The following is a 144,179-nucleotide window of genomic DNA, read 5'->3' on the forward strand; positions in this document are numbered from 1 at the left end:
TTGTCTCCTAGTTAATGGAAGGGTGGTTTACAGAAAGGGGTTTTGAAATGTGGTTTGGTTTATAGGTTTTAAGGGGACTACAGGGGAAGGGTTAGGACCGACAAGGGACTCCCGCTCCCTTCCCACTGCCCTTCCGAACTCCCTTGCAAAACTCCCTGTTCGCAAAGCTTCCTGTTCGTTTGAGCGCGGCTTTATAAAGCCCTGGCCTGAGTGAATGCCCTGCTAACAGATTAAGGCTCAGCCAATTACCAGAGGCTTCGAGCTTTCAAACCTTCCTTTGAAGCTCACGGCCTCCAACTGCCAGCCACAGCACACGGTCCTTCAAACAACCAAACAAACAGACAGACAGACTGACAAACACAAGCTCAGCACACAGCAAGTAACCCCCAAACACACTACAGACAGTCACTTACCCCACAGATGCTGTATTTGCTCCTCCTTCACCTGGAGAATTCCCTTGTGAAACTCCCTGTTAGCAAAAACCTAAAGGTCATGGAGTGCAGCCCCCTGCCTTCACTAGCAGGACCAGGTACTGATTTTTGCCCCAGATCCCTAAGTGGCACCTTCAAGGATTGAACTCACAACCCTAGGTTTAGCAGGCCAATACTCAAACCACTGAGCTATCCCTCCTCCTAAGAGCTATTTACACAGTGCAGCCAAGAGGATCTGAGCACCATCATTGTCAGGAGGCACTGGAGATGGATTTGCCATGTGCTTCAGATGGAAACTGATTCAACTACCAGAGTAACAATAAGATGGACACCAGAAGGCAAGCAAAAACGAGGCCGCCTGAACACAACATAGAAAAGAGCTGTGGAAGCCAAGCTGAAAAACCTGGGGCACAGCTGGGGAACCATTGAAAGACTTGCCAGAAACAGACAGGAATGGAGGAGCTTCATCGCTGCCCTAAATGCCAGCGGCGTACTGGGAACATGATGATGGCAATGAATATACATGCAACAGAAAAGGAACAGTTGAAAGCTGATAGAAAATGGCTGATGATCTTTGGCCCACCTCTGGTGGATAGGATAGATATCAACTCTGAACTTTTCTGTGCATTGAGCAGTCTATGAAGTTTCAAAATTATTGCTGAATGGGAAGGTGGGAATCAGTTTTCTCATTAAGTAACCTCATCACAAGCATTAGATAAAAAGAGTCACATTAAAAGAACGTCAAGATTGCAAACTCAGGCACTCAAAAATTTGAAAGTGTCAGAATTAAGACCGCCTATGCACCTTTACTTCTCACCCTTTTGAATGTGTGCATAACCACACACGTTTTTACAGTTTTGACAATCTCAAGAGATCAAAAATCATGAGTCAGAACCCCCAAAATCATAAGATTGACCAAAACGTTTTTTAAAAAATATATGGTGTGGTTTTTTGGTCTATTTTTTGAATTTCCCCTGCCCATCCCCAATGTGGGTTTGTCAGGAAGTGTTGCCCACTCTTCCAAATTTGTTAGGAAAGATGATTTTGGCCTCCATTGCAGGAGTTTCACCCCCACATCTGCCCAATGCTGATGCAGCAATTAATTCTGCCCCCAACTTCCAAATCATTCCTGTCCCCCCAGTCAGTTCAGCCTCCCAACCTCACTTCTGTTCCTCCTAAGTTCTTCACACTCACCCAGGCCTGGGGGGCTGCAGTGGGGGCCCCTACCAGGTATGGGACAAGGAGCAGCTCTGGGGTTCTTCACCTTCTCCCTTCTTGGATTGCCACCTCTCAGGTACAAAAACACAGGGCATCTGGAATGATCCTGAGCCCATAAAACTTGACAGCTGGCAGATGTGCACTGAGCCCCTGTACAGGTTTCATGGAACAGCTACTTCAAAAAGAGGAGGGGGGAGAAGCACTTCCCACAGGAGCTCTGATTAGTTGATCAGGCCCAGGAGGTGGGCAAGTGGGATAGGCAGACTTTTCCCCCCACAGTCAGGGCTTGAATTCTCTTGAGGGCTGGAGCTTCTCACATCATCATGAGACTGGCTCCAGCCACAGCTGAAAATCATGTCACTCACAAAAAGAGCACAAGAGCGTCAATACTGTGATTACATTTTGTTCAGCAGGCCCTCTGTCTCATTTAGTGCACTGGATGGATGTGCTCTGGGAATCACTGAAGGCTGGGTAGCGAAGGAGGCTGTTGTGTGTCTGACAGTGACCCCGGCCGCCTTTACTGAAGGAGTTGAAACCTGTATTGTGATTGAGGCTGCAGACTGGTCTGGAGGAAGAGAAAAGACAATCTGGTGGTTGTGGTTAATGCAGCTGAATCCCTCTACTGGCCTCCCCTTGCCCCCTCTGTATCCCCTTGCCCTCTGTTCATGCTCCTTGTCTTCCCCTTCAAGGTCCAACACAATTCCATCCCCACCTGTATCTCATTTTGATTTTTCATTTCTAAATCCACCAGTGAGTTCTACCTCATCTTTCCTTTCACTTTCCCATGCTGCCCCCCACACTGGAAATCTTACCCTATCTCAGGGCTCTAGTCTGAAAGGTGCTAACCACTCTGGCCTTGATCCAGCAAAGCACTTAAGCACATGTTTAAATTTATACTTGTTAGTAATCCTATTGAAGTCAATGGCACTATTTGCATATTTAAAATCAAGCACATGCTTAAGTGCTTTGCTGGATGAGGGCCAGAGACCTGAGCATGCCTTAGGACCAGGATCCAGATCTTTCAAAGGTATTTAGGTGCCTACAGATTCAAATCAGTGCTTAATGGGACATTCAAAAGGTTTAGGCTGAGCAAAACAGAAAACAGAAAACAAAAATAAAGAAACCCAAGACCCCCAAAAGTCCCATCCCCCACCCACCAGCTAATCAGCAGAGAGAGAAAAAAGCTGGCTAATCAGCGTGAGACAAATACCACCCAAGTGGCACAGCACCTCCTGGAAAAAGGTTCCTAGGAGACTTCTCTCCTCACCCGTCCCTAAAGCCGGCCCTAGCTGTAGGCACCTACCATATTTTATTTCAAATGTCTCCACAAAACTTGTTTCACAAAGCCCACAAACATCTAATCCACATCAGTTAACATGTCATCATCTACCCATTGTGAAGCAAATTATACAAACACACAAAGATCCAATCTTCTAAATTTCCAAATGGGTTCTATATCTGCTTCATGTTGCCTGTCTACATGGATCCAGATTACGAATGCTTTTAGCTGTATGGGTGAACCAAGTGGAACCAAATCTCAGACACTTCCTGGCCCTGCAGACAGTCTGAACAAATAGCCCCAGGAGGCGTGACATACCCCATGCATCTCTGTGAGATGTTCACTCCAAAACCCATTGGTTCTAGAGCAGTGTTTCTCAACCTGCGGTCCAATCAGCACACAGCTGCAGCCCATGTGACATTCTCAGGGCCATACAGGTAGTATATGTATATATATTGTGTGGCTCATACTGGCAAATAGGTTGAGAACCACTGCTCTAGAGACTCCTACCAACCCCACCATTGCAAAGGACTCTGTGCGTGGCAGGAGGTGATGAGTGCAGTAAGATGAGCCCAACCAACTAGCTAGCACAGCATCTGAAGGGTGAGCAGTAGGATTCCCTCTTAGTCGAGGAGTCCTTTACCACCACCCCTGCCTCTCTGGCATAGGAGAGCCGCTGCTGCTGGAGGGTGCAGGACCAGGGTGGCTTTGGGTTGTGATCTGCTGAGGGCCTCAAACTGGCCCTGGCAGGCACAGGAATAGCAGTGAGATGACAAGTATCAATATGACCTTAATAACTTATTTGTCTTCTCAGCAGGGATGACTCAGTGCATATTTTCCACGTAACTCTTGGTTTGTACACAGACACACACAGTACAGAGAAACATGTAATTTCTAAAAGCCAGTGTCCTAAACAAATATCATCAGGCTATTTTATTTTTCCCAGACTTGCAGTATTTAATATGCAATAGCCACAGAATAATATATATGTGTCTCAGGTGGTTTTATTTATACCGACTAAAAGTTTAAGCTTTAAGATCTTTTGTGACATTATGTTTAAAAGAAAAGATGAGACAATAATGGCTATACTAGTTCCCTCCAATGGTTTGATATCATGCAGCTTCCCTGATGCACAATGAAGTAACTCCATCACCAACTGTTGTTACAATTGTCTAACCATCAACCCTCAGAACAGAAAGCTGCCTGGAGATTTGTTTCCCCTATTAGCTTTCTGACCTGCTAAATTCATAGTTTAATGGGGTTTTCCCTCTTTCCCCTTTATACACACACAGTAGAAAACAGCAGCTGTTTCTAAGGGCGAGAGAAGGTTAAACTCTATATGCAACGAAGAAAACACACAGAAGCTGTTTACAAGAGGTGGGGGGAGGGGAATGCCTTTCTGCAACATAGAAGACACTCGCTGTGCCATCTGTTCTTGTGCCCGGCTACACACCATACTGCTGTGCAGTTTTACAGGCAGCTGCTGTTTCCAAGTGTCAATGTGCGATGTTAACAAGTAGGGCACCCACATTTGTCTCGGACTGAAAATATCTGGGAAGGGTCATATGGCTTCAGATTAGGCCACACCCTGTATTTGCTATATGACCTCTTGCACATTTCCCACTGCCTTCAACTCTGTTGTGCTTCACAGCTGCTGCTTGCAAGTTATATTTTTGCTCCATTCATAAAAACAAATGGACTAGTGACATCATTGCCTTCAACAGCATCCTCCACATACATGTATTTTGGCTTCCCTTATACTCACTGAATATTGTGTCAGAAGTGATTCAGCACTTGTTCCCAATTTCTTGGATGAACAAAGTTGCTGTTGGAAGGAAAGTAATTAACTAAAAAAATTTCTTCATTGGGAAAATAAATAACCAGCTCTCGGGTTGTCAGAAAAGAAACAAGTGCTAAGATTGCTACGAACATCAGGATACCAGCTGGTAATGTATGAACTGGAACTAAGGATTACCACTGCCTGCAGAAGGAACCTCATTCCATCTGCACAATGTGCTTCCTTGGTCAATAAAGCTGATCTTTGTCTTGCCATCTGCAGTACATCAAAGCGTGAGCAGAGATTTTTTACAGTCTAGGAATCTCGTCTCTGCAACATCACTTAAACACTATTTGTCTAACCAAGAGACATGTCTGAAACTACTAGTACCAGCTAGTACTAGTACCAGCTGCCCAGTTGCATCCCCAACTCTTTGTTTCCTTCACCTCAGCCTAATAACTGTGCCTGCAACTGACAGCTCCCGTAAGAGCTTTCAAAGGGTTTGCCACAGATGCCTAACTGTAAGCAATTAACACTTAAACAAATTGAAAGAAAAAAATCCATCAGAGCTACTGCTGTCAACTCAAAAAATAAACTGATATGCTAGCCACACACATAGACTTTGTGACAGTTTGATTGGTGAGGAAAACTGGTTTCCAGGCACTTCTTCCACATGCAGAGCTGTGGTACATCCCTCCTTTGAAGCACCATTTTTCCTCTGTTGAAATTCTCCAACCACACAGGGCTTTAGGGAGTCTCTCATTCAGACACCAAGCAAAGCTGAAGAGAGAGTTGGTTTTTTTGTCACTGAGGTGTGACTAGTGATAATATGGCTGACGGTTAGTCTCGCACTGCTGTAATCACTGTCAAGGCCCCAGTTCAACTGGCACTGCTCTGTCTGAGGGCTCAGACATCTAAGAATCTGTAACAATAGCTTCAGCAAGACATAAAAAGTAGCCCTTGATCAGCAAAGCATTTTATCATGAGCTTAACTTTAAGCGCATACCTACATGCAGTGCTGAATCGGGGTCTTTTCTCCACTGGGTTTAAATATAGGATTCAGTGATGACATTGATTTCAGTAGAATTACTCCAGTTGTACACTTGTGCAAATGAAATCATTATCTGACACATGGAGTCTCCTTACCTTTCCAGCATGGTTGTTGTGAGGCTTAATTAGAATGGCCCCCAATTCAGGAAAGCAATAATATCTATGTTCAACATTAAGATGTCCTTAAGTGCCCTTTCTGTATAGGGATGTTTTTTTCTGAATCAAGACCCATGTTTGGAAAAAAGGTCAGAGATTCCTGACGTGCTACAGAAATGCAAAATATTCATTATTTTTACCAGTCCAGATCTAAGATAAGCAATGAAAAATATTTTGGCCCATTTTCAGCATATAGGCCCATATAGGATTTTTCATGGATTCAAAAGTGCTTACACTTTGTTCACATACCACCAGACTTGCATATACACATAGCTAGAGTGTCAACAAACTGGATTTGCCCACAAACAACCAAAAGGAGGTGATATGTTTTAAAGATTAATTTGTTTTGCTTCCATGTTATTTCAAGAAAGTATTTTATTGTGCAATGCCATGTAAATTCAAAACAATATTTAACTTTTACTATGCAAGACAGATACATATTTGGCAAGCTAAAGTGATATCTTAATATATTATGCCTTTCTCAAAATATGTTACATTTTCTCTGCAGTTTTCCTAATAGTGCTGCAGCATCCAGTAAACAGTCTACTGTGACATCTATTGGCAGCAGTGAAATTAGAACTGACATGAGAATGCTTGCTTCAGCAAGAGGCATTAACTTGCATCTATAAACAATGTTTCCTTTTTGAAGGGTTTCCTTTTTAAAATCAGGCTTATTTCACAGCCACTTTCCTTTCAAAGCAAAAGGTGTAAAACATCAGGCACTTCTGGATAGAACCACCACTAGCCTGAAATGCACAGATATATTTTTCAAGAAATAAACTGATGCAAAAAAATGTACAATAGAGGCTTAACTGGGGAGTTACCAACATTCCAGGGGGTAAAAGAAAACATGATGCTTTGTCTATATGCGTGTCACACAGGGTTGTAAATATTTCAGATGCTCATTTCATGCCTCAGTGTGGAGTTGTTTGGGGTGTTTCCAACTTCTCTTATTAAAATATTATTTCACCTCCTCTCTACCCATCTAAGCTTTCATCAGTTCTCATTTACATAGGCAGTCTGCCACTCGATAAAGTGCACTGTAACTGCTTTTACTTGCTGCCAAAGCTTGCTGAACATCATAACCTAAAACACCAAAAGAGGCCAAACTGGCCTGTGCGAACACAGATTTCATTCCAGGTGGGCTTAGAAAGGGGGTTCTCAAACTTTCTCACAGGATGCAATACATTAATAGGGACATCTTACAGGCCACATCCCCTCCCAGTTCCATTGGAGATCTGAGGCAGCTACAACTGTTTACATGGAAAAGAAAAAGTATTTATGTATTTTAACTGTCCTTAATGTGGTCAGGACTTTATCACTTTTTCTCCTTTGCTCTTCATTTTACCTTCTGTTACATTCTTGTTTCCCCTGCACATGCTCTCTTTCCACTTCATCCTCCTCTCTCACTGCACATGCTGTAGAATTCTCTAGTTTCCTTCTCTCTAACTCACTTGAATGCTTCACATTCTGTGGTTCTTATCTCCCCCACACATGCTGCCTGAGCACCTGGTTCCCCAGATCTCCTGGCTACCTGATCCCTGCCTCCCCTGGCCAGCTACTGGTTCTCTTGTCCCATGGACATGCCTTTCCTGCTGGCACCTCTGAGCCCCGAGAGTGGCTCCTGTTTCCTTTGCTAATTCCTTTTGTTCCTTAATGGAGGTAAGTTCTTTCTTGTTTCCAGCTTCTTGTACAGGTATCCAGGCTCTTCCAAAAAAGCTTACAGAAGCAGCTAGAAATGAGGGATCAAATTCGGCTCCAGGGTAGCTATTCCTCTCTATGGAGCTACAATGAAAGAATTTGACCCCAAAACACATATAAGAAGAACTAGAAGCCAACAGAAGGCAGCAGCACTGAGTGAGTGATTTTGCAGCTCTCCATGGATCTCCACTGACTCAAGGAACAGGTTTGAAAAATTAGCCCTATAACTTGAAGAGTGTAACATGAGTTAAAGGTCAATGATAATGTCACTTTAAAGGATGATATTAGTCTTATTGTTTAAGGCAATATATGAGACAGTTTAACACTGGATTTAAGAATATTACCAAGCACATTCCATTCCCAGATCCCTGCAGGTGCTGAAGACTCAATATGTAGTGGAACTGCTGTAGTTTTGTTGCTCAGTGAGCAAACAGCGAACACAGGGAATTCATATGCCCTGGCATTATGGAGCTGTGCTCTCTGGGTGTTCCTTCCACTTCAGAACCTTTTGGAGCTATTTGGAGTCATTGGCTGTATATCTCCCCTCTTCATGAGGAGGTGGTGGTGGTTGCCATGGATATTCTGGGGTACAATCCAGACCAGTAAGGGGATCTGTCACTGCCTGCTCTGTAACCCTGGGCGCCTCACAGTGATTTGTTGTTATAGCTCCCAGCCTAGGAAGTTCACAACCAGCCTACTGTAGCAGTCTGCATCCCTATGTTCACCATTTTTACAAAACTATAATGGATTTGTAGGAAATATTCCTTGTGAGGTATCATTTGAATTGTCCTGGTAAAATATATGTGGCATTGTATGTAAAGTTAAGATTCTGCTGTATAACATTACTGAGACATGTTCCAAGTTTAGAAGAGTAGGAACAAACCAGTTTGTCAAAGACAGACTGATGCCTCAGTTTTTTTGATTTTGTTGATACCTGGCTATCACATGGTTAAGTGGCCATTCTTCAGCAGGAAAAAGGGTGTGAGTGAGAAATCTACATTTTGGCAAAGAAACAGCTGGAGGTTCCCATCCCCACAGACCTTCTGTCTCCTGACCCGCAGCTGGAGATGATTTCCAAAAAACAGAATTATAACAAAGGGGAAAAAGATGCCTGAGAATACTCCTCCCTTTCTCTCTGCTCATGGTATCAACACCAACTGAAGGACAAGGAAAGTAACACTGAACTGGGGAAGAGGTACTGGCTGAAAGGATTCCAGCCTGAAGCATGTGGTGAAAGAAACCTTTATTTTGAATTCATTTAGCTTGTTAAGTTAGACATTGTATTTTATTTTCTTATAATCAATTCTTTTATACCTCATTACTTATAATCATTTAAAAATCTCTCTTTCTGCAGTTAATAAACTTGTTTCATCTAAACCAGTGTGCTTGGTTTGAAGTGTTTGGGAAAATTCATTTGGGATAATAGGATTTGGGCATATCATTTTCTATTAATTAAATGACGGGATTTATATGAGCTTATATTGTCCAGGAGAGTGCTGGACAGTACAAGATGCACATTTCTGGGGGAAAGTCTGGGATTGGGAGTTTGCTGGTGTTGTGCTGCAGTGTAATCCATGGGTGGCTGGTTATAGCACGCGTACAATATAGCTGGGGGTGATTTACATGTTGGAGGCTGAGTGGGGGCAAACCGGGAGTGGTCGCTCCCCCACTAAAGCAGTGTAAAAGGCACCCCAGGTTGGAGCATTGAGGGGACACAGCTGTCCATCAGTCCAGATTTTACCGTAGGTAATATCACACCTACCAGCATTCAGGTCATACACTGAAGCATCTGTGTGCTTAGACAGCCCTGGATCAGCAGCTCTGATCCTACCAGCCTGTATATAGCCCCACTATGGCTTCCACCAGTCTTCGTTACAAGCAGCAAGGTGACCCCAACAAACTCCCGGTCCCGAATTTTCCCAAAAATGTGTTTTCTATAACTTCTAGCTCTCTACTGGACAGTTCAGAGAAATAACAAGGGCCATCTGTTCCTCTAAAGACACAAAACCCATCAGCTTATTAATGTAACTGTGGTAAATACACCTTTCCCTTTAAACACTGCACTGAGTTAGTTTTAGTAAACATAAAACAAATGTTATTAACCACAGGAGATAGGTTAAGTGATGCCAAGTAAAAGGAATAAAATTAGAAAGAGTTACATGCAAATAAAAATGAAACATGCATCTAAAAGTCTAAAACTTAATATAGCAAGATACAGGCAGTTTTGTTCAAGATGGTTTCTCTCACCATTCACTCTTCTTCCCAGCAGTGGCTGTCTTAGAAAGGACCTTCCACAGGAGCACAAGGGGCTGATTTCCCTTTTCTACCTAGGTGAAAGTTCTTTGCCTAAGCAGGTTTCTCCCCTATACAGTATTCAGTTCCTGAAATTTCAACCCACCCCATCTTTCTCAGCTTGCAAGAGCTCTGTTCTCTTGTATCTGTCTAGCGATGGATGCCAAAGATGGCTTATGTCCTTGCTTATATTTTCCAAAGTTCAATTACTTTGTTTCAGGTAAGGATGACCACCTGCTTTTCTTCCCTTCCTGAAGGCTTCTCTTCCTGAAGGCTTCCCCCTGCTGATTTCTGTTTAAATGTGGCTTTTATTGTTTCTGATTCCACCATGCTTAATTTACATGGGAGACAGGCAGATAGCTGTGACATTCCCTCCTACCTGGGCAGACTGTACAGCATAATATCAATGAGTATGTGTAATTCCTCATAGTGTTAATACATATATTTCAAATGATATTAATCACCAGTGTGTCATTAAGCTTTCAAAAAAAGACTTCACTCCATACACTTTTATAATACAGTAATATGTGTATACAATCAGCTGATCCAGTTGCTTATCACTTCCAGTTCAGCCCCCCAGTCTTTATAGAGCTGTGTATTATGTATTATTTGAAAAGAAAAACCCAGACCAAGCTTCTCTCCCCTTGTGGGTATAGATACCATGCTTTAATAGTGTGAGGTTTGTCTCCACCCATTGTTAGCGTGACAGGTTTGTTTCTGTGATATGTAAATACATTCTCCTGGTCTTTGAAAATACTTTGGAAGTAACTCCCAGGTAGGGAAATCACATTCCTTTGTCTAGTACAGAACTGTTTACCAACTGTAGTCTTAATTCTAGCATACTTCCACAACTTTTAATATCCACCATGTACATACATCCCATAAGAATATTATGATCAGTGATTTATTCGTTTTCAATTGATATCTCAGGCATATCTGTACAAAAATTACTACAATAGTATAGATAGTGTGAATACAGGGGTGCTTAATGTCATGGTGGTGCAGATGTTACTAAGGCTGTAGAAACAGCTAGATCATCTCTAGTGCCACTTCAGGATCTGAGAGGACCAAGGACTCCCTCCTCCCATCAAATTAATAACGATTTGTATTCCAGTAGTCCCTAGGATCCCCAGTCAGGGATCAGAGCCCCATTGTGACAGTTGACATAAAAGCACATGCAAAGATTGTATGTTGCTAAGGCAGCAACCACATTCTGTTTACTTGGGCTAGTTGCAGTGAGTAGGATCCAGCTGTACAATTGAAGGATGTGAAAGCAAGGCTTTCTGCCATAAATATACCTATTAGAGCTCTTCTTGACAATAATAGCTGTGTTTTCCTAAGCTAAATGCACTACAATACATGTCTCTAGTACTGGGTTTCCATTAAGAGAACATGAAGTGCCTCATAAAAGTGGAGGAAAAATAAAGTTAAACTAGAGATGGGCCTGAACCAGTTCTTCAGATCCAATCACCCCAAAATTCAGGAGGAGAAAAGGGTATCAAAATCTGGGAAGTTTGCAGCTCAAGCCCCTCTAGTTTAAACCACAATTTATGACCCTATGAATGGTTACATAATCTGAACTTTAACAAAGATCTTAGACAATTTATAAAAACATGAAAAAAGGAAAAAGTCAAGCTGTGAGACATTCAATTATGTCATACATTCATTGAGACTTTTATGAAGCTATTTCTCCATAACCACATTAAATACAAGCCAGGATAACGCACTAGAGCAGGGGTCCCCAACCTTTTTAGGACCAGGGACCGGTTTCGTCCTGACCCTCCGCAGTCATGCCTGCGGGCGGTCCAGCTGAGCCGCGCGACCAGCGAACCGCCCGCAGTCATGCGTGCGGGAGGTCCACCGGAGCCCCGGGAGCAGCGGACCTCCCGCAGGCACGACTGCGGAGGAAGCGCTCGTCCCGCGGCTCGGGTAGACCTCCCGCAGGCATGCCTGCGGAAGCTCCACTGGGTCGGTTCGCGGCCCACTTTCTAAGAGGCCGCGGACCGGTACCGGGCCGTGGACCGGGGGTTGGGGACCCCTGCACTAGAGCATAGGTCTGTATTCTAAACTATTTTAAATTGTGTAACTGCCTTGTATTCTAAAAAAATTAAATAGAGAGAATGTCTAAGTGTTGAGTCAATCTGTTAGTGACACATTTACAGCAAATTTGAAAATATATTGAAGTTTATTTCTCCACCTAGAGAGAGACAAAATGGGACAGAACCTGAAGGCCTAAATTAAATAAAACTGCAGGTTAAAATGGTATGTTTTACCTAAGTGCCAATCTGGGCCCTAAAATATTACTTGTAACATTTAGAACATTTATAATGTAATTATTTATTCATTACATGGAAGACAGATATTTCTTCATAGCGGTTCTGATCCAAAGCCTACGGAAATTCATTGGAAAACTCCCATTGACCTCAGTTGGCTATGGATCAGGCCCATAGGGAGGGGAAAAAACATACATTTTGGGTGGAATATATATGAATCCCCCTACCTTGACCCTTTACTTATCACATGATATAAAGTAATTGCTAAATTGGTTTTTCCATGAACTATGAGCAGATTTATAGAAGATTGATAAAGATACATAAAAAGCAATTGCATAATATAACCAAACAACAACTACCATTACATACACTAAAATGGGGTGCTCTAATATAATTTTTCATTGCCTCAGTTGATCACCATAAAGATGAAGAAGCAATTTTTCTTCCCATACCTAGTAAAGTGTTCAGAGACTTCTTGATCCAAGAAAGTAAAATAAGGCAGTGTGGAGCATAGGTGCTGAGTAATGCAAGAATTGCTATTCTCTTTTCACAGGTGTTTATCTGAATATTTTCTATGGTTTCTATCCACAAACCAGGGATTGCCTTTGAATTTCATGTTTAGAGTAATGCAGAATCATAAAAGGATACTCCATCAAATCATCAAGTTTGAACTGCTTCCACTTTAAAACCACCTAGAACCACCAATTTTACATGATTTTCATTCACACCCCAAAGCAGGCTGCATGTGACAGGGTTCTGAATATTTAAAAATGCAATTACTTTGGAGTATAATTAGTTGTATTCATTTAGATTTATACAAAGAATTAAAAGGCAAACCAATCCAAGACTCTTAGCTTCCCTGCCATACAAAACCAAAATTAAACTGCCAGCAAAACAAACACTCAAAATCACCAACCTTCCTCCCCTACCAAATTTGATCCCCTCAAAAGCCCACCTCCGTCACAGCTTACATAAATAGATGCATCTTGCAGCACACTCTCAAGGTCAATACATGGGCTATGTATGACCAATGGGGAAGTATGTTCCAGAGCTGAGGACCACCAGTAGAGAATACTGCTGCCAGCCCTCTCTCAAAATGAGGGGAATCCGGCTCAAGTGCCTCTGCTGGTCTTACCTTGGCAGCACAGCATGGGGAAAGAAACAGTCCCTCAAATAGTTCCCAACCCAATTAAAGCTCTTTAGATCAAAATCAATGCCTTAAATTCAGTCTAGAAACCAGCAGATCGTCTGGGCAGGTCAGAGGATTGTTGACAGGTGTTGACATCGAGACACATGAATTCATAGTGTTTAATATTAAACTGCAGGTCAGAATCTAAGTGATCTGGAGTAACTACTTAATAAGGTCAATTATATCTGTTAGTGAACTGCACACACACAGCATGACAACAACCCTATACCTATCTTATCTTGGCTTAATTACTGTTTTATATTAGAACAAAAGGGGAGAGCTGCCAACAGACCCTTTCCATTTAGTAAAAGAAAGAAATTGTCTGATACAAATTTCTTTGTCTGCTATAGTCTGTTGATCTATTGCTTCAAGGACTGTGCGAGAGGCAATGGTTGCCTCCTCGTGGAGGTCCTGCGGCCGTGGCACACTCTACCCGAAGAAGATCTCCTTTTGGGGAAGAAAATCACTGAATTCAGCCCCCTCCCCTACCCAGAACTGCCCAGAGAGGCCAAAGATTAGCTGGCAAACAGAAGCAGAGGGTTGGTCTTCTGGAGTCTGGATGGGCTGAGAATAGGCAAAAGCCGATCAGGTACATGCACACATGGGCAGGGAGATTCAACACTAAACCTGGCTCAATATAAAAAGTTATTTGTCAACATTTCCAAGACAAAAAGTGACAAGTGCCATTTGGGAGGCTATTATTTATGAATATATAGGTGACTGCTAGTTGATTCCTGAGAAGGCTGGGCTAAAATTCTTGAAGCTTTCTGTATTTGCAAATCTTTTCAGGAGTCAGGAATGATTATTCATCTTATGATTAGTCCCAGAAGGCAAGTTACTCATTGTTCAGGTAGTTGTTCAAACAGAATCTTATTCAAACAAAGAACAAACCAACTGCAAGTGACTAAGGGGAGCAAACATATGCCATAAATACCAAACTGAAGGTAGTTAAAGTAATTAACAGTTTGCAAACAATCCATAGGTTGAAATCTATGTAAACAGCTATTAGAAATGTGATGAATTGCTATAAATAGCAAATTCAGTCACCAAAATCAAGATCAGTTTACAGACTGGCTTCAAACAGAAAAGGGTTAAATTTGAAGTGAATATTATTGGCAAGGAATTTTATCAGGCTCTACTCAGCATATAGAATAGCAATTATTTTTAAAATAACCAACAGAAAATAGAACAGTAGGTCAGATTTTCAGTGTGGCCTCAATTTGACTGCTGTTTCTACCCATTTACTTGCACATGCAAATTGGCATGAGCATAAAAACCTGCATTTGTAGGTAATTACATCTTTACTCAGTTTGTATGGTCAAATTCAATTTGCACAGATATGAGATACAGATTTAGAGGCCGTTTTTAAAAATAAATGGTCCAGTGTTTCTAACCTCCTGAAAACCATGAGGTAGATTCACAGAGGAACATAGGCATGATATGCTGAGCATCAAAACATCTAACTTTTATACCCGTAGAAAATCATTGGAGTTCACAAAGCCTGTGTTTGGTGACTAGCCTCCCTATACCCTGAATGGAGAGAGATAAGCACCTCAGTAGGGGATTCACAAAATACAGCACCTTCCCCAAGCTAGCCAATGGGAGACACCAAGATGAAGGGGTTTTTTTTAAGCCTTGCCCCTCTCTCAGAGATAGGTCACTAAATCCACACTGCAGAGAGCTGCCTCCCTCTGCTTAGGTTTTTCAGCTGCAAACAAACTGTTGAGATTAGGCATTTACGTTGTTTCAGCAAGAAGATGTAGGAGCTCCCTCATAACCTTTAGCCCAGTGGTTAGGGCAGGGGTGGGCAAACTACATCCCGTGAGCCAGATCCAACCCCTCAGGGCTTTGGATCTGGCCCACGGGATTGCCCCCCATGGTGCCGCAGTCCCTGTGCTGCTCCCAAAAGCAGCCAGCTCCACTTCCCTGCGGCCCCAAGATGAGGAGGCAGAGGGATCCATGTGTTGCCCTTGCCTCCAGGTACCTCCCCCTGCAGCTCCCATTGGCCAGGAATGGGGAACCACGGCCAATGGGATCTTCGGGGGAGGTACCTGGAGGTGCGGCAAGGGCAGTGCACGCGGAACCCGTCGCCCCCCCTCCCCCAGGGGCCACAGCACTTCCTGGAGCAGCAGGGTGTAGGGCCAGGGCAGGCATGCAGGGAGCCTGCCCTGGTCCTGGTGCGCGCTGCTGCCACCCCAGAGCCGCTTTAGGTAAGTGGCACCGGGCCAGAGCCCAAACCCCACCTGCACCCTGCCCCTCAACTCCCTGACCTAAGCCACCTGCCTGCACCCTGCACCCCTCCTGCACCCCAACTCCCTGTCCTGAGCCCCCTCGTACACCCCACACACCTCCTGCACCCCAACCCCCTACCCTGAACCCTCTGCTGCACCCCACACCACACCCCTCCTGTACCCCAACCCCTTGCCCTGAGCCCCCTCCTGCACTCCCCATTCCTCCTGCACCCCAACCCCCTTCACTGAGCCCCCTCATAAACCCCATACCCCTCTTCTGCCCCAATCCCTTGCCCTGAGCCCTTTCCTGCACACCCTCCCACACCCTGCACTCCCTCCCGCACCCCAACCCCCTGCCCCATCCCTGCATAACCTGGTGGGGGGGAAGTGATTTGAACTGGGATCTGCCACCTCTCAGGTGAATGTACCATGGGCGGCTCTAGGATTTCCGCTGCCCCAAGCACGGTGGCACATCGCGGGGGGCGCTCTGGTGGTCGCTGGTCCTGCGGCTGCGGTGAACCTCCCGGAGACGTGCCTGCGGAGCATCCGCTGGTCCCGCAGCTCCGGTGGACCTCCCGCAGGCATGCCTGCGGATGCTCCACTGGCACCGCGGGACCAGCGGACCCTCCACAGGCACGCCTGCGGGAGGTCCACCAGAGCCGCCTGCCACCCTCCCGCGGAACGCGACCCCAAGCGCGCGCTTGGCGCGCTGGGGTCTGGAGCCAGCCCTGGAATGTACTAACTACTAGGCAATGGGATATTTTGATCTGGGATGCTCTCATTCTCTCCCATTCAAGTTGTTCCACTGTGAATAAATAGTAAAAGGATCATTGGGCCAGAGAGAGAGAGCCAGCATGAGAATGACTCTGTAGCCTGGAGTTTAGAGCCCTCACTAGGGAGGTGGAGACTCTAGTCCCCCTGATCCCATGACTTTTTGAATTATGTATCTGCAGTAGAACATCTTCAAGAGGAGAGACTGAGGAAATCCCACATGAGAATATCTCATGGCCTAATGGTTAAGGCACTCGTGAGGTAGCAGATTCCTGTTCAAATCCCTCCCCCCCTCAGGTGAAAGGGGGACTTAAGCAGGGGTCTCCCACATCCCAGGTAAGCACCCTAACCACTGGGCTAAAACTTATGAGGGAGTTCCTCCTCCTGGCCTTTTCAGGTAAGCTTTCCTCCTGGGACCTGATCTGGTAGGTGAGCTCTGAACATGCTTGTTGGATCAGGTCCTGCAGCTGAGTAAGGTGGAAGAATGGCTATCTTCCCGCGCTTTGCACATCGCTCTGGGGCTTAGGTGTCTGCATGCCTAGCATGGGCTGCCCTGTGCAAGCTCAGAGGCAGAAACATAGGTCCCTAGGGAATTTGACTGCAAAAATTTAGGCACCAAGTGAGTTTACACACCTATAAGAGTTGGAGGCAGCTGACCACAGGCTTTGCGAATCTCTGTGGGGCCTGAGTCTGGGATTTAGGCACCTAACTGCCACTTTAGGCATCTAAGTCCTTTTGTGAATAGTGTAATACATATGAAGTTTTACATATACTATTCATAATGGTCCCAGTTCTGCAGCCTTACATATTAGCACTTACTCAGGTGGTCCCATTGAACTCAATGGGACTTATCAAGTACTACTCAAGGGGCATTTGCTACTTGAGCCTAGTGACATTGTTCTTGTGTCTATAATTACTTAAGTCAGTTGTGGTTACAGAACTTCATATTTGTATTATCTCAGATAATTACTTAAAGACTAAACCTTATTCTCCTTATACATGATGTATGCCAAGTTCAATGGCAAATGTGACAACAGTAAGTAAGATTTTGCCCTCAGTTTGATTTATAAGTTCAATAGTAGGATGCCCATTTCAGTGACAGGAGGACTAGACCGCTAGTCTAGTAGACTTGTTTGGTTGTTTTAGACATTTCCCCATAGAGCTTTTAAAACCCAACCTGGTAAAGCACTTAATCATATACATAGCTAACCACATGAGTAGTTCAATAAGACTCATGTGCTTAAAGTTAAGTATATACTTAACTGCTTTGCTGGATCAGAGCCATAGTTCAGATACATTTCCATTTAAGATTTTTAAAGAAGAGAAAAACTCTTGCAACATTAGTGTATGTCACTCAGGATGAGCAAATATCTGAGCTAACTATCTAGGTAAGTATATTGTCACTATCACCTATTTATGAATATAGCCTCACACCACATTATAAGACCCAGTTTACAGATGGACAAATGAGAAAAAGTAATGAAGTGACTTGCACTAGATCACACAGGAACAGAGCATGACATGTTCGGTCACAGAGACTCCCCTTGAGACTGTCACTCGATGAGCTGGGATACCAGTGAGAACAACCCTCCTGCCAGAACAGGTGCCCTTCCACTCCTGTCTTGCTGAATTAGACACTTCAGCCAGCTCCAGCACAGACCCAGAGTTCACTGAAACTGAGATTCACTCAGCCCAAGGGCTTCTCAGTTAACAGGGACTTTCCCAGCACCCAGTCTTCAGCCTTTCTGGGAGCCTGAATCCCAAATAAATCCACTGTACTCTGTATAAAGGTTATACAGGGTAAAGTCTTACATTGTTTGCCCTCTATATCACTGATAGAGAGATATGCACAGCTGTTTGCTCCCCCAGGTATTAATCACTTACTCTGGGTTTATTAATAAACTAATGTGATTATATTAAGTATAAAAAGTAGGATTTAAGTGGTTTAAAGTAACAACAGACAGAACAAAGTAAGTCACCAACAAAGTAAAGCAAAAACATGCAAGTCTAAGCCTAATACATTAAGAAACTGATTACAGGTAATATCTCACCCTCAGAGATGTTCCAATAAGCTTCTTTCACAGACTAGACTCCTTCCTAGTCTGGGCCCAATCCTTTCCCCTGGTACAGTCCTTGTTAGTTCCAGCAGACATCTCAGGTAGTAAGCAGGGGTCTTCTCAGGACTGGGAGCCTCTTTTGTCCTGCTCCAGCCTGTTTTATAGCTTTGGAACAAGGCGGGAATCTTTTGTCTCTCTGGGTCCCCAGCCCTTCTTCTAAAAGGAAAAGTACCAGATTTAAGATGGATTTCATTATCAGGTGACATAGTCACATGTCACTGTAAGACCCCTAGTCTCCATTCTCCATGGGCTGGCCCCCACATACACAGGAAGGCTTTGAAGTAACTAAGGCCATTTACAACTGATTGTTTCTGGAGCACCCTTAATGGCCTCCACTCAATATGTTTACATCAGTGATACAAGTTTATATCTTATTCTCCTAACTCCAGATATAGAAATAATACATGCAAACAAATAGGATGAACACACTTAGGAGATCACAAGTTTTCTAATGACACCATACAAAGGGTATTTAGCGTAAAGCATATTCCAGTTATGTCATATTCATAAGCATATTGCCATAAAGCATATGGAGTGCAACATCTTACAGAGCTGGCTGAAAAGTTTGAGATAACACTGTCGAATAATGTAGTTTCATCAATATCAAAACATTTTATGAGAGTGTCAATTTTAATCGAGTTTTCAGTGAGAGTCAAAATAAAATGTTTAATTTTAATAAGGTAAAAATGTTTTATTTGGACTTTGCTTCAATTAATTTAATTATGACAGAAGACATTTTACATTACAAAATGATGCAAAGTCCCAACTTGGAAGTTTTTGGAATTTTCAATCTGAGAGAAATTTTGAAGTGTCAGTTTTCATTCTGATATAGAAGTAAAGCACATTTTGAAATGCTGAAATTTCCATTTTTCAACTCTCTCTCTGGAGGAAGTTTCTGGAAAGGCAGGAACTGAACTCAGATCCTCAATGTCATGCTTCAACCAGCACACCATCCATCCTCCCCTTTTTAATATGTCAAGACATCATGCTTCTGTATACTCGGTGATTTGACTATCACTGAGACTCCCTGCCCCCCCCCCCACCACACACACACACACACAAAAACCCAAATATATTTCCAAATCTCCAGAACACTACAACTTGCAAGGATTTTGGTCTTCATATCTCTGAAAATGTATGGGAAAGTAACCCAGATCCATGCTTTGCTCGCAGTATTAAAATGGCTTAGTGATTAACCGAAACAGTTAAATCGTATTTGTACAAAATAAATGCAGCATGAATGCTGTATACATGATTATATACTTTATATGCATAGGAAGTCTTCAGTACTTTATGTTTATCTTTATCAGGATGGCTCCACTGAGAGGAAGAACATAATCCAGTAATTTATGTTGGCTCTGGCTATACGTACCCTCAATTTGCATTCCATTGGGAAGAACGTTAATAAGAGCTATACAATATGAAATCAGTCAACATTGTATGGTTCCCCTAATACTTGCTAATTTTATCTTAAAATATTTGGGTTAGTTTAAAAGGTTATTTGTTCTCATTTACATCACTCATTGTGGCTTGGCTGAGGTATGGGAATTGCTCACGTGTTGCCATTTGTGTTGGGGAAATTTGCATCTTCAACTATCCGTGAAAAGCAGACCTCTCCCCAGAATCCAGCATGCTCTCTCTTTTTAAAGGAGAAAGAGTAGAAAATATTGAAATCAGGTTTTAAAGAAACTACATGTTTGTTTAAGTGTTATAATTCCCTCAGCCTCTTGTAAAAATGTGTTATTTAAAAAAAAATGTTAATTTTAACAAAATAAGTTACTAGGATAAGGAAGTCACCAGGTCCCTCAACTTGCCTCTTTACTGACTAAAGATCCAATCCTTTGAAGATTAATGCAGGTATTTAACTTTATGAACTGAGTAGACCCAGGGACTTTTCTCAATGCATAGGTTCCACTCCTGCTAATATCCTCATACTGCAAAATTATATACAGGCAGACCTTTACACCGACAAGAAGTCCTGCTAAAATCAATGCCTCTTTTCAAGTGTAAGAATCAATCCATTCAGATTACTTTGCAGGAAAACGGTCCTAGTTAGTAACAAAGTAATGTCAGAAATGTAAGAGGCTGGAGAATGGCTGGTTAAAGGAATGGTCTATTTTTTTATTGAAATATTTGTGTTAATTAAGATGTTTAGTAGGAATATTTTCCACACCAATTTTTTCTAGCAAGTGACAACACTCACCTTAAGCCCGCCTAGCTCTCCAGAGTTTGATGAATTCGTCCACAAATTAACACATCTTTTGTCACCAATTATGGCAGCAATCTGGATCTCCTGCTGGGATATACCAGCACTCTCCAGCACTTGAGCAACAGTCTCAAATGTCACCTGTAATAAAAACTTTAGATAGATAGATAGATAGATAGATAGATAGATAGATAGATAGATAGATCCCCATTCAACCCCCTATTCCCCCCCAACTGCCCCGACCCCATCCACACCCCCGCCATCTGACTACCACCCTGAACTCCCCTGCCCTCTATCCAACCCCCCCGATCCGTGCCCCCTTACTGTGCTGCCTGGAGCACCAGTGGCTGGCAGCGCTACAGCCACACTGCCCAGCTGGAGCCAGACCGCGCCGCCGCCACCACACAGTTGAAAGCACCGAGTCAGGCTGGGCTCTGCAGCTGCACTGCCCCAGGAGCTCACAGCCCCGCTGCCCAGAGCATTGCACTGGCAGCGGAGCGCGTGAGCTGAAGCTGGGGGGGACGGGGGACAGCAAGGGAGGGGCTGGGGGCGAGCCTCCCAGGCCAGGAGCTAAGGGGCCGGGCACGACAGTCCCACGGGCTGGATGTGGCCTGCGGGCCATAGTTTGCCCACCCCTGGGCTAGGCTGTCCCCATTATGGGGTGCTCTCTCTGCACTGGATGCTTCCCTGACCCTCTGATCACTACATACAGTTCAAAGCAAATACAATTTATTAAACAGCAACCAATTTAAAAAATAAGGAAAAATGGGAAAGGTTAAAGGACAACACATAACTCTGCTCTCTGGCACAGGGACATCACAACCAGCATCTCTGGAAAATAAGGGCAGTTCACAGTCTGTTCCTCACAAGTCCAGGCCTCCTTCTCAGGCCCTGGCTGTGCTGCAGGGACGCTGCGGGACAGACACTTGCCCTCAGGCTTTAGGTGGCGGGACCCTTCTTCCCAGCGTCGCCCCTGCCCCGTTAGGGTTACGATTCCCCTCCAAGTCTGGCCTGCAAGGCCTCTGGATGCTAGGCAAATGTCCAGCCCAATAACTCTGAAATGGATTGACTCATCTCACGAAGTCCTGACACTGGAATAAGAGCTGACTTCAGTATTTCACAACTGCTAGTGTTGTCATTATAAACTGGAAGATAATAGATTCTGAAAGCCAACATGAACTGCAGTTGAGTAAGCAGTGCTTAATAGCAAGGATGTACAAGTGTGTTTCAAAGTATCGAGGGTTAGACTGAGCACACCATTTAAAGACTTTTAAAAAATAAAACGACGGATGTTCATAGAATTTAAGATACAAAACGTGGCTTGTCTCTGATCTTCAAATAGAAAAAAGGGATAGTTACAGGAGATGGTAACAGCCTGAAACGTGGTGGTGGAAAAAATTCCAAACAACTTCTATACCTATTTAAAATATAAGTTGATATCAATTGGATATTTATGCAATGAGTTATATAAAAAATATGGCCTTGGAATTAGAAAATGTAATAGTAGCTGCTTATTTATTATTTTTCTCAGCACTCTTCAGAACATAGAAAAATGACAATCTTTGGCCCTAAATAAGCCTGACAATACAGTTCAGAAACAAACCCTGGATGAACAAATGGGGGTTCAATCTCACAAAAGAAAACAATTAAAAACAAAAGAAATACCCAGTTACTTCTTCAGTGAATTTCAAAGAGTGGATTTCAAACCACACCTTAAAAAAAACAACAACAAAAAACCTATCTTGGCCTAATTGAAGGCCCATTGAAGTCAATGAAAAGTTTCCCATCGAATTCAATGGACTGAGATCAAGCTTTAATTTTCTACTTTTTTCCCCTTCATCCATGTTTTGCTTATTAGCTGAACATGAACTTCAATATCTAGCTCCATTTAATAATACCTGTTTAACCTGACTCAGAGGGGGATTTTCTTTCAAAGTAAAGAAAATGTATGCTGAGCAGAAAGGTTTTTTTTTCTTTTTTTGCTTTTAAGATGGGTAATGTTAAATTATTTGCCACTGTTGATTCGGATTAATAATGTGAGGTAATTACCCTCCTTATGAAAAGGAAGCCTCTAGCATGTGGATTTATATTATTAAAGAAATAGATGAAGTCTTCATTCATGTTCTGAACTTTCCCATACCATAAAGACTTTGGGTCAATTTCTCCACTGAGGAAGTACAAAATGATGGAATTTTTCAGTTGATTGCGGTGCTGGGAATTTTTTTTTTAATGGAAAATTGCAAAAAAAAGTGTCCTCAATTGAATAATTTTATTGTTTCAGAATTTACTATATTAATAATCCTTTATGAGTGAGCTGAGTGGCACAGTTACCTTACTATTTACAGAGGAAGGATCTTTTCATTAGGTGTTAGATTGTACATAGAGCTGATTTAAAAATTTCTGAATAAATTTTTCCACAGCATTTTGTTAATAATATGTTAAGAATATTTGTTAAGAATATGACATTTTGGTGAAAAGTTCCCCTTTTTGACCAGCTCTTATTTTAAACTAACCCCCAAAAAGTTGAGCAAGGAAATAAAGGGGAGAAGACAACATTACTTTTCACAGCCACATTATTATGTCTTCTATTACCCAGGGAAGCAAAGAGCAGTAGGGAGCCGGCAAATCCAGGGTTCCATCCCTTCCATCCCCAGCCTTCCATGAGCCAGCCCACAGAGCTAGCAAACACATGTAAAGCAGAGGCTGTGGGGGGGATATGCAGTATGCAAATGGTGTATTGCAAATTACATAAGAGGAGAACACAGAGGAATAGTGCCTTTAAAGATCCAGTTGCAGGATCAAGGCCTATGTAAACACTGATTGTATATGAAAAGAGCATTTTAAAAACACTGCACACAGATATGTATGCAAGTACACACACATCTGTTTCAGTGATGAGGTCTTAGCTGTGCCCAGCTGTGACAAGACTTTTAGTGTTCTAGTCTGGTTGGGGACACTGTCTAAACCAAAGTCTGATATATTTAAAAAAAAAAAAAAAGCTGTAAAAAGGTTTTAAGCTGCTTCTTGTGGAAATTCCATTACTCATGGTTGGAGTAGGCCAAATTTTGGTTGCCTCACCTCCAACCAATTCCACCTTGTACAAACCCAGGTTTTTGTTTTGTAGGTCAGCTTTACAGGAGAAGTGAGACTAAAGGAGCAGTGGAAAGATGTGTGTGGTAAGAGCAGTGGATGGCTACATTAAGGGTTGGGGGCAGCACAAAGAGAAACTGGATAAGCTTTTCTGAGGTATGAGACTTTGTTTTCTGTTTAATCCTTTTCATTTCCTGCCGCTCTGCTGCCTTTTTTCTTGCTGTTTTTATTGGATATTTTTCCCTTGTGTCACCTGACTTCAGGGTCGCACGGGTCTCCAAAACCTGTCCTTATGTTCTTACAGTAAAAAGAGAAGACAGCTTTGATTAAAGTGACTCCAAAAGTAGAAATATAAACTTGAAAATATGGGATTTGCCAGTTCTTTGCACATTTTGATACCCCCCCTCCCATCACTGCTGTGACCTCCCTCCCTACTCCACTGTAGCAGAAGCACATACTTAGGCCTTGGCTACACTGGCGCTTTAGAGCGCTGCAACTTTCTCACTCAGGGGGGTGAAAAAACATCCCCCTGAGCGCAGCAAGTTACAGCGCTGTAAAGCGTCAGTGTAAACAGTGCCCCAGCACTGGGAGCGCAGCTCCCAGCACTGTAAGGTAATCCCCATGGAGAGGTGGAGTACCTGCAGCGCTGGGAGAGCTCTCTCCCAGCACTGGCGCCGCGACCACACTCGCACTTCAAAGCGCTGCTGTGGGAGCGCTCCCACGGCAGTGCTGTACAGCTGCAAGTGTAGCCATACTCTCAGACAGGGTAGCAGGGAGGACAGAATTTGAACTAATCCTAAATTTGGAGTTGACGTCAAAACCTCCTTTTTTCCTAATACTGTAAAAATGTGGATATTGAATAGTAATTGGGGGAATAGTCTTGCAGAAAAGCATTGAACAGAAACATCCATAAGCAAAAATGTTCATACAGTTCTAATAAACTAATTACTTTCTAAAATTAAGCTATCCAGTGTAGGCATCCTTCTCTGCATCTGAATTGCAGTAACCGCAGTAGAATGAAGTACTTTGCATAATACCTCTTAAATGTCTCATTTTTATGGACATTACTCATTTTAGTCCCAAAGTTCCCATGTTCCACACATACATCTGCTGTCTTCATTTTTATTGTTGAAAACTGTTTTAATGAGCAATACAGAAACATAAACCTGAAGACTTCTTTTCATTAAAGGAAAGGATCCAGCAGCATTTTAAGTTCCCTGCAAGAATAATGTGACTCTCATTCTGGGTATTGTCTATGCTCAGCTTCCTTGCCTGTATAACTCTCCTCTTTAAATCCCTCTCTTGGCCTCCCATCTGATACTGTATCAAATTTAAGTTTTTTGTCACCACTGTCAAAGCTCCATATAATTCTACCCTTCCCTATTTATCCTCCCTTGTTAAGTTTCATGTTGCCTTCCACACCCTCTGTTTACTCTGCCACTGCACCAACCATTATCAGGCCATTAGTCACATTTTCACACAATCACCTTTGTGCTTTCTGCCATGCAACACACTATACATAGTCTGACTTTCCCTGGCTCATTGCAAGGCCGCTACCTTGTCTGCATTTAAGTCCTTCTTAAAGGTTGGTTTTTGCCATGCTATCTGTAGTGAAATAAGTTGACTTGATAAATGAAAAGGAAAAAAGTGTACAAGTTGCCTAATGTTATTTCCCGACCTCTGTCGACTTATTTGCCTATAGATCATGAGCTTGTCAGAACAGGGACCATCCTCCTTAAGGGTTTGGATAGCCCCAAACACATTGTGGGTGCTGTAAAAAAAAAAAAAAGTAAACAATACTAAATATTATGTGTCCCACATTTGGAAACTGGGAGGTTGACAAGCATGCTTTGCACTTCTATAGTACTTTTCCTCAATCACTCTCAATACACTTTACAAAAGTTTGATGGAAATGGAGTTAATGGGGCTTATATTGGTCTAATAACATCAAGATCACACAGCTACTGTCAATCAGAGATATAGGCCAATGGCCTGATTCTGATCTCATTTACTAGTTTTACATTGGTATATAAACTACATTACTTCAAAGGAGCTACTCTTTATTTACATCAGTAAAACAGCAGAATCAGGCCCCATATCACCTGTTTTCCAGCTCTAGGTTCATATGTTAGCTCCACCCAGTACAGTGCGTGGATATTACAAATTATGCACTTGAACAGATCATTGTCTGAGTGCAGATAGCTGGCTGAAGCTTCATTTTTGTTGTTAATTGAAATACAGGTAACTCCCCCTCCTGCAACAGAAAGACCAAATTTTAGATCTCCGTTGAGATCACTTGACTTACTACAATTGGGAAGCCCCTGCTATGCACTAGGGGAGAGTGGCTGAAGTGAAACAGAGTCCAGTACTCCAGAAGATGCTGACCTACTTGAAAGTCGATATGAAGACAAGTTTTCTACTGCCTACTTTGATATAGTATTTAGCTATAAGATATTGGTTCTACAGAGATTTCATCAGAGCACTGTAAGTGCTGTGCTTGCAATTTCACAAACATTCTCTCTCTGAGTCACATTCAGCAATTTCTAATCATTACATATTAGTTAGCACTGCACACTGTATTTATGTCACTTCACTGTAAATAAGCAATCTCCAAAATGTATATGTTGGTATATTCAGCCATAGTAACACTAGTAGCCCCAAGTTAGTTAAGAAAATACTCTTAGCTAGAGGTGACTTTTTAAAATAGGAAGGTAGGTAACTCAATACACTATTACTGTGTTTTGAAAGTTGGATTCTGATTTCGTTTTCTTCTGTTGGTTTTCTTTTTGTCTCATTCAGAGCTTTTACAATGTATTGAAAAACAGGGCAAACACTGTCCCATTGTCTTTGCTCTGTACCAGATACCTCTGCTATTAATATTCACTTTATTTATCTTTAGAATACCTTTCACATGGTTTAGCTATTCTATGTCAATTAAAACATTCAGCACAAGAAATAAAATTCACAATAAAATATACACCTCTACTCCGATATAACATGACCCGATATAACACGAATTCGGATATAACACAGTAAAGCAGCGCTCCAGGGGGGCTGAGCTGCGTGCTCTGGTGGGTCAAAGCAAGTTCATATAATGCAGTTTCACCTATAACGCGGTAAGATTTTTTAGCTCCCGAGAACAGCATTATATCGGAGTAGAGGTGTACCAAAGATCTGCCCCCTACCAAGCCACAATAGTTAAGTCATCCAGCTTCCATTCAGCCAGCCTTCCTCAACCCACCTCCTCCTCAGAAGCCCAACAGGAGAGATCAGCATTGCAGGGTGCCAAATCCAGGCCCTGTCAGAGGGGACAGTAAATTCTAGAGACGCACAGAAAATCATTCTGTCACAAATCCCATCCCTTTTTCAATCAAAAAGCTCTTCACTCTAGGGTCTTTGCTGATCACAACTACCCCAGTATCACAGTCAAATAAATGGTTTTTTCAGTTGTGAGAGCCCAAATCACATAGGGCTTTATAGTTCAAAACCTGTACCTTAAACTCCACCTAGAGTTGGAGCTGTCATGATGTACTAACAGCATCTTAAATAGGAGGTGTTTAAGAAACAAGACTACCAACTACAGACACACATCAGGCTTCCACATAGCTTAAATTCTACCTTATCACCCTTGTTCACGAAGGAACCCACCCTCTGCATCTCAGTACAGCACAGAATTATTTAGTACTAAATAGTGTATTACAAGCATAACCCTTCTGTCAGGTGTCAATGGCCGCATCAAGGGCTGAGTTCAAAGCATCTGAAGTTCTTCTAGAAAAATATCACATTTCACGCCCCACCCAGCATCTTGTATTTCAGCTCTGAGAAAAATAAAACAAACACTCCCTGTGCAGTTCTTCCCCACTCACAAGCAAACATAAAAAGCCTTTATTTGCCGGGGGTGAGGGGAGGGAGGAAAGGAGAATACAAAACCAAGTTAACAGACCAAACTTTTGGTAAATCACCACCAGCAACAACAACCTCTCTCAAATCAATATCCAGTAGTTCAAAGTCCAACACCCTGATCACCACAACTCAACTTATCTGAAATCCCACTCTCAAATTGGAATCTCTTAAAAGCAGTAGCTCAAGGCATCCAGGCGTGAAGTACTCCTCTGCCAGTCTGGCTCCAGTCCTATCGAAGCTTCATAGCCTGGTGCCACCCTGAGGTGTGGTTGTGACACTGCACCCCATATTCATTATAATGATATGATTATGGCATAATTATGATGCATTTTATACAAGATGGGTTATGTGAGGTGTCATTGGAAAAGTTCTGATTTGCTGAATATGATTATCCTATTTGTATAAATGTATCATTTTTGTATCTGTATTTCAATGTGCTTACTCTGGGCAACACCCACTACTAGTCTTTCAGGTACAACAATGAAGAAGCTAGACAGTGCTAATGGCTCATCAGTAAAGACAATGGACCATGGAAGAGTTTAGCCTTCTGGTGAACATTTCAGCCAGCTTATGAGTAATGGCTGCTATGACTCAGCAAGGCATGCAAGGGACTCTGCAAGGCAAGACCACATGACACTAAACTCCACTTTGGTACCTGTATTTTTCCACAACCTGGACTGGGAACTTAGCTTGGAACAAAGGGTCCCTGCCATATGCAAAAGCTATATAAGGTGGGGAGTGACATCATCTCTGGGCCTCACTCCCCACACAAGAGAATTCCTGGAAACATCTGAGGAAAAAAGATTGAACTGGGGGAAGTGCTGGTCCCAGGCTAAAGGGATTTCTAGCCTGTGTATGGAAATTTGGTGTACTGCTTGCATTATCAGTCAGGGTGAGAAATTGGTAATTCATATTCTCCATTGCCATGGGACCTGGCAGGTCTTCTCATGGAGTAAACTTTATTCCCTAGTCCACTCATAATCTAGTCAAGCCTAGTCCCACAGGCTCCTTTCCACAGGGTACTAGATCTTCGGATAGGAGAAACCCAGGACAAGAACAAGACCTTTGGATAGACTCTTCTGCTCTCTACACCAGAGCACTTCCTCTTCTTTGCTGGGCCCAAGCTTCATTACCCAACCTTAGTTCACATCTTGCTACCGCATGGCCACCCTTAACCCAGGCCATTAGTACAATACCCATGCCCTTTTGTTAGACAGTAAGTTTATCATGCACACACCTAAAAACTTAAACAAATTTGAACCAAAACCAACAAAACTTATATAGTGGACTTACTGGTAATATGCAAATGACCTGTCTTTTCCCCTAATCACCAGAAGGAGCAAAGTTCCATCTTTCTGTCTCCTAAATCCTCTGGCCAGGAGGGCTACATATGTAATGGTATCACTACAGAAGCTAACAGGCAGCTGGTACAGACTTCCAATCATTAGAGTCACATACTTGGGAAAGCAACTGGAAGAGTTAAAAGGTCATCAAACAATGATACCAGCTCAATTTTCTAGGCCTGAACCCTGACTGATTGAGGAGGAGAAGGTCAAGAAAAATGGAGCTGCCCTTTTATAAACTCCCCAATAACCTTCCACTTTTTCCTCAACCCCTTCAAAATAATGGAAGCTTGATTATAAACTAGTAGTTAGCAAGACGGTCAGTACTGATGGTTCTTGAGCAGAAACCTCACATTAGCTTCCTTACGCATTGCAAGTACTAACTCCCATGCCTCAATAGCTGGTTTGACTTTTACCAAACAGTGGACCCAGTAATCTGGAGCTAAATCTAGCCCATGGGCTATAATCTGGATTGCACCCTTTACTTCCAGAATCTCAGTCACAGCATAAAAGCCTTGAGAAAAGACTTAATTTGTCCCAATGATCACTGTTCCTCCACAGAGCACCATGAAAAATCCTCAGAAAGATAACTCAAGTCAGTTAAAGCAACCTAGATTAACCAGGCTGTACAAGTTCACAGCCCAGGGTGTTGATCAGTCAGCTATATGCGTATACCTGCAAATTCAAAGGAGGATCTTCTTCTTATGGAATTGTTACAAGGAGTTCAAACCCCTGCAGCCAACGTACTTCCTGTCCTCCAGAGCTAAGCAAAATCGGGGAGCAGAGGTCCACTTTAAAGAGATAGAAGGATGGAAATATGGGCCAGGATCCTGTAAACACTTAAACCCATACATAACTTTAATTATGTGATTAGAGATCAACGGGGCTAATCACATAAGTTAAGTTAAACACGTTTCAGTTTTTTCAGTATCAGAGGCACAGATTTCTTTTTAGAATTTACCCAGATGTGTAGAAGAAACATTTAAGACAACATTTACACCAAAAGTCTATTACAGAGTACATCCCTATTTTGGAATATGACAGATGCTATGGCAGACAAGAAGAAATGTTTGCTTCCTTCACAGTTGCACACAAGACTAAGTGCCTAGTGGGATTTTCAGAAGTACCTAGGAGCCTAACACCCATTGACTTCAATGGGACTTAGGTGCCTAGGTGTGTTTGAAAATGCCACCAGGTGCCTATTCGCACTTTTAGACCCCTAAATACCTTTGTAAATCTGGGCTGAAGTGTCTGGGATGTCTACACTGGAGCTTGAGGCGGAGGTATAACTGTGGAGGCTAGCAATCCAGAGTATGATCCTGCCTGAAACGAGGCAGCTAGGTACCTACTCAGACAGCTAGACTATCCTGCCATAGCAACACTGCTATTTTTAGTGCACTAGCTCAGAGTTAGTGTGGATATGTTTACCTGAGCTGCAAATTATACCTTCAGCTCCAGTGTAGACACCCTCTGTTGCAAATGCTGTATTCATGGAATAAAAAAAGACATACGTAATCATTTGGATGGTTTTTCTTCCTTTTGCAGTCAAAGCAGAGATAATTATCACTTAGTCAGCAGTACTTTTCATCTTCAAAAATACCTTATCAATATTCACCACAACACACTTGTGCAATAAGCATTATTTTCCCCATTTAACAAGACTATAAACCACACATGCACAATGGAAGGCAATTTTCCTATATTCCAAATTTAACTAAATCAGATTGTTGGTAATTCTTCCTACTCTTATTATAAGCTTTGGTGAAAAAGTAGAAATCTGGGAAGGAAGCACTTTGAAGTAATTTAACATCTCACATAATTTTGCTTAAGTCCCTAGTACCATCAGGGAAACACACAAATATAACCCTACACTACTTTTCTATTCAACTGATGAAAAGCAAAGTTACTTAAATTTGTCTCTGGCAGCTGTATAACATCTAGAGAAAACAAGGAGTCAAATGAAAAAGAAAATATTTAAAGAAGTCAAGAGGAAGTTGAGCTAAATGCTGCATTTTGTTAGGAAAAGGACGTAGCAACATTTTATGCTAGTAAAGGTGAACGTTAGCCAACTTTTTCTTAGTACCCAGTAGGGTGTCTTTAGAAGTGTGTTGTTCAGATGTTCAATATTGCAGAGTGAAGTAATCAGCCACCCACAACTGAATCTGGGAACACATTATTATGTGAATGAAGACTAGAGAATGAAGTGCTACTCAGTTATAGTTCATCCCCTACGTCCTTCTTGCACTGTACAGGGAATAAATTACTTCATCCATTTCAAGTCAGCTTACTTCTGACTATGCTCTGAACAAGCTATTGTGACTAATATGTAGGGGGGGGGCAGAGCAAGGGCTCATCCCACTAGCCACTTCCTTCCACCCTTTTCCCACCCACTTGCCCAGACTTTGCTCCCCCACCCCCATGGCCAGAAGCACAACTGAACATGACACTGCTCTTCCTTTTTCTTCTGTACACTTGAGGAATCTAGCACAGAGTGATCATCACACAAGTGAACTATCATCCTCAACAGGTCATTCACCTATTTTATGTCTTGGCAAAGTAAAATCAAGCAACGTGCACACTTTTCTGATGTAACTAGACAAGAGAGGTATAGTAAAATACCACAGATGAGGATGCCCTTAATGAGCATGCTCAAAATAATATTTCTATAGCACAAACATTTTGATTCCCACCCCCCACTCACATTTTCAAAGAGCACTTCTGGGCTGAGACCTTGGATAGCAAGAAGAAATACTCAGAAAGTAATAAGTAAGTGGAAAACTAGGGTCTGAAAAGGAAATCCCCACATCGTTTGTACTACTGCTTTCACACTGGCTGGGGCTAAGAAGTCTCTTACAATGTAAATGAAATATAAACTGAGTTTAAATGACTAATACCCTTTCATGACCTATGTGGACTTTGGGTCTGGATGTACTGATTTACTCCCTCCCTAGAACAGATGGACAGAGTGGATGGGGAAGAGCAGGGAGATGGGCAGGGCCTATGTTTTACCCCATTACTCCCTGACTAGGGTGGTTGAGGCTGCACAAGTAGTGCTGCAAATTGCTGCTGGTAGTGGCCAGCAAAAAAATCACTATCCAAATCACTAGAACAAAGCAGCAGCAAAAGAGGAATTGAAACTGAAGGGCATCTATGTTACAGTGGCTCCTGAAGCTACTGTGGGGTGATGCAGCTTACTGAGGGCTGCATCTAACACTACGTTCTATACCCAAAAAATTGTTCCAGAACTTTGTGACTGAGAGAATCTTGTCAGATATCTGACTACATTTCAGAATATAAGATTTGGATATTTCCCCAGGAATGATATAGCAGCAGTATCTTGTAGCTCTGAAACTAGATAAGGAGCAAACAGCTACCAACACATCTCCATATTAAGTGAAAAGTTATTTTCGATGGTGATAGCATGCTTCAGTTTCCAGAGCTCATTTATTTCTGACTAAAAGCACCAAGTGTTTTGTAGGAATACTTTAGTCACCTTTGGCATCATGTACGTCCAGTCCTTGGAGCTTTGATTTGTTTTTCCCACATTGTTTTCTTTGTAGAAAGTGCAGTGCCCTCTCATATGCGCCAGGCCCTTAAGTTTAGGAAGTATCAGTGTGGGGGGAGGGGGTTTGAGAGATTGCTTTCAAATATGAGCTATGTGGCAATATTTTATTGCAGTGATCTGATCAGTGTGCTAATGATCTGAACCGTAGGATGAAGCAGAGCAGGCTAAAGATTTGTCTTTTATTCCTTTCCCTTGCACCATCTCTTCCCCCCCCCCCCGCCCCCCCCCGCAACATACACACACTTTTTAGCTTGTGTTAAGTGAAAAGGGAGATAGAAAATTAGGAAGTGTAAACACAGGAAATGAGAGGAATGGGTAAGTTAATTGTAACACTTCACAAGAGTGACAAATGACAAAACAATTTTTCCTGAAGAGTTTTGTGGTACTAACTTTTTGTCTTTAAAGCACAACAGTAAACAACAATAATTTTTATTTTGAGGGCTTATGTAGACTTTGGGCTAGTTCTCTGCATAGGGATAAATTTCACCCTAATGCAAAAAACATTGAATCTAGTATAGTGCTACAGAATTTTTTAATTACATAAGCTAAACTACATGTGTCCACAGAAATTAGAGTCATGTGATATATTCAGTGCAAAGTTTAAGACTATTTACCTACTTTGAAATGTTCTAAATGAAACATTCCACATAACCATCATTTTCTTTGAAGTTCACAGAAAGTGTATTGCACTATCTAAATGGCTATTTAGTTCACAGTGCATTTTGCATTTCATGTCTCAAGATGAGGCTGAATACCAATGGTTAAAGTCACATTTTATTTAATGTAGTTCTAGAGTAGATCATGCTTGGTGACAAGGATGAAAGGTCTAGGTCTGCAGCTAATGCTTCTTCTGCCTGCATTTGTTGTACTTTATATGGATCATCATCCCTTTATGACTGTGTTCAATGTAAAAGTCATGAAATTGTGCCTTCATGAGTAATCAAGAATAATTGCTTTGGGTCCGCAGCAGGATCATGGCAGAGAACAGGCCAGCTTTGCTATTGTCGCTGCTGCTTATCTAAACTGCCTGTTTTGACCTTCTATGGTGATGTTTGCTGCTGAGTAAATACTGGTGTAAGCCAATTCATCTTTGCTCTGCATCTTGTATAGTCATTATACCAGTGCATAATGGATGTAAAATGGGTATAAAATGCTACAACATCAGAAAGCCAAAATTGCTCTAAATTTTTATATATAAATATAAGTATATTTACAAACATAATATTAATGTAATAAATTGCAGAACCATGTGCTAAATTAATTTATCAAAGATACCTTTTACTGCCTCATTTCCACTCTGCTCATTAATCCATCTCCCCCCCCCCCCAGGATTTATTCAAATTTTCAACCTTCTTAGCAGCTTCAAAGACTCACAACTCTATCTAATCAACCTGCCAAACAACTGTGTTCTCCTCCTCTGTCAAACACACCCTCTCTCCTCAAAATTATTCTGGCAAGAGACAAACCAGGAGAGAGTAAGGAGGAGTGATTTTACCTCTGTATGTTGCATTAGTGACACCAATACTGGAATTTTGCCTACAGTTCTAGTGTTAGTACCTGTTAGTAGATATTAACCCTTTTAATCCTCTTTTTTGTAAATTCTTTGCAAAAAAATTGCATATTAAATATGCTCCCAGAATCTTTATTATATTAGCAATGCATGTGTTTGAATTCTAATGTCCAAAGTGTTGGTTCTTAACCTGTGAGTGACCTGTACTCAGGATGTTTTATATAATTGAGTGTTGGGCTGTATCTAATTATCTTCAGTATCTACAAATTTATGGGAATATAGATCTCCAGGGAAAAGACTCCTCAAACTACTAAAAATGTCCACAGAAGTAAGGTATGAACAAAACTGGATGATTGATATTTGTTATTGCAGATAGGTTCTGTAATGGAAGAAATAATGACCCATTGAAAGATGATGTTTTTAACTCATTAAGACATTTTTTTGCCACAGCTGTTAGTAATAATGACCTGGTTAGAAATTCCTTTTTACTCACTAACCAGGTAAACTGAGGACCATGAATTCCATCAGTAATTAGGAAAACAGAATTGTGATTAAATTAATCATGGAAAAGAATTTCTCTCTCTAAAAAGGAGTTTTTGTCTCACACCCTATAAAAGAAAAGAGGGCTGGAAAATTAGATGAGAATGAACACTGTCAGCATTCCACCAGGTACAAAGGAAGGGAACACACCACACTACCTTCTCTTCACTATCTACAGAGAGTAAAGTAGGTTTTCTTTCTGAGGGCTTGTCTACACTACAAAATTAGGTCAAATTTATTAAAGTCAACCTGTAGCCTCCGATTTTACAAAACCAATGGTGTATGCCCCCATTATGTACATTCCACTGGCAGAGCGCATCCCCACTACCGTGGGTAGCATCAAAGCATGGAGCGATGCACTGTGGGCAGCTATTCCACAGTTCCTGATGCCGATTGGAATTCTAGGTTAAGCTCCCAATGCCTGATGGGACTAGGGTGACCAGATGTCCCGATTTTATAGGGACAGTCCAGATTTTTGGGTCTTTTTCTTATATAGGCTCCTATTACCCCCCACCCCCTGTCCTGATTTTTCACATTTGCTATCTGGTTGCCCTAGATGGGACAAAAACATTTTCGTGAGGTGTTTTGGGTTCATATCATCAACCTCCCATGATGCACTTGGCTCTTCCCTCCCTCCCTCCTACCCTCCCTGGAAGCAACGGCAAACAATAATTTTTGCACCTAAACCTGGGTTACTCGTACAGATGCCATAGCACAGGAAGCATGGACCCCGCTGTGCTGGAAGTCATGGAACAGAGCAATTCGCACATACAGGCAGCGGCAGCCGGGTTTGTTCAAAGTGGAACGCCGCTTCTGGGCCAGAGAAACAAGTACAGACTGGTGGGACGGGATCATGATGCAGGTATGGGTTGAGGAGCAGTGGCTGCATAACTTTTGCATGCATAAGGTCACTTTCATGGAACTTTGCGAATTGCTTTCCCTAGCCCTGAAGCACAGAAATACCCTGTTCTGACAACTGAGAGGCAATAGCCCTATGGAAGCTTACAATGCCAGATTGCCACTGGTCAGTCGGGAATCAGTTTGAAGTAGGTAAATCTACTGTGGGGGCTGCTGTGATCCAAGTAGCCAGGGCACTCAATTCACTTCTGCTAAGAAGGGTAGTGACTCTGCAAAATGTGCAGGACATAGTATATGTCTTTGCTGTGATGGGGTTCCCTAACTGTGGTGGGGCACCAGACCACCTTGCCAAAGAGTACATAAACCGGAAGGGCTACTTCTCAATGGTGTTGCAAGCATTTAGTGGATCACAGGGGCTGTTTCATCAACGTCAACATGGGATGGTCGGGAAAGGTATATGATGCTCACTTCTTTAGGAAGTCCGGTCTCTTCAGAAAGCTGCAAGAAGGAAATTTCTTCACAGACCGGAAAATTACCATTTGTGATGTTGAAATGCCAAAAGTTATCCTTGGAGATCCAGCCTACCCCTTGTTCCCAGGGCTCATGAAGCCATACACAGGCAGCCTGGACAGCAGTAAGGAGCAGTTCAACCATAGGCTGAGCAAGTGCAGACTGGTGGTAAAATGTGCCTTTGGATGTCTAAAGGGGTGCAGGCGCAGTTTACTCACTAGGTTAGACCTCAGGGAGGGAGGGGCAAGGACACATAGCTTATTACAATTGCACTGTCTAGCAATCAAAGCTGTGGGAATGAGCGTTTTCTGCTCCATGAACCATCCCCAGGAGTTGAGTTCAAGGGATACTGGAGCTTCTCTCCAGCCCTCCACCCCCCGCCCCACTCCCCGCATTTTAGGACATCTTGGAGAGGAGGATATGGAACTCGGTGAGGAGGACAGCTAGCTCATCACTGGGTGCAGCGGGACTCTAAGGTCTAGCTGCCTTTCCTGCACCTCAGCCAGACGCCTCAACATGTCTGTTTGCTCACCCATAAGCCACAACATCTCCTCTTGTGTGTTACGCTCTTGTTCCCTGCTTGCTTTCCTGCCCTATTGGTCAGTGCTCATGCTTTCTGAGAGTGTGAGCCTGCATTCAGCTGGGCCCTGTCAGCCTCAGAGGAATGCATCAAATCACAGAACATGTCTTCCCTTGTCCGCTTTTTTCTCCTTCTCATCTGAGACAGCCTTTGTGCTGGAGTGGAGGAAGCACCCAGAGAAAATGTTGCAGCTGCAAGGAAACACATACATTGTTGAAAACAAATGGTTAACTGTTGTAATGAATGAAACAATTCACAGCAGTAAATACATTCCCTAAGGTACTTTGCCAAATTCTGTGTTTTAAAAGAAGAGCCTGCCAATAAGGTACAACACATGGCAGAGCGCTGGGCAGCAGATTTCGGTTTGCAGGCAGGCATGCTAAGCACACATGAAAGGATAGTAGGCAGTATGAGGGCACACTCGCAGACATTTTTTAGTGTGGAAACTCTTGGCCCATAAACAGGCTTTTCCGGGGAGCACCCTTTGCTTGGCTGCACTGGCTGCCACTGTATCCCAATTGTTTACCTCAAATTAAACATTAACCACAATTACATTTAACCCCTGTAGTGTTATTACAAGTGTGCACTCACCAGAGGTGCCTTCCCCGCCATCACAGTCCCGCACCAGTGGGTCCTGGGAGGGGATTGGCTCCAGAGTTAGAAAAAGGTCCTGGCTGTCGGGGAGAATGGATCCTCCGCTTTCCTGCTGTGCATTCTCCTCCTCCTCTTCCTCATCAACAATGTCCTCTTCATTGTTGCCCATGGCCACCTGGGTCCCCTGGGTGGTATCCACGGAGAGTGTTGGGCTACTGGTGGGGACCCTGCCTAGAATCTCATGCAGCTTCTCATAGTAGCAGCATGTCTGTGGTTCAGCACCAGAGTGACTATTCACCCCCCATTTGACTTCTGGTACACTTGCCTGAGCTCCTTTATTTTCACACAGCACCACCATGTGTCCCTGGTGTAGCCTATTTTCCCCATGCACTCTGTGATTTTGGCATAGATGTCAGCATTTCTTCTGCTGGTTCAGAGCTTTGCCTGCATAGACTCTTCTCCCAACACAACAATCAGATCCAGCGTCTCCTGTATGCTCCACACTAGAGCACGTTTGCGTACCTGGCCAGCCATGGTCAGCTGTGGTGATGAGCTCTCCACGCTGATCAAACAGGAAATGAAATTCAGAAGTTCCCAGGGCTTTTCCTGTTTACCTGGCTGAAGTGCAGTGGAACTGAAAGAGCTGTCCAGAGCGGGCACATTGGAGCACTCTGGGACACCTTCCAGAGGCCAAACAAGTTGAAATACACTGTGCTGTGTCTACACAACCCCTAATTCAACCCAGGAAGGTTGAATCTAGCACAACTAGGTCGAATATCCACCTCGTTGAGGTGGAGTACAGGCATCGATTTTAAAAGCCCTTTAGGTCAGCTGGAAGGGCTCTGTAGTGTAGACACGCACATTATAAATTCGACCTAAAGCGGGGAATGTTGATCTAATGACGTAGTGTAGACCAGCCCTGAATTCTGTATCATGCTGTACTAATATTGATTAGGCAATATTCGATTGACTATTCCATTTCAGCCTCTTTTTGATAGTCTCCAACTGTTACTAACTTCAAGCACGGAACAACATTTTAAAAAGGATGCTGGGGGGTGGGGAGGAACAGCCACAAAACCAATCTAAGGGCTGGAGAAAATGCCTTACTGTGAGACTTTCAGCTAAATCTGCTTAGTTTATCCAAAAGAAGATTGAGAGGCGACTTGATTGCAGTGCCTAAGTACCTCCACAAAGAGAGAAAGCTGGGTACTAAAGGGCACTTGAATCTAGTGGAGTAAGGCATAACAAGAACAAAGGGCCAGAAGCTGAAGCCAGACAAATTCAAATTAGGTACAGCTGTTTAACAGAGAGGATAATTAAACATTGGAACAAACTCCTCAGGGAAGTGGTGGATTCTCTCTCTGGATGCCTTCAAAGCAGGGCCGGCTTTAGGCCAATTCAACCAATTCCCCTGAATCGGGCCCTGCCCCTAAGAGGGCCCCGCACCCAAGCCCCGGTACGGTGTATGGGCAAGAGCTGGTGCGCTGTACCGGGGCGGCCCGGCTTCCCTGGGGGGCAATTTAAAGGGCCTGGGGCTGGAGCCCCAGGCCCTTTAAATTGCCACCAGAGCCCCATTGCTGGAGCCCTGGGGTAGGGCTGCGGGACTCTGGGGGCTATTTTAAAAGTCTGGGGCTCCCATTGCTTCTACCGCCTCAGCCCTTTAAATACCCGCTGGAGCCCCGCGCTTCCCCAGGGCTGCCTCGGCTATTTAAAGGGCTAAGGCATAGAAGCAGGGGAGCACCGAGCCCTTTAAATAGCCCCCAGAGCCCTGTGGTAGCGGGGGGATCTAGGGGCTATTTAAAGGGCCGGGGCTGCAGCTGCCTCTGCCGCCCCAGTCCTTTAAATAACCCCCGGAACCTCGCCACTTCCCCAGGGCTCCCGCAGCTATTTAAAGGGCCGGGGTGCTGGAGCAGGGGAGCCCTGGGCTCTTTAAATAGCCTCCGAGCACCAGGCTGCTGCTGCTGCTACCCCAGTGGGGGGGGGGAGGTAAGAGGAGGGGGCACTCACCATACAGGGTGGGCTATACCCCCTGTACCTGCACCTCCTGCCCGCAGCCAGCCCTGCTGCACCTCCTGCCCTGCCCGCAGCCAGCCCCACACCCCCTGCCCGCAGCCAGCCCCTGCTGCACCCCTTGCCTTGTCTCCAGCCCACCCCAGCCGCACCCCCCTGTAGCCCTGCCTGAAGCCAGCCAGCCCCACACACACCTCTGCCCTGCCTGCAGACAGCCCCGCAGCCCCTGCCCTGCCTGCAGACAGCCCCTGCTGCACCCCCCTGCCTGAAGCTAGCCAGTCCTGCATTCCTGTCTCCAGCCCTGCCAACTCCTGCCGCACCCCCCTGCGGCCCTGCCTGAAGCCAGCCAGCCCACCCCACGCCCCCCTGCCTGCAGCCAGCCCCACACCCCTTGCCCTGCCTGCAGCCAGCCCCATGTCCACTGGTGCCCTGCAGTTCCCAGGGCAGTAACCCTGCACACCTGCTTCAATGAGGGGGGCAGGGAGCAGCTGGGACCCACACATGTGCACACCCTAGGGTGACCAGACAGCAAGTGTGAAAAATTGGGACAGGGGGTGGGGGGTAACAGGATCTTATGTAAGAAAAAGACTCAAAAATCGGGACTGTCCCTATAAAATCAGGACATCTGGTCACCCTAGCAGAACCCCAGGGAGTGGCGGGGACCCACACATGTGAAATGAAGCTCATTTCTAGTTCAGGCCCATCTTTTTAAAAAAAAACTTTAGGTAGGATTAACATACATCCCTATTTTCCCAGACATGTCAGCTTTTTGGTTCTTAAATCACCATCCGGGAGAAATTTTTTAAATTTAAAAATTCCTCCTGGGAAAATACGGACATATGGTAACCCTATTGGTACAAAAAATACATACTGTGGCACATCCTTTAAATCAGAACTCTTTATAGGGAACCGGTTGCTAAGAAATGAAAGACTTTTTTTTTTAGGTCATCCCTGCTGGGACCCCGCCAAAAATGTTAGAATTGGGCCCCGCACTTCCTAAAGCCGGCCCTGCTTCAAAGCATGACTGGATATCTTTCTGAAAGATACACTCTAATTGAACCTAACACAAGTTATTGAACTTAACTGGCCTATGATATACAGAGGTCAGTCTAGCTCAGGGGTTGCCAAGCTGTGGCTCTGGAGCCACTTGCAGCTCTTCAGAAGTTAATATGCGACTCCTTGTATAGGCACTGACTTCAGGGCTGGAGCTACAGGCACCAGCTTTCCAATGTCCTGGGTGCTGCTCACTGCTCAATCCCTGGCTCTGCCACAGGCCCTGCCCCCACTCCACCCCTTCCCTCCTTCTCCCCTGAGACTGCCATGCCCTCGCTCCTTTCCCTCCCCCTCTGCCCCCCCCACCCCCGAACACCATGAAACAGCTGATCAGGAGGTGCGGGGAGGGAGGGGGAGGCGCTGATCTGGTGGCCGGGAGGTGCTGGGAGCAGTGGGGAGCAGTTACTGCTGAGGCTCTTTGACAATGTACATTGGTAAATTCTGGCTCCTTCTAGGCTTAAGTTGGCCACCCCGGTCTAGCTGATTTACTGGTCCCTTCTGGCTTTAAACTATGACTCTAAAATGACCCAGGACAGACAATATTTATCTCTACACCAGTGATGCATTTTCAATACATATTTGTCTCCGTGTTTAAAAAAAAAATTCTAGCATCTCATGACTCTGTAGGGGTAGAAACTCGAGCTTTATATGACTGAAATGGAAGCAATCCGCAGTTTTCTAAAGCAGCGCACAGTGCTAGCTTACTGCCCTTGAAGATCCCAAGATTGTTTTTATTAAAAAAGAATTAGTCTGCTAAGTGTTGAAAAGGTATTTTAGGTTAGAGTGAGACACAATGATCTAAAAAGAGCACCGTAGGAGTTGGAATCATCCTAAGGCACCTGGCTTTACAAGTCTGTCAAATTTGTAAGATGCTTTCTAAACAATTTATCAAATACTGTAGTTTTTCTGTGATGTATGTGTGAGATCCAGGAACCTCCTAATGCCAGCTGGCAAGGTGTAGAGGGGATGCAGTAATCTCAATGAGTCTAGTGTAAACATTCTAGATAAAAAAGGATATAATGGGAGGATCTCAAATGAAAGTTAGTTTCGCAATTATATTGATGATCAGTGTGACAGATATAAACAGCTACTATGTAAGGAATTATGTATATATACTGCAAATGGTTTTAAAGTCTGTATCAAAGTTTTAGTCACTAGCAAAGGTGAAAAACAGGTTTTCCCCTCAGACAGGAGGTAAGAAATGTGTATCTCTGTCAGGACATAAATTAAGCATTGTAAGCTAACACAATGGATGTCCTTTACACGCAAAATCAAGCATTACTGAAGAGCTGTGAAGTCAACAGGGAAGAAACACCGCAAAAAAAAGCTACAGGGGATTATCCTGTCTTTGCATGAAGACTGTGAACTTTGGGGTAATTTCTAGAAGGCAAAGATGACACCGCTTCATGCTGCACCTGGAAAGTAAACATACAATGTGTTTACATTCACAGAAATGGGATCTCAGCTAGCCTTGGTTGAAAATGCTGAAGACGAATTGCGTGAGATAAGACTTCTTTAGAAGGACGTTAACCTATATTAATAATATATAACCTATATATAACCTACTCTGAAACCTTTATTAAGTTTAGTCTCTTGAAAGCGTGTTGTGATTTTGTTTGCTATGTAACCATTTGTTTCCAATATTCTCACTCATTATCACTTGAGTCTGTGATAATAAAAGATATTCTTGTTTTCACTATAAATATGTCTGATGTTCCTGTGAGTATTCAGTGGATAAAGGGCTGGACACTATAAGGAATGCTTGGAGCAGGCTTGGGGGTTGGTGTGTGCCATTCCCTAATCTGCACAGTGGGAGTGAGGCCTGGAGAGCAACACTTGTGTTGCCAAAGGGTGGTAGATTCAGGGAGCTGATCTACAGCAGGCACAGACAAGGCTGCTTCACACTAAGGGTAGGTCACTGTGAGGTACCATACAACTCTGGGTACCCCTGGGAAGCATCACAGTATGGTATACATGGAATACATAGAAGGATTTATCCGTAGACCTGCAAAATTCACTCATAGCTTCATGAGTAAGGCAGCCATCCTAAATGCATGCTGATGAAACCTTTATACTTACTCAACACCATAATATATACTCTTCATATGTACACACACTGAGCAATTTAATACTTAGATTTAATATTTTTATCTTACCATTTCCTATGGAGTTTAAACTAATGCACGTTTATCATATGTTCATGTATTTTAAAAGGTTACACACAAATATGTTCAACAGTTTAGTATTAACAATGCACAGTCTTTAGTAGTCTTTAAATGGTTAATAATTTTCAGTAGTGATTCAGGGCCGGCTTTAGGAAGTGCGGGGCCCAATTCAAACATTTTTGGCGGGGCCCCGGCAGGGATGACTAAAAAAAAAAAAAAGCCTCTCATTTCTTAGCAACCGGTTCCCTGTAAAAAGTTCTGATTTAAGGGATGTGCCACAGTATGGCTTTTTTGTACCAATAGGGTTACCATACGTCCGTATTTTCCTGGGAGGAATTTTTAAATTTTAAAAATTCCTCCCGGACGGCGATTTAAGAACCAAAAAGCCTGACATCTCCGGGAAAATACAGACATGTTAACCCTACCTAAAGTTCTTTTTAAAAAAGACGGGCCTGAACTAGAAATGAGCTCCGTTTCACATGTGTGGGTCCCCGCCACTCCCTGGGGTGACCAGATGTCCCGATTTTATAGGGACAGTCCCAATTTTGGTGTCTTTTTCTTATATAAGATCCTATTACCCCTCACCCCTGTCCCGATTTTTCACACTTGCTGTCTGGTCACCCTCGGGTGTGCACATATGGGGGTTCCAGCTGCTCCCTGCCCCCCTCATTGAAGCAGGTGTGCAGGGTTACTGCCCTGGGAACTGCAGGGCACCAGTGGACATGGGGCTGACTGGAGGCAGGGCAGGGGCTGACTGGAGGTAGAGTCTGGCTGCAGGCAGGGCAAGGGGTGCAGGGCTGGCTGGAGCCAGGGGTGCGTGGGGTGGGCTGGTTGGCTTCAGGCAGGGCTACAGGGGGGTGCGGCATGGATTGGAAGGGCTGGAGACAGAGGAGTGCCAGACTGGCTGGCTTCAGGCAGGGGGGTATGGCAGGGGTTGGCTGCAGGCAGGGCAGGGGGTGCAGGGCAGGGCGTGTAGGGCTGATGCGAGCAGGGGTGTGTGTGGTGCTGGCTGGCTTCAGGCAGGGCTGCAGGGATGTGTGGCAGGGGTAGGCTGGAGACAGGGCAGGGGGTGCGGCAGGGCTGGCTGCGGGCAGGGCAGGGGGTGCAGTGCTGGCTGCACACAGGGGCTGGCTGCAGGCAGGGGGTACAGGGCTGGCTGCAGACGGGCTGGCAGTGGGCAGGGCAGGGGGTGTGGGGCTGGCTGCAGGCAGGGCCGGCTCCAGGCACCAGCTTATCAAACAGGTGCTTGGGGCGGCGGGGCGGCACTTTCAGGTATTCAGCGGCAATTTGGTGGAGAGTCCCTCACTCCCGCTCAGAGCGAAGGACCTCCCGCTGAATTGCCGCAGATTGCAATCGCGGCTTTTTTTTTTTTTTTTTTTTGGCTGGTTGGGGGGGCAAAACCCCTGGAGCCGGCCCTGGCTGCAGGCAGAGGCTGGTGCGGGCAGGGAAGGGGGTGAGGGGCTAGTGCAGGTAGGGGGTACAGCAGGGGCTGGCCACGGGCAGGGGATGCGGGTACAGGGGGTACAGCCCACCCTGTATGGGAAGTGCCCCCTCCTCCTCCCTCCCCCACCGGGGTAGCAGCAGCAGCCTGGGGCTCGGGGGCTATTTAAAGGGTCCAGGGCTCCCCTGCTTCCACCACCCCGGCCCTGTAAATAGCCGCGGGAGCCCTGGGGAAGCGACGGGGCTCCTGCAGCTATTTAAAGGACCAGGGCGGCAGGGGCAGCTGGAGCCCTCCCGCTACCCCAGAGCTCCCACGGCTATTTAAAGGGCCCAGGAAGCGGCGGGGCTCCAGCAGCTATTTAAAGGGCTGGGGCAGTAGAAGCAACAGGAGCCCTGGACTTTTTAAATAGCCCCCAGAGCCCCACAGCCCTACCCCAGGGCTCCAGCAGTGGGGCTCCGGTGGCAATTTAAAGGGCCTGGGGCTCCAGCCCCTGCTGGGAGCCCCAGGCCCTTTAAATTGCCCCCTGGGGAAGCCGGGCCAGCCCGTTACAGCGCACCAGCTCTTGCCCGTACGCCGTACTGGGGCTTGGGTGCGGGGCTCTCTTAGGGGCGGGGCCCGATTCAGGGGAATTGGTTGAATTGGCCTAAAGCCGGCCCTGTAGTGATTAAATGTGTTTTTCCAATCTGTGCAATATCTGATTCATATTTTGGGGAGAACAGATTTATAAAATACAGATGCATCATAAATCACTGATGAAACCGATGCGTAAAGTCCAACAGTGTTCTATTGGTTTTTTTTTTTTTTACCCCAGTGTTGAATTACAGCATGTTTTAAAACACTTTCATGGACAGATGTGAGTCATCATGGCAGCATTTCAGACTTGAGAAAACACAGTCTAACATTCTATTCTCTTCATAAAAGATCCCAATTCAGGAAAACAGTTGATTACCCACTTAATGTTAAGCAGGTGCTTAAGTGCTTTTCTGAACTGGGACAAAAATAATCTAAATGTCACAGATCTGATGCCAAATCCACCTGTAATAATACCAAGAGACAGGATAGATTATAAACATTGGTAAATCTTAGAGGCATTGTTTGGCACTGGAAAGTCTTGTTTACCATATATGTCATACGTAATATGTTAAACATGTTTAAAATATGACAAAATATATAAACTATAAAAATGTCAAGCACAGCCAACTTGCCAGATAGCAAAGACACCTGGTGCATCGCATTAAACTCAGGGTATTTTGAAAATGAACTTGTGCTACGAGCAAACACCCTAAGGTTGAGGTGAAGAGACATTACTGAAAAAATAGATTATACGAAAAAATGTGAGGCAAAAATTGAACTGCTATTTTTGGTAACTGATTGTTGATGAAGCAAATACTTACATGATATTCGATAGATTTTCATGTCTGTCTCTGATGTGTACTGTAAGAGACATAATTGGTAAAATACAGTTGAGAAACAGATATATAACACTGACAACTGTTGCATTATTAAGAACCATGCAAATGTGTAAAAAATGTAACGTGTAAACTAAACATATTGGTTCAGTTCTACAAGCTAGACTGGCTCAGAAGATATTGAAATATTTGATAGAGACCCTCAGTTTTTCTGCATAACATGATTCTTTGCACCCTCCATTGACTACCTGATGGATCTTCTCCCACATAAGGCATCTTCAAGAACCATCTTAATGATCCTGCTTCTCTTCCCCCCACACCCCGCCTGGCATCTTGGGAGTCTAGTTTGGGAGTATATCAATTCTAGAGCCCCAGAACCAAGTAATTCCTCTTCCCAGGGCTGCCCAGAGCAGGGGGCAAGTGGGACAATTTGCCCCAGGCCCCACTGGGGCCCCCACAAGAATATAGTATTCTATAGGATTGCAACTATTTTTTATGGAAGGGGCCCCCAAAATTGCTTTGCCCCAGCCCCCCTGAATCCTCTGGGCAGCCCTGCCTCTCCTGGGTGAAATTCACCCCACTGCAGGGACCACCACAATTCTTATGCATCACTTAAATGAGGGCTGCCATAGAGGGGTGAATTTCACCCTTGGATTATTTATTCCATGTTCTCATAGGGGGACTGAAGTCAATGAAGAGAGCCCAATTTACTTAACTGGTTTTGGATCAGACCAAATATCCTTCATTCCATTTCTGTAATAACTAGAGACTGATTATCCAGATCAAACCTAAACACTAGACCTTTTGAAGCAGCAAACAGTCCTGTGGCACCTTATAGACTAAGAGACGTATTGGAGCATGAACTTTCGTAAGTAAATACCCACTTTGTCGGATCTTTTGAGGTTCATCCATCACTAATTGTCATGCACGCACACAGAGGCAAAGTTCAGTTAAAATTTGCACAGTTAACTTAATGTCATGTGATTAGAGCTCAGTTTTAACATTGCATTTATGTTGCTTTTTTTTAGGCTATAATACATAAAAAGAGCCAAGCTCATCATTTGTGTAACAACGTTCAGTAGAGTTAAATCAGAAAATTAGTAATCGTCTCCCTTCCCTTAACTCCCCAACATCTAGATTCAAATTCCTTACATCCATTGTGGGCAACACCAAGAGATTTAATCTAGGATGGGTTTTGTTTTTGTTTGTTTGTTTGTGGGTGGTGTTTATCTTGTAAATTTAACTTATTTGAAAGAGAAAATGAAAGCTTCATTTTCACACATGGGTTTCTTATCTGCTACCCAACTTAATATGGGATGTAAAATTCCCTTATATATTTTGGCTTGCAATGGATAGAGGAAATGTTTTACTATCGGTATTTCTCCTAAATGAATGAGGACATGAAGTCAGCTAACTGAAAACTTGTTTAGAAAGTCAAGTTCTCATTATCTTTTTTTTTTCTGACCTCTGAGGATCCCTGCATTTCTTTTAAGCAATTCCCTTATAGGTTATGGAACATGCTGTTCAAAGTCAATAGATCTACACACGAGAATAATTAAGCATGTTCATAAGCGTTTGGAGGATATGAGCCTATAGGAGGAAAAGGAGGAAGAAGGTAGCAGTCATAAGATTATGCAATTAAATAATCTGAGTATGTACAGACTCAATGTTCAAATCATTAGCTTTCCCATCCCATAAAACATTAAATATGAGACACTCCCAGCATCATTAATTCCATTGAGCCCTATGGGAATATGCATGTTTCAAGTTAAACATACGTGTTTGCAGGATTGGAGAATACATCTGCACAACACCAAGCACTGTGAGGCCTTGATCCTAATCCACACTTTTAGGTGCTACAATAAACATATTTTACATAAGAACGGCCATATTGGGTCAGACCAAAGGTCCATCTAGCCCAGTATCCTGTCTTCCAAAGCCAGGTGCTTCTGAAGGAATGAACAGAGCAGGTAATCAAGTGATCCATCTCCTGTTGCCCATTAACAAACAAAGGCTGGGGACAACTTCCCTGCCCATCCTGGCTAATAGATATTGATGGACCTATCCTCCATGAATTTATTTAGTTCTTTTTTGAATTCTGTTATAGTCTTGGCCTTCACAACATCCTCAAGCAAAGAGTTCAACAGGTTGCTTGTATGTTGTGTGAAGAAATACTTCCTTTGGTTTGTTTTAAACCTGCTGCCTATTAATTTCATTTGGTGACCCTTAGTTCTTGTGTTATGAGAAGGAGTAAATAACACTTCCTTGTTTACTTTTTCCACACCAGTCATGATTTCATAACCCCGCTTTGTTGTCTCTTTTCCAAGCTGAACAGTCCCAGTCTTATTAATCATTCCTCATATGGAAGCTGTTCTATACCCCTAATAATTTTTTTTGCCCTTTTCTGAACCTTTTCAATTAGAATGTCTTTTTTGAGTGGGGGTGACCAGATCTGCACAATATTCAAGATGTGAGTGTGCCATGGATTTATATAAAGGGAATATATTTATCTATCCCTTTTCTTAATTATTCCCAACATTTTTTTTTGAGTGCCGCAGCACATTGAGTGGATGTTTTCAGAGAACTATCTACCGTGATTCCAAGATCTCTTTCTTGAGTGGTAACAGCTAATTTAGACCCCCATCATTTTATATGTATAGTTGGGATTATGTTTTCCAATGTGCATTACTCTGCATTTATCAACATTGAATTTCAGCTGCCATTTTGTTTCCTCATCACTCAGTTTTGTGAAATCCCTTTGTAACTCTTCGCAGTCTGGCTGGGACTTAACTATCCTGAGTAGTTTGGTATCATCTGCAAATTTTGCCACCTGACTGTTTTTCCCTTTTTCCAGATAATTTATGAATACGTTGAACAGTACTGGTCCCAGTACAGACCCCTGGAGGACACCATTATTTACCTCTCTTCATTCTGAAAACTGACCATTTATTCTTACCCTTTGTTTTCTGCCTTTTTAACCAGTTAGTGATCCACAAGAGGACCTTTCTTCTTATCCCATGACAGCTTACTTTGCTTAAGAGCCTTTGGTGAGGGACCTTGTCAAAGGCTTTCTGAAAATCTAAGTCCCCTATATCCATTGGATCACCCTTGTCCACATGCTTGTTGACCCCCCTCGAAGAATTCTAGTAGATTGTAAAGCGAAATCATGCCTCACCAAAAAACATGTTGACTCTTCCCCAACAAATCATGTTCATCTATGTGTCTGATAATTCTGTTCTTTACTATAGTTGCAATCAATCAGTTTGCCTGTTACAGAAGTTAGGCTTACTGTCTGGGATCCCCTCTGGAGCCTTTTTTTTTTAAATAGTGTCACATTAGCTATCCTCCAGTCATCTGGTATGGAAGCTGATTTAAATGGTAAGTTACATACCACAGTTAGTAGTTCTGCAGTTTCACATTTGAGTTCCTTCAGAACTGTTGGGTGAATAGCATCTGGTCCTGGTGACATATTACTGTTTAGTTTATCAATTTATTCCAAAACCTCCTCTAATGACACCTCAATCTGGGACTGTTCCTCAGATTTGTCACCTAAAAAGAATGACTTAGTTTTGGGAATCTCCCTCACATCCTCAGTCGTGAAGACTAATGCAAAGAATTCATTTAGTTTCTCCACAATGGCCTTATAGTCCTTGAGTGCTCTTTTAGTATCTCAATTGTCCAGTGGTCTCATTGGTTGTTTAGCAGGCTTCCTGCTTCTGATGTACTTTAAAAAAATTGCTATTGCTTTCTGAGTCTTTGGCCTTCTATATGCTCACTATTTTAATATTTCTGTATTATTTAATATTTATTGACTTTCTCTCTTTTCAATGAGATTTGCATAGGGTCACATTTTTTTAAATACAATGAGCAAGAAAAGCCCCAGTCCTGCAAACTCTTAAAGCACATGCATATCTTTACTCACAAGTTAGACACATGCTTCAATCTACACAGGACTGGGTCTGTAGTCTAAAACATAAGCCCACCATCTCATTCTTAAAAGAGACCAAAGAAAACTCTAGAGTGATGTGTGTGTTATTTTGGTTTAACCCTACTGTTAATGTTAGTGAACATTTGACCATGAAGAATTGCTTCAAAATTATAGTTTGCCACACTGAAGAAAAATAAAAGCTATTTTTTCAATATAGCTCCATAATTTATCCCCAATATATACGTTAATGGCAATTAAATATTGTAAAATATGCATAGCATGTTAATAAGTTAATAGTAGTGTAGTTAATTTAATGTCGATCCTAGGCTTTAATGATAAATGTCTCCGTAGATGGACATAGGTATGTTCAGATCTTTTTGGAAGATAAGCTTCAGACAGAACTAAGAGTGGATATCTGCTTGCATGTTGGGCTTGTTCTCTTGGAAAAACAACCACATTTAAATGTATGGTTTGTGTGTATAAGGTAGAGGGAGAGGGAGAGGGAAAGCCGACAAATAGAGGCCTTGATTGAGCAAACACTCAAGCACATGCTTAACTCTAACCAGGCATAACCCTGCTGAACTTTAAGCAGGTATGAAGTAATGGGACTACTCCCAAACTCCCATTCCTAAAGTTAAATATTTGCATAAGCAAATACATTTTCCCTGACTCATCTGCTTGCTTGTGCTAGGAGCTTGGTATTGAACACAGGTCTACCAGGCCCTGAGGCAGCAGCCTTAGCTGCTGCGCCACAGAAATGCACAAATCTAGCATCCCTGACCAACAGACTTCACGCTAAATGCCTACAGACCCCCAGCAGCCACACCCTGGGCCCCTGATTGGCTGGACAGGCAGTATTCTCATTGGGTAGCTGGGCTATAGAAAAGCCCTCACAGATAGCTTCTTCTTCCTGAGCAACAGACCAGTGTCTGCTAGCTGCTCTCTAGACCGCCTTGCCTGACCCTGCCTTGCCACCCCGTGCTAGTAAAAGAACTTCCGTTATCAGATACAAGCATTTCAGGTAAACTATGAATACTGGTCCTTAGTCTTTCTATGGTGGCATCACTAGTGGATGTGTTCATAGGATAAGTGTCTACCCATTTGGAATGTGCATCCACTAGTACTAAAAACACTTCCCTCCTCCCCTCTCCCCCAGGATAATCAGTATGTTCTCTCATCCAAGGCTTATCTGGCCACTCCCAAGGATGGAGTCAAGTCATAGTAAAAGCTTTTAGACTCTCTGGACAAATAAAACAGGATTGTACCTTACTTTCAATATCAATATCCATTTTTGGCCAACACATGTAACTCCAGGCAAACCCTTTCACTTTAGTAGTATCTGGGTCTGTCTGACGGAGTTCATGCCTTTTTACTTCACATCATTGCTTTGGAAAGATGACCCATGCGCCATATAAAACATGCCCATCTTGCACACTAAGTTCACTGTGTTGCTTGTAATAAGGTGTGAGCTCCTGATCACTTTTGGTCTGGCATTTGGGGAATCTATTTTTAACTATCCTAAAAGCATTCAGATACACAGGAATAGTGAAAAGTGAAAACAGTGTCAGTGGAGTATCAAAATGTTGAGGAATATCAAATTTCACATGGAGAGCAGGAGTCACACTATTATGTTTTCCTGGGTACCATGTTACCCAAGGGTGATATTTTCATAAGTAGGCTAAATTTTGTGCCCACAACGTTTAGAGTTGCCAGATGTCCGGTTTTTGACCAGAACTCCTGGTCAAAAAGAGACCCTGGTGGCTCCAGTTGGCAGTGTAGCGGGGACCCGGGGCTAAGGCAGGCTCCCTGCCTGCCTTAGCTCCGCACGGCTCCTGGAAGCAGCTGCCAGGTCCCTGTAGCCCCTAGACCAGTAGGTGGCCAGGCATACTCCATGTGCTGCCCCCACCCTGAGGGTCAGCTCCGCAGCTCCCATTGGCCGGGAACCACCACCAATGGGATCTGCAAGGTGGTGCCTGCGGGTATGAGGGCATGAGTCTCCTTGACTGCCCCTGCAGATCCCATTGGTCATGGTTCCCAGCCAATGTGAGCTACAGAGGCAGCCCTCAGGGCAAGGGCAGTGCGCAGAGCCTCCCTGGCTCCCCATGTGTCTAGGGACTGCAGAGACCTGGTGGTCACTTCCCAGGAGCCACAGTAAGTGCTGCCGGGACCCCGCACCCCAAACCCCCACACACCCCACAACACCTTGCTCCACCCACCCAAGAGTCCCTTCCTGCAACCAAATTCCCACCCAGAGCCTGCACCTCCCCCCCGCCCAACACCTTGCTCCAGCCCCCTCCTACATCCCAAACTCCTAATCCCCAGTCCCACCTCAGAGCCCACATCTCCAGCCGGAGCCCACACGCCCCCTAGCACCCTAACCGCTGCCCCAGCCTTGAGCTCCCTCCTGCACCCCAAACTCCTCATCCCTGGCCCCATCCCAGAGGCCATTCTCCCATCCAGAGCCAGCACACACACCCCTTGTACCCCAATGCCCTGCCCCCGTCTGGAATCCTCCCCCACACCCTGAACCCCTCATTTCTGGCCCCAGCCGGAGCCCATACCTCCAGCCAGAACCCTGACACCACCACCCCCAGCCCGGTGAAAGTGAGTGAGGGTGTGGGAGAGCGAGCGATGGAGGGAGGGGGGGATGGAGCAAGCAGGGTGGGGCCTAGGGGAAGGGGACTTCAGTTTCGTGCAATATGAAAGTTGGCAACCCTAACAACTTTGTGCAAGAAGTTTTGCACTTGTAAGTATATACAACCCTATCCTACATTCCTTGCACACCCAAAACCACTTCTGAAGTCAACAGATCATACTGAATTTCTGTACATAAAAATTTCTTCGCAGTTAAGTCAGATACTTATATCTGTACTACCACTGATTTCAGCTGAGCAGGATTAGACCTGTATGATTACTGATCAGCAAGTGTAAGTGCTTTTTCCACATCCAAATGCAGACTCTCCTGCAGGTATAAATGATTGCACCCACAAATCAAATTCACAGGTGAGAATGACAGAGTTATCCTGCACTTACACCAACATAAATCAAAACAGAACCAGGCCCACCGAGACCAGGCACTGAACGGAGGGATTGCTAGCTGGTTAGATTTTTAGTGTCTGGCCACCAGTTGGCAGACAAAACATAATCCTAATATAGAAACAAAACCAATATGGATTGGATTTCACAATGTTCAATGTTATGCCTTATTTAGCACATATATTTGTGACATGCCTGATGTTGTACGTCAGTAAAAGAGCTTCTTAAAAATAAAATCTTGGTGTATTCTTGGACCAGAAGAGCAGAATCCTAGTGCCACTTATGTAATGTATTGGATTTGGCTTTGCTTTGCTTAATACTAGTCTTGTCAAACAGTTACTTACACAAAGCTTCTCTTTCTAATGAGACAATTCCCACTCCTCAGTTTCATTGCTATAAGTATTTTGTACAAAGCCGCTGCTTGAATTCAAGCAATCTTCCACAAAGCCTGCTAAATATTATAGATGAAATGCAAAGGTAAAAAAACCTTGCCATATCTTCCTGCTTTATCACTAATTTCTTATATCATAGTAGTGCATAGAAGTCCCAATTAGGATTGGGGCTTGATCAGGCTAAGCATGAGTTTAAAAAATAAAAAAATAAAAAACTTAGAGTGAGGCAGATTTGGTACCTAAAACATGAGTTGTGTTTTAAGTTGTATTTGTTTGGTTGTTTTTACCTTGGAAATATCGGAATGTCAAGTCTCTCTCTTGCTGGGACAGGGACACGCCTCCCTGATTAGGGAGACTAGATGCAAAGGCAGAGGAGACCTCAGGAAACAGAGCAGTGAGTGTGACACAAAGTTGGAGAATATGGATAGCAGTGGAAGAGCTGGAAGGGACACAAAGTGCTGTTTCCCCACATGCCCTTCAGGCACAGTCATGCATGCCCAAAAAACACACTTTCACAGCATAACATGGTGTAACTGGGGAACTTTTCAGAGAAGTCAAATCAAGGCTGTCTATGAAGTCATGACCCTACCTCCCCCCAAAACGAGAGTCAATGTTTTGACCGACATGTCCCCACTTTCCCCTGATGTTCCCTTGGTGTTATCTGAACCAGTGATCTGCTAGGCCACTCCACTCCTCGACTCTGGGAGCCAGCCTTGCCCTGCTTTGCTGTGAGAACCCCCACTCCCAGGAGGTTCACACACAGCCTCTGGCATGTAAGCTGCTCCCAGCTATGTGAGTGAGCACTTTTGGCCAGCCACTGCTTGGATTGTGCAACCAAATGGCACTAGCCAGTATCTCCGGTCCCAGACACAACCCTAGGAACCTCCGTCTTGCAGTGTCCAGTTATGCATGCTGGATGTTGAAAGCTTATATAAGTTCATCAATTTAACAAATAAATTGATATGCACCAAGCTTGTTATCCCAAGGGGAGTCTCTGGCATGCTTCAAACCAAACACACTGCTTCAGGTAGAATAAACAAATTTATTAACTACAAAAAGATAGATTTTAAGTGATTATAAGTCAAAGCACAACAAGTAGGATTTTGTCAAATGAAATAAAAGCAAAAACACATTCTAAGCTGATCTTAACACTTTCAATGCCCTTACAAACTTAGATGCTTCTCACCACAGGCTGGTTGGTTGCCCTTCAGCCAGGCTCTCCCTTTTGATCAGCACTTCAGTTGCTTGGTGGTAGTGTCTATAGATGGAGGTAGAAGAGAGAGAGCATGGCAAATCTCTCTCCCTTTTATCATGTTCTTTCTTCTCTCGGCTTTGCCCCCCCCCCGCCCCCTTCAGAGTCAGGTAAGCAGTAGTCCCAAACTGACCAAGGGAAGGGGGGTGAGTCACATGAGAGTCTAACAGATCCTTTGTTGCTGCCTGGGCCAGTGTCCTTTGTTCCTGTGAGGCTGGGCTGAGTTTGTCCCATACATGCCCTGATGAGGTGTGAACTGCCCCTCTGCTCCTGAAGAGTTTTGCATGGGCTTGTTTTAAGCCATGAGGACACATTTTAAGCCTCATAACTATATACATGAACCTATAACATTACTATAACAGCAATCCTCAGTACATCATGAGCCTTCTGAAGACACCCAACATGACAAACTTTGCATTGGATACCACACAATCATATTATAAGGGTGAACATTGGGGTGCAGGGTGTTCCCCCACAGTACAGAGTGTCACACCCACAAGTTGTTATGGATGTGCACATGCTGATCCTGAATCACTCCTCAACCCCACTTACAGCAGGATGTCCAGAGAGAACTGACGTCATGTAGACTAGACAGAAGCCTACATTTACTGCCCGTTACTACCTTAGCAATCCATTTATTGTGACTAAAGCACTGTAAGTCACTGATAGAGCATTTTTTATTAAATGCTCGTAAAATTTTTAGAAGCGTACATTTTAGACAAAACAAGGGTTAAAGGAAGTTTCCTCTTTTGGAACACAGACAAATACCTCTCAGAAGAATGGTTCTCATTTTCCTTGGGCCTAAGTTGTGGGGCTTTTCAGCTATTTCCATCTCTAGCATAGCTTGCTGTTCGCAAAAGCATGTAAACAGCTGCTCATGTTTCTAAATCTTTAATCTTAAGAGAAACATTGTACATTCAGTGCAAAATGCAAACAACAAACAAACAAACATACAAAAGCCTCCGCTAAAAGAAGATCAGGGCAGATTTGCACCACACTGGAACTTATTGGGCCTTTAATCAAATGTAGCCATGAAGTTGTATGTGTTCACTAGGATAAAAGTAAATATTGAAAATATTAGCAATCGAGATTTATGAAAGGGGAGGGCCAAGACTGAATTTATACTTGCATCTGTTCCCCCATTGAACCCCGGGTTTTTAAACAAACAAGCCAGCCTGAGTTATTTTTTCTTTTGCCTTTCCACCACACCAGGTGGCCTTGATCTAGTCACAGCTTATAAAGCTCAAAAGGCATTTCGCTGTTGCTATAACAGTCAGCTCTTTACAGGGATGTTCATTTTTATGGTGTAAGTAATGTACCAACAAGATCAGTATTATTTTTGTTAACTGGAATGTAGGTTCATTGCCTGATTCTGTTAATAGAACTTTTGATCTTATTCATCAAAACATTTCACAAGAATATCAAATTATTTCAAAATTTATATGGGGGGGAGGAGTTTTCCATGATTCTAATTAGTAATTATAATATAACATCAGTAGCAGAAAATTAAAATGCACTCAGGAAATCTACTTTACACAAACATTTTTGTATTAAATTAAATCTCCTTTTAGTTTATTATAGGATTATTTATCAGGAGATCAAAGAGCCTCCATTCACTTGCTCATTTTTATATTAAAACCTAGGGAGGACTGGGATTTTAGTTTGAGATTCACGTATTGACTTTTTTCTGTTTTGGAAATCAGAATATGCTTTACTTCACTAATATTATTTCCTCGAGTAATTAAAATACCTCATTAGAAGATGTACCAATAAAGGAGGCCTCCCCAAGAGCCTAAGCAAGAGGCTGAGGGGGAGAAAATGCTTAGTTGTCTAAGCCATAGAGAATTGTTAATAGGATGTTTTCCATCATTTTATAGCCAAAAATAAATCAGATCACATATGTTCATACACCAGTAATGTATTAAGGCTTAAGCAATTTCACATAGGATGTGCTCTAAAAATCCATTAATTTCAATGGAAAGATTCCCATTGACTTCACCAATTTCTTCAGCTGAATTGACAAGCAGGGCATACTTGATTTTTTGACTGAAAACAGCAGCCTAAAATCAGAATGTGGACATGGAGCCTGGCCACCTCCCTTGGAGGAGAGTGAGATGGCATAGATGGCAGTAGAGGCCCTGAGATGGCAGTAGAGGTCCTGAGCAACACCTGGGCGGATGGTGAAGGGACTGAGTGGCCCTTGCTTGCAATACCATCTGACAGCTACAAAACTGAGCTTACAGACAGGAATCAAAGGCCAAGCATCACCCCCTGAACAAGGATAAGAGAGAAAGAGGAAGAGGAGATGGCACAGCATCCCTACACTCCATTTTTTGAGAGAAGGGGACAAAAATACCTGTTGGAAGTAGGGAGGTTGATCTGTGAACTGTTTGCATGAGTTCCTTTTTCCTTTCAGCATGTCTGTCTCCTCTGCAAATCTGTGTCACATCCCCTTTCATGCTGGCCTGAGTATCTTCAGGCTCAGTCCTGTAGAGGCTGGTGCAGGAATAAAAGGCATATGGGGATAACTCATCTCTTATAAGAAAAAGATCTGGCTCAGGTTGTATTACATAGACATAGCACCCACTAGTGCCAACCCAGCTGCTGAGAGATCCTGTTGCATGGCATACACTTCGCTCTAGCGGGTGGGGGGGAGGGGGGCGGGAAGAAGCGTTTTAACCAAATCAGCTTTGAAAAACTGCAGGAAAGAAATTCACAAACTAGGTGAGTTGCCAAGAACCACCTCTGGTACTGACTATTTTATACTCCAATTGACAGCATCTTCCAGGAGCAGACCCTAATTTGGCAAAACCCTCAATCTCTGAAGTTTGCAACACTTCAGACTTCAGATAGTCCACCCATTCCTAATCAAAACAACTCCTTACGAAAACAACAATGTTATGTTTATATGATGTCATGGTACTTGGTTATCTGCCAGCATTACTCCTCTTTCAGGGGGTTGTGCACAAAATAAAATAGCTGTAGAACAAAACCCACACACAGTTTTGCACAAGACAGCACTGAAATTTTTATAAAGGAACTTGGAGTCAGTTCAGACTTTTACTGGATGAAAGAGAGTTTTAAAAGTTGTCTTTACTCGTGTAAAATATCACCCTCCGAGAAAAAATAAAACAAAAATTAAAGTTTAAAAAATATTGGCAGGCAGTTATACTCTGAACAGGATGGTGGCAGGGGGGAAGGGTACCTCCATTTTTGAAAAAGAGTTTTGTAAGAATTGGGATATTAACTCTTGCTGCCACAAACATTCGTCGATATTGAATATATTTAGGACCAGGTTATCAAAGTTAGCCATGCCTTAGTATCTGTGGTTTAGTTACAGTGCAATGAGTGCTATTACACCATGGCTTTGCTTTTGTAACTATTAACACCACCAATTCATATTACCAGGAGATTACATGCATCACTATACTTTTACCTTTATTGTTCTTATGACGACACATACTACTAGAATCCAGCTATATTAGCTTCATTGTATTTACACTCTAGTTATTCTCATTTATATATTGCATTTTATTACAGTATGATACCACTAATAATTATACAGATATCAAAAAGCAGAACTATGTAATTGCAATTACTCTGTAATTAGTTTCATTATAAAATGACTCAAATATTTGCATGTACTTATGTGTTTAGACATCAGAAAGTGTGCATGCAAATGTGGTGTTTAAGCATGCATGTGTCCAGTGTAGATGTCTCTGGAAGCCTTGGACATCCAAGGCTTTGGATTTTCTTTAATTGTGAAAACCTCCACAATACAAGCATTATTTAGGTCTGGGCAAACTTTTCAAATGTGAGATTGTAAAGTTACATTAAATAACTGGCCTGATTTCCAGAGGATGAGCATCTGCACTAATTAGGAGTCTCCTTTATTTAGATGCCTAAATATAGATTTAGGTGCCTAACTTTAGGATCCTACATTTGAACACATTGTTTTCTTTATAGATAGAAACTGTAACTATCTCTACATGTTAAATCAGAGCTAAATTCTGGTTGCCTCACTAAGGCAAACAGAATCATAGACTCATAGAATATGAGGGTTGGAAGGGACCTCAGGAGTTCATCTAGTCCAACCCCCTGCTCAAAGCAGGACCAATCCCCAACTAAATCATCCCAGCCAGGGCTTTGTCAAGCCAGGCCTTAAAAACCTCTAAGGAAGGAGATTCCACCACCTCCCTAGGTAACCCATTTCAGTGCTTCACCACCCTCCTAGTGAAAAAGTTTTTCCTAATATCCAACCTAAACCTCCCCCATTGCAACTTGAGACCATTACTCCTTGTTCTGTCATCTGCTACCACTGAGAACAGTCTAGATCAGGGGTCGGCAACCGGTGGCTCGCAGCTCGCCAGGGTAAGCACCCTGGCGGGCCGGCCCGGTTTGTTTATCTGCTGCGTCGGCAAGTTCGGCCGATCGCGGCTCCCACTGGCCGCGGTTTGCGGTCCCAGGCCAATGCGGGAGGCAGGAAGCCGCGGCCAGAACATCCCTCGGCTCGCGCCACTTCCTGCCTCCCGCATTGGCCTGGGACCGCGGACCACGGCCAGTGGGAGCCGCGATCGGCCGAACTTGCCGACGCGGCAGATAAACAAACCGGGCCGGCCCGCCAGGGTGCTTACCCTGGCGAGCCGCGAGCCACCGGTTGCCGACCCCTGGTCTAGATCCATCCTCTTTGGAACCCCCCTTTTAGGTAGTTGAAAGCAGCTATCAAATCCCGCCTCATCCTTCTCTTCTGCAGACTAAACAATCCCAGTTCCCTCAGCCTCTCCTCAGAAGTCACGTGCTCCAGCCCCTCAATAGTTCCATTGAAGCTCAAAAAATAAGGTTAGCCCTATTACTGTGGCTGTAGTTTTTATTTCATCCATTAAAAACCTAGTGTAGGGGTATGGGACCTGTTGATTAGAGTCTGGATATCTTGCATGTTTGGCTCTGCATTATCAATGGTCTTTCACTTCTGGATCACCAGTTTGAATTCAACCCTGGTTAGTGTTGAACCAAAGACCTCATGGCTCTTCAGTGACCTGTCTGAAATCCGTGATGTCAATCCAATTCCTAATGGATAATGAAAGTGGTTTGGGAACACAGCTAGTTGGCGTTGTTGTTGGCAGCCCCACTGCCATATACTGAATTAACTCTCCAGTGCCTGAGTGCGCACACACACCCCTAACTTCTAGAGGAAGATTTGTTTACTGAGTACCTGATTTATATCATGACCGAAATACATACCAGTATTTAACTCAAATTTTAAAAGGCACTACAGAAATTCTCTTACCATTGTACAGTGTATACAGCCTATAGTCATGTGTTTAATACCACTGAACTGAATGTTCACTTGAGCATAAGAGATTGTCAAACTATTCAGATATTGCATGCTATGGGACTAAAATACAGACTGAATTTGGAGATGCCAATGGATAGCCAAAAGTCTGCCATACCCTTTGGATGTAGTCTTAAAAGATGGAGGACTAGCTCAAGAGGGACAGCTTGCCACTGTTATATTTACTCTAACTTAGCAAAATGCGCATTCCTCATTGCAGGCTATGCCTGTTCTGAGTTTGAAGGTTTGAATTCAAATCGTTTGAGTTATCCAAGCACCAAAAAAATCTGAAAAATAACTGGTGGAAAACACTGTTTTTTAATGCTTGACTAACTCTGAAATGGCCGAATGGACTTTTCGAGCTCTCTATAAATATTCCACTCTGGGCTATGAGCAGGCATGAGAAATTTCCATGGGGAAAAAAAAAGTTTGGGGGAAGCAACTGAAAATAAGGACTTAAATTAAACTGCCATCTCAGCTGCCAACTGTAGCATCCCTGAAACCATTAGACATTACTGTCAGCTAATAAAGCTGTAAAAAACAGACAGCACACCAGCACAAGTCTTTCACATAGTACCCTTAGCTTAATGCTAATTTTCTGCATGGTTTTCAGCTCTCCTGTCCTATCTCATAAATGCAACAGATCTGACCTCAGTTGCTAATTTCTTGTTTGCTACTATTAGCTGATATGCTGCTCTTCATATTTACATTTGTCTGGAGACTGATAGCAAAGCTTGCAAGAAGCAGATAGTGCTGTTAAAAAAAATAAACCAAGGTCTTCAAATCAAACTTTGCCATTGCAAATTAACAAAATACATTTTTATGTACAACCATTTTTTGGTCTCATGTTTAAGTGGAAAAAATAGTAAATAACTATTGATGGCAGATGAATCTGAACACAGCTTGAAGAGTGCTATTTCTTGGATGACCCAAGTACAAATAACACCCTCACGAGAGCTGAAGCTCACTAAACTGATGCCATTATTAGTTAGGGTGACCAAACAGCAAATGTGAAAAATCATTAGGATGGGGTGGGGGGGTAATAGGAGCCTATATAAGAAAAAGACCCAAAAAATCAGGACATCTGGTCACCCTACTATTAATCCTCCAGCTTCCCAGCTTATAACAGCATTGCTGTAAATGACAGTTACTGAAGAGATACAGCTATGGTACCTGAATGCTCTAATAAAGACTGGTAGGGCAGGATGCCAGTTTGAGAGAGTTAGGATACACTTCATTACTGGGGAGCAATTGGATCTCATGGCATACATGGAATTAACAATTCACCAGTTAATTTTCTTACATGCATACCACATCACACTTGGGGTCTCCTGAAGTTTTACTCCAAAGCATATTGGCAGTGACCTTGGGAACGGGAACACTAAGCAGGGATGATGTAAGACTGGGAAGGTTATAGTCACCCAGTCCATCTCCTACAGTGGCATAGAGATGGATGTGGTATTATCCAGCTTATTTTCGGACATTGTGCTAGCCTGTCAATCAAATCTTCTATAATACCACTAACTATTGTCAAAGAAGTTGGCTGTTAACCTGGGGCAGAACATAGCAGGAGAGCAAATGTTGTTTGTTTTTTAAATTGCCTCCATGAATATTTGGAATTGAATTTTAAGTTAAAGTTTCTGGCAACTACATACGTTACTATTGTGACTTTTACATCACCAGAACCCTAAAATGAGATAGCCAGCAACTAGGCATTATGGCTCTATTTATTTTGTTGGACACCATGTCTACAATACTATTACACTTCACACTGTTTGTAAAGCAGTATTATCTGACATTTTGTGGTCCTACCACTTTGTGCTGTGATCTCAGCTCCCATGAGCTAGGCTAGAGCAATACTTAAACAAGAGACTTTCAAATAGCTACTTGCTACAAATAACCATGATAATTCAGTATGCAGCTTTTCCCTGTGTGTGTATATACAAGCAATGTCCTAGCATGACAGAGTGAACTCTGTAGCCAAGTTCCTAATAGTTTGTGGTCATTAGAGTACCCTATTCAGCTAACTACATTTTATTCATCTAAGTGTCATAACACAGGAATTATGTTACTGGATCAGGTGTGTCATAAACAGATAGTTAAGGGTTAAGGTCTGTTTTACCTGTAAAGGGTTAACATGTAGTACCTGGTGACCACCTGACCAAAGGACCAATCAGAGATAAGATTTTTTCAAATCTCTGTGGAGGGAAGCCTTTGTCTGAGTGAGAACTGTTTTTGGATCTAACAGAGGACAGTCATGTCTCCAAGTTCTCCTGGAGTAGTTTCTACTAATTAATAGTGAGTATTAATTAGAAAGGCGAATTAGTCTTATGATTTGATTTCTATATTTGCAATTGTGTGTTTGCTAAAGGAAATGCTTTATTCCTGTTTGCTGATATTGCTTTTACTGAGAAAAGGGGGAGGGGGAATTCTCTCCAGAGATTGATAAGGTTATTCCCTATGAGTGTCCAGCTTGGGCTCATAGAGATTCTGTACTTTCTTTTTGTTCTCTTAATAAATTCTTTTCTATTAAGGACTTGTTGGTCTTTCCTTGGGTGGATTCTCAGGGAAAGGGGAGGGGGAGGTATCCCTCTGTAGTTGGATCCCGGTATCTCTCCTAGGAAAAGGGGGGGGGGAGGAAACAGGGGGAATGGTTTGTTTCTCCTGGGTGTGAGAACTCCATGGATTTGGGGCTCTTGGAATCCCCTAGGATTTTGGGGAAGGACTGTGTCTCAATCCACATTTCATGATTGAGTGGTGGCAGCGACAAGGAGACCTACCCTAGGATTTTAGGGTGGGGGAATACATGCTGGTCCTCACTTTGAAACCCCCCCAGTTTCAAGTGAGGGTGCAGACCAGGACATGGTAGTTTAAAGGGAAACCAAGTCAGGTCCCCACATTGGAGCCCAACAGTTCCAAGTGGGGGTGAGACCTTTGACATGGTGGCAGAATACCTGCGGGTCCCCATCTTTGAACCCACAAGCTCAAAGTGGGGGTGAGATCCCATAGGACAGGGTGGCAGAATACATGCGGGTCCTCACTTTGAAACCGCCCAGTTTCAAGTGAGGGTAGACTCTGACAAGGTGGATAAGCAATTGGGTGCCTTGGTCTTTGCAAACAACCCTCATTTCTGATCTGACAAACTCACTACACCAACCTATATTACAGAGTATTTATCCATGAGGGGTAACTTGTAAGGTATCTAAAGCAGCAATTCTCAACCAGGGGTCCGAGGCCCCCTGGGGACCTGGGAGCAGGTTTCAGCGGGTCTGCCAAACAGAGCCAGCATTAGACTCATTGGGACCCAGGGCAGAAATCATAGGATTTGGGTGCTGTCTAATAGGAACAATATGGGAATTTGTAAAAGCTTCTATCAAGAAGTTAGGCTGCCCTATAATGACTATGTGCATTTATATTATATATAGTATCCATATTTCTTTAGGCAATAGTTCTTTAGAACTACTTTTGAAGTATGTGTGGCTACATTTTTTTCCCCTAAAAAGCTGAGCTTGTCTTTTGCCCCCTTGTGCCCACAAACGCTTCTTGTCTCCAGCACACTTACCTATCAGTATGCCGTATAAGATATTCCCACATTACAACTAGAGCTGGAGTGGGAGAGGAGTGTGGCAGGAATTGCGATCATGTGCTTTGTGACAAGAGAGCACAGAGGACTGGATGCAAATTTTATGAATAACAAAGTTCAAAAAGAATCAGTTCTGTTATTTATGTCTGAAGATCTCCTAGCCCTGGGAAATGGAAGAAAGAGCCCAGTCATGGGAGTAAAAAGTAACCATCTGGCTGCAGAGATTGCTCAGCCATCTCTGTAACAGAATCAGGTAAGACGGCTGAATACAGAAATTCACATTTTTCAGTGAAATGCATTCAGAACAGACTGAAGAAATGAATTTCAGAATTAAACAGTGTACTGTGTCTATCTGGTTCCTTCTTGAATGCAAACTGCATACACCAGTATGCCTACAGAGTGCTTCATTTTAAGTACTGTAAGAATATTAAACATGGTGAGCAAGAAGAATGTAAAATGTCCCATTTTATTTACTTATGGTCAAGAAATTTTCTTCTATTTGAGGATGAACACAAGGGTCAAGTGTGAGAGCTGAGAAGGCAAGATATGCATTCTGAATCTTCATATTATAGCTATTATTGTATTGTGATAGCACCTAAGGGACCCAACTGAGATCACAGCCTTATTGTGCTGGGCACTGTGTAAATACATAGAAAGCCAATCACTGCCCCAAATAGTTTACAATCTAATGGGACAGCAGGTGGGAGAAAGGGACTATCAATTTTCTCTGTTTTGGGGCGTGGGGGACTGAAGCATAAAAATGTACATCCTGATTCTTCAGAAGCACTATTCATGTGCTTAATTTTAAGTATTTAAGTGTATTGGTTTACTGGGGGCCTAAGAGACTTGCCTAAGACCATTCAGTCTGGGGCAGAGCCAAGAAATGAACTCACATCTTCTGAGGCCCAGTCCAGTATTTTCTCAAACACTTGCTTACAACCTTTACTGTATGCATCATCATGCAGTATGGTATAGTCCCACTACTATAGTATTAGAGCACCCCACAATGTAATGTATTTATCCTGAACACCCCTCTGAGGTAGGGAATTACTATTATCCCAACTGTGAGGCACAGAGAGACTAAGTGACTTGTCTGAGGTCATACAGGAAGTCTGTGACAGACAAGGGAACAGAACCTGGGTCTCCTAAGTGAGGCAAGCTTCCTAACCACTGGGCCATCCTTCCTCTCTACCAAAATTTGAAAGCAAATGAACCCACACAACTCCTTGGAGCTTGCCAAAGAGGGGTTCTGACAGTCTAGTGAGAGTCCTGCCAGAAGTCTCAGCTATCTACATACCTGTTGACTGATTTAGTAATACTATCTTTAGCTCACTGTCTTTGGATAGCAATTTCAGCATGAAGCATTGCTGGGTTCCATAAAAATAAATAATTGAGATTTCTATTAGCCTGTATACCACTAGATATTGTTGCTTTAAAAGCTGCATTTTGTTTAAATTGTGGGTGGATTTTGTGATGAGGTATGCAGACACTAAATAAAACCTCTGACATCACTAAATAAACCCAGTTGCCCAAAATCAACACCATAAAAAGTGGCTCAGCCAGAATATCAAGGGGGAACACAATGTTGTAGAACATGAAATGATTTTTAGCCACTAAAGCACAAGGTTCCTGCTAACAGGTCAACGTAATGGATGAACCACAAAAGGCTGGAGTTGCTACAAATGGTGACTTGCAAAAGGACAGTGATCCCACTGAAGACATGAGTAAGAGTTTAGCAGATCAGGGCCTTATTATGGAAATTATTCAAAAGTTAGGATGCTCACCAATTTTTTTAGGCTTTCCCCCCTCCTTCATGACCATCTAGATTCCCCTCTCCTATTTTACAGGGTCTACTCCCAAAAAGATTCCCGTTCTCTGACAGACCCACATCTTTCCCCCGCTCCAGCCACGGTAGTCATCTTTGCCTTTGATAGTCATTGTGACCTCTCCTTCCTCAAGACCATGGTCCTCTTTTCCCATCTGTGCAGAGAACAATCTTCAGGGGATGTCTGTGCTCCCCCACATCCAGCTCAGCAGTATGATTATTTTTAAGGAGGACCATTTTATCCCTCACCTCCATATAGCAACAGTAATGTTTAAGTCAGAGGAGGTTACTCAGCCCTCTATGGCAGCAGGTGGACAATGACCCAGCAAACCTTGCAGACACTCTGCTGGCCCCCACTCTCAGGAAGTTAAAGCTTTGTGTGCTGTGAGACTACATGCCTCCAGTGTTTAAACTACATTCTAATTCAGCAGCAACATGGCTCCATTGTGGCTTTTTTCCCCCAATCAGATCTGCAAAGGTGGGTGTCAGTCATGGAATAGGAAGCTTATGTAGTCCTACTGTCCATTGAAAGGTTGTGTGAGCAGGCAAGATGTAGCAGCCACGTCTGGAACACTGAATCTCTTGAGGGGAGAGAGTTACTTGACCCGTTATGTTCTGGTCTTGTTGCAGTTTTATATTGAGAACCAGCATATATTTTTAAACAGTTTATGCTTTGTATAAAAATCAATGGACAGGAGACAGTTCAGGCTTGTTTTCAATCTTTTGTGAACTTGTCTGCTCAGCCTACGTCAAATATTTTCAATAAGGAATAGGTTTTTAAAAAGTACTATCCTGGTATAGTTTCATGGTTAACATTTGCTTCTCTTTACACTACATTATTATAGCAGCATTAGAGAATTTCAAAATGGACTGGAATTATCCTGCAAGCTGTGACTTGAATCACTAGCCTTTCTTTACAGTTAAACTGGAAGAGATTCCTCCACACGTCTAGCTCAGACCTGGTACTGCTCCAGATTTTTTGGGAGCCCAGGGAGGGGGGAGAAAGTGAGAAGGAAGAAGCTAAATAATGCCATGTAATACATCTCTGGCCCCTGCAGAGGTTAAGTAAGCTGCAGTAGTCTTGAATTTGGGAATTGTGTGTCTGGCTAGAATCCCAGACTCACACTCCAAAATGAGGCTGCTACTTTGAACACATATAAAGGAGGTAGTTTCCTTAGCAACAGTATCCGATGAAAAGAAAGTGTGGCTGACAGGTAAGTACACACATGGCTTCTGAGAAAGATAGCAGTTCCCCACTGCCTAGAGTACCGTTACCGCTCCTACATGGTCAGGAAGCTTTGGACATTGGGAGGGGATTATTTTGTCTCGAGGAAAGCAAAAAAGGGCCACAGACACAGGATTAATAGACTACATTTAGTTACAATATTTACACCTCCTACAGATTGCAGTTTTGAATAGTGACAGATATTAAGCAGCAATTCAGCAGCAAAGACACATTCACTCACTGGGGCTTCTGAGGAACAGCTCTGCCAGCACACAGGAATTGCAGAGGAGATACTCCCTGCTGAGCCTAGTGCTTCCCATTCTATAGCCGCTTGGCAACAAAATGTGTTTTCAGTGACATCCTCTGAAAGCAAATACTGGTGGTGCCAGCTTATTATTTAGTGGGGGCTGCCGGTAATTGTTTCTTCCCATCTTGCACAATTTATATGCAATATAATGTTATGCATTTTTACTACAGTATTAGTATTGATTTATCATTTAGTAAATCACTAGTTACAAATATAATCTGGGCTGTTAAAGTACACATTTCATGTAGTTCTCTCGCTCTAGGTACTTAAATGGTTCTGATGACAATAGCATCTAAAAAAATCTGCTTTATTTAAAAAAATGACTATGAAGGGTCAGAAAATTGGTATATGTACGAGCAACATTCTCAAGGGAAAGCCAACTCAAATACAAGTTTTGAATTTCTTTCTGAACTCAGTCCTGGCATCATTTTTATGTCATGTGGGAGTAAATCCCCTAGTTTAGGCCCAGCTCCTGAGAGTATTTTGTCTACGTTGTTAATGAGCCTCCCTTATTAGCCATGGGTTCATGGTTCCAGTGGATTACTGCTGTTCTGGAAGGCTATGGTCATGATGAGAGAAGCAATTTCTTAGGTAGCTAGGGCTGATCCCATGGAAGACTTTGAATATCACCACATACCTCAGATTGGACTTTGTATTTAATAGGGAGACAGTGCACGGAGCTTTCTGGATGACTGCGGGTATGTCTACACTACGGGATTATTCCGATGTTACAGAAACTGGTTTTTTAAAAACAGATTGTATAAAGTCGAGTGCACACGGCCACACTAAGCACATTAATTCGGCGGTGTGTGTCCATGTACCGAGGCTAGCGTTGATTTCCGGAGTGTTGCACTGTGGGTAGCTATTCCGTAGTTCCTGAAGTCTCCTCCGCCCATTGGAAAGACAACTCTATATACAGCCTGATTAATTCTCATGCCATTCTTGTGGTAAGCTATGCAGCACCCTCAAATTTCTTGGTTCTATTTCAGTTTTTACTATGGTTGACCCTAACCTATTGGTACTTACAATAGGTTTGGCATCATGTACATGTCAGCATTAGAATCTGCTCCCTTTATGTAGCCAATCCCCCTGGGATTGGAGACCCAAGTGGCCTTTGGCCATGCACAGACTTTCTCCTGGTGCCACATTATTTCTATAGTAAGCAGAGCTTGTCCCAGTTGTGGTACTGGTATGTCTATTAAATTAATGGACCTATAGGGGGTTAGTGCTAGAATGAACAGACAGGAAATCAAAAATAGATAAATAGTGTGTTTAAATATTTACAACACCAGAGCTACAAGAAATTGTGGTGTGTGGGGGGGGAATTATACAACACTCTGACCAAGTTTTATCTTAATCCATCTATTGAAGATGAGAATAAAAATGGAAACAAATTAAATATAAGATTTATGAGCCTGGATTCTAATCGAGCAGTCTATTCTTATTCAGCACAGCACTTCAGCATGTTAAATCCCATTCACTACAGTTGGAGTTGGTCACAGTACCTAAACACATGCCTAATAGGGATGGACTTAAGTACGTGGTTAAATGCCTTGTTGAAGTAGGGCCCTGGAGAGCACTACTTCCACGAGAAATGGAGACAGCCAATTCACATGCAGCCTGCTTCTTCAAAGTCAAGGTCAAATTAAGCCCTGGTTTTTGCTTCATTACAGCTTTAATAAACACGTGTAGGATAAAAAAGCAAAATGTGGAATTTTAAAAATGGTCAACCATTAGGAAACAGGCGACTAAGGCTATTTCATGTTTTGGAGGAGAGATTGGATGGGCTGTTGAAGCTTGTTGATAATGCCAGTGGGCAAGTTATTTCAGATAGTAACAATCTGAAGGATTGTGAGAAACTGCAGATGGATTTTAATGCATTAGGTTGTGCAGCACAACGGCATATGTAATTTGATAAATGTGAGGTAACATGCATTAGCAAAAATAGCCTAAATTCCCAAAACACACCAATGGTCTGAGAAATTATAGGATTCTCTCAGTGGGGGAAAAATACATAGGAGCAGCATAGGAAAAATACATAGGAGCTGAATGAAGATGATGTCAACCTAATGTGCAGCAGTAATTTAATAAAACAAGCTGGATGAGTGGGAGCATTCTAGGTGGGATAGAAAATAATTCCATTTACATCAAAGGGGAAGGGTGTTCACCAACATTCAGTGCACTGTTCACGTTCCACTTTCAGCTTCTCAGATCTAGGTCCGATTTTTAAAAGTCCACAGAAAACAAAGATTGTTAGTGGAAATTAGGTTTGACAGATTGCAGAAACTAATCAATTCTGAGCCTGATTCTCCCTTTCACTAAACAGTTACAAATCAGGAATAATTTCACAGAAGCTAAAGTTACAGTAGTATAAAAATGGGAGAAGAGAATCCAGCCTTCTGTATTTTTCAGGAAGAGCCAAGTGCTCGGTGGCAATTGATTTAGGAATTTAAAATTTGTGAAGTGTTGCGGAAAAAAATTATACACATATTTACCATTTCTCCTAATGAAACCAAGGGGTCATTTTACATGGAAAGGTAAGCTTTAGAACAAATATAAAATAGTTCCTTCACACATTTTAGAGTGAAGGTCATATACTTTGACGACATTTTAACAAGACCTGGCTCATTTTATGAGCTGGCCCTACTGCAAATAATGTAAGGGTTACCAAATCTCATGTTTCAAGGAAGGGATTTTTGTATATTGGTGCCTACCAGAATAGTTGCATTAGGAATGGAGGTATAGGGGGGACTCCTGAAGAATTATGTATTGGGTACTACTACTGACAAATTGGCCTTGACAGACCAATATTCTGATCTTATGTGTTAAATCCTTTGAGATGCGGTAATCTGATCATGTCCGTCACAACTGGTCAGCCAATATTTATGGGCTGTAGGAGACACTTTCAATGAGAGCTTGATAGTCAAAGTTAGTTCCATCACCAGAAACTGTATGCAGTGGTGTTTCTGAACCTTCGGAGCCTAACCTAGAAATGAAACCAAAGTGCTACCCACCGAGTCATACCTGGCAATCTAAAGGGCGGGGGGGGAGGAGGAGGAGGAGAAGAGAAATGGGTAGAATTTCACAGCTGCTAGGACTCCATGAAAGTCAGGGTGGTCAGGAGAACTTCCTCACCTCTCATCTTACCATTACTACCATGCCTCTGCTCTACCCCCCGAACCCATCACAGTGGTACTCCCCTTTCCTTCTCCCCTAATCAGATCTGTGGAAAGGGACGTCCATACTTCTAAAGGCTCCCGAGCTGGCCTCAGCCTCTTCAACCACTAAAACACTAAAACTCACCATTGAGTGGGCAGGGAAAGAGGAAAGAAGTGACAACCCAATTCCACAGCTGGCACTTCACCCAGCATCTCCACATCCAGTCCAAATACAACAGCAGCACCCAGAAGCTGCCTCCAGCTCACCATTAGCCCCACACCACATCAGCACCAGCACTCTGAAACCTCCCTTTTCCCCCATGGATTGGCTGTGGTAGACTATAGGATGGCTTTGGCCATTTGGTAGGTTGCAGACTAAAAAGGCCAACTCCTAGCACATTTGGTTATACACAGGTTCAAATTAATTAAAGAGATCCACACACAAGAAAGGGCACTTGTGCTGTCCACCTACATTTATGTGAGAAATTACAGTTGCATACACAACTCATTTGAGCATTCAGATTGCTCATGAGCGCCCTGACTTTCAACTTGCTCTCTACTTTCATAAGTGCAGTATTGCAACTGTGAATAAGTATACCCACAAGTTTGTGCCTGCTTTGCATGGTGAGTACAAATACTAAAAGATGTCAAACATAACTTCAGTTGATCCTACCAAATACAAAATTAGAGGGAATTCTGTTTATGGGTGATTTTCCATGTAAATCAGACCATATGCCTAGATGCCAGATATGTTCATGCATTGTGTAATTGGTTGTGCATATGTATACAGGCTTTCACATGTGCACCTCAAGTTTTTATATATATATATATATATATCCCACCGTGCCAATAAGTCCATCAGTATCTGTAGTAGCTCCCCCTCTGCATTAAGTGCTGCACACCAGCTACTTGTTCTTTACACTACTTGGCTTCATTATAGATAGGATTGTTGTTAAAGGACTCTAAGAGGCCCTTTTTGTAGCTAAACCACCTCACATTTTAGGGAATTTGCACACCTCATCTGTAATGTTCTGAATCAACCCAAATCACTATTGGAAAAGGTAGAAGCAGCCAGTGAAGAGCAATTTCCATTTTGAGATTAACAAACCACCATTCTGTAACACCGCGCAGCCACCCTGTGGATATGGCTGGCGAATGTTGCCCTACATTACTGGATTTTCCTTGCATACGTATTTTTGTCCCTGGGCATAGCTGTCCTTGATAGAAACAACTGCTGGTATGTGTAATGACAGTGTCACATGAAATATGTACAGTATATTGAATAACTGTTTCCCTTAAGATTCAACTCTATTTGCAGTAGATATTATTCCTCACCTTTAATTTGGTCTTTATCGGCATCACCGTGTGCTGTTATATTTGACTTTGCTTGCTTCAATACTTTAAACAACATTTAGGAAATGTATTCTTGTCTGAATAAATAAGTGTGCTAAGAGCATCTATTAAGTACTGATATCCCCAGGGTCTGGACCAATTTTTTCCCTTCTATTTCTTGCCTGGTGAATGTGAGTTATAAGCACTGTCTAAATCATATAGCAGAGAGAAAAATGGTTGCCTTAGTAACAAGGCAGACCCAATCAACTGCATAGGCTCCCTTGAGACAATCTAATTTGTGCAGCAGAGAGGCTAGAACAGGTGGCTAAATTAGTATGCTAGACAGCCTCAAAATATTATACATATATAGATAAAAATACATACAACCGTATACACAAAATTTAATCTATGACGTACACTTACACACCAATACTCCTCTTTCAGCAATGCATTTTAAGAAAGTAAATAGTATCCTGTGCCCTTGTGACTCAAAGACCCAACAGCAATGGAAATACTGCATTTCCACTGCAACAGCAGACAAAGCAGGGGAGAAATCACGGCTGGTTCAGACAACACTGCCAAATCTGCAATCATTGATGGGCGGGACCTCCTCCCAGCAGGGACAGGTTGAAAAGCTAGCATGATGTTTACTGCTCCAGCCCCACTGCCACATGATGTGCTGCATCATGCTGACAGTATGATCTGTTGTGATGTTGTGCTAATTCCCCAAGGTGCTCAAATTCTCCTCTTCTTTCATGACCCTTTCTAGGACATATCACCAGCTTTTTTCCTCTCCAGCCATTTTTCCTAATGTACATCACAAACTGTCAGAGCAGATCTGGACATATTTTCTATTCTCCTTACTCCTGTTGGGGGGGGGGGTCAGCTCCAGCATTGTGGCATAGGAATTTGGGAGATACAAGAGATCACATGCTGACTTCTAGACCTTGTATCCCAGCGTCCCAATCTTCTAGCTGGCAGGGGAGTCCAGATTTGCTTAAACCCATCCTGGGAGAAGCCAAGCATGGGAACACAGAGCCCTCTGCATACTTCATGGCTGCAGAGCTTAGGGAAATGATGTGTAGAGCAAAGCCCTGCGACACACATTGTTTGGTCCAAGATTTGATTTATGCTACTATCTCTCAGTACTGGCATCTTAATTTTCTAAAACTTTCATTAACATAAGTAATGAGAACAACAAAAAAACCCAAAAAACACTACACTGTGGGCTGGATTGTGACTTTCAGCACAGCCCTGAGCAAGATGTGCTGACCCAGGAGCTACTGTGACCGGAACACATGTTGAGCAACAGTTCTTCCCCTCTTCCCTCCTATGCAGATGGAATTTACTGCTGGCCTATATCAGCAGTAAATTCCAACCTTTACCACACATGAGCTCAATTACACTAGCCAGCAAGCCATTCTCTCCCCTCCTCATGCAGCTGCTTCCAGGAAGGAGTAAGTGAGTGATTAGGGACTGATACATTTGGGTAGAGGTTAAGGAGGGCTCATATTCCCCTGTGTCGATGTGTAATCCAAGTTAAAATCTAGGTCTATGGAAAAAGGAAGGGAAACTGTTAACTACACAGTCAGTGCCTTTCCTTTCAATGGATAAACCTTGCTTTAAAAAGGTTCAGAATTGAATTTTCATGTCAATATTAGGATGCCTAGTAAGATTTCTAGTGTCTCCTTGTTTTGGATTAGTTGAAACAATCACGATAGCTTCTTACACTATTAGTACATCAGATTCCATACCTGACTGAAAAACTCAAATCTAGCCAGAAAGTAGAGAATAAAGCTGTGTTAAACTCTTGTGACAAAACTCCAAATCAAGTGAAACTTGGCCTAGGTTTGCCAAAAAACTTTCACTGAGGTTAGCACAAGTTTTGAGTGGCCAAGTTTTGACTGTATGTGTCATTATTTGCTTTCAGACAAAAGCCATAACCAAACTTCTCTAGCACAACTCCACTGAACAGGGGCATAACAATGTTTGGGTGGATTCCCAAGCTCAGAATCAAAGTGGCCCACCCCGATAAACTTCCCCTTAAACAGTCCTTCTACTTATACTGTCTTGGGTCCTCAGCTCACCACCTCCATCACAAGCCTACAGTGATATGGCTCCTCTTCCCTCTCTCTTTGCATAGCCACATTTACTGGTCACCAGCAAGACGGGCTGCAGCTCTCTGCTATACCTCTGTTGTGCAACAACCCTTGTGCTGCTCCCACAGCTCCAAAGGGTGCTGATTGACCCAAGTGGAGCCAGTTGGCAGATGGATAGGTGGACAACTTCCAAGTACTTGCCGGTCACTTCTCACAACTCCCTAGCAGCAAGTGGAGCATCTTCAGTGAAAATGGAAACTTGGCATCTCTCTTCCCTCTTTGCCCTTTGCTGTGCCATCTGTTGAACCTGCTCTGCCCCCCCCCCCCATGCCCTCCTCATCACAGGTTAGACAGTTGTAGAGGCATCCCTTTGGAGCCGGAATATCTCTGCAGTAGCAACTCCTGCAGGGACCTCTGGAATCAGTGGTAGTTACATCATGCCTTTGAAGTCAGTCTAGTTACACCAGAGATGAATTTGCCTCCAGTGTTCAGAGTAACGTGGTGAATATATGTAAACATCCACTGTGAACCAGGACCAGAGAGGTTCACAAAATATAAAGAAAAATCTCTTTGGACCTCAGGTGTTTGGGTTAGTTCTTACCTTAGCTGACATGGCTATATGCCCCCCCCCCTTCATCACAGTGATATCTGAGCACCTCACAGTCTTTAATGATATCCTCATGACAGCCCTATGAGACAGTACACTCACCTATTATCCCCATTTTACAGGAGGAGAATTAAGGCAGATAGATTAAATGACGTGTCCAAAAATCACACAGCAAGTCTGAGACAAAGCTGGGAACTGAACCCAGTACTCCCAAGACCCAAGCTAGAACCCTAACCACTACCTCTCACAGATCTCACGGCACTTTATTTGCATTTGTAATAGCTTCATCCACTATTAGCAGAGCCCAACTATAAAGAAGTTTCCCACTGGCATTATAGTGGCCAGCACCTGGTGTCCTTGCTCAGGCAGAATTTCCACTGATGATATTTTGAAACTGTAGAGGAGTTGCCTGGCCCCTTGTGCCCAAGGTGCTTCTGCTCTGCCATGCTCCCTCTTCTCACAATTCTAGGCCTTTTCCCTTTACAGAGACTCCACACACTTCCTTATCCAATCATGACCCTGCTAGAGGTCTGAGTTTATTCAGACAATAATTCAAAAGCAAAAAAAGTCAGAGTTCCACAAATCTGTTCCCAGGCATGGCTCTTACCTGAGAGCCTGGGTTTGGCTTGTCACTGTTCTACTCAGAGTCAGCGCCCCCAAACAACTGCTTTGGCTCTTTTATAAGGAACTAGCTACTTGCAGTTCCCTACCTGTGCCAGGTGTCTCTGGTTAGCTCACTTAGCAAGCCTGCTCCAGGCTTCAAGTCTCTTGAAGGCAACTGGCTCCCTCATATCCTCTTACTCCCTTTGCTCTCTCACAGAAACCATTAGGAGTTGGCCACTTCAACCATGGACACTGTTGGATACAAAGTTCTGTTTAATCCAATGAAATGTTAATGGAATTCCTTCAGTTGTGCACTGTTCCCATCAAGAATACCAGTGGAATAATGTGCCATCCATATCATGCAAAATCCCAGCAAAATGTTCTGAATATCTATTACAAAGCAAATCTTAGTAGGCAACATCTCTTTGAAATAAATGGCATTTGTGTATGCAAATATCAGAGGGGTAGCCGTGTTAGTCTGGTTCTGTAAAAGCCGCAAAGAATCCTGTGGCACCTTATAGACTAACAGACGTTTTGCAGCATGAGCTTTCGTGGGTGAATACCCACTTCTTCGGATGCAAGTCCGAAGAAGTGGGTATTCACCCACGAAAGCTCATGGTGCAAAACGTCTGTTAGTCTATAAGGTGCCACAGGATTCTTTGCGGCATTTGTGTATGCGTGCATCCAATCGATACAGCACCTCAGATATAATGCAGCATCTGCCGTGTAATGTGGAAAGCAATGCATATAAACCACTAAAAAATAGCTGGTATTCATTTGCAGCTGATGCATTTTGAAACTTAAATCTCAGTTTCACACACGCACGCGCACACACACACCCCTAACATATCTAATGAACTCATCCTATGCCTGTTAATCCATGACTTTCATAAGCATAGAGTCAAAGGCATTTAGGTAAACCACGTATATCTTCTGTCACTTGAGCTTTTAACAAGTATGCTAAATACACCCTTCTGAATAGGTGCTGCAACTGTACTGGTGATTCAGTTGATGGTTCTCTTCTCATCCCCTCCCCCTCTAACCTATACTAAACTATTGCCCCACAATGGTAGTAAGGGATGCTGCTGGAATTGTGTATTTTGGAATAGATATAGAATCTAAGGACCTGATTTTTCACACTGCCTTGCACCTTGTTTACTTATTAACACTAGTGCAAAGTGAGTGTAAAATGTTACCACTCAGATGTTAAGGATTCCCCCAGCAGAGAGGAAACACCAAGTAATACAGCCAGTGCAGCCATTTTAAGCCCTCTCTTAAACATCCTATTGGTATAGGGGGCATGGCGGGGAAGGTGTGGCAGGAGTGCTGCTGTACTGTGTCCCTCAGCCAGTGTAACATCCCAGATCAGACCTGGGCTGGTCAGGTGTAACAAACCCACTTTTGCCCTCAACTTAGTTTCTGCACAGAGAAGAATTCATCAGACCAAAGGATTAAGTACCCTGTGTGTTTGTGGAGAGAGACCTGCATAAATACAAATATTTGTATATCTATAATACACACTTATCACTAATAGTAAATACAAAATATGTATGTCTCATGATCGCTAGCTCTGTTCCTCGTTTTCAGTAGACCTATTTAAAGACCAGCTCCCTAGTACCATCATTACAAGCACCAAGACATTTTCAGCTGACTGAATTTATACAGTGAATGAAAAAAAAATATGGGAGCGAGTCTGTTGGAAAACAGAAGGCTAGGGTATTAATTGAACAGTACCTTTCCATCACTGTGAGGGAAATTGCTGTAATGAACAAATGCATTATGGTCATTTCTCTGTGTTCTCAGGGCTGATTCAGAACACCCAGCTGAGAAGGCAGCTGTGCCGAGCAAGTCACTGGTGAGCACTGCAGGAGTCCTGTATTCTAATGCTACTCAAAGAAATTAATGCTTTCTGTTGTCATTAGCAATGCCAGCACTATGTTTTCTTCCATAGTAGCACAAAAATTGGACTGGTTTGGCCTTTAAAGATTTGAAAAGCCTATTTTTGTTTATTTATTTGCAGCTCACACTAACGACCAGGCACTGGCTAGATTTCAGCAATTCAGTTTTGAGGAGAGATTTTATTAAACCTAATGCTCTAGAGAGAAATGGTAATGGAATTAAATAGTTTACAGTATTGCAATGCTACTTGTACCAATCACTACATTTAAGTTTGCAAAAACGTTTCCTGTAACACCATGTTTTCACACTCCACACTTCCTGACACATTCCCTTTTTTGAGGATGTCAATTTTCAATTCTGTGTTTAAGCCGTGACCAAAGGTGAAATTTGGTGGTTGGTGTGGTTTGTTTTTTGAAGGTTTGAAGAAAAATCCTTCAGCCATTTGTGTGTGTGTGTGTGTATATATATATATAATTGATGCTCTATCCCTCCTGGATGAACTCAGACATCAGCTAGAGTTTGGGATGATGTGACCAGAGAGAAATTTGGGTTATACACACTTTAAATCACAGGAACAACTGAAAATTGGCTAAATTTTGAAATATCTGACATGGTATGCAAACCATATGCATTAGGAAGTAGATGATTTACTAAATTTGGAAAACAAATATAAAACTGGACAAAGATTTTTAATTGCTTTCCCATTAATCAACAAAAATCAAAATAGCATCCTGCCCCTTTAAACTAACCAAACTTCTCCAAACAGGGATACAAGAAGAGGAAAAGCGTTAGACATCTCAGGCTACCAGAGAGTACTAGGGCATACTCCAGTTCAGGGCTCACAGCCTGAGCGGCCTTTGCTTCCATCCAGAGCCTCTCTCTCTACTTCCATTTGAAGACAATTGGGAGACACTCACCTTACCCTACCATCTTGCAGATCCTGGCATTAAGGGCAGGCAGCCATGGTCCCTTGGTAGAGAAGCTGCCTGCCAGGAGGTTATTAGTGGCCCCAGTAAGACAGTCTTAGTGGAGAGAAGGGGGCAAACCAGACTTCACAGGAAGTCAAGGCACTGGGAACAGACAGCTCAGTCAAGGAGTTTGAATCAGGGCTGCCCAAAGGATTCAGGGGGCCTGGGGCAAAGCGGAGGAGCTGCGGCACTTATACTTACCCTGCGGCGGTCCGGGTCTTCGGCAGCATTTCAGCTGCAGGGGGCCCTTCAGTCGCTCCGCATCTTTGGCAGCACTGAAAGGCCCCATGCCACCGAAGGCCCGGAGCAACTGAAGGGCCCCCCGCTGCTGAAATGCTGCCAAAGACCCAGACCGCCGCTCGGCCAGGGCTTGCGGGGCCCCTGCAGGGCCTGGGGCAAATTGCCCCACTTGCCTCCCCCCTCTGGGCTGCCCTGGTTTGAATGTGAAAGAAAAATGCTGCTGCTGTTAGACTGGCAGGAGAAGTCAAGAGGGCTCCTTAGTATTAAAAAAAAGATTATGGGAGATTTCAGGGCAAAGGAACCAGAACCAAAGGCAAAGGGGATGCAGAACAAAAGAGCCACATGAGATCAGGGAATGGGCAAGAATACAAGGTGGGATGGAAGTAAGGAGTTGAGCAAATTTACATATTGCAGTCCAACAGTAACACATAATGAAACACACACAGAGCTGGGAGGAGAACCCTGGTCCATGAACTCCAAACTCAGACCTCTATTTGTTGAGCTACAGACTTCCTTGTGGGAATAGAGGTGCCACTAAAGGGCAAATACATTCATACAAAAATGAGCATACTAGATAAGTCCCCCATATAAAACAATGCATCTGAGGTTTGCAGCAGGAGTGAATATCCTCTGATTTCCCCTTATCCCACCTCCCACATTGTCAGTGGCCTTCAGCATTCAGTCTGTGGTTTCTTCCTCTACAGCTTATCCCTGGATTTCTTCATCCAATCACATTGTTCTAAATATGTCCTGTGCTGACTTCTCTAATAAGTTCCTGAATCAAAACTGTTCATATTAACTTTAACATCTTCCAGTAACATTAACTGACAGCTGAGTGATCATAAGGACTAAACGCCAATAGACACTCCATTCACAGACAGGATATACAATATTTAGCAACAATCCAGTCCCCTGAAAACGACTTAAACCTATTTGTAGCTGACTCTCATATCTCATTAACAAAAGAAGTGCTTGTTAAGAATAAAATCTAATTTGTTTAACTTTATATCCATGTAATATCCCATAAAGCAGAGCCTGCTCTTAGCTCAGGAAAGCAGTTCTCCATCTGCAAATGTTACTCCTGAGGGCATTGTGTACCAAAACAAATAAAAATTCTGTGCCAAAAAAAATAAAAAATATGGGCACAATATTTAAAAAAATCTGCAAAATTCTGCAAGTTTTATTTGTCAATAAATAAATGTAGTCTCCAGCATGGCTGTGGGGAGCACAGGCCACTGGCTGCACAAAGGTGGGAGATCACCCTGCAGTCCCCCAACCCGGGGGGACATAGACTCAGTGGTCAGGCTGCACCCAACCATGACACAGCACAAGGCCTGGGCCTGCCCCCAGAAACTCCCTGAGGCCCTGCCCCTCTGTGCCAGGCACACCAGGTGTGGGGCTGGCAGTCTCAGCCAGGCAGGATCCAACCAGGAGGGGCTAAGTGCATGGGCGGCAAGTTATATACCCATGTGGTGCCCGGGCACCAGCAATATTCAGAGCCCAGGGGCCCAGCTCCACCAATGTTTGGGGCCGGGTCTCCCCCTCGGCCCCACCTGCTGCCCCCCCCCCCCGAGTGTCCCCCGGCCTCCCACTTGCTGGCCCCGTGCACGTCCCTGGGCCCCGAAGGGAGCAGAGTGTCCCTGCCTCTTCCATGCTGCCTCCCTGCAGCAATTGCTGCCGCAGGGTCCTAGTGCCCCCCTTCTCCACTGCCAGGGCAGATTGACTCTGAGCCTGCCCTTCCTCCTCAGACCCTTCCCTTTTCTGGCAGGACCCTCCACCAGCACAGCCCCCTTCTTCCCCCCAGTCACCGCTCCTGCCCCATGCTGGGCAAGGAGGCAGCCCCAACCCCCACCCCCAGTGAGGCTACAGTCAGGGGCAACAACAGTGGAGGAGGCGCACACAGCACCCCCTGGCACCCACCAAGGGGGAGGCGAGGGAGATTCCTGGACCTGAGAGGGGCCCTGGGAGCACACGCAGGGACACTGGTGGGGGTGAGTGTGCTGCTGGGGGGGTGGGAAGGGGGGGCGGCAAAGGGGGGCTCCGCCCCCAGAGCTTGCTGCTGCTGGCAGAGAAAGGGCTGGGATGAGTCCTCCTCTCTGGCCCCTATCCTAGAGCAGCCTGCCTGCACCCCAAACTCATCCCCAGCCTTGCCCCACCCCAGAGCCCCCAGCCAGAGCTTTCACACACACACCCCCCACACCCTAACCCTCTGCCCCTAGCCCTGAGCCCCTCCAACTCCCCAAACCCCTCATCTCCAGCCCCAGGCAGAGCCCTCACACACCCCTGCACCACAACCCTCTGCCCCAGCCCTGAGCCCCTCCCACACCCCAAACCCCTCATCCCCAGCCAGAGCCCTCATCCCCCTGCACCCTGTCTGCCCCAACCCTGAGCCCCCTCCTGCATCATGAACTCATCCTGACCCCCACCCCAATGCCCTCACCCCACACCCCAACCCTCTGCCATAGCCCCAAGCCCCCTCCCACAGCCCAAACCTCTTATCCTCCCGCACCCTGTCTGCCCCAACCCTGAGCCCCCTCCTGCATCATGAACCCCTCATCCCCAGACCCACCCCACCCCTCTGCCATAGCCCTGAGCCCCCTCCCACACCCCAAACCTCTCATCCTCAGCCCCACCCCAAACCCAGCCCCACCCCTGCACCCCTTCCCTCACCCAAACTCCCTCCCAGAGCCTGCACCCCCTCCCTCCACACCCCCTCCCATCACCAAACTCCCTCCCAGCACTTGCACCCCAGACCTCCTCCCAGAGCCTTGGGCAGGTGGGGGGTGGAGTTTTTTGTGGGGTGGAGTTTGGGCGGGGGTGGGTTGTGGGCACCACCAAAATTTCTACAAACCTGCCGCCCAGGGCTAAGTATGGGGGGATTCAGGTATGGGTAAGAGGATTCTGTGTGGGACAATCTGGGTGCAGGCAGCTCAGTGTGGGGGAACTTGGTAGGAGGAGATCTGGATGCACAGAGGCTTGTTGGAGGGGTTCCAGGTGCAGGGGAAATGGGACTTTGCAGGGGCTTCCAGGTGAAGGTGGTTGGGGCTCAGCAGAGGTGGCTGGGGAAGTCTGGGTGCAGTTAGTTGGAGGTCAGTGGCATAGGGGTCTAGATGTGAGGGCTCAGAGTGGTATAGGGGGTGGGGCATCAGGATGGGGGTTTGAGTGAAGGTAGCTCAGTGGGGTGTGGTCTGAGTGCAGCAGGGGGCATCCAGAGGCAGGGGTTGAGGTTCAGTGGGGTGGGTTTGAGTATGGAGGGCTCGGGGGGTTCTGGATGTACCCGGTGAGGCTAGGTAGAGGTATCTGGGTTTGGGAGGTCTGGATGGACGGTGGTTAGGTGGATGGTGGAGCAGCTCCCCATATAGTGACCCTTCACCCCACAGCTGAGGAGCAATGTGGGGAGGAAGCCGGGGAGTTTGCTGAACTTCCTGCAGTTGGGGAGGTTTCTGGGGGTGGATCTGACACAGCCCCAGCCACTCCTTGCAGAGGAAGACCTGTCCTCTCCTGCCTCCAGCCCAGCCAGGACTAGCAGCTCAGGGTAGGAGCCACTGGCTGGAGTGTTCCCAGCCCTGCAGAGATTTACCTCTCTGCCAGCTGCTCTGGGTGCCTGAAACAATGTACCTGTGCTGCTAGGGATGGTGAGTGGCTGTTTTTGCCGCTTCACTTTGCTTCCCTCTCAGAAAGTTATTTTTCAATGGGGAAGCAAATAAATCTGCAGGGGACATGAATTCTGCACATGCGGCCTGGTACAGAATTCCCCCAGGAGTAAAATGTCTCTCTCACAGAATGTACTTCTGTCATCTCAAACTCAACATATGCACTCTCTCTACATCCTTCCTACCTTATTTCTCATGGTAGAAAGTACCACCAGGCTTCTGGTTTCCCTGGCATGCAACCTCCCTTCATCCTCAATTCTTCCCATTTACCTCTCACATCTAGACCACTGGCTAATCTTATTTCTTCCATAATATTTACCAAATCTGTCCCGTCCTCTCCGTCATTACCACCAAATCTGTTGTCCTTGCCTTGGTAATCTTCTCTCGTGAATTACTGCAAACCCCATCTCTCTGGCCTCCGTGAACGTGCCTCGCACCCCACCCATCTAATCACCATCCTCTGCCTGGTCTGACCTCATCCCATTCGCAAACTTCTTCACTGTCTCCACATCAAATGGAAACTTACTTTTCTTGTCTTCAAGGCACTACATAGAGCTGACTTTCTCTGCATCTCCAGCCACACCTACACTCAAGCCCTGTTTCTGTCCCAATTCTGCTTCTTGTCACAGTTCCTTTGCATCTATCTCCCGCTGGTGTCCACATTTCTCCCACATCTAGAACAACCTTCTTGATCACATATATTATACAAACTTCACAGTTCTCCTGCAGTGCCTTCATCATACCTCATCACTGATTCCCCATTGCTGGCTCGCACTCCTAAGACAGTTTAAATACTGTATTTAAAAAAATAATAAGAACAGAACTAAAATCCCTTTAGGTCATGAGTTTCATTTTTCCAGTGGAATGTAACTAGGGGGAGGACCTAGCCATGGAGTGTCATGGACATAGTATACAGCATGCAAAAAACTAGACTGGATATTAGCATATGAAGTTTAACACTATCAGGCTTTTGTGCAGAAATGGAGACGTTTTGAATCTTGCCTTCAAGTCCTATCTACATTCTAATATTTATTTCTGCTGTAGTAATACCTAAGGACATCAAACAGGAATAAGGGGCACTGTATAAACATAATGCAGACAGTCTCTATCCCAAAACTTGATTCAGCATTTGGACAATACACAAGAGATTGGGGACGGGGGAGGGGAACAAATAGGAAGGAGTAGTGGAGGAGATGGTAATGGCAGACAAGCGTGTGCATTAGTAGTCATTGGTATAAGTTTATGAGTAGTATAATTGAATATGCCATGAACAAACAGGCAGTATTTTAAGACTGTTTTATTGTTAAATGAATGCAATGATTGTTTCCATGCAGCTGCAGTTAAAAATATTGTGTGCCTTGTGCTCTGGAAATGTCCCTTAAAATAATTAGATAGGACAGTACTGGACAACACAATTACTACAGTCGCTGGCTGCAGGATTTGACTGATGCTATAAGCCTGGCATAAGTGACAAACGTGTCACAATTCATAACTTTGAAAGCTGGTGTGATATATTTTTATCTAAGTGTAATCTTCTAAATCAAGGCAAGAGCCATCGCTCAATACTCTGAAGCTACACTCTGTTTCACCTCTAGCTTAAGCTTACTTCAACTAAGGAGGAAAGGTGGTGGCAATAGTTGAGCAATTGGAATGAAATTAATGTCACTTGAATAAAACCTGTAAGAAGCCTTATGCAAGTAGGAGGGGGAGGTTTAGCGATGTGAACATGGGCCTTTCATTTGTCCTAATATTGTGTCATATGAAGCTGTGATTTAGCCTACCAGTATTCATAGTGCTCCCAACTAGCTACCAAAACGTCACATGACACTAGACTCTCCTTTAGTGTATTTGGGCTTTTCAGCATATAAAACAATATATCAGTGAGGGACAGGGGAAGCCAGTCGCCTGAAAATGGCACTTGCCTAGATTGACTGATCCCTGCAACAGTGAAGATCACAACATTACAGGTCTGATCTGGAGCCTTTCCTTACATTCAACTGGAAAAGTCACACAAGGATAGGTGACAGGATCAAGCCCTACTTAGTAGATAGTCATATCTGAGAAGGACTTCAGGATCAGGGCTGAGATCAATGCAAATCCCATGCTTATTAAGAATGAAGGGGATCAGGTCTAATAGACTATAGCATTTTGAAGATGTGTATAGGAGGGCTACATGGTAAAATTACATATGGTAAGGTCTAGACAGGTCATCTGATTTTTTTTGCAACAATGTGGAAAATCTTCTCCTGCTATTATATTATTATAAATTGTCACTCTCTCATACTCAATAGATCTCCCTCTGCATCCTAACATCAATTTTGCCCTCATATCATAGCTGCAGTTTTGCATTAGAATCCACATGGGTTCATGAGCATAATGTAAGAACAGCAGCAAAGGTTTCAGCTTGAGTTGTAAATTCTTGCTCTTTTGGCCATATGATTTATTTCATATACCTAGCACTTGAGCCTAAGGTTAATCACACACTGGAAATTAAAAAAGAAATTCAGTGCATTTACCAAGGAACTACTGAGGGAAAAAAACACCAGCTTGCAAAGACATTTGTAGGAATGCTTAACAAAACATTTTTATTCCAGTATTTAAAAAAAATGCAAATAACCCTCCACTGCAAAGCTAATTTAAAGCAGGAGAGTGTGTGGCAATCATTTAAAGCCCATTTAAGATCTAAAATCACTAATAGTATATCACATGTTTGGACATGAAAGAAGATCTTCTTTCAATTAAGATTAAAAGTTTATTTCCTATTCTGTCACTGAGACTCTCAAAATGCTTTACAAAGCAAATGTAAATACAGTCCATTAGAGCCTAACAGCAGAGGAATGGAAAATTAGAGTGGAGACTGTTCAAAGTAGTGCAGGGGAATTAGCAATATTCCTTTTCTGTTAATTTCTATGAAAGATGTGGCTAAACCCCCCTCCCCCCACACACACACTATTTTGAAACTCTCCACTAAGATGGTTTGGGTAGGGAGAAAAAGAGGGAATCTGAAAAAAAGATGGAGTCAGTGAGACAAAGAGATACAAGAAAACTGCTGAAAAAGACAGGAGCTGCAGGGAAGAGGATTTCTCTCCCTACCTCCAACAGTAGGAAGCCTCAGAGGAAGAAAATGTTAAGGAACAGAAAAGAGGGAAAGGGAAAGGAGACCCATGAGGTAAGCCAAGGCAAAAAGTCAACATTAAATCTTCAAGTGTGAACTGGGTCCTGAAATGAATAGAGAGCCAGCATAACTGAGGGTGAGGATAGCACACTCATTCTTGGTTGTACATTTGAAGTGATAATGGCAGAAGCATTCTGCATTTCCTGGAGTCTGGAAAGCTTGGGCCTTTAATTATGGACCATGGAGAAGAAATGAGAATACTTTTTTATAGGGAGATGTTGTGATGTGTGGAGCTTATCCTTAATGGAAGAGGAGAATCTTCAGTTTTTAAGGGTCAAAGATGCAGATAGGTGCCTAGTGGGATTTACAGAAGTGCCTAGGCAGGTTAGATGCCTGAGACTTAGATACTTGCTTAGACAACCAGCTTAGGCATTTTTGAAAATCCCTCTAGCTGCATCTTTCTACACCTAAATACCTTTGTAAACCTGGCACTGAGACATTTAGCTGAAGGGAAGTCAAGATGTATCTAAGTTTCGCTGGTCAAGACAGGCAGGCTGGACTGCGGGTGAAGAAATACTAAAGGTGTGGAAGGATATGTAGAGTTGAGGTTATTCACAACAGTTGTAGGAAGGGGAATAAATGGCTGGACACTACAGGGAATGCTCCAAGGACTCAGTGGTTAGTGTGTGCCTATCACTACATTTACAGAGAAAGAGAGGTAGTGCTTTTGTTGTCAGAGACTGGAGAATATAGGGAGCTGATCCACAGCAGAGACCAACAAGATTTCCTCACACTAAGTGCACATGGTGGTGAGGTGCCTCAAATCCTGGGTACCCCTCGGGAGTGTCACATTTGCATGTACACTTTGTTTATTCATTTCCTCTTGGCGGTTTTCCATTATCAAGTTTCCTAGTTGGACTCTCTTCCTCTTAAACCTCAAAGGCTCAGATTATTAAAGAGGGACATCTGGCTTCATCTTCCAGCCATTGGGTCTTGTAATGCTTGTGTCTGCTAAATTAGAGATAAAGTATAAATGTTTAAACAGTGAAGGAATTAAACATAGCAGCAACTTAAAGGATGTGGTTGATTCTCCATCTTGAAGTCTTTAAATTGAGATTGAATGGCTGGCTACAAAATATGTTCTAGCTCAACCATAAGAAATGGACTTGATGCATGCATTATTGGGCCAAATTCTTTGGCCTGTGAGATACAGGAGGTAAGAGTAGATCATAATGGTCCCTTAGATTTGACTAATCTTGGTCCTGTTGAGGTCAGTGAGTTCTGCCATTTCCTTCCATGAAAGCAAGTTCAGGGCTTTAAGTCACTCCAGCCACTGCTGAAATTCTACCCCCAGGGTGGCTGTAAATTGCATGAATTTATAGGTACTAGGAACACAATATTTAGACTAGGAGTAGAGTATAAAACAGGTACCTTTAGATTAGCATGACCAAACCCAGAGGCAAAGGAGCAGGCAACTTGGCTAAAATTGTTGTATTGGCTTAACTAAAAGGAATTTCTATATGTTTTTCTGAATGTCATGATGTAATGAAGGATACCACAAGACCAATCACAAAAGGGTACTGCTGAAGTTATAGGAAAAGATTGGGAAGCAACATCTATGAATGAAATATTTGCTAAAAATATTTAGACATTCAGATCATTCTTTCAGTATTTTCAGCATTGATTCTTCTGAAATTTAAATTTATTGATTACAAATCAAATTGCTCAGAGCCAAAAAAAATGAAATGTATTGGTTTCCATTTTGGGGCTCTGAACAATCTGATTTATAGTTGGCCTATCTACTGAAGTAGTTCTAATTTTATCAACCCTCTTCCCTTTGATTTTGCTGTTAAGCTCTTCAAATAAAATGTAAGGTCTCTCTCATTAATAGGAGCACACCAAGTAGTAAATACGCACAGTATTTGCCCCTCAGTATCTGTCACTAACAAAGAGCAAAATTCAAGATCTTCTAGTTTGGTTAGATAAGCACTTAAAGTTTAGATGTTAATCTGAATCTTATCAGAGCCATTACACCTCTTGAGTTTGCAAAAGTGGGCTGGAAATCTCACAAGAGCAGGATTATAGCTAGATTTATAGCCCTTTCTGCTTATTTTGGACCACAAATTTGAGCGCTGCCTTTCTTGAGGTATCTTGGTTCTGTCACTTTTAGGATCAGGAGTTGGAATATGCAGGCATGTAAAAATAATAACAGGCCTGATCCTGTTAGATGCATTTTAAAATTATATCAGGGCCTGTGTATGCAATGTACTAACTGCCTTTTTAGAGATACTGAGCGTTCTCCCCCTCCCATTGACTTATATGAGAAATGATGCCACTAAGTGCCTCAGAAATACACTTGCAGAATGTTGCTGAGAACATGCATCCCTCCTCTGGAATTCCCAGCAGATATGGTCTCACTTCCTGTCCTAAACCACTGAGGGCTATTAACAGGTGCCATGTTTCCCCCAGAAGTGGCGGTTATTCAGAAGTGAGCAATGTGTTTTAATGTATATAGCCTCTGAAATAAGAGTTTGTAAAACACTTGGGGGCAGGTTTTGTTGAAAAGTGCTATATAACATCATTACCAAACATATCTGATTAAATAGAGATATTTCTTAAGAAAGCAAATACTGTGTCGGAAGATGAGCCCATGGGAAGAATGTGAGGAGCACACGTGAACCTTGTGCCTCATGTATTGACTTGAACAGAATCCTTTTGATAGCTGAAGTGTTAAGCTATTTAATAAATTAGAAAACATTTGGAACAGGAACTGTTTCTTGTGAACATTGATGATACGCTACATATTTACTCTCTCATTCCTAGTGCAATATCCAGCTGCTGGGGAATTAAAGTGACCCAATTAAAAGGTCTACAATATAGATTCGTAAGGTTCCTGGGTCACTTTTGAAAACAGTATTTAGATTCCCAAGTCATTCAGGCATTTAAAAATTTACCCAAGTAGTAAATCAGCAATAAAAGTGCAAAACTAGGATATTATGAACAAATTGTATTGACTGATACCAAGGTGAGAAAAAGGTATTTGAATAGATGAGATGAAGAAGATTATGTAACTGCATGCCCCTTACACCACCAAGAGGGCAATTAAACAGGATGAAGTGGTGGAAACATCCAGTGAATCCTATGGCTCCTCTACCAAAGGCTATGGGAACATTCCTATTCCAAAGACACTTTAAAAAGAAAGCCATGGTGACCAAGTTCTAACAGAGGAGATTACGCAGCAGCTTAAACTCAAATTCCGTAATAAGAGTTCTGAATGAAATACAGTGTGAAGATACGGACAAAGATAGCACTCTATATAAAAACTGGATCTACAGTCCTTACTGTTGTGATTAATCAGATTGAATCCAATGGGACTAATCACATAAGTAATTTTAGCCCTATATCATTGGTTTTAACCAGATCTGCAATCCAGTATTCATATTGGCTGACACAGATGAAGAGAACTAGTGGCAGGGGAAACTACTGAAAAAAAGAAGTATTTTAACTGATGTAAAAATCTTGGCACTTGTAAAACGCTTATAGATCTGCCACGATAACAGGAAAATTTGGCATGTTAGCCGCCAAAGACAAGAGGAAAAACATCAATACTTGTTGGCAAATGTGACATTAATGTTTGTGAGAGACCCAGTTATTAGGGATGAATGCATTAAAATACCTTTTAAACTAATAAAAAAATGCTACTGCTAACAGACATTGGTTTCAGTTCTGACCCTAAACAGTTCTCCTTTCATTTTTAGTTCATTTCAGAAGCCAAAGAAATAGTTTAAAAGACCATGAATTGTTACCACGAACCATTCTTATTCTTTCAAAAACAATGTCACGAAAAGTCTTTCATCCTTCACAAATGACATTTTGTTGTATGTTTCACATTTCTCTCTTTGTACACACCATTTCATCCTTAGCAAGGCAAAGGACAATGGGCACATTGAGAAAAGATTATAGACTTACCAAAGGCCTGTGTCATATTTCCCAGGATATTTGTAAGAGTGGTAGAAAATGAAATATATTCATGTGGGAATGAACAGTTTACCTGCACAGCACTGGTATTTTAAAGTCCAATTAAATATTACTCTTTTTTTTTAAGAGATAAACCCAATAGCAAATTCATTAATTTTCCCTGCTATTCTAAAAGTGAAAATACTATTGGCTGTGCCCAGCTTGTTAAATTTTTAACCTGTGTATAGATGATTCTCAAAGGCATTACACTGATTGTTCTCTAACCTTGCATTTGCTTTAAATGTTTCACTGTCCCTTTATGTAAAACCTGCTTTTTGTTTACATTAATCTGGCAGCATAAAGGAGTCTTAGTGTAAATGAGAATCAGGCCCTTAATGTCAATTAACTTTTTCACTGTGCCTGAAGCACACAGAAAATGTTAAAGATAATTAACTAGATAACAGGGAGCAAACTGTGTGTGCTTTGAAACATATGTTTGAAATTATGCAAAGAAGGCAGATATTAAAAGGGTACATTTTAAAGGAAAACAAGAAGTAGTGTAACGGGAAAAGGGAAATAGCATGTGTTGTACTTTTGTAAATATTGTGTCAGAACTTTTGTTCTAGTCACTGCCCCCATTTGAAGAGATGTTTGTTTCGCTCCTGACACATTGTTAGTGTAGATTCAGCCATTTTCCTTCCGCTGTTGAACTACAACCAATACAGCTTTACTGCTGGTAGCAACATTGGGAGCACTAATGTAGACCAGCCACTGGGGTTTAGCTGTGCTCACAGCAAATCAAAACATGACTAAACCACTGGTTGCTCTTAGTATTCTGTTCACAAACAAAAGAGCTAACCTGTGGTAGTGAAGACTGGAAAACTTCAAGAAAAATGCTCATGTAGACATGGCCATTGAGATCAAGTCCAAGATCCTTTTATATAAGTTATGTTTTCCAAGGGTCAGAGACAGTTATCTAAAGAGATACCACTTCCAAGGAAAACTTCAGATAAAGGGTACTTTGTTTCAGACTCAATTATAATCAATTTTAAGACTCAATCCCAGCAAAACAAGGGAAGCCCATCCTAAAATGTACAGTTTATCCACAGCATTTAATTCAGATAAACTTCAAACTGATTTCTGCATCTCTATTTGTTAATTTCAAGTACTCAGCAAATGCCTTGTGAGAAGAAACTTCAGCTATTGGGTTGTCTGCAAACTGTTATTTCAACTACTGGATATTTATGATCTGCGATTAGTTACATAGTGTTGTTTCTGCTCTCTGATCAGAGGACTAAAATTTGTAAGACAAGAGAATAATGAAGTATGGCTCGCGAAGAATGCACTTCCACCATGAATTTAAGACTAAGAACCACACTTGCTACAAAGTATAAAACACTTTCAAGACTGGAAAACATTTTCATGAAATAACTGACAAGCCTACAAATACTCATGAACAAATAAAATCCCACAAATCACAGTGCGCTCACCAAGTTTATATGTGAAACTATTTGCAAGCCACATCTGTAAAATTTAACAAGCTCTACCCAAATGTTAGGTTATTAAAGAATAAATATATAAAAAGAGCCTGATCATTTATATACTAGAAGCAAAAAAGGGCACAAATCCAATATTTTAAATCTATTAGGCAGGTCAACTTTAAGGACAGATTTTTTTTCTGATGCACAAGATGAAGGTCCCCAAAACACTAGCAATGCCATATCAACACTAACTATTCTTCAAAATGAGCAAAAGACAGTAAGAAAACACAGAACAAAGCATGTTTTTGTACATCCTGTTCCATCTATCTTTTCCCTCCCCTAATCAGAGGGCTTTGCCTTTTCTTGTAGCTTTATCATTCAAGAGCTGTATACAGACCAATTCTCTGTAGATAATCGAATGACCCACTCTGCTTGTGCCAAGAACACTACAATCACCAAGCCATTGACTTGTCTCCCCATTGCTCTTCTTTATTCGTGGATCAGATCAATTAGCTCTTGGTCAGGGGAATGGAAAAGGAAGTGAAGGTTGGGCTGCTATTAGATCAAAGCTCTCTTTCCGGTCTCAACGGCTTTCTTTATTTTGAAAAAGGCATTGTAAAACAGCATAGGTCCTGCCTTTTCACTAACACTGCAGGGTCTGAACAACAGCTCATTGGAAAATGAGGTCTTACCCATGAAAAACTACAAAATGAACAAGAACTTTCAGCTGAAAGGCAAAAACTTGATTTGGAAATGGTATCATTGTGCTGCATGGGGGTCATTGTTTGGATGCCTCATGCCCTCATTCTCCTCTAGGGCTGGGCTGTTAGGATATAGATATTCAGGCCTGTTTGCAAAGGCCTAAACTTTAAGAATTTAGGTGTATTCTTATCACTTAGCTACTTATAGAGATATAAAAGAAAGAATCAAAATCACTGTCTGTGTAAGGGCCTTCTCTTACTGTGACAGTCTGATGCCCTGTTCTTAGGCTAAAGCCTTCGGCTAAGTAGCGAGGCAGACATAAGCTGGGAAGTGTATGGTTACATCCTTATATTCCAAACTCGTCACATTGAAATAAGGTGCTATTGGGCTGTTAGGAATACAATCCTGCCCTGATAATGCCTATCACCTCCAAAGAAAGGGAAGAGCCTAGAAGATATAAAAGGAAACATACTTTAATTGATAGCATCCTGTCTGGCAAGAACTCACGTATCAATAGCTGGGATGTGAAATCCTCATTTCTTTGTTGTTCTATCACTGTAGTCCCTATTTCCCTATTGTTTGTCTGTATAAACTCTGTCTGGTTCTGTGATTGTTTCTGTCTGCTGTATAATTAATTTTGTTGGGTGTAAACCAATTAAGGTGGTGGGATATTATTGGTTAAATAGACATGTTACAATATGTTAGGATTGGTTAGTTAAATTTCAGTAAAATGATTGGTTAAGGTATAACTAAGCAGAACTCAAGTTTTACTATATAGTCTGCAGTCAATCAGGAAGTAAGGGGGGGAATGGGAACAGGGAATGGGGGTGGGGGAATTGGAATCATGTTTTGCTAAGGGGGGAATGGGAACGGGGACACAGACAAGGCTCTGTTGTGTCAGAGCTGGGAAGGGGGACACTGAGGAAGGAAACTGGGATCATGCTTGCTGGAAGTTCACCCCAATAAACATTGAATTGTTTGCACCTTCGGACTTTGGGTATTGTCACCTTCAGACTTTGGGTATTGTTGCTCTCTGTTCATGCAAGAAGGACCAGGGAAGTGAGCAGGTGAAGGAATAAGCCCCCTAACATGGGCTCTCTAGCTAGATTATGTCTCATGATTCATCACAGTCCACACTCTTCCTGAGCCACCACATTTCATCATGGGAGTTCCTGGCTGCTATGTATCAGGCAACCTGGCCCACAGGGGAGAAGAGAGGCATCAGGCACCTGAACTACAACTCCCTTGAGGCAATGCAGTGAAGCTTGAAATATTTTGGTGATTTCATGAAGCATTTAGATCTCGATGAAATGCATTGTCTGATGGAAAATAGTTGCATCAAAGTTTTTCTGACCAGCTCTTGTGGAGAGCAATATGCACTAGTCTGAGTGACTGAAAAACCATGCCAAGCAGCACATTTCCCCTTCCTGCTCACTAACCTGAACTGTCTGGCTCTGCACTGGCAGGATAGCTCTCAATAGGTGGCCAGGACTACTTCACTTTTACTACTGGACTGAGCTATATGAAAGTAAGGACAGGACTCTTTCCCCTAAGTCTTTAAAAAGGAAGGGGGAAAAAGATCCAAGATTACCTTCAGTCTTGAGTAAAAAAAAAAAAAAAAAAAAAATCTTGCAAGTCTACTAATGAGTCCACTGTTAAGTACATCAGCTGAAAACAACTCTTCTCTACACCTTATAAACGATCTATGGACAAAATATTCAAGGCACCCTAAAAGACAGAAAGATTTATAAGCCTCATGCAAGTTGTGCAGGTTCTCATGTACAACTTGTTACACTTATAACATGTGTGACAAAGTTCCTCCTCTACCTTGGTGGGTCCTGCTCACCTCAGAGATCTTCCCCTCTGGTGGAACCCACAGTCCAGGTCAACTCCTCCTGTGTCTGATCAGGAGTTGGGAGGTTTGGGGGGGAACCCGGGCCCACCCTCTACTCCAGGTTCCAGCCCAGGGCCCTGTGGACTGCAGCTGTCTATAGTGCCTCCTGTAACAACTGCATTACAGCTACAACTCCCTGGGCTACTTCCCCATGGCCTCCTCCCAACACCTTCTTTGTCCTCACCACAGGACCTTCCTCCTGGTGTTTGATAACACTTGTACTACTCAGTCCTCCAGCAGCAGCACCTCTACCTCTACCTCTACCTCTACCTCTACCTCTACCTCTACCTCTACCTCTCAGCTCCTTGCACCTCTTGCTCCCAGCTCCTCACACACACACACCACAAACTGAAGTGAGCTCCTTTTTAAACCCAGGTGCCCTGATTAGCCTGCCTTGATTGGCTGCAGGTGATCTAATCATCCTGTCTGCCTTAATTTGTTCTAGCAGGTTCCTGATTACTCTAGTGCAGCCCCTGCTCTGGTCACTCAGGGAACAGGAAACTCTTTCTCCAGTGGCCAGAAGACCTCCCTTCGACTCCTCTGCTGTAGAGAGTAGGAGGGAGAGGGCTGCTGCTGTTCCTGCTGGGCCCTCACTGCTGCTGCTGCTGCTCTAGCTGCTCCCCTAGCCAGGCTAGACACCACCACCCACCCCCTTTCTCTGCTATCTGCTTGCTGGCTGGCTAGTAGATTTCCCCCCCCACCACCACCACCTCAGTTGCTGCTGTTACTCCACCCACAGCCCCTTGGGGGGGGCTGCTGGCCTGCTCCCCAGAGGAGGGGAGTGAGGGACCCCAGCTCCAGCCCTTGTTGCTGAGGGCTCCACCACCACCTTCTTCTGAGCGGGGTCCCTCCTGCCTGGCCACCAGACCACCGCCTGGAGCTGCTGGAGCTGCTGTGTTTGCTACTGGGGAGCTGCTGGAGCCCTGAGGAGGAGGAGGAGGAGAAGGAGAGTGCTGCCTGCTGCTGGAGGACCTCATGGAGACTCTGCAGACCACCGTGGAGGGGGCACTGAAGGACTGAGTATTTTTTGGACTGTGCTCTTGTGGTGGGGGTTTGGAATGTGTCTGTTGGGACACCGGGGGTGTGGCGTGGAGCCTGCCCCCGGTCCATCCATGTCCCCCTTTGCCCCCACCACCATCGTTGCCCCCTCCACCACCCCCGCTGGCTGTTTTCCTTCTGCTTCGGCCTCCTGCCTCTGGGACTGAGCTGCTCACCTGCCTTGCCACGCCCACTTCCACTGTTTGGGCCTGCAGCAGCAGCCAGCTACAATTGACTTTTTGCTCAAGTGCCTGTGGGCGCACCCCCCCACCCCCACCCCCACCCCCACCCCCACCCCTTGGTCTGGCCCCCTCTCCTTTGCCACTTTTGTCTGCCCCACCCATTTCCCATGTGGCCCTGATTGTCCTGCCCCAGCCCTGCAGCTAGCCCCGTGGTCCCTCTGCCCCGCTCCTAGCTCAACTTCCCCCCCCCCAGCCCTGTGCTTCCCCAGCCCTGATTGGCCCCTCCCCCTGTGCGCCCATGCCCCCTTCCATGCGCTTGTGCTCTTCCCCCATTTGAGTTTGCCCTTGTTCACTGCACCCCCCTATGCTGTTAGCCCCCCTGATCCCCTAGTGCAACTAGAGGAGCCGGAATTCCCCTCTGGGTCGGAGACCTGCCACCCTCCCGCCCCTGGGTCCTCGATTGTTCTCCACGCCCCTTTAGCCTTCCCATTCTGGCACCCTCCTCCCCTGCCTGCAGCCTAGCGGGGAGGGGTGGTCCCCTCCTTTCCCTCCCCTCCCCTCGCTGTTTGTCCCCCTCCCCGCTCTCGTTATGGCGGGGGACGCTGCAGGGGAGACCCCTCGCGATGCTCCCACCGCCCCTCCTCCGGAAACCCCCATGTCCATTCCCCAAGCCTCTACCTCGACCGCCGCTGCCGGTCTATCTGTCACCGCCCCCGCTGGGGCACCTGCAGCGGCGAGTACCGGGGAGACGTCCGCTGCTGCCACGTCCCTTGCCCCTTCTGATTCGGGGGGAGCCCCCCCAGCCAGTGGGAAAGGTCGGGGTGGGAAGAAGGGTAAGGGCCCCGCTAAAAAGACCAAGCCCTCCATGGCGGGGCCTCCCCCCGCTGCCGTGGCCCCGCTACCGGCCGCGGCATCCCTCCCCGCTGTTCCCTCTACCAGCTCCGCGGGTGTCCCTCCCCCAGCCTCCAGGGCGTATGCCCAGGTGACGGCAGCCCCCCCGCCTGCCGCTGCTCCTCCGACCGCCGCTTCCACTTCCATCTATAGCGGCCGGGGCCCCTTCCCCACCTTGACCAGGAAGCACGGCGTCCGTTGCCTCCTGGTGTCTGCCTCGCCCCACGTGGAGATCTACGTGCGGGTGTTGGCGAGGGTGGTGGGGCCCACGGCCATCGTGGCGGCCTCCAAGATGTACGGGAAGGTAGTCTTCTTCCTGGCGTCGGAGGCTGCCGCCCAGGAGGCGGTAGAGATGGGTCTGGCGGTGGGGGGCGTGTTCGTGCCCCTTGAGCCCTTGGAAGACCTGGGGGTCCGCTTGATCCTGACCTCCGTCCCTCCCTTCCTGCCCAATGCCGCCCTGCTGCCCGCCCTTTCTGCCCTGGGGCGCCCTATCTCCGTCATCAGCCCTCTTCCGTTGGGCTGCAGGGACCCCGCCCTCCGTCACGTCCTCTCGTTCCACCGGCAAGTGCAGCTTCAACTGCCGCTGGCGGCGCGTGATGGAGAGGCGCTCGAGGGGTCCTTTGTGGTCCCCTACCAGGGAGCCCGCTACCGGGTGCATTACTCAACGGGGGAGGCCCGGTGCTACCTCTGCCGGGCGATGGGGCACGTCTGGAGGGACTGCCCCTTGGCCCGGCACGGAGGAGCATCCGGGACCCCCGAGCCCCGGCAAGGCGCCGGCCCTGTCACCGCCAGTGCCTCTGGCTGCCCGGCATCTGAAGCTGTCCCTCCTCCTTCTCAGTCCACCGCTGTGGAAGAGGGTGCGGCGGAGATAACGCCGGGCGTGGGAGAGGGCCCGCCCCAGGGAGACTCCTCCCTCGTTCCTGTTGCCCCTCCGTTGCTTCCCCGACTCTCTGAGCCATTGCCCTTGCCCCCAGACCCGACCCCTGTTAGCCAGCCCCCGGATGATGCCATGGAGGGCTGGTCCTTAGTACAGGGGAAGCGGGGCAAGCGGAAGGCTCAGGCCCCATTACATCCTTCGGATTCGGAGACCCCCCGGAAGAGCAGGAAGGGGGTCTCTGATGATGAGCCTTCCGCCTTGCCCCCTGACGATGCCCGTTTTGTGGTGCCGGCTGGGGACGACGTGGCAGCACCGGACGGTGACGCTGCCCCTCCTCCGGGGTCCCTTCCCGAGGGAGCCCCCGAGGGAGCCCCTCTTGCCCCCTTGCCATCCGAAGCCCCCGCGAGCGCTGAGGTGGGCGTCGCTTCGGGTGTTGGCGGGGAGGGCCCCGGGGTGGCAGACGGCGATCTCCCCTCCATCTATGGGGAGATCGAGGACCTGGGTCTGACGCCAGTTACACAGGGGGAGGACGACCCTTTGCAAACGGGCCTCGATCTGAGCAACCTCACCTCGGTCCCCCTGTCCCTGGGTTCCTTACCCCTGACTGATGCTTCTGCTCCCGCCTCCGAGGGTCCCCTGGGGTCTTCCATCAGCCCGGCTGCAGGTGGCACCTCACTGATGGCCGCCGAGCCCATTGAGGCGACGGCCGATACCCCGCTACCCGGACCCGATTCCCAGGGGGTGTCCCTTTTGGGTGTGGGCCAACCGGCCCCTGGCCCCACCCTTGTCCCCTCCACCTCCCGTGATGCCATTGCCACCCCTGGGGATATTCCCCAGGGCGTGGCCTTAGTTGTTTTTCCCTGCCCTGACCCATCAGGGGCTGCTGTTCTCCTTCCGCCGCCCCCTGCTGAACTGGGGAGCAGGGCGGACCGCGTGACGTCGGTCCATCAGGCGCCACGTCGAGGGTCTGCCCCCTGCCTGCCCGCCTCGGTGGGCCACGGAGCTGTGACGGGGGCCCCGCTGGGGGACGGTCATCGATCCGTTACCCCGCCCCCCCCCCATGTGCTGAGGGAGGAGCTGCGGGAGTTCCTTGAGGACGTCCGTGGCTCCCGTAACAAAGTCCATCTTGCGCTCCAGCGGTGGGGGGATTTCCACCTGATCCTCCGGGCCGCAAAGGCCCTCATGGGGGAGGGCAAGGGGACCGGGAAGCAGGCCGCCGCGGCCTACCGGCGGGTCTGCTTCTTCCGTGACTCTCTGCTCACCTACGGGTTTGGTCACGGATTGCTGCGCGGCCCGACGGAGGCCGTGGGCGTGTCTGCCGGCGAGGATCCCCCCCAGCACTCCTCATGGCACCGATCATCTTTGCCACTTTGAACGCCCGGGGCTGTAGGATGGGTCTCCGCAGGAGCCAGGTGCTCTCCTTCCTTCGGGACGGGGGGTACTCTGTGGTTTTCCTGCAGGAGACCCATAGGGATCCGGCCGCTGAAGCTAGCTGGCGGCTGGAGTGGGGGGACAGGGTCTACTTTAGCCACCTCTCAGTTCGCTTGGCAGGAGTGGCGACCCTGTTCTCCCCCGACCTACGGCCCGAGGTGCTGGGGGTCGCCGAGGCTGTGCCAGGCCGCCTGCTGCACCTCCGGGTCCGCATGGAGGGGCTTGTGGTTAATCTCGTCAACGTCTACACCCCAACATCGGGCCTGGAGAGGTTGCGTTTTTATCAGCAGGCGTCCACCTTCCTCGGCTCCCTGGATCCTCGTGAGTGCCTGGTCCTGGGCGGGGACTTTAACACCACCCTCAAGGAACGGGACCGCTAGGGGACCGAGCAGTGCCCGGCCGCCGCGGACGTCCTCCAGGAGATCGTCGAACGGCACTTCCTGGTGGACGTCTGGCGCGACCACCACCCGGATGACGTCTCGACGTTCACCTTCATCCGGGTGGAGGCCCATCGGTCGCGCCACTCCCGGCTGGACCGCATTTACCTGTCACGTTTCCACCTTTCACGAGCCCACTCCTCCAGCGTTCGGCCAGCCCCCTTTTCGGATCACCACCTTGCCACCGTGACGGCCTCTCTCTGCGCAGAGGGCCGGGGCCGGCCGACTGGCATTTTAATAATAGTTTGCTGGAGGATGCGGGCTTCGTGGCATCCTTCCGGGAGTTCTGGCTGGCCTGGCGAGGGCAGAGGCGCGCCTTTCCTTCGGCGCGGCGATGGTGGGACCTGGGGAAGGTGCGCGCCCGGCTCTTCTGCCGCAACTACACCCGGGGCGCCAGCCGACGGAGGGATGTGGCGATAGAGCGGTTGGAACGGGAGGTTTTGAAGCTGGAGAGGCGTCTGGCCGCCAGCCCCGAGGATCCATCCCTCTGCGGAGCGTGCCGGGAGAAGCGGGAGGAGCTCCGGGCCCTCGAGGATCATCAAGCCCGGGGTGCCTTTGTTCGATCCCGCATCCGCCTCCTTCGGGAGATGGATCGCGGCTCCCGCTTTTTCTACGCCCTGGAGAAAAGGAGGGGGGCCAAAAAGCACATCACCTGCCTCCTGGCGGAGGACGGCACCCCCCTCACGGATCCGGCGGAGATATGCGGGAGGGCCAGGGCCTTCTACGCGGCTCTTTTCTCCCCGGATCCGACCGATCCTGACGCTTGCAGAGTGCTCTGGGACGGACTCCCGACGGTCAGCGCGGGCGACCGGGACCGGCTAGAGCTGCCTCTCTCTCTGGCCGAGTTCTCGGAAGCCCTCCGTCGCATGCCCACCAATAAATCTCCGGGCATGGATGGGCTGACCGTGGAGTTCTACCGCGTGTTCTGGGACGTCCTCGGCCCAGACCTAGTCACCGTCTGGGCCGAGTCTTTGCGGGGCGGGGTCCTCCCTCTCTCATGCAGGCGAGCCGTGCTCGCCTTATTGCCGAAGAGGGGGGACCTCCGCGATTTACGGAATTGGCGTCCCATCTCGCTCCTCAGCACGGACTACAAAATCGTTGCGAAGGCCATCTCGATGCGGCTAGGGTCCGTGCTGGCGGACGTGGTCCACCCAGACCAGACCTACACCGTCCCGGGCCGCACGATCTTTGATAATCTGTATCTGGTCCGGGACCTTCTGGAATTAGGGTGTAGGGATGGTCTGTCGTTCACCCTCTTGTCCCTCGATCAGGAGAAGGCGTTCGACAGGGTGGACCACGGGTATCTCCTGGGCACTCTGCAAGTGTTTGGCTTCGGACCCCAGTTTGTGGCTTTTCTCCAGGTGCTGTACGCTTCCGCGGAGTGTCTGGTCAGGCTCAACTGGACCCTGACCAAGCCGGTCAGCTTCGGGCGAGGAGTACGGCAGGGGTGTCCCCTCTCGGGTCAGCTATACGCTCTGGCGATCGAGCCCTTCCTCTGTCTCCTCTGTCGGAGGCTGACGGAGTTGGTGCTCCGGGAGCCGGAGCTGCGGCTGGTCCTGTCGGCGTACGCCGACGATGCGCTCCTCATGGTCCAGGACCCGGGCGACTTGGCGCGGGTGGAGGCTTGCCAGGCCATTTATTCAGCAGCCTCCTCCGCCCGGGTCAACTGGGTCAAGAGCTCTGGCCTGGTGGTAGGGGACGGGTGGCAGGCGAGCTCCCTCCCACCCGCGCTTCAGGCCATCCGGTGGAGCGCGGGTCCGCTGCTCTATCTCGGCGTTTACCTTTCTGCCACGCATCCGTCTCCGCCGGAGAACTGGCATGGTTTAGAGGGCGGGGTGAGGGCGCGGCTCCGGAAATGGACGGGACTACTCCGGTGCCTCTCTCCTCGAGGGAGGGCGCTGGTGCTGAATCAATTAGTCCTGTCCATGCTTTGGTACTGGCTCAACACCCTGGTCCCGGCCCCGGATTTCCTGGCCAACCTCCGGACGGCGGTTCTGGAGTTCTTCTGGCCAGGAACGCACTGGGTCTCTGCAGGGGTCCTCCACCTGCCCCTGGAGGAGGGGGGGCAGGGCCTGAAGTGCCTGCGCACTCAGGTCCACGTCTTCCGCCTCCAGGCACTGCAGAGGCTCCTGTATGGTGCTGGTAGTCCGGCATGGAGAGCACTGACACATGCCTTCCTCCGCCGCTTCCGAGGGCTCCGATACGACCGAGACTGCTTCTGCGAGACCTCTCCGGGCTGCCGGTCTTCTACCAAGACCTCCTCTGGACCTGGAAGCTCTTTTCAATGACCAGGTCCGTGGCGGCCACCGTGGGAGTCAATCTCCTCGCAGAGCCCCTGCTACACAACCCCCAGCTCCGTGTGCAGGTGGTGGAGTCCCCCGCAGTGTGCCAGTGGCTGGTCTTGGCAGGAGTCACCAGGGTCGGAGACCTCCTGGACTACGACCGGGGAGACTGGCTGGATCTCCTGACGTTCGCTTAGCGCATGGGGCTCTCCAGCCCTCGTACCCCCGGCGAGTAGTTCAGGAGGTGAAGGCCGCTTTACTGCCTGCTGCTCAGGTTTACCTCGACCGGGTCCTGCGAGAGGGCACACCCCGCCCACCTTCCACCCCGGGCCCCGTGGACCTTTTTATCGGGCCTCTGCCCCGTGGACCCAATCACCCCCCTCGCCCTTTCACTGCGAGCCGGCTGCCCGATCTGCAGCCGGTTCTGTTCCAGACCGCGCCAAGAAAACATCTGTACGCGCTCGTGCTCCACATGCTTCACTACCTCACCTTTGCGTCCCGCCCCAATATGAAATGGCGGGACCTCCCGCCACCTCTCGAGGGTGAGGAGCCCCCGGTGGGCCAGCTTGTATTCTGCCCTGGTCCCGAGGCCCGCCGGGGATGTCAGTTGGCGGCTTCTTCACGGGGCCGTGAGCACGGGCGTGTGCTTGGCGCGGTTTACCCCTGTCCCCAACACCTGCCCCTTTTGCGGCGTGAAGGAGACCCTGGCGCATGTTTATTAGAGTGCGCCAGGTTGCAGCCCCTGTTCCGGCTCCTCTTGGATCTCCTATTGCGTTTTTGGTTGCACTCTCCCCCTCACCTGTTTATCTATACACTCCTCATCCGTGGCCCCACAAAGTCACGGGATCTCCTTATCAACCTCCTCTTGGCCCTGGCCAAACTGGCCATCTATAAAACCAGGGAGAGGAGGTTAGCCGATGGGATTTCCTGCGACTGTGGGGCCTATTTCCGCTCCTCTGTCTGTTCACGCATCCGGGCAGAGTTCCTCTGGGCGGCGTCCACTGGCTCCCTTGACGCCTTCGAGGAGCAGTGGGCGTTGTCTGGAGTTCTCTGCTCGGTGTCCCCATCAGATTCCCTTCGTTTAGCCCTGTGACCTCACTCCCGATCCTGTTTTTTTTTTTTTCATTGGTTGTCCTGTAGCCCTGAGGATTAATCTGTTGGTCTGTATAAAATGTCTTTTTGATAAATTGTGTAGGCTGCATAGATTAATAGGAATTTGCAATAGCTGTAACGCAAGATACCTAGAAACTTCTAAGCCAGACATCCTGGCCTATTTCCTTTGTGACGCTGACAGCAACCTTTAAGACCCTTACTCAGAAAAGTAATAATAGGAGACAAACCTACGCAAATGTCTAGGGACTTTTTGAATGTCTGCTAACCTTTCACCTAGTTAGGGTAAAAAGGAGGGTATTTTTGACCACAAATGTAACACATACACCCGCAAGCTACTATATAGCTGTCATTAGTATGCACACAAAAGGTCAGCCAATGAAAACAGGTACCCTCACCTTTCCATGGGGGAAAGACAAATTTGGGCATAGGAGAAGGATTTCTCCCTATAAAAAGGGTGACAATCCTCCATTAGGGCAGGCGATCCATCTCTCTGTTTCCTTGTTGTCTCAACCTGCTTCGAAGCCTCTTTCTCCTACGAAAGCTGTCAATACTAAGTCGTAGTATTAATTCTTTTCAAAGTTGTGAGTATGAACAAATTCTTATTTCTGCTAGAGCATTTAGGTTAAAAAGAGAGTTTCACTCATAACCTCTTTATAACTTCCTCTATCAATAGGTGTAAACAACACCCTCTTTGCTGCAGAGTGCATTCAGAACTGTGTAATATCATATCTCTTAAAGAACTGTGATATTTTGTAACTTTGTAATCAAACTGCTTTTAACATTTTACATTTACTTCTTGTTTTATTGGTTTTAAATAAAAGGTCTTGTTTGACTAAACTTTGTCTCAGTGTAATTTCCTGTTATATACCCCAATCTCCTTGTATTAAATTCTGTGAAGCCTGATTCAAGACGAACTTTATCTTCTGATCACACATATTGGCGAGCCATATCCATATTATTAATATCTATTAATTATTACTAATATTATTAATTAATTAGAAAATTAATTATTAAATAAAACTAAATTAAGTGGACAAATTCCACTGTCCCTACTAACCCTCCCCAAATCAGGCTACAGTCCCACGTACTTAGTTAGTATCCCGGACCTGTGGATCCACCCCTTAGGCTGTGGGGAGGTCCTTTAGCAGTGGGCGGGCTTCGCCTGCCCACTTCCTGGATACTAATAGGACCAGACTCCTGTATCCCACTGGTTTGGGTCTGTCACACATGTTAGTGCATTCTAAGTGGACCCTTGTATTTTATAGTTTAATTTTGCTCATTTCTGTAGATTCACCATTGTTACATGGCAACAAAGGCTAGAGAACTGATATTTCTACCTCCTAAAAACAGGGCATCAGATTCTCAGCTGGTATAAACTAGAATAGCTTGATTGGCTTCAAAGGAGCTATGCTGATATATATCTGCTGAGATCTAATATCTAGTTGCCAGAAGAAAAGCATATGCTAAATTATACCGAGGATAATGAGAGCCCATGTAATATATGGTCAGAAATGCACTGAGTAGGGGGTGAATGAAACAGTTCTGCTAAACTAAGTGCCGGGCTGAACTGTAACTCAAAAAACTTCATCCAGAAACAAAAATATCAAAATGCCGCAAGTAATCCTCTCCAAATAGGATTTCCCTCCGGACATTATAATGCTCCAGTTTACTAGGGAGCTCTTTATATCAAAGCACAATCTCTTGATAGAGGTACTCAATATAAACTTTGAGGTACTGAGTATCCACACAGCACTGACTATACACCCAAAGTTATGTCCCTGCATGCATTGGACTCTGTAAAATCTGGGATGGGACTATTACAAATTACTATTACTATTACTAGTACTTCCAATAGTATTACAACCTGTATTGGGTTCCCTGGAAGGAATATCATCTTTTGTTCCAGTCTCGGTAAGGAATCCGAAAGGGATACACCAAGTGTGTTGGAGTCAAACCAGGAAATTGGAGGATTTAATTAAAAATCGCATGAGAGTTCCTGCCCAATTTCAAGATAAGAAACTTTAAAACAAGTTTGGAATCATGTCGGATATTCTAAAGCAGTTGTTCTCAACCAGGGGTATACGGAGGTCTTTCCATTGAGTGCATCAACTCATCTAGATATTTGCTTAGTTTTACAACAGGCTACATGAAAAGCACTAGCGAAGTCAGTACAAACTAAAATGTCATTCAGACAATTACTTGTTTATACTGCTCTATGCGCTATACACTGAAATGTAAGTACAATATTTATTTATATTTCAATTGATTTATTTTATAATTATATGGTAAAAATGGGAAAGTAAGCAATTTTTCAGTAATACAGTGCTGTGACGTGTTTCAGAGTAGCAGACATGTTAGTCTGTATCCGCAAAAAGGACAGGAGTACTTGTGGCACCTTAGAGACTAACACATTTATTTGAGCATAAGCATGCATCCATTGAAGTGGGCAGTAGCCCACAAAAGCTTATGCTCAAATAAATGTGTTAGTCTCTAAGGTGCCAGAAGTACTCCTGTTCTTTTTACAGTGCTGTGAGACTTTTGTATTTTTATGCCTGGTTTTGTAAGCAAGTAGTTTTTAAGTGAGGTGAAACTTGGGGATATGCAAGACAAATCCAACTCCTGCAAGGGGGGCAATAGTCTGGAAAGGTTGAGAGCCACTGTTCTAAAGCAGGGGTTTCTGTCTCTGTGCCACATCCTCTGGAGAGTCTGAAAAGGCTTCCCTAGGGATCTACAACACTACCGCTGCCTCTGTACTCCTGTGACTGAGCCCCACACAGCTCTGGCAACCTGTAAATCCTTATTTACACTACTCCCTTCCATTCCATTGAACAGAGAAGGGAAGAGGCTGGAACCAGAGGTCATCCTGATTTCAGCTCTTCTCTCCTTTCCTTGACGGGCAAGGAGGAGGAAAAGAAGTTGCAAGCTTAATGCCACACAGCACTGTTTTCTGGCAGTAGCCAAGATTACAGGCTCCAGAGGATGCACTGAGAGCTAGTCCTGTGAGCACTTCCTAACTAGGCAGTAGTGAGACTTGGAGAAGGAAAGGAAAGTAGGGTACAGCTGGTATTGGGGGAGGGAAAAATACAACAGCTAAATTTCCCAACTCAGTTTGACAAAGTCACATAGAGTAGATGTAGTAAGGCTTGGTGTCAGTGATAGAGTGAATAATAGCCTGGTACTGGAAGTGTATAATGAAGATGATGAAATCCCTCACTGTTGTATAAAGAGGAGGAAGGGTGGTAATGGGGGATCAAAGGACATTTTTACAAGTGCAGGAAGGCAAGGGAGAAATTAGAGTGGGGAGAAGTGCAGAGACAAATGGGAGAGAAGAGAATATGGGACCAAAAAAAAAGAAAGGAACGTTAGACACAGAGAAGGAGGAGATCCAAGATATGTAACTGGAGGGAAAGTAGGAAAAAACTTAAAGCACAGGGTTGTATTTAGAGATTGAGAGCTTTATTGTCAAGAACTCAAAAGCCCTGTAGTCAGTAACAACTCATATCCCCTGGTAATCTAATTACACCTAAAACAATGCAACAGACAAAATAGGTTGCCTATAACCACCCCACAGATATATATATCGCTATATATCTCTATTTGCAAAGAGGAAAAACAAGTATAGTAAATTAACTACTCTAAGGAAAGCTTGAGCCTGAAGTGCAATGCTCCAAACACTTACCTGGGTTTGCGTATGTGAGAAACAGAAGGAGGGAGACCTTCAGATACAGTGAACTCCCTCAGTTACAGTTCCCTACCAGGTGAGGATAAGAGAAACAGTCACAGGAAAAACAGTTCATTTAGATACATTTCCAGCCTAAACTACTATAATGCACCAGTTAACACAGAAAACAAATCTTTACTGTAACCCAGTCACAGAAAAGAGATCAATTTAGGATGGTATTATATAGGAATTGCCATACTGCATCAGAATCATGATCCATCTTGTTCAGCACCCTGTCTTTGATAGTTGCCAGCACTAGCTACTTCAGAGAAAGGTACAAGAAGCCCCACACTTGACAGATGTAGGATAAACTCCTCCCCGCCCCAAACTTCTCATCCTAATCCCTAATTTAGAGATTATTTTAAACCCTCAAACATGAGGATTTATAGCCTTTCCCAAACTTCTTAGCTTTAACTATTATAATTCTTGTTACCCATATATGTGCCCTATCCTTTTTGAATCGTGCTATGTTTTTGGCACAGTGCCACGTGGCAATAAATTTCCCACTTTAATCACATTCTATGAAATGGTCTTTCCTTTTACCAAGTTTTGAATTTGCTGCCTTGCCATTTCATTGCATAACCCTTTATATTATGAGAGACAGAGAACAGAAATTCCAGCTCTACCTTCTCTAGACTATTCATTATTTTGTATCCTGTTACCATGCAGCCTCTTATGTCCTTTTTGAAGAAAGCTCCCAATCTTTTCAATCTCTTTTTGTGAGAGTATTTCTGTTCCCCTAATCATTCTCTGCCCTTCTCTGAACCCCCTCTAATTCTGCCAGAGTAAAGAAGTGGTCCAGCAAACAGCATTAAAAAAAAGTCACTAACCTCATGCATACAGGGTATGACCCAGTCATCAATGAAATCAATGAGAAGACTGTCATTGACTTCAATGGGTTGAATCAATTCTTAATTTTGCAAACTATAAAATAAAATCCCCCAGCCTACTTCTTGGACTACTAAAGCCTCAATCTTGCAAATACTTATCCACATGCTTAATTTAATCATATGAATTTTCCCATGAACTTCAGCTGGACTACACTCATGAATAAAGTTAAGCATATATGTGTTTGCCTATTTAGACCCTGCTGTGAAAGGGTTGCCTGAACAAGAGAAAATGAGAACCAGAATCCCCAAAGGGGTCAATACCGTTCTAACATTTTGTGAGTAAAGTTTGTTTCTCACTGACACAAACACTAATTATTGTTTATTCACCGAGTTTCTAAACACTGGGGAAGCATTCCATGCCCCAGTGACCCTCCAATCTGAAGTTTGGACAACACATGATTGAATAAATAAAAACAGGTATGAGAAGCAGCATAACAAATGATGTAGTTATTTGTCATACATGCTACATGTGCAAGTCTCGAAGTTTTGACTAGGAGAATAAGTGATAGAAAGGGATAGTAAACTTATGCTTCAGGGTTTAGGCCAATCTCTAATTAGAGCTCAGGATGAGACCGAATGTGGGGGGCAGATTATCCAACATCTGTCAACTGCATGGTTCTTACACCTTCCATTGAAGCATCTGGTGCTGGAAACTGTTGAAGACAAGATACTGTGTTACATGGATCTCAGGTCTGAGCCAGTCTGGAAATTACTATGTATATAAAACACAAATATCAACTTCTATGTATAGATATACATACTTTAAAAAAAAACAACAACAAAGCTTAATGATTTGGATAGTTGAGGTCAACCCAGAGCAGACTGTCTACTTTTGAAGTGGAGGACAAGGAAGTGATGAGACAGGGGAGATGGGGGAAAGCGAGTCTCCTGCAGATACAGGAGACGTGATTATGAACATAAACAGAGGACTTAGGTCTCCATGATTGACAATCCTTTCAACCTTTCATGAGGAATACATTCACACTTTTTAAAAAAGGTAAAGCAAGTCAATGAGAGTTACTTCAGAGTTTATCCTGTTAATCTTATCTGATCTGGATGTGCAGAACCATCAGTTATATGCTCCTAAATAAAAAGATCTGATCAATGTGTGGTCAGAGTATGCTGTCCTCCAGGACTTCTGCTGGAGCAGCAGGAAACACTCATGAAAATAAGAGTATTGTACTATTTTTGTTATGTCTTCCATAGAAAATGATTAAATAATCTTTTGTCAAACTATGCAGCAGAATAAGTGTTGAAAATGTAAAACTGAAAACAAACATGAATGTTTTAGTATATATGATCGATAGCATTAGAATTCAGTCTTGTAACTATAATGTAGCCACTCTTGTGGCTAGCAAATTACATTTGCAAAGATTTGAAAAGATGCATCAGTACAGTTTTGTATTCATCATTTTAAAATTGCAATGCCTATATCAATGTAGCTTCAGCACAAAGTGAATCAATAAATCTTCAGTGAAAAGTATTGATTCCCTGCCAAAAACGACTCAGCGGGCAGAGTTGTCTTATGAAAAAAGCATACAATTTAACAATGGTGCAAAAAAAAAACAAAAAACCACCTCATCTTTCCTGGGATGTCCTGAGTTTAACTTCTGACACACTCAGCAACAATTTCAGATTACCCTAATTCAGAGGCTGTTTAAAAAGTACATTTTCAAAAATCATCTTGATTATGGTAATGTGGGAGACAGAGAAAAGATTTGGAGGTTTGGCTTGGTTCAGATAAGATCATCTGAACCTCATTCAAACTTCTTGAGTCCAAAACACTGGGCGTACAAGTTTCCATAATATTTCTGGGAGTTTCTGCTTCACCTCATGCTGGAAATACAAATTCAAACAGCTTTTTGCTTAGTATTTTGGTCCTTCCCATTTTGATCCTGGTTGGAACCAGAAAGTGCAGATGAGCCAAAAACTGAAAGATATCGTAACAATTTGTCAATCATCTACAGTGCCACAGTTGTCCTTGCTACATATCACTTCTTAGCGATATCAGGGGCAGAATTTAGATCCTCTTGTTCCAAAAGCAGAGCCCCCTGCTGCTTGAGCTACAAGAGAATCTTCATTAGCTTTTGGCAATATGTGGCCTATGACACACAGCTGAGCAATCCTGACCCCATCCGGTGGTCACTATACACACTATCTGATTCATTTTTATGGTATGTGTTGTATCAGCTTGATGACAGTATTTTTATTCTGAAGATGTTTGTTGAGTAAGTCGACTAGGAAGTACATGTCATGCCATGTTTGAAATTCATGCATATATCTTACATAGCTCTCTATATCTGCAAGATTTGAGTTCACTATGGCCATATTTGAGGCCTATATATGTTTGGTGCATGCACTATCTCAATTGGCCCATATTTACATTTTTGAAGCTGAATATTGCAAATACACCACACTTAGCTGGCCATGCAGCTTAGGGGAAAGATAATGAAAACTAAACCTGAGGAAACCATACATAAAATAGTGTTTTCAGAATTGAAGAGAGATAATTCCCTATAGCTATATTTAAACCAAGGTGGGCAGGACCACACAAGATCACACTGAAGCTTTAGATGTAGCTCACTGCCACAGGAAATGTTTCTGGAACCAATTAAAATTACATAACTGGAGCCACTCAGAAGGTTCTGCCTCATGTCATGAGCCACAGGCCTCAAACCTGGGTCCACAGGAGCAGCCATGCTTCAACCCTCCACTTGGAAGCCTGCTGACAACTGCTGACCCAGGTCCCATGAAGCCAAGCCCCAATTTGAGGCTCTGCCCCTGAATTCCCATTGGCAGAGTCCCAGGGCAGCTCATTGGCCCACTGGCCCTACTTAAGCCATCAACAGGCACAGGAAGCTGTCCAAGCAACTGAGGTTCACCTTGCTATGGGTTGTGTACCTTGTGCTCCCTGCTCCCATGGCTTGACTTCCTGGTAGGCCGACCTGGAGTGGTTCCAGACCTCCAGTTGTGGTTGTGATCTCCAGGTTGTCTCCTGCGCCTGACCTGCTGGTATCCTTACCCTGGATTCCTTACTCTTGACTCCTGACTGTAGACTCTGGTTCTGACTGCTAGGTCTGGCTGCTTATGACCCAGCCCTGACACCATGTCATCTGAATCTCCCATAGCTGATGTCTAAGTTCACAGCCATTATTTTAATTTCTAATAAAAAACATCACCTGTAAAATAGCAACACACTGCATTTGGTTGTTTAAGTTTACAAAACAGATCCAAAGCTCACTGAAGTCATTTGGAGTCTATTGACTTTGATAGGCTTTGGAGCCAACCAATAAAAAGGAGAGACTGGCCCAGACCAGAACCTTGAATCCAGATGTCCCCAAACTGAAGCTATTTCAATCAAAACCTGAAACTTAATACATGCATAGGAGATGGGGAGAGGGAAGCTTGTATTGGAAGACCACCCTATATGTTCCATACCAAATCATTTACCCCACTTTAGTGGGGAGGCAGACAGTAGTAAGATCTGTATTGTTCAATACAAGAATCACAAACTGGCACAGTAAACTGGCACAGAATCCAGCACAGCAGCAAGCACAAGAAGAGACTGCAGATCCACCATCTCAACAAAGCCTACCCTACACCAGCCTCCTCTTGCTGCTCCCTGAGCAGACACTGGCCCTCCTGCAAAACATGCTTCTGCACTGCCAGCAGTCACAGTTCTCTCCATCAATGCCTGATCCCATGCTGCCAGAATTTACATAACCCTTTGATTGCCCTGTTTCTGCACCTGAGGTATCAGTCTCAGGCATAGGCGCCAACTTTCTCTGGCGCCGGTGGGTGCCCGAGCCCTCCTGCCTCTTTCCCCACCCCGGCCCCACCCCTACTCCACCCCATCCCTGCCCCTGGCCCCACCCCCATTCCAACCCCGTCCCCAAAGTCCCCACCCTAACTCCACCCCCTCACTGCCCCTATTGGATTCCTTCGCCCAATCCCTGCCCCGGCCCCACCTCTTCCCCCAGCACACGGCGTTCCCCCTCCTCCAAGCTCCCTCCCTGCCTTGCGAATCAGTTGTGTCGTGGTGCAAGGGCTGGGAGGGAGGAGAAGCAGGACGTGGTGGCACACTCGTGGAAGAGGCAGAGGCAGAGGTGAGCTGGAGCAGGGGAGTGGGTGCTCCAGCCCTGAGGCACCCATGGAGTCGGCGCCTATGGTCTCAGGTCCTTCTCCATCACCACTATGCCAGATGCTACAGCAGTCTTCATCCTCTGGCGGTGGTGGTCCTGTTAGCATTCCCTGTGCTGTACAACCCTGGAAGCCCAAGAAGTGCTTGTGGCATGGAGAGCAGTGACTCCGCAGGTTGGATGTAATGCAACTTCTAAAAATTGGTTGCAGGGGGTCTAGTTGTTTTCCTTCTCAAGCAGCCTGGATATAGTCCAGGCACACAGCTGGATGACTAGGTGCGCATCACCGTGTCTGAAGTGCTATGACTTACAGCCTCTCCTGGTTATGGTTGCATATCATATCCACCTGATTATTGCTGCACATTTTATTTAGTGGGTTTGTTCATTATTCCTCTTTCTGTTCTGCAAGAAACTTCATCTTTCTGCTCCTAAATCCCCAAACATACTTTTCAAAATGGCCATGCAAACATGCAACTATCCTGTAGATGTGCCTCTTGCCATAGCTGAGGACTAATGAATTCTTACATCTAGTCTCAGTCATTTATTTTTTTTAATGTGAGTGCAGGTGTACACACTTCAGCAGCAAATGTTTATTCATCCTAATAGTCACAACACCTTTGAGTCCCATGATCCGGTCTGTAAATATAACTTGTACACTCACACTTCAAGTGTGTATTGGGTGTGGGGGAAGAGTGGGGAGTGTCACAAATATCAGCAAAGCAAATTAGTGGGCTTTATTTTTAAGAATAGTTGTGAATAATTTTTGTATATTTGCCCAGCTCTCCTGCAATCTTTAACAGAGGCATTGGCACCAGTCGTCTCTCCTATTCTGAAAGCACTGAGGATTCCAAGCAGCTGTTGCAAAGCTCTTGCTGAAGCTTTTACACAAATGCTAAACGTATATTTTAATAGAATTGGGAAATCAACCAGATTTCCCCTGCCACCCCCAGGGAATTTAGTACTACATCCTGTGCCCTCCTGCTTCCCCACCACTTCTTGTTTTTTCTTGCCAGAAACAGATAGTCAAAATAGCCTAGTGTAGGAAAGTGTGCCGGTTTCTGAGAAAATGTTAATTCCATTTCTCTGCATGTTAGTTACTGTTAAGTGGCCTATTACAGACCTTCTCTTGATGCATGTCTCAGATAACACCCCTCCCACTGCACAGAATAATCATCTCTCTTAAATAAAAGGCTGTAGTGCAGCAGTATTCCGGAGACTAATGCACACGCAGGTTAAGATGTCTGCAGTGCCAGCCTTGTTTAAGGACAGCCAAGAAGGGAAATCAATATTCTTCAGGAGAGCATTTTGCTGGTACAGCTGCAAGTTGCGGAGATTGGTTCGGTGCAGTGCTCTCATTAATAGAGTCTAATGGCCACCATAAGATTGAGAATGTCCAGACAGACACAACATATTAAAAAAAACCCATATAGAAGGTCTGATTGGCTTTGTCTGATTGGGCCCTTTATATCTTCAGAGGATCATGTTTATAAAGTAGAACCTAATGATATTTATGAATTTCAAAATTAAGCACTTCCCTGGAGCAATCATTAGCATGAAAGCAACCGCTGTTCCTTTTTTCCCTCCCTTTAGAGCTTCAGTACAAAGCAACTGACTCGGTCTGAAGCAGTTGTGTATTTTAGGGCAAATTACAGTATTGAAAAGAAAATACAATTTTGACTGCATAAAGCTAAAAACCACATCTTTTGCTAACATTAGTATATCTCTTTCCCTCTAAATGTCTCTGACAATAGAGAAAGCTACACATATTGTATCCTACCATTCATATGAAGAAAAAATGTCTTTTGTATTCATAGTTATCAGACTCTCTCACTCTTCCTTCAAACACACTCTCTGTCACGTATGCCATTTGCAGTGTTGTTGGGTCCATGTTGGTCCCGGGATATGAAAGAGACAAGATAAGTGAGATACAAGTTTTTCAGCAAAGAAGAGCTCTGTGTAGCTCAAAAGCTTGTACATTCCAGCAACAAAAGTTGGTCCAATAAAAGATATTACCTCACCTACCTTGTCTCTCTCATGTACATCATTTGTCATTCAGCTATTAGATTTTCTGCCTGTGCTGTTGAAGCCTGCAAGATGTAGGTGGGAAGCATAAAAGAAGCTACTGGAGGAAGTTTAAAAGAAGCATCCACAGGGAATTTGAGTAGAGGAAGCATGATGACTGAGAAATGACATCAAGGGAGTAAAGGAATGAAGGAGAGAGTTGAAAAGACTAAAAATGACTGAGGATCAAACCCAAGTTACTACTTCCAGACAGACAGCTTAAGGTGGAATGTGACACCTATCTCTAAGAAATGACTATCAAGAAAACTTATTTGGTGAGGTTATATACTTAACTATGGCCCCAGTCCTGAAATAAGATGTGCAGAAGTGTACATTTGTTCCTGCACAGAGCCCCATTGGCTTCACAGGCATGCAACACTTCCCTGTATCAACAATTACTGTGATTTGTGTACGTTTGTTCAGTTGTGATAGAACTGAAAACTGTTTCAGAAAAAGAATTTTTTGCACCATTATATCTTGAACAAAAGTCACCAGCATCACAGAACTCCACACAACACCTTATTTCTATGGACTATTAAAAATGTATGTAAAACTTAAGGAGTAATGGTCTCCCGACATGTGGACAAAAACAGGTGGTATGGTAGCGCTGTATCAATTGAATTTAATGCAAATGTTTTCAATGTAGCATATATTTAAAGAATGTTAAGGTTGCAAAGAGAGACACTTGAAATTGGGAAATGCCAGAATTAAGGTTGCTTGTGGAACCTTAATTAAACCCCTTGTGTATATGCCTTATGATACAGTTTTGAATTATGTGATCACATATTTCCCCTCACCTAGATCCCCTGCCTCACTCAATGTACAGGAAGGATAGTGCTCAGGGAACAAATCATAGTTGTTCTATGGGAGGCAGTGACTATGAGATGGTCGAGTTCAGGATCCTGACACAAGGAAGAAAGGAGAGCAGCAAAATAGGACCCTAGACTTCAAAAAAGCAGACTTAGACTCTCTCAGGGGAGGGATGTGCAGGATCCTCTGGGAGAATAACATGAGGGGGAAAGGATTCCAGGAAAGCTGGCTGTATTTTAAAGAATCCTTATTGAGGTTGCAGGAACAAACCATCCCCATGTGTATAAAGAATAGTAAATATGGCAGGCGACCAGCTTGGCTTAACAGTGAAATCCTTGCTGATCTTAAACACAAAAAAGAAGCTTACAAGAAGTGGAAGATTGGACAAATTACCAGAGAGGAGTATACAAATATTGCTCAGGCATGCAGGAGTGAAATCAGGAAGGCCAAATCATACTTGGAGTTGCAGCTAGCAAGAGATGTTAAGAGTAACAAGAAGGGTTTCTTCAGCTATGTTAGCAACAAGAAAAGGTCAAGGAAAGTGTGGGCCCCTTACTGAATGACGGAAGCAACCTAGTGACAGAGGATGTGGAAAAAGCTAATGTACTCAATGCTTTTTTTGCCTCTGTCTTCACGAATAAGGTCAGCTCCCAGACTACTGCACTGGGCAGCAGAGCATGGGGAGGAGGTGACCAGCCTTCTGTGGAGAAAGAAGTGGTTCAGGACTATTTAGAAAAGCTGGATGAGCACAAGTCCATGGGTCCAGGTGCGCTGCATCCAAGGGTGCTAAAGGAGTTGGCAGATGTGATTGCAGAGCCATTGGCCATTATCTTTGAAAACTCATGGTGATCGGGGGAGGTCCTGGATGACTGGAAAAAGGCTAATGTAGTGTCCATTTTTAAAAAAAGGAAGAAGGGGGATCCGGGGAACTACAGGCCAGTCAGCCTCACCTCAGTCCCTGAAAAAATCATGGAGCAGGTCCTCAAGGAATCAATTCTGAAGCACTTAAAGGAGAAGAAAGTGATCAGGAACAGTCAGCATGGATTCACCAAGGGCAAGTCATGCCTGACTAACCTAATTGCCTTCTATGATGAGATAAGTGGCTCTGTGGATGAGGGGAAAGCACTGGACATGTTATTCCTTGACTTTCGCAAAGCTTTTGATATGGCCTCTGACAGTATTCTTGCTGGCAAGTTAAAGAAGTACGGGCTGGATGAATGGACTATAAGGTGGATAGAAAGCTGGCTAGATCATCGGGCTCAACGCGTAGTGATCAACGGCTCCATGTCTAGTTGGCAGCCGGTATCAAGCAAAGTGCCCCAAGGGTCGGCCCTGGGGCCGGTTTTGTTCAATATCTTCATCAATGATCTGGATGATGGCGTGGACTGCACCCTCAGCAAGTTTGCAGATGACACTAAACTGGGAGGAGTAGGAGATACACTAGAGGGTAGGGATAGGATACAGAGGGACCTAGACAAATTAGAGGATTGGGCCAAAAGAAATCTGATGAGGTTCAACAAGGACAAGTGCAGAGTCCAGCACTTAGGATGGAAGAATATCATTCACTTCTACAGACTAGGGACCGAATGGCTAGGAAGCAGTTCTGCAGAAAAGGACCTAGGGGTTACAGTGGACGAGAAGCTGGATATGAGTCTACAGTGTGCCCTTGTTGCCAAGAAGGCTAACGACATTTTGGGCTGTATAAGAAGGGGCATTGCCAGGAGATCAAGGGACATGGTCATTCCCCTCTATTCGGCATTGGTGAGGTCTCATCTGGAGTACTGTGTCCAGTTTTGGGCCTCACACTACAAGGAGGATGTGGAAAAATTGGAAAGAGTCCAGCAGAGGGCAACAAAAGTGATTAGGGGCCGGGAGCACATGATTTATGAGGAGAGGCTGAGGGAACTGGGATTGTTTAGTCTGCAGAAGAGAAGAACGAGGGGGGATTTGATAGCTGCTGTCAACTACCTGAAAGGGGGTTCCAAAGAGGATGGATCTAGACTGTTCTCAATGGTACCAGATGACAGAACAAGGAGTAATGGTCTCAAATTGCAGTGGGGCAGGTTTAGGTTGGATATTAGGAAAAACTTTTTCACTAGGAGAGTGGTGAAGCACTGGAATGGGTTACCTAGGGAAGTGGTGGAATCTCCTTCCTTAGAGGTTTTTAAGGTCAGGCTTGACAAAGCCCTGGCTGGGATGATTTAGTTGGGGATTGGCCCTGCTTTGAGCAGGTGGTTGGACTAAATGATCTCCTGAGGTCTCTTCCAACCCTGATATTCTATGATTGTCTGTGGTATCCCTGCCTCTGCTGTTACAGAAGTTGTTTTTTTTTAAACAGAAAAAGGAATCATCTTTATTTGTGAAGTTTGTTAACAGATGGAATATTTCAATGCTAACCCAACAACACGGGTGATGAATACAGACTGCGTGGCGCGTTCGTTCGCTCACAGGCGCCTAGTCACAGAGAAACACTGAGATGGCTCAAGCACAAGGAAACATGCAGTTAATCTGCTCCCCGGCAGATCTGAACATGAGCTCTGCAGCCCAGCAATCACTCTAAGACTCAGCCCCACCCCCAGTGTAGCGACATTTAAAAAGAGACTAACAAAACAGTGTGAAATAAGTTAACTAGTTGGAAGGCGGATAGTTAATGAGGGATTGCAGGAAGAGAAAGAATGGTTTTGTGGTTACAGCAGTTAAACACCACCCTGAAGAACTGGGTTCTATACTTGCTTCTCCCAGAGGCTTGGGTCCACAAAAGGACATAGGCTCACCCTAGAAAATCACTAGATCAACAATGGGATCCCGAAGCCTGAGGTAGGTGCATAGGCTCCCTATACAATGAATGGGTAGAGATAGGCACCAGCAATAGGATCAACAAAAGCCAGAACTCCAGGCAATTATCTGCCTAAGCTATGCAATGGGAGATGCTGACAAGAGGTGTATATTCTAAGCTCTGATCCTCTCATGGAAATAGGTGCCTAAATACAGGCTCTAGGGGCAAGCTTATCTCTGCTGGCGATCCACAACCAGGGACCCCTCGCATAGTTAAGTGCACTGAGCATTAACAATACAGCTAATAAAAGTGCATGAAGCTATACTATGAAAGTAGTTGCTCACATATCCTGGGACCAACACCCTGCAATAGCACTGCAGAGTTCTCCCTTCACTAAATCTGGGGAGTTAATTATTAAAATGCTGGCATTTAAATTAAGGCATCTAAATGTGATGTCTAAATGGGTATTTGGTGTATACGTGACAATTTGAATGTCCAAAGTGGAATTCAGCAGCCAAAATTAGGCTCCTAACTTTCAATATTGGCTTGGGAGAAACACTGTCCCTAGTGTTCCCCAAACAAGAATAAAATATGAATTTTTAGACTTAATTCAACCTTGGTAGGAACCTCTGAGAGCTTGTGTTAGAGATGTCATTCAGCTGATAGTCTCCACTTGTGTGGCAAAGGGATCTCTCAGGTAACACTCAGAAAAATGCTCCCTGCTTGGCAAAATGAGGAAAATAAATTTAAAAATTCATAGGCCAGATTTTCATGTCAGCTACAACTATGTAAAGGCAGATCATTTCACTGAAGTTACTGACAGCAAAGCATGGCTCACATCTTCACATACAAATAATCAAGCAGTGAAAAGTGGTGCTGTAGTTTCACTGGGGGTAGGCGATTTGTGTGCTGTGACTGCAACTTGTAGTAGAAAATGATTGTTTTCCTGTTTCTTCTACCCTCCTTCCCCCATCCATTTGTTTGGTATATCTACCTGTTATGTCTAATTATATGTTAAGATTGTAAGATCTTTGGAACAAGGGGCTGCTTTTTAATTGTTTGCTTTCAGTTCCTGATAGGGGCCTCTAGAGGTTATCGTAATACAAATAATTACTAATACTATAGGCAGCTCTGCTTGCAGTTTGTCCCTGAATTCTGTAGGGCTGTTTCTAATAAAACATGAAGGAGTGAGTGAGTTCTTCATGTTCTTTGTTAGAAAAAATCCTTAGTACATGTTGAAGGATTTTTTGATGATGATGAATGATGATGAAGTTCTAGAAAACTCAGAGTAATTAATGTTGACAAGTGGCCAAGAAGGAGTAAATGGGTGTGTTATCAAGGCTGCATTATGTTGATTGTGTGTAAATGAGAGTGTCAGGGTCTAACAAACATTAATGCACTTAAAATTATTGAAGAGGTTTCTGTTCCTTGGCCTCTTTCAAATCTACCACTGAATGACTGTCCTTCACTCTCACTGCAACAAAGGAAATTCAGAGAAAAATGCTAGAAGGGCAATACAAAGAGGTACAGTAATTGAAACCTCCACTGATACTTCTTTCCAGATATAAAGTATTCATAGCTACAGCAATATAAGCATATATTTTTTATCTGTTTGTAACTGAGTAGTAGAAGACGACTGACTCACCAACATGTCTCTAGTGAATATTTTGTCAACCTGTCCTTTCTAAAGGATTTCAGTCAGGTAGTCAGTAAACTTGACATGGTCTTTATTTTAACTTGGAGTATTAGGGATACATTTTCAACCCCAGCTGCCCAATGTGTTCATGAAAAAGTGCATATATGACCATACCTTTTGCAAGTACAAATGTGGACTGTGGACTTGAACTTGAAGAAAGTCAAGTGGCTTTACAAAACCCAGGGCATCAGCAGGTTTTCCTATTTGTGTTAAAAAGGAGCATGTTCTTCCTTCACTGTGTACAATCATTCCCTTTAGTATTTGATTAATTATAATGGAGCCATATGAAGCATTGACACAAGAAATTGGAGTGAGTCTAAAGCATTTTGATAATCTGGACCTGATTTTCCAGTGCCTCACTCCTTGTGGAGTTATTTATATCTGTGCAAAGTGGGTATAAAACATCGTCCTTCGAATTTGGCAGCATTTTACACTCACTTTGTATTCATTTTGCACAGGAGTAACTGACAAAGTGCTAGGCAGTGGGGAAATCAGGCCTATGACATTAGCTATGCATTAATTATCATATCTGTATGCTACCAGGATATGATATCCTGTTGCTTAAATGAAGTAGTTCTGTGTTTCTATACGTGTGGCAGAGCCAATGCATGGCCATGGAGATTTCAGTCCCTACTCCTGTGGCACATGCAACTCAGCAACTCTATTTAATCAGCCTTAATCACAGATTTCCTGGTACCTGCCAGCCATGATGTCAGCTTTTGAGACATTCAAATGTGCCTAGAAATGTCTCCTTCCTGCAAGATGGACCAAAGGCTTGCGACTATCTTGGGGCACGGGAATCAAAATCCCTATTAGAGAGCACCAACAGCTCTTTATCATGAGGACAAGCTCCTTTGCATTTGGATCTAATAGTCAGCAATGTTGCCACTTTGCTTTTTGAAGTCAGGGTGCTTCTGAATATGCATGTTCAGCTCTTTTAAAGTAGCACGTAACTCTGTTTTGGCTGATTCACTCCATTGTTAGATTGTGATCCTGAGGGGTGCACACAGTGGTGAGTCAGTCATTTGTAAACAGAAGGGGGAAAAAAACACCAGTGAATAGAGAAAACCACAGGCTCCATTTTTTTTTGTGATCAAAGGCTTCAGTGTCTCCATGTAAAAAGAGCACAATTATTTATTAAACAAAAAACTCATAGTATGATCTTTTCTGCACAGCCTCACCAGTTGCCGCTGCATCTGCTGGGGCCACTCTCTGCAGAGCTGAGAAAAGATTTGCTGTTCCCCGTCTCCCACAAAAAGAGTTAGATTTGCTTATTTGGGGGGGATTTCCTGAGCAGAGATCGAATTGTGTAAATTCTGCTGTCAGCTACTCCCACAGTGACTGATCTGAGGGCACCACAATTAACTTAATTGTGAGACCAAAAATAAGATTCCCACAGCGTTTCAGAAGTGCAAGGCCAGCCCTTCTAAATCAGCCTCGGTAAAGAAGGTGATGTAAATGTATAGGATTAGCAGGTTTGAACACAAGAACAAACAAACAAAAAATCACTACTATTTACTGTTTAACCAGGCAGACTATTGGAGGATGCTTCGATAAATAATAATGCTTATCATGCATGAAATTAAAGTAAAAAACAAATTTTGCAAAGAAACCCTCATTAGCATGAACCAAAAGGGTCATTTTCTCTACAGTGTTTAAGCTGGAGAGGCATAGTGGTGTTATGTCAGGCATATGAAGTGTCAGCACATTGTTTTTGTTCAGGAAGTTGAGGGACTGGTTGGTTTCTCTGGGCACTGGGCCCAGTTTTTGTTTAGTTTTCTGTAAGCCTAGATACTGCATACAGAGATGGTCAGCTTAGAAATAAACAAATACCTCAGTGCATACACTGAATTTACACTTCTCAGACTGCTGAATGCACAACTATGGTAAGGCATCTTCCTGCATTGCTTAGCAGAAAAAATTCCCATTGATTTCATTGGGAATTTTGCCTGTGTAAAGACCATAAGACTACATCTCAAAATAGGTTATTAAAAAAACCCCAAACAGTAAAACTTCAGCCATCAAAGAGCAAAGTAGGTCCTGATAGTGCAATGAGCTTTGAGCACTTGCATGAGATACACTACAGGAGCAGGAACTAGATACTAGGTACTGAAATAATTGGCTTGATTTTTCAGAGGTGCTGGGAACAAACAACAATAAGAACATAAGAACGGCCATACTGGGTCAGACCAAAGGTCCATGTAGCCCTGTGTCCTGTCTTCTGACAGTGCCAATGCCAGGTGCTTCAGAGGGAATGAACAGAACAGGTAATCAAGTGATCCATCCGCTGTTGAATCCTCATGGACTTTAGGCAACTTAAATATATGTCTAAAAGTAGATTTAAGTGTCTAACCATGGACACCCAGGTTTGAATTGAGGACAGTTAGTTCTCAACACCACTGAAAATCAGGCCATTGGGCCATATACACAGTTTTATGTCTATAATGATTTCCAGTAGGCCAAAGTGCACAATTAGATTTGGGTGAATACTGCAAAACATTTCTCACAGATAGTCATTTGTTCACCACGACTATGCCGCTTTTGCATTAGCTTTCTGTGACTATTGAAGCGATTGAGTTTTACTGGCACAAATGTTTGCGAATAGTCCCATCTGACTGTTCATAGAAACTGAATTCTAAATGTGCATGAAGAACAATTGGCACCAGAAATGCTTGCACATTCATTCAGTCAAAGAACAAACAATATTATGTAACTTCTCTGACCATCACAACCAAGTCATACAGTCCCAGTTATGGAAATTTATGAAAAGATATTTCTCTATTAAATACAAACTATTAATAGACTTAGAGAAATGTTGAACTGCTTGTGTATATTTTCAGAGCAGACAGAGATTAAATTAATATATGCAAACTGTGATGAGAATATGGGTACCATAATTTCATGTAGGTATCAGCTGGTATGCTGTAACTGCTGCTTATACTAAATATAATCATTTCACTGTTCCCTTGCCACGCTCCCCCACCCATGTATTTGTTGAATATAATTGTTGCCCCTAATCATATGCTTAGATGTAAATTGTTTGAGGCAGGGCCCATCATTTTCATGATGTATGTGTGTGCATTGCATATCGGGCCCCAATTTCTGATGCTCATAGAATAAACTGAGCCTCATTCTCCCCTCACACTGGTGAGAATTGCAGTTAATTCTATTGAAATTAATGGAGTTTCTCTGCTCTCTTGTACCAGTGGATGAGGCCCATTGCTTTTCTAACCCAAACAGATGGCAACAGGCTGCTAGCAGTACATAAAGGAACTCTCACTCTCCTGCACTAACATCCGTTGGATACAATTATTTTTATCTCCCTGACATAACAAATGAAAATCATTACAACAATGCATTAAAGCAGTGGCTCTCAACCTTTCCAGATTACTATACCCTTTTCAGGAGTCTGATTTGTCTTGCATATCCCCAGGTTCACTTGAAAACGACAGGCTTACAAAAATCAAACATAAAAATACAAGTGTCACAGCACACTGTTACTGAACAATTGCTTACTTCCTCATTTTTACCATATAATTATAAAATAAAGTAACTGGAATATAAATATTGTACTTACATTTCAGTGTATAGAGCAATATAACAAGTCATTGTCTATATGAAATTTTAGTCTGTATTGACTTTGTTGGTGCTTTTTATGTAGCCTGTTGTAAAACTAGGCGTATAGCTAGATGAGTTGATGTAGCCCCTGGAAAACCTCTGCGTACCCCCCAGAGGTACACAAAGCACTGGTTGAGAACCACTGTATTAAAGGATAAATCTCTGTGGCTATGAAATGTATTTCCTTCATTTTTATATTCATGTTGCAGCCAGAGACCATTATCCTAAGACAACATTCAGAAACCATGAGGTCTCTCTTAATTTTGCTCTTAGTTTTTTATCTCACTATATATGTTTTTGTGATGTTGGCAGGCCAGGTGCCAACTCACGCCAAGGTCCCCGTGTGTCTCAACTAGACACTGACAGATACATGGCTGGAATCCATCTGGCTCAGTTGTGGTTTAATATTTATAAACCAGGTATCAGAATTATAAAAAAGTGTTTAGTGTTTACACTCTTGAGTGCTTGTGAGTTGCTGCATATATGAATCTTACTTGTAATGTCTGTGTTCCTTACTGTAATGTATTATTTGAGCAGTTGTATTGGAGCCTCTGGGGGTATGTTTACACAGCAAAGAAAAACTCACGGCTGGCCCATGCCAGACAACTTTGGCTCATGCAGCTCTTTCATTGCTGTGTAGACTTTGGGGATCAGGCTGCAGCCTGAGCTTTGGGACCCTCCCATTCTGCAGGGTCCTAGAGCTTGGAGAGCCGCACAGCCCAAGATCCGTGGGCCGGAGTTGGCTAGCACAGGCCAGCCGTGGGTTTTTCCTTTGCTGTATATGCATACCCTGTATGAATCCCTATAGAGTAGAGGGACATTAATTAGCATGAATGCTGCTCTTCTTCAGAAATTGTTATGCCCATTCCAAAAGAGGAGACCCATTGATACCAGATGGGCGATGGTTGGATCTTGCAACTGGAAACTTCCCACATCTGGATTGAGGAATCATCAGCAAATGGACTAAAGACTCTTATTATTGTTCTGCTCTCCTTCCCATGAAGATGCGTCATGCAAGTGGACTCCTCCCATCAGCTGAGTTTGCAGCTCAGAGCTCATGGCAGGAGGGGGATAAAACCTGAAAGCAAAGGAACTAAGACTCTCTATGCTGCTTGGACTCTGTGAAAGCAATGTTTTTCTGGACATAAGCAAGAGATCCCCAGCTGCTTAGCCTGGGTTAGCCCTAAAGGACAAAAAGTTTACTGATTAGGAAGCCTATATTGCTTTTGAAAGCAAAGACTGTAACTCATTCATGTATCTATGTTTGCTTGCTTTAACCTTGTAAATAACTCTAATTTCCTTTTTATATTTAACAAATCTTCATATAGTTTACTATAGGATCGGCTTAAAGCATCGTTGGTGTGAGACCCAAAGCGCAATTCACCAGGGGTAAGTGACTGGTCCTTTGATATTAGTAGTAACATGAATATTGGTGTAAATCTTGATGTAAGGGGCCATCTATCACAGAGATATGATCACCTGGGTGGCAAGACAGACCAGAGTACCCAAGGGGATATCTGTGACTCTGTGTTTAGGCTGTTAAAGTGTCTGAGGAGTTTGCAATTGGTGCAGTTGGTTGGGTGAAATCTCAGTTTAGAAAAAACAACCAATTTGAGGTTTGTGCCCTAGGTTTGTCAGTCTGTCTTGAGATTGGTACTCACACTCTTTTCTCACAGTTTAATTGACCAAAATAAAGACTGACAACAAGAAAACCAAGGAAGCATGTTAAATCTTCCAGTCCTGGGATTCAGGTCCTCTCATTACACTTCAACAAACTCTTATCAAGAAGATAGTCAAAGAAATTTCTCATGGAAAGAGAGGGTAATTAACAATGAGAACAAGCTCCCTAGGGATGTGGTGGATTTGCCATCACTTGAAGTCTTTAAATCAAGAGTGGATGTTTCTCTAAAAGATATGCTCTAGCTCAGGGATCGGCAACCTTTGCCACATGGCTCCAGGCCAATGGGGGCAGCAGGAAGCAATGGCCAGCACATCCCTCAGCCCACACCACTTCCCACAACCCCCATTGGCCTGGAGCGGCAAACTGCGGCCAGTGGGAGCCACAATCAGCCGAATCTGTGGGTGCGGCAGGTAAACAAACCGGCCCGGCCTGCCAGGGTGCTTACCCTGGCGGGCCGTGTCCCAAAGGTTGCCGATCTCTGCTGTAGCTCAACCAGAAGCTATGGGTTTGATGAAGGAAATATGGCCTGTGTGATGTAAGAGGTCGGACTACATGATCAGAATAATCTCTTCTGGCCTTAAAGGCTATAAAATCTATGAAAGGTTAAAATTCGAGCTATGAGCAATATAAAGCACAGGGTCAGTAGGGACCAAGAATCTTTGGTTCTCTCAGCCCATTTTATTATGGAAAGGCATCCTCATCATGAAACTCGTCATCACAATTAGCACTAATGGGCACCCTTGTTGACAACTTCAGAAAAGAGGCCAAGGACTGACTGGAAAAGGACAGTGAATTATGGTTACCTTCTGACCCCATCAGGTCAGGGATGAGGCACAAGGCAGTACTGGGAAGAGACACTTCCACTGCCTGTGTGGTCTGCACTAGTTCTATTGACAGAGGACTTCAATTTCAACTGCAGTGCCATCAATCAACCCCTAACGTGGTAAATTCAATTAAAAATAAAAATAGAGCTGTGAAAACTTGAAAACATCCCCCGGCAGGCAAGTTCTCTCTCATTTTAAAAGCTTAATTAAACTCGATGGGTAAAATTCCCAGGAGGGAAAACAGTATTTATATAAGTTATTTTTGTCATAGCTCACATAGTTTCAATTTAAACTTCACACACTTGGTTACCTTGACAAGGGGGACAAAGAAGAAGAGTGGCTTTTGCTAATGTAAGTTGGGCCCATTCTGCCCCTTTAGTCTTGCATAATATAGTCCCTTATTCCACAAGTAGTCCCACTGAAATCAATGAGCGCATTCCTGGTACTATTCAAAAGATGGAAGAATTAGGCCCTTTTGATTGGTTGTTTTCTGGAATTATGGATCAATCTGATTTAGAGCACTTGTATGGATGGGGACTGGAGTTTCTGGTTTCTCTGGAGATTCCATTTATTTTTGTCTCCTCGGATACTTAAGAATGAAACTGAGAAGCAATTCCCTGTTTCTTGCACTCTGAAAATCTGAGAAAAGATGAGTGCTGCTCTTAGTATTAAGCTGATTTCCGAGACTGTAGTTTTGTTTCATTTAAAAATAAAAAAACCCTTCCATTAAAAGAAATTGTTTGGCCATGTTATTCAAAAACAATTGCTGATTTGGGGGTTTCTGAGTTTTGGGTGTCTAGCTTGAGAGAATTTAGAGGGGCCTGGTTTTTAGAAAGAGCAGAGCACTGTTCCCTCCAAAAGCCCCTCAAGCAGTCTCTGTCTTAAGGTCTCTCAAGATGGGCAACCAATATCTGAAGAACCTCAAAGCACCGGTCATTTCTGAAAAATCTTGGCTGTGAGCTTTGATTCTCTTACTCAACATCTGGTGCCAGAAAAAAAAAAAAGGTGGGTGGGTGGGTGGAGAACCTCCTTTCCTCACAAACCAAATAAAAGATAGAGACAAAAACAAATACATTATGCCGCTCATGGGCAGCGGCTGAACCCTTGGCCAGGGGTGCTGGAACAATTTTTAGAGTGGAGGGTGCTGAGAGCCATTGAACCAAACTGTGAACCCTGTATAATGGAAACTGCTTCATTTCACAGGGTGCTGCAGCACCCCCCATACCCTTAGATCCAACACCTATGCCCCAGGCTTGGAGAGGCTAGGCCCTGGCCTTGCCCACACCTTCTGCCTGAGGCCCCACCCCTCCCACCAAAGCCCAGAGGCCCCACTCCCCACAGCACACCGGGAGGGTGGCACAGTCCCCCTCCTCTAGCCCCAGAGCACTGGGTGGGTGGGCAGTGCGCCTCCCCCCAGCCCCGGAGCACAGGCCAGCCCTCATTAGTCCCAGTCTGGGGCCCCAGCCACAGGGGGAACAGCACCCCCCAGCACAGTGCTAGGAAGCAGGAAGGGACCTGGGGGTGAAGTTTGGGTGGGGCCACGCAAGTTGTTTAGGAAGGCTCAGCCTTCCCCTGCCTTTGATACCCACTGCCCATGATACTGCTTGCTCTGATGACACCTCATATATAATACACTGTGTGGAGAAGGAGTTATTGATGCAGTATAACTTTACAGTGTGGGTTCACGAATGCAGAAAGAGTTCTCTGGACCCTACCACAACATTAGAGTCTCAATGGAAATTTTGCTTTTTCCAGAACTGTCTGTAGCTTGGAGAGTCTAACAAAACAAAAGCATCTTTATTTTGTGTAGCATCTTTTATGCAAACTAGGTGACTGGAGGAGTGAGGGGATTTGTAAAGAGATATAGCGCCTGTAACTGGGCGTGCTCCATCCCCTGATGCCCCAGAAACCACACAGAATATGTTCAGTAAGTGCCAGCTTCATGTGAATGTATTTATATTTCCATCACCAACACCAGTACAATCTCATGCAGCAAAGTATTTACAGTGTTTCTTTCCCATTGGGGCACTGTGCTTGGAGATCTTTTCCTTGCAGTCTCCAAGCATAGTGGACTCAGCTAACCCATGTCCTCCTGCTCACATCTTATTATATCTTCTTGTATAGCTCACATTCCAGAAAACACCATCACAGCCAACACTATCTGGCATCCTTGTTACCAGTCCCAGCAGAAGCACCAAGAAGTGAAGGAAGACTGAATTACACCTCCAACCCATACGAGTGGTCCCGCCAGGACAGCATTGTGGAGCGTGACTGCGAAGCATGGAGGAAACCCATGGCAATGTTCCATGAAGAAGTCAGTCTCTAGGGCACTCAAACAAATTTCACAAACAAGACATTTCCTCTTAAAAATCCACACTAAGTCTATTTCAAAATGTTTTACAGAATTAACTTCACTGTGCCAGGAGTTAACTATTTCCTAGCTGAGGCACCAGCTGGTGGTAGCCAGGAGTTGCTTGCAGTTGACCTGACATTTGTTTATACCGCCCAAATTTAAGAAAGGAGCTCCTTGTCTTTGTACTCTTGTAACTGATTGGAAGACATTCCAGTTCTCTAAGCAGCCAGTTAAAATCCCTCACTTCCAAAAAAGCACTGATTTTTTTACAATAGCAAACTGACACACACCTCTCACTAATCTCAGCACATGGCTGGGAAGAGTGTTAATGAGTAGAATGGAAAACTAAGGCCTGGTCTACACTAGGACTTTAATTCGAATTTAGCAGCGTTAATTCGAACTAACCGCTCAACCGTCCACACCAGGAAGCCATTTAATTCGAACTAGAGGGCTCGTTAGTTCGAATTTGGTACTCCACCCCGACAGGTGGAGTAACGCTAAATTCGACATGGCTAGCTCGAATTAGGCTAGGTGTGGATGCAAATCGAACTTAGTAGCTCCGGGAGCTATCCCACAGTGCACCACTCTGTTGACGCTCTGGACAGCAGTCCGAGCTTGGATTCTCTGACCAGCCACACAGGAAATGACCCGGGAAAATTTGAATTCATTTTCCTGTCTGGGCACTTTGAATCTGACGTCCTGGCTGGACATCGGGGCGAGCTCCGCAGCACCTGCAACGATGCAGAGCTCTCCAGCAGAGGAGTTCATGTTATCTGTGAATAGAAAGAGGGACCCAGCATAGACTGACTGGGAACTCTTCGATCTGATCAGTGTGTGGGGCGAGGAGACTGTGCTTTCGGAGCTGCGCTCCAAAACAGGGAATGCGAAGACCTACGAGAAGGTCTCCAAAGCCATGAGAGACAGAGGATACAGGCGGGATGCAACGCAGCACCGCGTGAAAATCAAGGACCCCAGACAAGGCTACCAAAAAATCAAAGCGGCAAACGGACGCTACGAAGCCTGCCACCACTGCCCCACCAGTGACCGTGGACTCTGACGATGGGACAGTGTCGACGGCCAGTTCCTCGGTGATGTTCGCGGACGGGGAAGATGAGGAAGGGTTTGTGGAGGACGAGGCAGGCGAGAGCGCTTACAACGATGGTTTCCCCGACAGCCAGGATCTATTCATCACCATCACGGAGATCCCCCAACAACCCTCCCCGGCCATTAACCCGGACCCTGAATCAGGGGTACGAGCAGTCGGTAAGTGCTGTAACCATATTAACTTTTATTCTTAATATAACAGGAATCTGAAGTGTGTGAGAAGGAGGTCTCTCTATATATGGTGATAGAACAGAAATCCTCCTGGGAGATCTCCACGAAGCTCTCCTTCCGTTAATCGATAAGCATCAGCAGGAGGTTCCTGAGGAGAGCTGCCTTATTGGGTGCTCCGTGATAGCACCGTTTTCCGCGCGAGGCTTTCATGCGGTATTCAGGGAGCATTGCCTCCCATTGCACAGCTGCATCGGGCCCTGGTTCGTGCTAGCTTTCACGCAGCATGCGCTCTCTATCTCCTTCAGTGACCCTCCTCAGGGTGATCTCGCTCGGAGACTCCTGCATCTAATTAGGTTAATTACTGTAATTTTACGCCTGGTCCAAAGTATTTTTAAAAAATCTAAGGACAGACGGCATAGCACAGACTCAGCACGCAGCTGCATGACGACCGTAACGGAAAGCCAAAGAATATAATGGACACTCATGGAGGGAGGGGGGAATGAGGACGCAAGGTATCCCACAGTTCCTGCTGTCTCCGAAAAGTATTTGCATTCTTGGATGAGCTCCAAATGCTTCTAGGGTCAAACACAGTGTCTGCGGTGGGTCAGGGCATAGTTCGGCAATTTGCGCACACACCCCACCCACCACCAGAAGTGAAAACAATCCTCTGTTGACTCTTTTACATGTCACCCTATCTTTACTGAATGCTGCAGATAGACGCGATGGTGCAGCACTCAACACCAACATCCTTGCTCCCCCCACGCTATGGATGGCTGATGGTACAATAAGATGGAAATCCATCCTCATCATCAGCCTATTGGCACATGGGGCAGTGCAAAAGGGCTGGTAACCATGCTGACTAGTATCAGTAAGGTCGATCAAGGGCGCCTGTCCCTAATTTTTGATGGCTGATGGTACAATATGGCTGGTAACCATCCTCATCATTGCAACAGGGGGCTGAGCTCCATCAGCCCCCACCCTTCATTGTAAATAAAAGATTCAATTGCCCCTGGACTAGCAGAGGGATGATGGGCTCCTTCATCCACACTCCTTAATGTCCTGCCTGGACTATCATTGCAGCTGGAGGCTTCCTTCCACTCATTTCTCACAAACAAGTCACTGTGTCTTATTCCTGCATTCTTTATTACTTCATCACACAAGTGGGGGGACAATGGTATGGTAGCCCAGGAAGGCTGGGGTAAGAACGGAATGAACAGGTGTTGTTGTTGCAGGAGCACCCCCTGTGAATAGCATACAGCTCATAATTTATGCAGGATCGGACACAGAGCAGCTGTGCTCTCTGGTTCTATGATACAGTGGTTCTCTAGTACACTTGCCCATAATCTAGGCAGGACTGATTGTATTTTTACGTACCAAAAAGGAGGGATTGACTCAGGGAGTCATTCCCAATTTTTGCTTTTGCGCCCCTGGCTGCTCGGCCAGGGGCACTTATGACAGCCCCAAATGGGGCAGTGCAAAAGGACAGGTAACCATGCCCATCTTATTACCATCTTATTACCAATTTATGGTATGGTTGATGGTACAATATGGCTGGTAACCATCTCTGCTGTCATGCAAAAGCAAAAGCATGCTGCTGTGTAGCGCTGCTTGCCCGCCTCTGTCAGCGGCATCTAGTACACATACGGTGACATACACAAAAGGCAAAACAGTGTCCATGGTTGCCACGCTATGGCGTATGCCAGGGCAATTCTGGGAAAACGGGCTTGAAATGATTGTCTGCCGTTGCTTTCCCAGAGGAAGGAATGACTGGCGACATTTACCCAGAATCCACCGCGAAAATGATTTCTGCCCCAGCAGGCACAGGGGTCTCAACCCAGAATTCCCAGAGACAGCCTAGACTCAGTTAATTGTTCGCAAAAATGTATCTTTGCAAGGAATTCACTCCCTGTTTCCCATCTCACAGCTTCCACTGTCTCCAGACCTGCCACAGCATCCCCCTCGCAGAGGCTGGTGAAGATTAGGCGGCGAAAGAAAAAGACAAGGGACAAGATGTTCGAGGAACGTATGGGCTGCTACCTAGCAGAGGCGGACCAGCAGAGCCAGTGGAGGGAGACTGTCTCTCTGTGCCAGCGCTCACACAGCGAACGGGAGGAGAGGTGGCGTGAGGAAGACAAGCAGGCGACTGAAACAATGCTTGGACTAGTGAGGGAGCACACGGACACGCTCAGGCACCTTGTGGATGTTCTGCAGGACCGCAGGAGGACAGAGCCCCCCTACAGTGTATCTGCAACCGCCCTCCCCCGCCACAAAGTCCCATACCCCCCTCACCGAAAATAATCAGGAGGAGGGGCGGCCGGGGACGTGAATACTGTCACTGCACCACAGCACAGTGCTCAAGTACCCAAAAGCTCTCATACCCTATATTTGCCGAAGTCCTTCACTTCCAGACTCACAGTAGTCCCAATCCCAGTCCCATCCCCTAACTGTCTACTTAATTAATAAAAATGCTTTGCTGTTAATTACTGTTTCCGTTATGTTTTTTCAAAGAAGACTGTGTTCGAATGGGGGGCGTGGGGAAGGGGGTGGTTAATTGCATAGGACAGTCACCTTTCCCAGGGTACAGACACGGGGGCAGGATCAGCAGCGGGTCACACACACGGTGCAGTCAGTAGGCAACCTGGTCAGTTTTTGGAGGTGGTTTCCAGGATCTGTGTGGGCGGGGGAGATGTGACTTTGCAGCGGGGGAGGGCGGTTACAGATCTTATACAGCGGTCCTTGTCCTGGACCGCTGAGTCACGCAGCTGAGGAATCTGTATCCGTCCTCCTCCACCACAAGGTCACATATCCGCCCACACACAGAATTCCATAAAGAGGGATGGCAGGCTCCGTTGAAAGAAGCATTCCGGCACTGCGGACCGCTCTAGGAGCAGGAGCCTGTCATTCCTTGAGTTTAGAGGCGGTCTTTACATCACCGCACACCCTACCCAGCACAGCCTGCGTCCCAGTTTCAACCCTTTCACGAACAGTCATGAATAAAGAAACCTTTGTTAAGTAATAATGGGACATGTATTTTATTTTTACACGTGTGCTGGAAGTGGGGGTAACGGGGTGAACGGGGTATGTAACCGAAGAGGAGAGTCAACAGTCAGTGGGTAAAGAAACAGGGGCAGGTTCAGCTTCTCTGTAAAGAAACTGAACAGTCACAGGTCGCGCTGCTCGCTGCTCGCTGGTATTTGAAGAGTTCCTTGTCGCTGTCCCAGGCGCCTGTATAGGGCTTCATGAGCAAGTGCATTAGCGGGCAGGCTGGGTCCCCGAGGATGACTATAGGCATCTGCACATCCACAACAGTTATTTCGTGGTCCGGGAAGAAACTACCTTCCTGCAGGCGTCTGAGCAGCCCACAGTTCCTGAAAACACACGCATCATGAACCTTGCCTGGCCACCCGACGTTGATGTTTGTAAAACGTCCCCTATGGTCCCCCAGTGCTTGCAGCACCATTGAAAAGTAGCCCAATTTCTCAGCAGCTGACTGTGGAAGACGTGGACGATAAAGTGCGAGGAGGAGAAAACGGCGATGATCGCAGCGGGCTCCGTGCTTGCAGTGCTGTGGCGTCCGCGCTGTCACTGACCAGAAAAGTGCACGAACAGATTGCCCGCAGGCGCTTTCCCGGAGGGAGGGAGGGAGGGAGGTTGTGATTGACAGTTCAATGACGACACTTACCCAAAACCACCCTCGACACATTTTTTCCCCCAGCAGCCATTGGGGGCTCTACCCAGCATTCCAATGGGCAGCGGGGAGTGCGGGAACTGTGGGATAGCTTCCCACAGTGCACCGCTTCCAAAGTCGACGCTGGCCCCGTGAATGTGGACTCAGAAATTCGAATTAGTGTATTTAGTATGGATACACAAATTCGACTTCATAAGGTCGAATCCACAAATTCGAACTAAGTTGATTCGAAATAGTCTTGTAGTGTAGACAAGGCCTTAGGTATGTTTGGTCATTCCTTATTAAAGTCATAACAACTGTTAAAAAGAACTGACCCTCGCTGGTGAGGGTTTGGAAGAAGGAAGCACAGAATACACTAGATTGCCAGTAAGGCACTGCTGTGAGTAGGGCTTAACATGGAAATTCACCATCCCTAAGGGGAGCTCTAGCAGGGATTGTGCAAGCTGAAATACACTTGAAGTACCATAGGCCCTATATAGTGTGGTGGGTAGAGCTCTGGCTCTGCTTCCCCCAACTCTTTAAGAGCAAAGTGTAGTGTGCACAGAAGAAGCAAACCTTTATAAATAAACTTTTACTGTATTCCACACTACAAAGACTGAGTGGTTCAGATTTAGGAAGATGAGAAGGGTCCATGCAGATTTGTAAAATAGTTTAGGCAGATTTAATGATGTACAGGAAGAGGCTTCTCTGCTTATGAAATCCAATTATTTTCCAGTCTAGACAGCCCATAATTTTTCTGCCCCTGCATGTTACTGGAACTCAGAAGTCATAGCACAAAATAGTTCTCTGGTCACACAGATAATGAATAAACTCCTTTGTCAGATTAATAAATAGTCACACACATCATTCAGACTGAGGATGCTTGAGAGATGCACAGTTAGGTAGAGCTCAAAAATGTGCTTTGCTTTTAGAAAGGATCTAGGATCTGGATGTTTCCAAGAACAGATACCCGCATGAGGGCATGAGTTCATCACAAGAGGGCACCAGACTAAAATTTCATACCATCTGATGGGCCTTATGTGACCTATTTGAAATGAGCAAAAAGTCCTGTGGCACCTTATAGACTAACGGACGTATTGGAGCATGAGCTTTCGTGGGTGAATACCCACTTCATCGGATGCATGACGAAATGAGTTATTCCCACTCCAGTTGCTCTTGGGCAAATGTTCATATCACAAAACCATCAAATCTGGGATTAATTGACTATCTTGTCTGCAAGTGTTTCTTCTCACCCCTACAGGTGATTCTTTCCCATCAGCACTGACGCATTTGGCACGTCAAAATAGTTAAGCTTGTACTGTTGCACTCATTCTGTGGTAAAACTATGTCTGTGTCACTATGGCACCTTTTAGCAGCACTAAATTCATGAAAAAAAATTAAATTCAAGAAAACCCAGAGTCAATAGTTCCTGTGAAGGATTTTAAAAATGGATCAAAAACCAGGAGTGAAGAACAAACAAATAAGATGTTTCTCTCAAATCTGCAGGGCTGGCCTTACCATGAGGCGAACTGAGGCGGCCGCCTCAGATGCCAGACTGTGGTGGGGGCGCCACTAGGACCCAGAGTGTAGAAAATTGTGTCTGCTGCTGGTGCATATGTATTCTCTCTGCTCTAGATGCACAGAGATGGTGGAGTGCTGTCCTGGAGGAAGGAGGGCATAACAGGCAGACAGGAGAAAAGGTGAGAGGGAATAACAGAAAGCAGCAGGAGCTACAGGGAGAGGAGGAGAGCCTCTTAGGTACCTCTCTAGCACCCACAGGAGCCTGGACTAATTAACACCAGCTTCTCGGGGAGCTTCCTGTTTCCTGCTACTTCCCTGAACCCACTTGAGGAGAACAGGCAGTCAACTGAAGTAATAGGAGCCAGTTAGGCCCTTAAAACACTGATATTTTCCCTCACTCGGGCCCTGCTACCAGCCTGCTTATTTGTCCCCTTCAATTGAGTGTTGAGAGCTACTATAGCTGGCACAGAACAACAACATGAGTGAAAGAAGAAAACGCCCCTCTGAGGCAGCATTCAGAAAAAAGAAAGAAAGCAAAGGAAACTTTTCTATCTAAGCAGGAAGGAGCTCTCCTGAGATACATAGACACAAATGTTCATGGTGAGCCTTCTGGCCCTAGTGAGGATGTGAGTGGTGAGGAGATGCCTGATCTTCCAGTTAATCAGAGTGCAGGTGACATGGCATCTACTGCAGCATCCATATCTCCATCTCAAAATCGATGTAACCATGCACATTCCTGAAGAAAAGTGTAGATTAGAAAAGAATGTGGTGGAGGTGCAAGAAACAGCTGCTGCTGAGTTTAGTTCTTTAAGTCAAGATGACCCAGGACTGTGGACCCACTTGAGCAGTAGCCTGAGGGACTTCCTTGTGCTGCATGGGCCACAGCAAGTGAAAAAACTTCATGTTCCCCAAAGACAATGAAAACAGAAGTTTCCATCCAACATATTACTGGCGTGAAATCCCCAATGGTGACAAAGTGGAGAGGCCATGGCTTATGTACTCAAAAACCCAGAATGCTGCATACTGTTTTGGTTGCAAACTCTTCCAGTCTAATGTTCCAGCCACATTGGGTTCTACAGGAACAAAGGACTGGAAAAATCTGGCTAGAAATGTGGCATACCATGAGAAGGCAGCAAATCACCAGAGAGCATTCCATAGGTGGAAAGAGCTTGAGATGAGACTAAGATTAAAGGCCACCATAGATGGTCAGCATCAAGAGAAGATTGCATCAGAGTCTCTTAACTGGCAAAATGTTCTGAAAAGGTTCATTGCCATTGTGAGAATGCTTGCTACCCAAAACCTAGCACCTCGTGGCACTTCAGATCATCATTCCAAACAATGGAAACTTCCTTAAAATTGTGGAGCTGATGGCTGAGTTTGATGCTATACTCCAGGAGCATCTAAGAAGAGTCACCACCCAAGAAATGTACACACACCACTACCTTGGAAAGACAATTCAAAATGAGATCATACAGTTACTGGCAACAAAAATCAAACAGAAGATTGTGGCAGATCTGAAGTCAGCAATATATTACTGTTATTCTGGACTGCACACCTGACATCAGCTATACGGAAAAAAATGACTTTAATGGTGTATTTTGTAACAACAGAACCTAGTGAAAATGTCCCTGCAATGGTGACTGTCAGAGAGCATTTTCTAGAATGTATTAACATTGATGATACTACAGGAGCTGGTATGACAAATGTGCTTCTTAAAAAGCAGGAAGATATGGGAATTGCGATAGCTGACATGAGAGGTCATTGCTATGATAATGGTGCCAACATGAGAGGAAAGAACAGAGGAGTGCAGACATGGATCTGAGAGTTAAACCCTGAGCTTTTTTTGTTCCATGCAGTTCTCATTCATTGAACTTAGTGGTCAGTGATGCAGCATCAGCTTCTAGTGAGGCTGCTGAATTTTTTAATGTAATTCAAAGAATCTATGTATTTTTCTCTGCATCAACTCATTAATGGCAAATTTTGAAGCAACATCTGGGAACATCCTCTCTGACTAAAACCACTGAGTGCCACACGATGGGAGAGTCGAGTGGAGGCGATAAAGCTTATCAAACACCAAACTGGGAAGATAGATGATGCCATAGTTGCCATTATGGAGAATAATGCTATGACAGGAACTGTTCGTGGGAGAACAGTGGCAGAGGGAAATGGAATCACCAGAAACATACATAACTACAAATTTTTGTGTGGCTTAGTGTTGTGGCATGACACATTGTTTGAACTAAATGTTGTAAGCAAGAGACTCCAAGGTGTTGACCTTGATATATCTGGAGCCATGGAATAACTGGACAAAGCAAAGTCATACTACAGTCTTATCGGTCAGATGAGGGATTTCAAAACATTCTGAAGAGTGCACAGAAGTTGGCAGAGAAACTTCACACTGAAGCTATTTTCCCACCTATTCAAGAATACAAGAGTCACTGAAGAAGACATTTTGATTACAAAGCACGGGATAATCCCATAAGAGACCCCAAACAACAATTTAAAGTTGAATTCTTTAACCAGATGCTAGATTGTGCAATACAGTCAGTTGAAGAACATTTCATGCAGCTCAAGGAACACAGCAGTATATTTGGGATGTTGTATGATATTCCAAAACTCCTTATTATATCTGAAGAAGATCTACACCAGCAATGCATGGCACTAGAGACAGTGTTGACACATGATGACATGCACAATATTGATGTGATTGATTTAGGTGATGAACTGAAAGCCCTTTCAAGATACATTTCAGTAGGCTCAACTCCAAAGGCTGTTCTGGAAGATATGTGCACAAATAAGATGACCACCCTCTTTCCAAATGCTTTTGTTGCTCTGCACATACTTCTAACACTTCCTGTACCAGTTGCCAGTGGAGAAAGCAGCTTCTCCAAGCTGAAGTTAATAAAAACACATCTACGCTCCACAATGACACAGGAGCAGGGCCGGCTCCAGACCCCAGCGCGCCAAGCGCACGCGTGGGGCGGCATTTTGCCGGCAGGGCGGCAGGCAGCTCCGGCAGACCTTCCGCAGTCATGCCTGCGGGAGGTCCACCGGAGCCGCGGGACCAGCGGACCTCCCTCAGGCATGACTGCGGAGGGTGCGCCGGTCCCGCGGCTTGGGTAGACCTCCCGCAGGCATGACTGCGGATGCTCCACCGGAGCCGCGGGAACAGCAAAACCTCCGCAGGCACGTCTGCAGGAAGTCCCATGGAGCCGCGGGTCCGGCGACCGCCAGAGCATGCCCCACGGCGCGCCACCCTGCTTGGGGCGGTAGGATTCCTAGAGCCGCCCCTGCACAGGAGAGGCTGGTCGGCCTTGCAACCGTCACAATAGAGCATGAGTTGACCCAGACTGTGGACCTTCAGGAAGCAGTTCAAATCTTTGCAACCAAGAAGGCACGGAAAGCACCACTTTGATTATTCAAATAGATAAAAGTGCCAGTGTTTACTATGCAGACAAGAAAAGTTACATTTGCTGTTTAGGTGTTTGAAAGTTAAGTGTTAACTTAAAATGCCTTATTCAAAAATTTTAAGTATTAGTTCTCCTTTATTGGGGTAGGTAGCGGAGCAGTACCATAAGAGGAGAAGAACAGGAAGAAGGCAGAATTGAGACCTTTCAAACTTTTGGCCCAAGCAAGGGAGCATGGGGGCATCATTTGAGCTCCCTGCCTCAGGTGCCAAAAAGTTGTGGGCTGGCCCTGCAAATCTGTGCAGTTAAACTTGGACTGTTCTTCCTTTGGCTTCTAACTTATGTTGAAGCTGTACAAGAGATTCTTCGGATCAAATTTAGCCCTGGTAGAAAGAGACAATTCTACTGAAGTCAATGCAATTGTTCCCAATTATACCAGGGCTGATCTAACTCCCATTGAAGCCAAAGGAAATATTCAACTCCCACTGAAGTCAGAATAAGACCCTGGAGGGGGAAAGAGGGGTAATGCCACGTGTTGTACTAGAGATGCCAAAGATGGAAACAAAATCTGGTCAACAGTTTGTATGGGGGGAGTCGCAGATTCTTTGTCTGCACAACAGTTTAATTAGATCCCCCAGGGCTCTATGAGCAGAAGTGTGATGGCTAAGCCTACCACTGACGCAGTGGAAGAATTTTCTGTCTTCTGCTCAAAAAGCAGCACTCATGAGCTAAAAGCAGAAATTACTAGGTTTAAAAAACAAAACAAATTAAGCTGTCTCCTGTGGCTCTTGTTTCTCTGGACTCAGAATTTGACCAGATGGTCACTGGAATCAGTAGAAAGGCCATTCAAGAAGCAAACTGCCTCACTAGTTTTAAGCCTGAAAATAGTAGGGAATTAAAATGATCTCATCTCAGAGTTATTTTAATGCAATTAAGAATAATAATACAGTAGCAGAGAGTCAGGAAAATCAGATACCTACAGTCAGTGCTACTGTCCTGAATAATTTTCCTCTAAGATCCTGTCTACTCTGGAATTAAGCCATATTTTAAGAATGGTTCACCACGTCAATGAAGGCCATGCTATATGGAATAACTGGGATAGAGATTAAAATAAATATTCTCAAACCCCCCTGAGGACAGAAGTAAATTGAACACTTTAGTTAGGGATAAATTCTAACATTTTTATTAACAATGAGTAGTACCTTACTCCTTAACTTCAGTGGGATCTCCTGTGGAGAAAGGTATTGCTCAGTGTGAGTATGGGAATCATAGGCAGGTTTTTAGAGATGAAGGGCCTGAATGTGACTGGATCTATACCAGTGTTCAAGGATGAGAGTGAGAGTGCAAGAACACGAGTCTTTTCCCACATTGTGATCCTGTGCAGGGCCAATCACAGTCCTCATTTCCTGCTCTAGCAATGCCACAGGGATTAGGCAGGGTTGGAGTGAGAGTAGGACCAGGTATGTGTCTTCTCCACACCTCTTCCACCAGCCAGCAGAGCAAAACTAAAATGGATGGAGAAAAAATCCAAGCTGCAGGTTTGGAAGAAGAAAAGCAGGAAACTTATTAATGAGGTGGACAGTCAGACTTGATAAATATTTAGGGTTATACCATATCATTGTCTTACTTGGCTAAGCAGGAGAGTGAGGCTAGCATACACACTTGCACACACACAAACAAACACACACACACACCCTAGACCCAAGTAAGACCAACACTGATCTTGCCTGGTGTGGAGCACTGTCTCTGCTCTATGGAAACTCTCTCCTCCATCAAGATAAGGTGCAAGCGTTGGGTCATGCTGATGACTGTCACCCAAAGTGCCTTCTCTATCTAGAAAGAATCCATCTGTTCCTCTCTAAGAATGACCTGTCAAGGAGATGCATGCATTTGTCACCTGTCCACTGAACTATTGTAATTCCCTCTACCTTGTTCTAAGTGTGAAGTTCACAAACAAGCAACAGCTAGTGCATATGGCCATGATTCAACTCATATATCTGATAAGCCAAAGAGAACATAACATGTGGGGCTTCACAAGCTGCTTCCCATTCACTACCTGATCCACTTTGAAATCTGCTACTGATCTAAAAATCTCCAAATGAAATAGGGCCACCTTCCCTTTTGGAACCAACCAGAGTAACTACAGTAATCTGGTATACTGCACCTAACAAGGGTACAGGTAGAAACTGGAGGGAGACAGAGGTAGAGCCTGCACAATAGTAGCCCTGGGGCTCTGAAACCTCCACCCTGACAAAGGACATCAGAAGGTGCCTCACCCTTACCATCGGCTAATCACTCTTCAGGAGTCTTCACCAAAGATCCTGAGTAGAAGAGAAGAAAATGCCAGCAGCATGCACAAAATTAGAAGCCAAAGACTAAGCCACACAGCAGGATGGAGAAGGGAGAGATGTACTATTTTCTGTCAAAAAAGTTAATAATTAGATACAGTTTCTTCCTTAATTTATTCTCATTATTTTTCTTCTATTTCATAACAAAACTATATTGAGCTTTTTAAACAGAGAATGAAGTAACTGATAACCCGAGACAGTTGGGGAGCCTTCACCATATAATTTTTACTCTCCAGTTTCACTAACAAGTTGCTCTATTAAGTTAAATCACAGTACAGATCTTAGCTAGTCCAGCGAGAGTCTGACTTATAATACCTGTCTCGCCAGAAACCACTAAAATATTTTGCCGGAAACTCAGCCAGTCCAGATGTACTTCCACCGCTAAGAAAACCTGGATAACTATACTCTGTGCCTTCACATATTTTGTGTGGTTTGTGTCACTGTGCTCTCATCTTCAGTGATATAAATGAAATTCCGTTTGAGAGAGAGACTTCTCCATCCTCTCTCTTTTTCTCAGCAGTTGGACATGTATTTATAGTAGTTGCCTAGGAACCAGGGGATTTTTTAAAAAAAAAGAAAAAAACTACCTTATCCTTAAAAATAACCTTAGAAACCAAATTCTGTGCACAGCAGATACAGGGCTGCTGGCTTTTCATCTTTGATATGATAATTATCCAAGCGTGAGTGAAGATGCAATGTAGAGAGGTGAGATTAATACATGCTACTTGTTCTAACAGTGGGAACTCCCTTTAACTGTGTATCCAGCACACGGTGATGTAGTATAACCTTGAGAAGCATATAGAGCTCTGCAGAAATGTTTGTACCCACAGCACAATTGATAATACTTTGAACTTGTTTCATTGAGTGCTTCCAAAGTGTTTTGCAAATATTAGCTAAGTCTTGCACTACAATGTCAAGGTAGGTAATGGACCCAATCCTCCCCCACTTGATCAAGCAAGGCTTCCATTGATTTCAGTGGGAAGTTTGGCTGAGTAAGACAGCCAGGGATCAGGCTTATTACCTATTACCAGGGCCACCCAGAGGATTCTGGAGGCCTGGGGTCTTCGGCGGTGGGGGGCCCCCGCTTCGGCAGTAATTCAGCAGCGGGGGGGTCCTTCCGCTCCGGGACCCGCCACCGAAGTGACCCGAAGACCCACGGTGGGGGCCCCCCGCCACCGAATTACCGCAGAACCGGGACCCGCCGCTGAAGTGCAGCCCGGTCTTCGGGGCACTTCGGCAGCGGGTCCCGGAGTGGAAGGACCCCCCGCTGCCGAAGACCGGGCTGCACTTCGGTGGCAGGTCCCACTTTGGCGGTAATTCGGAGGTGGGGGGGTCCTTCCGCCCCAGAGCGGAAGGACCCCCCTCCACCGAAGACCCAGAGCGGAAGAAGCTCCGGGGACCCAGGCCCTGCGAGAGTTTTCTGGGGCCTCCGGAGCAAGTGAAGGACCCCACTCCAGAGGCCCCGAAAAACTCTCCTGGGGGCCCCTGCAGGGCCCGGGGCAAATTGCCCCACTTCCCCCCTTCTCCCCCCCCTCCCCCAGGGCGGCCCTGCCTATTACTACAAAATGAACCACAATGCGATTTTAAGAAGTTGCTTGAAAACCCCTGAAAACAAAGTTAGGTGCTGCGGTGCTTTTCAGTATCCCACCAGGTGCCTATCTGCATCTTTAGGCACCTAAACACTTGAACCAATCTGGCTCCTAGTTTTGTACATCTTTATCTGATTACATTGTGGCCTTTCATTTCACAAGTGAACTTATTCTGGGAATTTAATGGGTTTTACTGGGATTTCACTGATTAATAAGGGAATAATTTCATCCAAGATCTTCAATTTGCAGGTGCCTTTAAAAAAAGGCCATCGGGAATCAAGTAAATACACGTAGTTATGAGGATTTGGGAAGTTAGTCAGCAACTTCTAAGCTTTTTTTATTCCATGAAAGAGTCTTTTTAAAACTGATGGAAGGGATATAATCCTACGTGAATTGCATCCATGATGGAAGGGTAAGCTACTGGTCTATACTTAGCTAGTAGGAGGCAATACTTACTTTTTCAGACAGCGTTCGCAAATTCTAATCAAACCTTTGGCAGATTTATAGATTGAACAAACTGCACACTAAGCTCCCTCGCAGGCAAACACCCACATGTTCAAGGGACTGATGCGCCAAAGTTAAATACTTGTGTGTCTGCAGGTTTGGGGCCTAAAGTTTACAAATATTTTTACAGCAACAATTGAAAACTATATACTCTGCAAATTCAAAGGCAGACCAAATGGTTAATTTGGCCCTAGTATAAGTGGATGCAAATCCTTTGAACTCAGTGTAATAGTGACCCCTTCACACCAGGTCTGAATTATTTGATCACAGGTCTTAAAGGTAAATTGCAAATATATTGAACATGTTGCAAAACAGCAACTATACAAACATATAGCAGGCCAGATGATCCTCAGATGGTATAAAACTGATGCAGTCAATAGAGCTATGCTGATTTACTCCAGCTAAGGATCTGGCCCATATTTTTTAAATAATGTGGAATTTTTACCTGAGATGTAGATGTCTCGCAAATACTCACTAATGCTGTGTACAAAAGCTTTTCTGCAAATTATTCCTAAGGGATAGAGCCACAAAATGCCTAACTTCAACATTTAGGCACTGTTGAGGTCCTCAAATACCCTAGGTGCCACCAAACTCCGTAGGATCCTGAGTTTCTACCAGCGAGCACATGCACGGCCGCATCAATCTACATACCCAGGTGCCTATATCATACCAAAGCTCCAGGGGATCCTCAAGTAAGGTCACAATTTAGGCAGATGCTGAATTCTGCCCCTGTCTTAAGCAGAAATAAATTCAAATCAAAACAGTCTTTAGGGTTAATAGACGTATTTAAATCATTAGAGAAAAAGTGTGAAGTGATGTAGAATAAATGTCTATAATCAGTAAGCATCTCGCTGTTTTTGCAAGGTGACTTTGACTAGAAGCCAAGAACTCCTCTAAATGTTTTTTCATTTGTTTGATGTTTTTATTTGAAAGGCCTTCTCTGAGTTGGAATGTAATCTGAGACAGATGCTGATATTTTATATCTGGTTTGATTTTCAGAGAACTTCATCAAGCTCCTTATATTGTTTCTTTTTTTTTCTTTCTAAGAATGATACACTAAAGCACCTTCATTGGCAATAAATAAATAAATAAGTCTTCCTCCATTGTAAAATTCCCATTTCTCTGGCCCAGCTAGCTGCTATTTTGGGATTTTAAAGATTCACCCCCACATGTTGCAATTATTATTTGGATCCCCATTTGAATTGAAACATTGTCTCTCAAGGGTATAATCCACCTTTGTTTGCTATGACCACATATTGTGACAAAGTTCCTTCTCTATCTTGGCGGGTCCTGCACTTACTGGCAGACTTGTTCCTCTCACAGATTCACTATGTGGGTCAGGGAACAGCCCAGAGACCTTCCCCTCTGGTAGAACCCACAGTCCAGGTCAATTCCTCCTGTGTCCGCTCAGGAGTTGGGAGGTTTGGCGGGAACCTGGGCCCACCCTCTACTCCGGGTTCCAGCCCAGGGCCCTGTGGACTGCAGCTGAAATAGTGTTATAATGTTGCCTTAATTTACCACTAGCCATTTATGAAGGAGGGTAGCAGGACTGTGGCTTAATCAATAGATCAGTTTTGAATCTGATTCACTGATTCAAGATATTGGAGTAAGGCAGACATAGGGTGGTTGGATTATTGAAAATCCCAGCCTAGGATAACCTCTCTTAAACACCCACACAACCCCTAATGCAGTGAAATGGAATATTGTATACCAAAGGACTGCAGGATTGGGCCATTAATGCTGTGATATTGGAAAGTAAGAGCAGAGTTAGCACTACTGCAGACTATAGTTTGGAAGATACATACAACCCCTAAACCCACAAAAGAGGGCTGGAGGACCAATAGCAACACAGCATGAATACAGTCTGGGGAAGGTATGTTGATTATAATAGGAGCTGAGCAGCTAAACCCCGGAACCCCTTTTGTAAGGTAAATGTGATTGTTTGTTTGTTTGTTTGTTTGTTTCGCAAGTGAAATTTTTTTAAAGTGATCAGGGGGCCATCAAGTTGAAAATGTCTTAAGTTTCACAAGAGGAAAAACAATGTGAATGCCCTTGTTGGATTCACCACCTCTGATGTAACTTGAATAGCGGTGGCCCAAGAGATCCAGGAGCTTAGGAAAGGAAGAATCATTTCATACTGAGTAAAATGCCATGTTGCAAAATTTTCATATAAATTAGGCTAAAAGTCCCAGGATGCAATCTTGCTCATGGAAAAATTCCTATGGACTTCAATGAGAGCAGGAATAGGCCCTCACTGTAGTGAGTAACATTAGGAGGGTAAGGCCTTCAAAGTAGATTACTACAGTTACAAATAATTTTTCGGTAAAATACATACAAAAATGATGCTAGAACACGAGTAAGACTGAAAATGTAAGTACACAAAAGATAATCTATGGCTACTGTAAATTTTCTCTGCACACTGTGTATAGTAGTTGTGAATTTCAGCCCTTTTTAAGTATCAGGGGGTAACCATGTTAGTCTGTATCCACAAAAACAACAAGGAGTCCGGTGGCACCTTAAAGACTAACAGATTTATTTGAGCTTAAGCTTTCGTGGGTAAAAAACCCACTTCTTCAGATGCATGGAGTCTGAAAAAGTCCATGCATCTGAAGAAGTGGGTTTTTTACCCACGAAAGCTTCTGACCAAATAAATCTGTTAGTCTTTAAGGTGCCACCGAACTCCTCGTAGCCCTTTTTAAGTTATTCCCACCCCCACTTCCCCTAAAAAGAGAGAGAGAGAGAGAGACAGAGAGACAGACAGACTAGGGAAAAATATACATTGTCATAGTCACATTACTCAAAAGGAACTTAATGGGTTAAAAAAAAGTTAGGATTGAAGCCAAGCTTATGAAATTTCAACCAGAAGGATTTTGTTAAAGTTACAAAACCTTGCTTTTCAGTTGCTTGTAACGGACTGGCCACATCACTCTACCCTCAACCATAGGATCTCTGACGATGACAAAATAACATTCTTCGGACATTCTTCTTACCTTTTCGTTTCCAAGCTATAGTCTGAATCAACTAGTGATGTAATGGATCTGTTAAAGAACCACTGGGAAAGATATAAGTATATGATCTTTTGATTATCCGGTGCTGATCCTGCAATGAGATTCATGTGAGTACACCCTGGCACACCATGCAGAGTTCATTTCAGGATTGGGGTCTAAGTATGCCTATTAACTTCTGGTTTTGTTCTGCTTATGTAATCACTACCATGTCCAGCTCCAACTGCACAGCAAAATAAATCATTCTTAAAATTGTTTCTGAATAAAATAATAACATTTTGTATCACCCAAGTCCAAGAACACTGAATTGATGGCACTGAAATATCATTTGGACTATATCTGAACAGGAATATCCTGTGGCTAAGACTTATTTTCCCCATCTACTTTTGGTAAAATGGATACAATCTTGTCTCTTGGATAAGGACTTTGTTATACGTATCCCCACTTGCCACCATTGTAATACACACCTTAAACCACTCAAACATTTAATTCAGGGACCAATTGAAAGCCTACTGAAGTTAACAGGAATCCTCCCTTTCCACTGAAACAGGCCCTTGTGCAGAGTGAGGCTGCCTACTTGTTAAGAAGAATATTTTGCTATAAGCATCTTGCTTCATGGCCTGTTTTGTATGTTCATGGCCTGTTCGCTTCTGGGTGAAATTTAAGGTATTGTTTTTGACTTGTATATTTGTTTTATAAATTGAGATTATTTAATTAAATAAAACCTCCAAATGCAATCTTTCTCTGGGCTTCCCATGTCTCCTCTGTTTATTACACATAGTATGCTGTTTCAGGCAGGGGAACATTGTGTTTTCTACAGGGCTGACCACTTGGTTGGCACGCAGTAAATAACAATATAAATCATCAGGAAAGAGGGTACCACAAAGGCAGATGTGCTCACACATACCCTATATCTGTTCTTAAAACTTTTAGCGGGGGGGAAGAGGAGGATGGTTGTGGATGTGTAAACAAAAAATATGTAAGAATAAAAAAAATTGTTTATCTTTAGTGAATAAACTAGCTGGGGAAATTGTTTCATTTACAAGACATCTCATCTGCAAACCAAAGTTATTAAACCCTTCTCAGTCACACAAATGATAAATGAAGACCCAGTTACAGAAACCTTGGCACATATGCAAGTATTCCAGCTCAATCTGTTATGTGGCAATTTACCATTTATGTTTCATAGGTCAGAATGACATAGAAAATATAGGAGAAGATAATTGTATTAAGTAGCAGACATTCCTCTACAAAAGCATACTGTTTTGCCAACATCTTCACAAGACAACATTTTGCTGGAAAAGAAGGATAAGAGAATCAACTAAGAATGAGTGAACCTCAAGAGATCTGGGGATTCAGTATGGATAAACATTCAAAAGTTCAGATGCTTGTTACTTATCCAAGCCTATGGAGGTTTGCACCTTCCATCTCCAACATCTGCAAGGACTTCTGCTCCTTGTCCCCCCCACTCCCCCAATTTCCACAGCCAAAGCACTACATACTGTATTTCCTTTCTGCTTTGTGAACCTCTAGGGGAGAAACCACAGAGTGCAGAGAAATCTGAAAGAAGCAGTAACAGGGCTTTTTTCAAGCAGTCACAAGTTGTGTAGGAGGTTCCATGAAAGAAAGAGAGACCTACATAAAGAAGTCGGGGAACGCTGGAAGCTAGAACCTTTACAAGATACAGGAATTTAAACAAACTAATGCAAATCTGTAAAAATGAAGAATAAACTGTAAAAAGAGAAAAATAGTGTAACGTTATTTTATTCAAACCTCTTCTGAGATTCAGATCTTATTCTGGGGTTGAGCATGATTCAGGACCATCCTTAAAGCATTATACATCCCACCAAACTTTCTGAACATATTCTATGCATGTTATCTAAACTTAATCTGTACAAAACAAAAAGGGACATTAAATGCCTTTGCCTAATGCCACAGAGCAAAGTCTGCAGCAGAAGCTGGGAAACAAATTTAGGTTTTGCTACCTTTCCCTATTGAGAGACCCAGTCTGTCTTTTGTACTAATATATTGGAATTTGTTGAATCTAATTGTACTGGGAAGAATATTATATTTGTGTCTAGCAAAGTTATGAATTTAAGCTCCCAGCTCAGCTTTTGAAAGAGTTCTGCAGGTTTCCTTAGAGGACAAGGACTGATAGGTCAAATATGGAGTGATCATTTTTATCTTGTGCGT

The sequence above is a fragment of the Mauremys mutica genome, chromosome 2 (genome assembly GCF_020497125.1).
Source record: "Mauremys mutica isolate MM-2020 ecotype Southern chromosome 2, ASM2049712v1, whole genome shotgun sequence".
Lineage (NCBI taxonomy): Eukaryota > Metazoa > Chordata > Testudines > Geoemydidae > Mauremys > Mauremys mutica.